The 144,179-nt window shown below is 45.7% G+C and overlaps 4 protein-coding genes across 5 annotated transcripts in view; 2 read left to right on the forward strand and 2 right to left on the reverse strand.

Annotated features, from left to right (window-relative positions):
- Nucleotides 1-138, forward strand: part of LOC149984727 (uncharacterized protein C11orf42-like) — a 10,255-nt gene extending 10,117 nt beyond the window's left edge. The window contains exon 4 of the mRNA XM_090230606.1: nt 1-138. This exon is cut by the window's left edge and continues 150 nt beyond it. Within this exon, the coding sequence (XP_090086732.1) occupies nt 1-29 (29 nt within the window). The 3' untranslated portion in view covers nt 30-138.
- A 16,721-nt stretch (nt 139-16,859) lies between these two features.
- Nucleotides 16,860-97,474, reverse strand: fhip1b (FHF complex subunit HOOK interacting protein 1B). The gene is made up of 13 exons (XM_090230466.1): nt 97,261-97,474; nt 92,315-92,497; nt 70,330-70,841; nt 49,802-50,224; nt 49,123-49,353; nt 42,894-43,139; nt 42,083-42,250; nt 37,441-37,520; nt 36,126-36,295; nt 28,696-30,150; nt 25,821-25,999; nt 22,126-22,291; nt 16,860-19,672 (listed from the first exon to the last, which is right to left on the reverse strand). The coding sequence occupies exons 3-13, from the start codon at nt 70,456-70,458 to the stop codon at nt 19,362-19,364; spliced, it is 3,558 nt and encodes a 1,185-aa protein (XP_090086592.1). The 5' UTR covers nt 70,459-70,841; nt 92,315-92,497; nt 97,261-97,474; the 3' UTR covers nt 16,860-19,361.
- Nucleotides 97,475-108,135: 10,661 nt separating this feature from the next.
- On the forward strand, nt 108,136-114,072 carry cnga4 (cyclic nucleotide gated channel subunit alpha 4). The gene is made up of 6 exons (XM_036965240.2): nt 108,136-108,226; nt 108,895-109,001; nt 109,868-110,451; nt 110,788-111,033; nt 111,643-111,808; nt 112,447-114,072. The coding sequence occupies exons 1-6, from the start codon at nt 108,183-108,185 to the stop codon at nt 113,058-113,060; spliced, it is 1,761 nt and encodes a 586-aa protein (XP_036821135.2). The 5' UTR covers nt 108,136-108,182; the 3' UTR covers nt 113,061-114,072.
- A 7,264-nt stretch (nt 114,073-121,336) lies between these two features.
- Nucleotides 121,337-128,613, reverse strand: LOC110520653 (leucine-rich repeat neuronal protein 4). 2 transcript variants are annotated; one of them, XM_036975310.2, is made up of 3 exons: nt 128,213-128,613; nt 123,854-124,072; nt 121,337-123,377 (listed from the first exon to the last, which is right to left on the reverse strand). In XM_036975310.2, the coding sequence occupies exons 1-3, from the start codon at nt 128,224-128,226 to the stop codon at nt 122,345-122,347; spliced, it is 1,266 nt and encodes a 421-aa protein (XP_036831205.2). In that variant the 5' UTR covers nt 128,227-128,613; the 3' UTR covers nt 121,337-122,344. The 2 variants fall into 2 exon arrangements, with proteins under 2 accessions (XP_036831205.2, XP_090086593.1); XM_090230467.1 differs by having other exon boundaries at nt 123,854-124,007; nt 128,213-128,582.
- Between the last annotated feature and the right edge of the window lie 15,566 nt (nt 128,614-144,179).

The following is a 144,179-nucleotide window of genomic DNA, read 5'->3' on the forward strand; positions in this document are numbered from 1 at the left end:
TGGAGGAGGAAGAGGAGGAGGGAAGCTGAGGGAGGAAGGGGGCTGATAGGTAGAGGGGGAGAGGGGGAAGAGAGGAGTGTGAGGAAAGGACATTGGTGTCTCAGGGTTAAAAGCCAATTAAATGAAATTGACAGATGAGCAATGCCTAATTCCATCCGCAGTTTATTATAATACACAACAAACACAGATATTGTTAATCTACGACAACCTTTCCAGTTATCTAGTCACACAGAGAAAAGGTTATTGTGATTCCAAGAGAGTGAGTCAATTTATTGTTGAACTAGGCATTTTTATTCATTGCAGCGTGTCTGTAAAGTCCTTGATCTTGGGGACTTAAATATACAGCAGTCCTTGATCTTGGGGACTTAAATATACAGCAGTCCTTGATCTTGGGGACTTAAATATACAGCAGTCCTTGATCTTGGGGAGTTTAGTGTACAGCAGCTGGTCATGTCTTCTCTCTCTCTGACTCACATTCATCAAACACCCATGGAGAATGTGAAGGAGGGAGGGAGGAGGAGGGAGAGAGAGCGATAGATGGATACAGAGAAGGACAGAGATATAGAAAAAGAGGAGAGGGACAGAGAGAGAGAAAGACAGAGGAATAAAAGATAAGGGACAATAACAGAGAGAACCCACACCAGATAACCCACACCAGATAACCCACATCAAACCAGATAACCCACATCACACCAGATAACCCACATCACACCCGATAATCCACATCATACCAGATAACCCACACCAGATAACCCACACCATACCAGATAACCCACACCAGATAACCCACACCAGATAACCCACACCAGATAACCCACACCAGATAACCCACACCATACCAGATAACCCACACCAGATAACCCACATCACACCAGATAACCCACACCACACCAGATAACCCACACCGGATAACCCACATCACACCAGATAACCCACACCGGATAACCCACATCACACCAGATAACCCACACCACCCCAGATAACCCACACCAGATAACCCACACCAGATAACCCACACCACACCAGATAACCCACACCATACCAGATAACCCACACCAGATAACCCACATCACACCAGATAACCCACATCACACCAGATAACCCACATCACACCAGATAACCCACACCAGATAACCCACATCACACCAGATAACCCACACCAGACAACCCACATCACACCAGATAACCCACATCACACCAGATAACTCACATCACACCAGATAACCCAAACCAGATAACCCACATCACACCAGATAACCCACCCCAGATAACCCACACCACACCAGATAACCCACACCACACCAGATAACCCACACCACACCAGATAACCCACATCACACCAGATAACTCACATCACACCAGATAACCCACATCACACCAGATAACCCACATCACACCAGATAACCCACACCAGACAACCCACATCACACCAGATAACCCACATCACACCAGATAACTCACATCACACCAGATAACCCAAACCAGATAACCCACATCACACCAGATAACCCACACCAGACAACCCACATAACACCAGATAACCCACATCACACCAGATAACTCACATCACACCAGATAACCCACACCAGATAACCCACACCAGATAACCCACATCACACTAGATCACCCACACCAGCCCAGATAACCCACACCAGATAACCCACACCACACCAGACAACCCACATCACACCAGATAACCCACATCACAACAGATAACCCACATCACACCAGATAACCCACACCACACCACATAACCCACATCACACCAGATAACCCCCACCAGATAACCCACACCAGATAACCCCCACCAGATAACCCACATCACACCAGATAACCCACACACCAGATAACCAACACCACACCAGACAACCCACATCACACCAGATAACCCACACTAGATAATCCACATCACACCAGATAACCCTCACCAGATAACCCACATCACACCAGATAACCAACAGCAGATAACCCACACCAGATAACCTACATCACACCAGATAACCCACACACCAGATAACCAACACCACACCAGACAACCCACACCAGATAACCCACATCACACCACATAACCCACACACCAGATAACCCACATCACACCAGATAACAAACACCACACCAGACAACCCACACCACACCAGATAACCCACATCACAACAGATAACCCACACCAGATAACCCACATCACACTAGATCACCCACACCAGCCCAGATAACCCACACCAGATAACCCACACCAGATAACCCACACCACACCAGACAACCCACATCATACCAGATAACCCACATCACAACAGATAACCCACACCACACCAGATAACCCACATCACACCAGATAACCAACAGCAGATAACCCACACCAGATAACCCACATCACACCAGATAACCCACACACCAGATAACCAACACCACACCAGACAACCCACACCAGATAACCCTCACCAGATAACCCACATCACACCAGATAACCAACAGCAGATAACCCACACCAGATAACCTACATCACACCAGATAACCCACACACCAGATAACCAACACCACACCAGACAACCCACATCACACCAGATAACCCACACTAGATAATCCACATCACACCAGATAACCCTCACCAGATAACCCACATCACACCAGATAACCAACAGCAGATAACCCACACCAGATAACCTACATCACACCAGATAACCCACACACCAGATAACCAACACCACAACCAAAACCAACAGCAGATAACCCACACCAGATAACCTACATCACACCAGATAACCCACACACCAGATAACCAACACCACACCAGACAACCCACACCAGATAACCCACATCACACCACATAACCCACACACCAGATAACCCACATCACACCAGATAACAAACACCACACCAGACAACCCACACCACACCAGATAACCCACATCACACTAGATCACCCACACCAGCCCAGATAACCCACACCAGATACCCCCACACCAGATAACCCACACCACACCAGACAACCCACATCATACCAGATAACCCACATCACAACAGATAACCCACACCACACCAGATAACCCACATCACACCAGATAACCAACAGCAGATAACCCACACCAGATAACCCACATCACACCAGATAACCCACACACCAGATAACCAACACCACACCAGACAACCCACACCAGATAACCCTCACCAGATAACCCACATCACACCAGATAACCAACAGCAGATAACCCACACCAGATAACCTACATCACACCAGATAACCCACACACCAGATAACCAACACCACACCAGACAACCCACACCAGATAACCCACATCACACCACATAACCCACACACCAGATAACCCACATCACACCAGATAACAAACACCACACCAGACAACCCACACCACACCAGATAACCCACACTACACCAGACAACCCACACCAGATAACCCACACCACACCAGACAACCCACACCAAATAACCCACATCACACCATCACTACTTTAGACCAGAGGCCATAGGGAGCCCCATAGGCAGCCCTGGATAAAAGTAGTGCACTATGTAGGGAATAGGGCTGCCATATGGGACGCAGAACCCTATTTCCGTTTGATTAGTTTAACAGAAACTTCCTGTCAGTGGCCTCAGCTGATCACACCCTTTGCTGGTCGGTCGCTGCACCCCACTATGAGACACTGTATCTAGACAAGTAGACCATCATCCTTTGAAGCCGTCTCCACTTGGCATTCAATGAGTGTGTGTGTGTGGGTGGTTGAGTGGGCACTGAATGTTCTGTGCACGATTTACGATATCCGTCACACTTCTGTCCCTACCTAGTCTATATCTTATAAATAAATAATAATATATGACATTCAACAGATGCTTTTATCCAAAGTGCTTCATCCTTAGTGCATTCTCCTTCAATCTAGTCTCATCACCTTTGACCTCTGAGATGAATTCTAAAAGTGGAATCAACATGGTGGAAATCTACAGGGAAGAAATAACTAGTTGTTTTAGATCCTGCCAGACATCAGTAAGAAATCATAGCTTTCACCTGGTCATTCTATATCGTGGAAAGACGACGTGTTCCTAATGTTTTGTACATTCAGTATATTTACTGTGTAAGTTACATAGTCAATTTACTGAGTGTACAAAACATTAGGAACAGGTCATCTTTCCATGACATAGAACGACCAGGCGAACCCAAGTGAAAGCTATGATCTCTTATTGATGTCACTTGTTAAATCCTCTTCAAATCAGTGCAGATTGAAGACGAGGAGACAGGTGAAAGGATTTTTAAGCCTCGAAACAATTGAGACAAGGATTGTGTATGTATGATCGACAATTGGCAACCCATTCCCTGTGGGATTAATTGACACATCAGCAAACATTACAATAATTCACTATGGTCATTAAATGATCATTTTTCTTCCGGCGTTCTCTGCATTGTGCATTACATAAAGAGTGAAAAAAAAAAACAATCTATACATAATAGTAAATAAAGTTATCCAAACAATAATTATATCCTTAGAGCAGTAAAATACTATATCTACAGAACCAGTCAAAAGTTTGGACACACCGACTCATTCAAGGGATTTTCTTTATGTTCTACATTGTAGAATAATAATGAAGACATCAAAACTATGAAATAACACATTTGGAATCATGTAGTAACCAAGAAAAGTGTTAAACATATCCAAATATATTTTATATTTGAGATTCTTCAAATAAAACACCCTTGATGACAGCTTTGCACTGTCTTGGAATTTGCTCAACCAGCTTCACCAGGAATGCTTTTCCAACCATCTTGAAGGAGTTCCCACATATGCTGAGCACTTGTTGGCTGCTTTTCCTTCACTCTGCGTTCCAACTCATTTATTTGGGCTGCAATTTCTGAGGCTGGTAACTCTAACTTATCCTCTGAGACCCAGAGGGAACTCTGGGTCTTCCTTTCCTTTGGCGGCCTACATGAGAGCCAGTTTCATCCTAGCGCTTGGTTTTTGCGACTGCACTTGAAGAAACTTTAAAAGTTCTTGATATGTTCCGTATTGACTGACCTTCATGTCTTAAAACTAATGATGGGCTGTCGTTTCTCTTTGCTTATTTGAGCTGTTCTTGACATAATATGGACTTGGTGTTTTACCAAATAGGGCTATCTTCTGTATTCCAAGAGCTCTACTTCCTGAGTCGGCCAGGGCAGATGTTGCATATAGAAAGGTAATATGTTCATCAATACAAAATACCCAAATATTTATAATTGCTAGTAAACTCAATGTTTTCATTATCTGTGTTTTAGTCTGGTTGATCATGAGTCTCTTTTACACCAAGTCATTATCTGTGTTTTAGTCTGGTTGATCAGGAGTCTCTTTTACACCAAGTCATTATCTGTGTTTTTGTCTGGTTGATCATGAGTCTCTTTTATACCAAGTCATTATCTGTGTTTTTGTCTGGTTGATCAGGAGTCTCCAAGTCATTATCTGTGTTTTAGTCTGGTTGATCAGGAGTCTCCAAGTCATTATCTGTGTTTTAGTCTGGTTGATCATGAGTCTCTTTTACACCAAGTCATTATCTGTGTTTTAGTCTGGTTGATCATGAGTCTCTTTTACACCAAGACATTATCTGTGTTTTAGTCTGGTTGATCATGAGTCTCTTTTACACCAAGACATTATCTGTGTTTTAGTCTGGTTGATCATGAGTCTCTTTTACACCAAGTCATTATCTGTGTTTTAGTCTGGTTGATCAGGAGTCTCTTTTACACCAAGTCATTATCTGTGTTTTTGTCTGGTTGATCATGAGTCTCTTTTATACCAAGTCATTATCTGTGTTTTTGTCTGGTTGATCAGGAGTCTCCAAGTCATTATCTGTGTTTTAGTCTGGTTGATCAGGAGTCTCCAAGTCATTATCTGTGTTTTAGTCTGGTTGATCATGAGTCTCTTTTACACCAAGTCATTATCTGTGTTTTAGTCTGGTTGATCATGAGTCTCTTTTACACCAAGACATTATCTGTGTTTTAGTCTGGTTGATCATGAGTCTCTTTTACACCAAGACATTATCTGTGTTTTAGTCTGGTTGATCATGAGTCTCTTTTACACCAAGTCATTATCTGTGTTTTAGTCTGGTTGATCATGAGTCTCTTTTACACCAAGTCATTATCTGTGTTTTAGTCTGGTTGATCAGGAGTCTCTTTTACACCAAGTCATTATCTGTGTTTTTGTCTGGTTGATCATGAGTCTCTTTTATACCAAGTCATTATCTGTGTTTTTGTCTGGTTGATCAGGAGTCTCCAAGTCATTATCTGTGTTTTAGTCTGGTTGATCAGGAGTCTCCAAGTCATTATCTGTGTTTAGTCTGGTTGATCATGAGTCTCTTTTACACCAAGTCATTATCTGTGTTTTAGTCTGGTTGATCAGGAGTCTCCAAGTCATTATCTGTGTTTTAGTCTGGTTGATCAGGAGTCTCCAAGTCATTATCTGTGTTTTTGTCTGGTTGATCATGAGTCTCTTTTACACCAAGTCATTATCTGTGTTTTAGTCTGGTTGATCATGAGTCTCTTTTACACCAAGACATTATCTGTGTTTTAGTCTGGTTGATCATGAGTCTCTTTTACACCAAGACATTATCTGTGTTTTAGTCTGGTTGATCATGAGTCTCTTTTACACCAAGTCATTATCTGTGTTTTAGTCTGGTTGATCATGAGTCTCTTTTACACCAAGTCATTATCTGTGTTTTAGTCTGGTTGATCAGGAGTCTCTTTTACACCAAGTCATTATCTGTGTTTTTGTCTGGTTGATCATGAGTCTCTTTTATACCAAGTCATTATCTGTGTTTTTTGTCTGGTTGATCAGGAGTCTCCAAGTCATTATCTGTGTTTTAGTCTGGTTGATCAGGAGTCTCCAAGTCATTATCTGTGTTTTAGTCTGGTTGAACAGGAGTCTCCAAGTCATTATCTGTGTTTTAGTCTGGTTGATCAGGAGTCTCCAAGTCATTATCTGTGTTTTAGTCTGGTTGATCAGGAGTCTCCAAGTCATTATCTGTGTTTTTGTCTGGTTGATCATGAGTCTCTTTTACACCAAGTCATTATCTGTGTTTTAGTCTGGTTGATCATGAGTCTCTTTTACACCAAGACATTATCTGTGTTTTAGTCTGGTTGATCATGAGTCTCTTTTACACCAAGACATTATCTGTGTTTTAGTCTGGTTGATCATGAGTCTCTTTTACACCAAGTCATTATCTGTGTTTTAGTCTGGTTGATCATGAGTCTCTTTTACACCAAGACATTATCTGTGTTTTAGTCTGGTTGATCATGAGTCTCTTTTACACCAAGACATTATCTGTGTTTTAGTCTGGTTGATCATGAGTCTCTTTTACACCAAGTCATTATCTGTGTTTTAGTCTGGTTGATCATGAGTCTCTTTTACACCAAGACATTATCTGTGTTTTAGTCTGGTTGATCATGAGTCTCTTTTACACCAAGACATCATCTGTGTTTTAGTCTGGTTGATCATGAGTCTCTTTTACACCAAGACATTATCTGTGTTTTAGTCTGGTTGATCATGAGTCTCTTTTACACCAAGTCATTATCTGTGTTTTAGTCTGGTTGATCATGAGTCTCTTTTACAACAAGTCATTATCTGTGTTTTAGTCTGGTTGATCAGGAGTCTCCAAGTCATTATCTGTGTTTTTGTCTGGTTGATCAGGAGTCTCCAAGTCATTATCTGTGTTTTTGTCTGGTTGATCAGGAGTCTCCAAGTCATTATCTGTGTTTTAGTCTGGTTGAACAGGAGTCTCCAAGACATTATCTGTGTTTTAGTCTGGTTGATCATGAGTCTCTTTTACACCAAGACATCATCTGTGTTTTAGTCTGGTTGATCATGAGTCTCTTTTACACCAAGACATTATCTGTGTTTTAGTCTGGTTGATCATGAGTCTCTTTTACACCAGGACATTATCTGTGTTTTAGTCTGGTTGATCATGAGTCTCTTTTACACCAAGTCATTATCTGTGTTTTAGTCTGGTTGATCATGAGTCTCTTTTACACCAAGTCATTATCTGTGTTTTAGTCTGGTTGATCATGAGTCTCTTTTACACCAAGTCATTATCTGTGTTTTAGTCTGGTTGATCAGGAGTCTCCAAGTCATTATCTGTGTTTTAGTCTGGTTGATCATGAGTCTCTTTTACACCAAGTCATTATCTGTGTTTTAGTCTGGTTGATCATGAGTCTCTTTTACACCAAGTCATTATCTGTGTTTTAGTCTGGTTGATCAGGAGTCTCCAAGTCATTATCTGTGTTTTAGTCTGGTTGATCAGGAGTCTCCAAGTCATTATCTGTGTTTTTTGTCTGGTTGATCATGAGTCTCTTTTACACCAAGTCATTATCTGTGTTTTAGTCTGGTTGATCAGGAGTCTCCAAGTCATTATCTGTGTTTTTGTCTGGTTGATCAGGAGTCTAAGTCATTATCTGTGTTTTTGTCTGGTTGATCAGGAATCTCCAAGTCATTATCTGTGTTTTAGTCTGGTTGAACAGGAGTCTCCAAGTCATTATCTGTGTTTTAGTCTGGTTGATCAGGAGTCTCCAAGTCATTATCTGTGTTTTAGTCTGGTTGATCAGGAGTCTCCAAGTCATTATCTGTGTTTTAGTCTGGTTGATCAGGAGTCTCCAAGTCATTATCTGTGTTTTTGTCTGGTTGATCATGAGTCTCTTTTACACCAAGTCATTATCTGTGTTTTAGTCTGGTTGAACAGGAGTCTCCATGTTTTACACCAACAGACGGCACATAACATGTTCTGCGGGTCTTGTTCAGTGTCCGCCATCAAAATAATATCATCAGCATATAAAAGGATACTTAGCATTTCATCATCATATCTTACTCAAAATATTTATCCGTTTAATTTGTTTTGCGCCAAATCAATTATAAACAAAGCAAACGAAGTCTGTGAAAAAGGCGTTTCCTTGTTTTAAACCTGAGGGTGTGTGAAACCAATCTGAACGTTATTCATTAACACGCACCCAACCAATTGGTACTTTGTAAAGAGACTGAATTGCTTGATAAAATTTCCCATCAACCCCTGTAACAAACTATAGGCTAAATGTGTGCCATTCAGAGTTTGTTTGGGCAAGAAAAACGGTTTAAGTGCCTTTGAACAGGGTGTGGTAGTAGGTGCCAGGCACACAGGTTTGTGTCAAGAACGGCAATGCTGCTGGATTTACAGCACTCAACAGTTTCCTTTGTGTATCAAGAATGGTCCACCACACAAAACACATCCAGCCAACTTGAAACAACTGTGAGAAGCATTGGAGTCAACATTGGCCAGCATCCCTATGGAACGCTTTTGACACCTTGTAGAGTCCATGTCCCTGATGAATTGAGGCTGTTCTGAGAGCAAAAGGGGGTGCAACTCATTGTTAGGATGGTGTTCCTAATGTTTTGTACACTCAGTGTATATGTATAAATTATTTAAAGTGATACTGATATTTCACTCCAAGATGCCTCTATGTATATTGCCTTCTGGGTAGGTACTGTAGGTAGCAGAAACCTAAAGCTGTAATAAATCACCCGTGGGACTGTTCCCATGTGGTGGTGGTGGTGGTGATGAGAGCCCATCCACCCTAGTCCCATGGTAGTAGAAAACACCTACCTGACCTGGGCAGACTGAACTGAGGTGGATGTGAACAATTTTAATATACAGAGATGGCCGCCCAGCCAAAGTGAGCAATTGGGGGGGGGGGGTAAGGGCCTTGGACAAGGGAGGTGACCAAAAACCTGATGGTCACTTTGACAGAGCTCCAGTTCCTCTGTGGAGATGGAAGAACCTTCCAGAAGGGACAACCATCTCTTTCAGCACTCCACCAATCATGCCTTTATGGTAGAGTGGCCAGACGAAAGCCACTCCTCGGTAAAAGGCATATGACAGCCCGCTTGGAGTTTGCCAAAAGGCACCGAAAGACTCTAGTCTCCCAAGATTTAACCCTTTGGCCTGAATGCCAAGCGTCACGTCTGGAGGAAACCTGGCACCATCGCTACGGTGAAGCATGGTGGTGGGAGTATCACGCTGTGTGGATGTTTTTCAGCGGCAGAGACTGGGAGACTAGTCAGGATCTAGGGAAAGGTGAACGGAGAAAAGTACAGAATGATCCTTGATGAAAACCTGCTAACAGAGCGCTGAGGACCTCAGACTGGGGTGAAGGTTAACCTTCCAACAGGACAACAACTCTAAGCACACAGCCAAGACAACACGGGAGTGGCTTTGGGACAAGTCTCTGAATGTCCTTGAGTGGCCCAGCCAGAGCCCGGACTTGAACTTGATCGAACATCTCTGGAGAGACCTGAAAATAGCTGTGCGTCAACGCTCCCCATCCAACCTGACAGAACTTGAGAAGATCTACAGAGAAGAATGGGCTGTAATCGCTGCAAAATGTGCTTCAACAAAGTACGGAGTCAAGGGTCTGAATACTATTGCAGTTAAATTTAATTTTTTATAATAAATTAGAAAAACAAATCTGAAAACCATTTTGTTTACTTTGTCATTATGGGGTATTGTCTGTAGATTGATGAGGAAAAACAAACCATTTTTTAAATATTTTTTTTTTTAGTAAGGATGTAAATTAATAACAAATTGTGGAAAAAAATCAAGGGGTCTGAATACTTTCCGAATCATTCTAGCTCGGAGCTAGGCTAACAAGGAAGAGTTTGAGAGTCAGCCATCTATAGAATGTGGCATGCGGTGAGATAAGAGTGCCGACACACATTCGTCTAAAAGGAGATTATTAAAAGAAGAAGAGTGAAAGACCGGAAACGCAAAATGTCTTAATAAGTGGCAAGCTGCTACAAAACTACTTTAGACCGAGGACCGACTGTACCTATTTTGGTAGCAGCTTGCCAAACAATACTGTGCATTCATCTGTACAGAAACTTAATGTGGTGTGTGTCAGAAGCTCAGAAAAAACTCAGAAGAAACTGGAGAGAAAAAGCCCCCTCCCCAAAACATAATACCAGTGTTACCAGTTGACGTTATTCTTCAATAACACAAAGCCCAACGCAAATCAGGGGGAGGAAAACAGGTTTATTCAAAAGAGGATAAATCATAGATGTTACGCTGAGAGGTAGATGGTCGTTCCTTCCCTGTTCTCAGTGATTCTCTCCTGTGATTCTCTCCATCGAACAGTTCCTTCCCTGTCCTCAGTGATTCTCTCCATCGAACAGTTCCTTCCCTGTCCTCAGTGATTCTCTCCATCGAACAGTTCCTTCCCTGTCCTCAGTGATTCTCTCCATCAAACAGTTCCTTCCCTGTCCTTAGTGATTCTCTCCTGTGATTCTCTCCATCAAACAGTTCCTTCCCTGTCCTCAGTGATTCTCTCCATCGAACAGTTCCTTCCCTGTCCTCAGTGATTCTCTCCATCGAACAGTTCCTTCCCTGTCCTGTGATTCTCTCCATCAAACAGTTCCTTCCCTGTCCTTAGTGATTCTCTCCTGTGATTCTCTCCATCAAACAGTTCCTTCCCTGTCCTCAGTGATTCTCTCCATCGAACAGTTCCTTCCCTGTCCTCAGTGATTCTCTCCATCAAACAGTTCCTTCCCTGTCCTCAGTGATTCTCTTCTGTGATTCTCTCCATCAAACAGTTCCTTCCCTGTCCTCAGTGATTCTCTTCTGTGATTCTCTCCATCAAACAGTTCCTTCCCTGTCCTCAGTGATTCTCTCCATCGAACAGTTCCTTCCCTGTCCTCAGTGATTCTCTCCATCAAATAGTTCCTTCCCTGTCCTCAGTGATTCTCTCCTGTGATTCTCTCCATCGAACAGTTCCTTCCCTGTCCTCAGTGATTCTCTCCTGTGATTCTCCCCCCCCCAGAACAAAGGGACAGCGTGTAGTTTTATAACCCAGCCCTAGCCTGCCTGCGGTTGACCAATTAGAATTCCTTGCAATAAAACTGAGCCAGTGGCCAAATAACAAAGTATCCTATTTCAGACTCAATATATAGACAAATTCCTCCCATGTCTCTGCATTAATCCCCTATTTCCATTGATCGCTATATAAAACTCTATCGACTTTTAGCCCTCCGTGTCTGCGTTGTGTATTTATGTTCCAAATATTCTTATACACTGGACACAATCCATATTGACAGGTCAAACATTTATAAATTAATTTTTAAAACAATTAAAAAAAAACATGCCCTTTTATATTTTATTTTTAAACTTTTAATTATAAAAATATTTATTACAACATTCTTCATTTTGCGTGTAATTCATTCAATCCAGTCGATTAATTCATAGGCGTCCGTATTTATAAAGACCCATTTGGTTGGTTTCTACATGATTTAGAGACGAGACTCAGTCCACCTCCCGTTTCAATCGAAGCCTGTTTGCATAGATTCCAGGAGACATAATAACATCTCTGGGCAAGTCTATCCTTCGTTTCACAACGCAGAAACAAAAGTAGGAAAGAAGAGATGACATAACGTAAAAATGTAAAAAGTGATAAAGCGAGATTTTTGTCAATTCATTTTCTCTACTTCCTCAGAGTCAGATGAGATAACGGATAACATTTTCATGTCTCTGCATTCAGCACGAAGGAAGTTAAGAAGTCATTTCATTAAAATGGTATTTACATGCTTCTGACTCTGGGTATGTTGATAAAGGTTGATAAAGGGCCCAATTGCCCCCCCCAAAATCTCGCAATATCCCTTTACATCAAAATGAAAACACGACAACCAGAACTCCTTAAACATCATATGATTATTGATTACATGATCAGTTCATGATGTCACAGAGATGGAACAGCTGCCACATGGTGTAAACATGACGAACAGTTAACATACCAGGAACTAATAATATTGGAGATCTTATTAAAAGCTGGACGCTGGGAGAGACATACGGAGTGGCAAAACAATTATTTGGCTGTCAGTTCCAGAGAGATGGCTGTAAAGGGGGGAAAGAGGTGCTGAGGAAGACGACTGCTGAGGAAGACGACTTCTGCCCCTCTCTCTCTCTCTCTCTCACACGCGCGCACGTGAAGAGTTGAACACACTCACAAAACATCAAACAATCAATACAATTTGAAACGGTTGCTTGAATGTCTTAGCGTTTTCATTTGTAAAAGTTTACCATGGTAACCCCGCCAGATCCAGCCATTGACTGTACCCCTCAGTCAGTCAGTCCATCCACCAATCAGTCAGTCAGTCCATCCACCAATCAGTCAGTCAGTCCATCCACCAATCAGTCAGTCAGTCCATCCACCAATCAGTCAGTCAGTCAATCCACCAATCAGTCAGTCAGTCAATCCACCAATCAGTCAATCCACCAATCAGTCAGTCAGTCAATCCACCAATTAGTCAGTCAGTCAATCCAACAATCAGTCAGTCAGTCAGTCAATCCACCAATCAGTCAGTCAGTCAATCCACCAATTAGTCAGTCAGTCAATCCAACAATCAGTCAGTCAGTCAGTCAATCCACCAATCAGTCAGTCCATCCACCAGTCAGTCAATCAATCAAATCAACTGAAGATAGTTTAGTGTTTGTATATGTATCCGTATACCTACTTTGCATTTCATAACGTATGATTGCTTATGGTAGATTTGCATGGCTTGTGGATTGGATTGGTTGTTTCAACACAATAGTCCAACTGTTACAACTTTTAAAAAATAACAGCTTCCCCCCCCCCCCCCCCCTTCCTTCATACAAGTGAGTCTTCATGTAAAAACTGATTAATGTTCTGCATAAAAACAATCAATCAGACAAAGATGAATGGACTGATTAAATGAATCATTACAACGTTAATTGGGAGAAGTGTTGTAAAATGGGACCTGCTTTACAACTGCCTTTTGTGACAAATCAAGAACATGTGTATAACATTTTTATTTTTTAAATTAACAGTCAGAAGTGAAGTTGCACAATGAGAAGAAAGAAAGAAAGAGAGAAAAAAAAAAAAAAAGGTCAAATTAAAGGGGAGCCTGGGATATCCCAGACATCTCAGGGGCAAATATCTGACCCGTGTAGGTCTTCCTAGAGACACTGGACGTGGCTGAACGCTGTGAGGGGTGACTTGAAGAATATATATGTTATTCATTTGGCATGTCCATTTCAGTTCCGATATAGATTTCCTAACACAACGGCAAAAACATTGTCGTTTCACTCATCGACCAGGGATGAGTATGGAAAGTATGTGTAAAGCCAATGACAATAGAGGCTGGGTTAGAGATGGACTTTCACGTACGTACACACACACACACACACACACACACACGCTTAAAACAACTGCAACAGTTTTTTTTTAAATAAAAACTGAAATTAAAGTGATTAAAGTGTCTTGGCAAAACAGCTCGCTATCTTCTCAACGCTCAACAGGACACATACTAATAAATATGTGATCTACTGCAACACTGACACGGTCAACGTTTATAATAAATATGTCAGGGACCATCAACCAGATTCAGTCGGGGGACGATTATTTCTTGGAGTGGATGGCCGGGGGGGGGGGGGGGGTCGTTGTGTTTTTATAAAAACATTTTGCTCTGAAAACTTGGGGGAGGGAGGGAGGACAAATAGAACCGGGCCATTAGTTGGGGTACCCTGAAATATGTGATCCACTGCAACAGACGAGGTCAAAGTTCCTACACACTAGGTTTCCCTTCCTTCTTTACTTAAGTATCTCAGAGACAAAAAGTAATGAGTTATTATCTCTATATATTATCTCCGTATATTATCTCTGTTTATGAATTAATATGCAAAGTTTAGTATCAGGGTTTAATACAGGCTAGATCCAAGGTTATCAGTGCTTGTTGGGTCTAGTGTTCTTTATTCCTGGGGATGGGGACTATTTCTCTCAGGGTTTTAAGAGACAAAACTGGTTGGTTATTTTAGACTTGAGTGTGTCTCACGCACACAACAACAGATTTTGATGGACGGGAATATCCGATTAGTTCACGCAAACAAGAAGTGACTGTGATAAACCGTAGTCACATTAAACCAACATCTCCTGTCCTGAGGCAAACCATCTACCCCAACAGAGTTCAGAAAGAAGGGAGGTTGAATCCAACAAGCACGGTTTTCTCCCAGTCTCTCTCAGACTACTGTGAGAGCATACTATAAAGCAGGATCATTGAGTAAGCCAGCTAAATTTGCTGAAATAACGTTCACAAATTATTTTATTTTTTTGAAAGAAAGAAAAGCTTGACATGGATTCAACAAGCAAAAACTCCTGGCTCTAATTGCTAGGGGGCTGGCTGGTCCACATGGGGGAAAACGGCACAGAACAGCTTCCATACTACTCTGAGGGTTTAGAGCTTGAGGTAGTCACCTCATACCAGTACTTGGGAGTATGGCTAGACGGTACACTGTCCTTCTCTCAGCACATAACAAAGCTGCAGGCTAAAGTTAAATCTAGACTTGGTTTCCTCTATCACAATCACTCCTCTTTCACCTCGGCTGCCAAACTAACCCTGATTCAGATGACCATCCTACCCATGCTAGATTACGGAGATGTAATTTATAGATCGGCAGGTAAGGGTGTTCTCGGGTGGCTAGATGTTCTTTACCATTCGGTCATCAGATTTGCCACCAATGCTCCTTATAGGACACATCACTGCACTCTATACTCCTCTGTAAACTGGTCATCTCTGTATACCCGTCTCAAGACCCACTGGTTGACGCTTATTTATATATTTATATCCCTGGGTCGCTCCTCTTTTCAGTTCGCTGCAAATAGCGACTGGAACGAGCTGCAAAAAACACTCAAACTGGACAGTTTGATCTCCATCTCTTCATTCAAAGACTCCATCATGGACACTCTTACTGACAGTTTTATCTCCATCTCTTCATTCAAAGACTCCATCATGGACACTCTTACTGACAGTTTTATCTCCATCTCTTCATTCAAAGACTCCATCATGGACACTCTTACTGACAGTTTTATCTCCATCTCTTCATTCAAAGACTCCATCATGGACACTCTTACTGACAGGTTTATCTCCATCTCTTCATTCAAAGACTCCATCATGGACACTCTTACTGACAGTTTTATCTCCATCTCTTCATTCAAAGACTCCATCATGGACACTCTTACTGACAGGTTTATCTCCATCTCTTCATTCAAAGACTCCATCATGGACACTCTTACTGACAGGTTGATCTCCATCTCTTCATTCAAAGACTCCATCATGGACACTTACTGACAGTTTGATCTCCATCTCTTCATTCAAAGACTCCATCATGGACACTCTTACTGACAGTTTTATCTCCATCTCTTCATTCAAAGACTCCATCATGGACACTCTTACTGACAGTTTGATCTCCATCTCTTCATTCAAAGACTCCATCATGGACACTCTTACTGACAGTTTTATCTCCATCTCTTCATTCAAAGACTCCATCATGGACACTCTTACTGACAGGTTGATCTCCATCTCTTCATTCAAAGACTCCATCATGGACACTCTTACTGACAGTTGTGGCTGCTTCACGTGATATATTGTTGTCTCTACCTTCTTGCCTTTGTGTCTGTGCCCAATATTGTTTTTCCATGTTGTGCTGCTACCACGTTGTGATGTGTTGCTGCCATGCCCTGTTGTTGTCTTAGGTCTCTCTTTATCGAGTGTTGAGTTGTGTCTCTAGTCGTGATGTGTGTTTCGTCCTATATTTTTAATCCCCCATCCACGCTGGAGGCCTTTCGCCTTTTGGTAGGCCACCATTGTAAATAAGAATTTGTTCTTAACTGACTTGCCTAGTTAAATGAAGGCTAAATAAAATAATTCCATAAAAACAGTCGCTTTCTGTGACTAATTGAGGTAAAATAGTAATTCTGCATGTCAGCAGTACACAATGACACATCCAGCCCAGAGTAGGAGTTTTAAGAAATATTTGGTAGTCACCTAAATTTCAGAGCACGTCTTCAATGAGGAAAAAAATCTCTAGTTATTTCTGGTTGTTTATTGAAGTTAGCTGGCTAACTCATTGATCCTTCTGCCTATTATAGTGCTCTGACTAGCCTTTCCTACCTCAGTCCCACAACACAACTTTAAGCCTTCTGAGCAGAGACATCTTTCCCATGGCAACACCAGAACAGAAACACACCTTTCCCATGGCAACACCAGAACAGAAACACACCTTTCCCATGGCAACACCAGAACAGAAACACGCCTTTCCCATGGCAACACCAGAACAGAAACACACCTTTCCCATGGCAACACCAGAACAGAAACACACCTTTCCCATGGCAACACCAGAACAGAAACATACCTTTCCCATGGCAACACCAGAACAGAAACACACCTTTCCCATGGCAACACCAGAACAGAAACACACCTTTCCCATGGCAACACCAGAACAGAAACACACCTTTCCCATGGCAACACCAGAACAGAAACACACCTTTCCCATGGCAACACCAGAACAGAAACACACCTTTCCCATGGCAACACCAGAACAGAAACACACCTTTCCCATGGCAACACCAGAACAGAAACACACCTTTCCCATGGCAACACCAGAACAGAAATACACCTTTCCCATGGCAACACCAGAACAGAAACACACCTTTCCATTGGCAACACCAGAACAGAAACATACCTTTCCCATGGCAACACCAGAACAGAAACACACCTTTCCATTGGCAACACCAGAACAGAAACATACCTTTCCCATGGCAACACCAGAACAGAAACATACCTTTCCCATGGCAACACCAGAACAGAAACATACCTTTCCCATGGCAACACCAGAACAAAAACACACCATTCCCATGGCAACACCAGAACAGAAACACACCTTTCCCATGGCAACACCAGAACAGAAACACACCTTTCCCATGGCAACACCAAAACAGAAACACACCTTTCCCATGGCAACACCAGAACAAAAACACACCTTTCCCATGGCAACACCAGAACAAAAACACACCTTTCCCATGGCAACACCAGAACAGAAACACACCTTTCCCATGGCAACACCAGAACAGAAACACACCTTTCCCATGGCAACACCAGAACAGAAACACACCTTTCCCATGGCAACACCAGAACAAAAACACACCTTTCCCATGGCAACACCCGAACAGAAACACACCTTTCCCATGGCAACACCAGAACAGAAACACACCTTTCCCATGGCAACACCCGAACAGAAACACACCTTTCCCATGGCAACACCAGAACACAAACACACCTTTGCCATGGCAACACCAGGTGCAGGCCTGACAACTGACTGGATAGTGTTCCTCTGAGAAGGGAGACATTCTAATACATGCACCACACACACACACGTTGAGATTTTGCCACTCCCACATGGCATTGATATGTCTTAAAAAGGTTTCATTTAGAAAATAAATAATACAATTCAATTTAAAATATGAATGATAAAACATGAACACGTTTGTCCAGCACGTCTTCCAGGACAGTTACAGAGGATCTCTGTCCAGCACGTCTTCCAGGACAGTTACAGAGGATCTCTGTCCAGCACGTCTTCCAGGACAGTTACAGAGGATCTCTGTCCAGCACGTTTTCCAGGACAGATCCAGAGGATCTCTGTCCTCTGGTTTCCTTCCCTTTCCCAGACCCCTCCTCTCCCATTCCTCCCTTCTTGTTAAATCTCCAACGCTGAGGCGATGCGTTTCAAAACACAAAACAAAAGATGTGTCTTCTTGAGATGCTCTGTACCCGAACAGCGAAATGAAAGTCGGGGGGGCATTTTTTGTTGTTGCCTAATCTCCTAAAAGACGGAAGCTTTAACCTTGTTCTCATTTTTAAGCTGGTACAATGTCCAATGAGCATAATTTACTAAAGAGAGGAGAGTGGAAAGAGCTGACTCAGCACCACGTACCCATGTACACTACAGACCACCCTCTAAAATCTACATGTACTGAGAGTTAGTGTTCATAGTATATATCCACATAAACAATATTTACATGATATGCACAGTCTCATAACAGAAGAGTTTTGTAGTCTCTCCCCTAATACTCTTTCGCATACAGCAATTCCCTTCTTCGATTTCTCATTGTCCGAATTAACCTTGTCGCCCCCCCTCTCCCTCGTCTCTTCCCTGCAGCGCTCAGCCCTGTCAGTGCTCCGCTCTGCCCCCTGCAGGAGGGAAGGGGGGTAAACGGTAGCTGGACCGAGGAAAGAACCCACGTCCACAAAGTGTCTCCGAGGAGGGGTGCCCGTCTAGGACCTGTCCATGTGATTTAAAAGTTTAAAACGGATGATAATCTGAGATGTTTTGTGGACATGGGGGGTCCAGACATTCCCCAGATCACATTCCATCATAGATTTAAAATGGTAGGGAAAGAAATGCCTTCAGCCAATGCTTTTCAATCATGATGGGGAGTCTGCAAGACCACACATTGGGAGGATGGTGTAGAATTGGGACGCAGAATTGGGAGCATCACTCCTCAGGAAGGGCACGGAGACTGACAGCATCACTCCTCGGTGTCGTGGCTCTGGAGGAAGGGCATGGAGACGGCGTGCTCCTGGGCCAGAGCGGCCAGCTCCTTGAGGAACTCAGAGAAGATGACGGCGCAGTAGACGGCGTTCTTCACCCTCAGAGCCTCCACCTGTTTCTCCAGCCCCGACGCCCCTCCCCCAGTCCCTCCCCGGAACAGGGCACTGTGCAGCGATTGGCCGCCGTCTCGTACGTGGGCCAGGGCAAGTTGGGCGGCGTGGCGTGCCCGCGTGGGGCTGTTGGTGTGTCTCATGATCAGGTCGCCTAGCGAAGGTTTCCGGCTCTTCACTGAAAAGGAGACAGCAACACACAGCATAGCAAGTGGTTAAGATAAAACAGACTGACAACAGACAGACAGGACAGGTGGCCCATTTAAAACAGGTCCGTTATGTCAGTTGAAAACAGGTCCGTTATGTCAGTTGAAAACAGGTCCGTTATGTCAGTTGAAAACAGGTCCGTTATGTCAGTTGAAAACAGGTCCGTTATGTCAGTTGAAAACAGGTCCGTTATGTCAGTTGAAAACAGGTCCGTTATGTCAGTTGAAAACAGGTCCGTTATGTCAGTTGAAAACAGGTCCGTTATGTCAGTTGAAAACAGGTCCGTTATGTCAGTTGAAAACAGGTCCGTTATGTCAGTTGAAAACAGGTCCGTTATGTCAGTTGAAAACAGGTCCGTTATGTCAGTTGAAAACAGGTCCGTTATGTCAGTTGAAAACAGGTCCGTTATGTCAGTTGAAAACAGGTCCGTTATGTCAGTTGAAAACAGGTCCGTTATGTCAGTTGAAAACAGGTCCGTTATGTCAGTTGAAAACAGGTCCGTTATGTCAGTTGAAAACAGGTCCGTTATGTCAGTTGAAAACAGGTCCGTTATGTCCGTTTAAAACAGGTCCGTTATGTCAGTTTAAAACAGGTCCATTATGTCAGTTTAAAACAGGTCCGTTATGTCAGTTTAAAACTCTAAAACGTGCATATATAGACATGGGTACATATTAGGTGCCCATGTCTGTGTGTGATTGTTCATGTGGCCAGAACACAGTTCCAGACTGGTTCACTAGAGACAGTGATGATGTAATAACCAGTGTCAGATGACCAACTGCACCAGCCTGGCTGACTGCTGCAGCCAAACCAGAACTATTCAGACAGTAGCAGCCACACCAGAACCATCCAGAGAGTAGCAGCCACACCAAACCATCCAGACAGTAGCAGCCACACCAAACCATCCAGACAGTAGCAGCCACACCAAACCATCCAGACAGTAGCAGCCACACCAAACCATCCAGACAGTAGCAGCCACACCAAACCATCCAGACAGTAGCAGCCACACCAGAACCATCCAGACAGTAGCAGCCACACCAAACCATCCAGACAGTAGCAGCCACACCAGAACCATCCAGACAGTAGCAGCCACACCAAACCATCCAGACAGTAGCAGCCACACCAGAACCATCCAGACAGTAGCAGCCGAACCAGAACCACCCAGACAGTAGCAGCCAAACCAGAACCATCCAGACAGTAGCAGCCGAACCAGAACCATCCAGACAGTAGCAGCCACACCAGAACCATCCAGACAGTAGCAGCCACACCAGAACCATCCAGACAGTAGCAGCCGAACCAGAACCATCCAGACAGTAGCAGCCAAACCAGAACCATCCAGACAGTAGCAGCCAAACCAGAACCATCCAGACAGTAGCAGCCAAACCATCCAGACCAGAACCATCCAGACAGTAGCAGCCACACCAGAACCATCCAGACAGTAGCAGCGAAACCAGAATCATCCAGACAGTAGCAGCCAAACCAGAACCATCCAGACAGTAGCAGCCGAACCATCCAGACCAGAACCATCCAGACAGTAGCAGCCACACCAGAACCATCCAGACAGTAGCAGCCAAACCAGAACCATCCAGACAGTAGCAGCCAAACCAGAACCATCCAGACAGTAGCAGCCAAACCATCCAGACCAGAACCATCCAGACAGTAGCAGCCAAACCATCCAGACCAGAACCATCCAGACAGTAGCAGCCACACCAGAACCATCCAGACAGTAGCAGCCAAACCAGAACCATCCAGACAGTAGCAGCCAAACCAGAACCATCCAGACAGTAGCAGCCGAACCATCCAGACAGTAGCAGCCGAACCATCCAGACCAGAACCATCCAGACAGTAGCAGCCACACCAGAACCATCCAGACAGTAGCAGTCAAACCAGAACCATCCAGACCAGAACTATCCAGACAGTAGCAGCCCAACCAGAACCATCCAGACCAGAACTATCCAGACAGTAGCAGCCAAACCAGAACCATCCAGACCAGAACCATCCAGACAGTAGCAGCCACACCAGAACCATCCAGACAGTAGCAGCCAAACAAGAACCATCCAGACCAGAACCATCCAGACAGTAGCAGCCGAACCAGAACCATCCAGACAGTAGCAGCCAAAGCAGAACCATCCAGACAGTAGCAGCCAAACCAGAACCATCCAGACAGTAGCAGCCAAACCAGAACCATCCAGACAGTAGCAGCCACACCAGAACCATCCAGACAGTAGCAGCCGATCCAGAACCATCCAGACACCCTCCCTGCTGCTGCCTATCCAATTCCATTCAACCCAGTAACCCTGTGAACAGATGGCACAAATCCCCCAAATCAACTACAACACAGCCTCTGCATTATTCATTCTCTCTAGCTTTCCAATGTGCTACTACAGGCTGTGTGTGTGTGTGTGTGTGTGTCTCTCTCTCTCTCACCCAGGGAATCAGAGCGTCGCAGGGTGGGTACCCCCATGGGGGAAGAGTCAGCCCAGTCCACCTTGCCCCTGGCAACCAGGTAGCGCTGGGCTTTCCTCAGCATGGCAGGGAAGTCCTCATGGGATGCTGCAAACACCTCAATGCGGTTCTTTACTGAGCCCAGAACCTGAGGCAGGGGAGAGAGTTGGAGAGAGTGGGGAGACAGGAGGAAGGGGGGAGAGAGAAGAGAGAGGAGGAAGGGGGAGAGGGAAGAGAGAGGAGGAAGGGGGGAGAAAGAAGAGAGAGGAGGAAGGGGGAGATGGAAGAGAGAGGAGGAAGGGGGAGATGGAAGAGAGAGGAGGAAGGGGAAAGAAAGAAGAGAGGAGGAAAGGGCAGATGGAAGAGAGAGGAGGAAGGGGGGAGAGAGGAGGAAGGGGGGAGAGAGGAGGAAGCGGGGAGAGGGAAGAGAAGGGAGAGAGAGAAGAGAGAGAAGGAAGGGGAGAGAGAAGAGAGAGAAGGAAGGGAGAGAGAGAGAAGGAAGGGAGAGAGAAGAGAGAGAAGGAAGGGAGAGAGAAGAGAGAGAAGGAAGGGAGAGAGAAGAGAGAGAAGGAAGGGGGGAGGGAAGAGAGAGAAGGAAGGGGGAGGGAAGAGAGAGGAGGAAGGGGGGAGAGGGAAGAGGAGAGAGGTAAGAGGAGGAAGGGGGGAGAGGGAAGAGGAGGAAGGGGGGAGAGGGAAGAGAGGAGGAAGGGGGGAGAGGGAAGAGAGGAGGAAGGGGGGAGAGGGAAGAGAAGGGAAAGAGAGAAGAGAGAGAAGGAAGGGGAGAGAGAAGAGAGAGAAGGAAGGGGGAGAGGGAAGAGAGAGGAGGAAGGGGGAGGGAAGAGAGGAGGAAGGGCAGAGAGAGAAGGCAGAGCAGGCAGAGGAGGGAGATGGGAGTGAGGAGACAGGGGAGTGAGGAGACAGGGGAATGAGGAGACAGGGGAATGAGGAGACAGGGGAATGAGGAGACAGGGAGATAGTAAGTAATCTGATCATTACAAAAAACATACAGCCATATGGCCTCCAGCTATTCTGAAGTACGGTGCATTCAGAAAGTATTCAGACCCCTTTCCACATTTTGTTACATTACAGCCTTATTTAAAAATGGATGAAATACAATGATTTCCCTCGTCAATCTACACACAATACCCCATAATGACAGTGAAAAAGTTAAAACATTTATAAGAAATAAATATATAGAAATACCTCGTTTACATAAGTATTCAGTATTCATTGCTATGAGACTCGAAATTGAGCTCCGGTGCATCCTGTTTCCATTGATTATTCTTGCGATTTTTTCAACAACTTGCTTGGAGTCCACTTGTGGTAAATTCAATTGCTTGGACATAATTTGGAAAGGCACACACCTGTCTATATAAGGTCGCACAGTTGACAGCGCAGGTCAGAGCAAAAACAAAGCCAGGATTGTGTCGAGGCACAGATCTGAGGAAGGGTACCAAAAACATGTCTGCCGTATTGAAGGTCCCCAAGAACACAGTGGCCTCCATCTTTCTTAAATGGAAGAAGCTTGGAACCACCAAGACTCTTCCTAGAGCTGGCCGCCCGGCCAAACTGAGCAATCAGGGGAGAAGAGGCTTGGTCAGGGAGGTGACCTAGAACCCAATGGTCACTCTGACAGAGCTCCAGAGTTCCTCTGTGGAGATGGGAGAACCTTCCAGAAGGACAACCATCTCTACAGCACTCCACCAATCAGGCCTTTATGCTAAAGTGGCCAGACGGAAGCCACTCCTCAGTAAAAGGTACATGCCAGCTTGGAGTTTGCCAAAAGGCAACTAAAGGACTCAGAGCATGAGAAACAAGATGCTCCGGTCTGATGAAACCAAGATTTGAACCTGATCGAACATCTCTGGAGAGACCTGAAAATAGCGTCGTCCAACCTGAGAGAGCTTGAGAGGATCTGCAGAGAAAAATGGGAGAAACTCCCCAAATACAGGTGTGTCAAGCTTGTAGCGTCATACCCAAGAAGACTTGAGGCTGTAATCACTACCAAAGGTGCTTCAACAAAGTACTGAGTAAAGGGTCTGAAAACATATGTACATTTGATATTTCAGATTATTTATTTCTATATACATTTGCAAACATGTCTAAAAACCAGTTTTTGCTTTGTCATTGTCACAACATTGTGTTTAGATTGAGGGGGGGGAAAAACAATTTAATCCATTTTAGAGTAAGGCTGTAATGTAACAACATGTGGAAAATGTCAAGGGGTCTGAATACTTTCTGAATGCTCTGTATAAACAGTCCATTGAGAGAGCAGCAGAGGGCAGAGGTCAGAGGAGCAAGTGGTCAGCAGTTGAAGGGAACAGAGCAAAGATGAGTGATGGAGGTCAGCAGTGGACAGCCAGGTGATGTTAGGGCAAGAGATTAGAAGAGATGGGCAACTGACCCTTGAGGCAGAATGTGGTCATTTACAAAATAACAGCTACTTAGTAAACATCACACAACCCCCGATGTTTGCCTGGAAATATACACTTTCTACCAGACCAGGAACACAGCGATGTCTTCCTACCTGTATGAGAGACTTTCTAGCAGACCAGGAACACAGCGATGTCTTCCTACCTGTATGAAAGACTTTCTAGCAGACCAGGAACACAGCGATGTCTTCCTACCTGTATGAGAGACTTTCTACCAGACCAGGAACACAGCGATGTCTTCCTACCTGTATGAGAGACTTTCTACCAGACCAGGAACACAGCGATGTCTTCCTACCTGTATGAGAGACTTTCTACCAGACCAGGAACACAGTGATGTCTTTCTACCAGACCAGGAACACAGCGATGTCTTCCTACCTGTATGAGAGACTTTCTACCAGACCAGGAACACAGCGATGTCTTCCTACCTGTATGAGAGACTTTCTAGCAGACCAGGAACACAGCGATGTCTTCCTACCTGTATGAAAGACTTTCTAGCAGACCAGGAACACAGCGATGTCTTCCTACCTGTATGAGAGACTTTCTACCAGACCAGGAACACAGCGATGTCTTCCTACCTGTATGAGAGACTTTCTACCAGACCAGGAACACAGCGATGTCTTCCTACCTGTATGAGAGACTTTCTACCAGACCAGGAACACAGTGATGTCTTTCTACCAGACCAGGAACACAGCGATGTCTTCCTACCTGTATGACAGACTTTCTACCAGACCAGGAACACAGTGATGTCTTTCTACCAGACCAGGAACACAGTGATGTCTTCCTACCTGTATGAGAGACTTTCTAGCAGACCAGGAACACAGTGATGTCTTCCTACCTGTATGAGAGACTTTCTACCAGACCAGGAACACAGCGATGTCTTCCTACCTGTATGAGAGACTTTCTACCAGACCAGGAACACAGCGATGTCTTCCTACCTGTATGAGAGACTTTCTACCAGACCAGGAACACAGTGATGTCTTTCTACCAGACCAGGAACACAGTGATGTCTTCCTACCTGTATGAGAGACTTTCTACCAGACCAGGAACACAGTGATGTCTTCCTACCTGTATGAGAGACTTTCTACCAGACCAGGAACACAGTGATGTCTTCCTACCTGTATGAGAGACTTTCTACCAGACCAGGAACACAGCGATGTCTTCCTACCTGTATGAGAGACTTTCTACCAGACCAGGAACACAGTGATGTCTTTCTACCAGACCAGGAACACAGTGATGTCTTCCTACCTGTATGAGAGACTTGACGCTGGGCTGGAACACCATGTTGGTGTTGAGGAGGAAGGATCGGAGCAGGGGCTGAGGGTAGCAGGCTAGCTGGCACAGGATCCCTGTCAGCAATATGTTCACATACAGAGAGTTCTGGAGCATGTTCTCCAGCTTGGCAAACAGAACCACCATAAACGGACCTGACGGGGAGAGGGAGAGAACGTGAGAACGCAGGGAGAGGGTGCACCAGCACACTAACGGATGGATGGCTAGATCCAACATGAAAAAACAAGACAACACTAAATATCAAAAGGAAGCAACAGTCAGAATTAAATTTACTGTGTCTCACCAAATAAACAATTGGAAAAGTATTCGGGCCCTTTCAACCTTTATCCATATGTTATTACGTTACAGCCTTATTCTAAATGTTTATTTTTAAATGTCCTCATCAATCTTATTAGAGACACAGAGAGACAGAGAGATAATATATTTACTGAATAAGTGGTGCAGCCTTATTCTAAATGATTATTATTATTTTTAAATGACCTCATGAATCTACACACAATACCACATAATGACAAAAGAGAAAACAGGTTTTAATATTTTTTTTTGCAAATTGACATACCCAAGAAGACTTGAGGCTGTAATCACTACCTAAGGTGCTTAAACAAAGTACGGAGTAAAGGGTCTGAATACTTATGTAAATGTCATATTTCTATACATTTGCAAACATTTTAAAAACCTGTTATAACTTTGTCATTATGGGGTATTGTGTGTAGATTCATGATGGGAAAAAACAATTTAATACATTTTAGAATAAGGCTGTAACCTAACAAAATGTGGAAAAAGTCAAGGGGTCTGAATACTTTCCGAATGCTCTGTATAAACAGACAGTATAAATTGACTGTGTCACACCAAACGGTCTGTATTAATTTACTGTGTCACACCAAACTGTCTGTATTAATTTACTGTGTCACACCAAACGGCCTGTATTAATTTACTGTGTCACACCAAACGGTCTGTATTAATTTACTGTGTCACACCAAACTGTCTGTATTCATTTACTGTGTCACACCAAATGGTCTGTATTAATTTACTGTGTCACACCAAACGGTCTGTATTAATTTACTGTGTCACACCAAACGGTCTGTATTAATTTACTGTGTCACACCAAACGGTCTGTATTAATTTACTGTGTCACACCAAACGGTCTGTATTAATTTACTGTGTCACACCAAACGGTCTGTATTAATTTACTGTGTCACACCAAACGGTCTGTATTAATTTACTGTGTCACACCAAACGGTCTGTATTAATTTACTGTGTCACACCAAACGGTCTGTATTAATTTACTGTGTCACACCAAACGGTCTGTATTAATTTACTGTGTCACACCAAACGGTCTGTATTAATTTACTGTGTCACACCAAACGGCCTGTATTAATTTACTGTGTCACACCAAACGGTCTGTATTAATTTACTGTGTCACACCAAACTGTCTGTATTCATTTACTGTGTCACACCAAATGGTCTGTATTAATTTACTGTGTCACACCAAACGGTCTGTATTAATTTACTGTGTCACACCAAACGGTCTGTATTAATTTACTGTGTCACACCAAACGGTCTGTATTAATTTACTGTGTCACACCAAACGGTCTGTATTAATTTACTGTGTCACACCAAACGGTCTGTATTAATTTACTGTGTCACACCAAACGGTCTGTATTAATTTACTGTGTCACACCAAACGGTCTGTATTAATTTACTGTGTCACACCAAACGGTCTGTATTAATTTACTGTGTCACACCAAACACCAAACAGTCTGTATTAATTTACTGTGTCACACCAAACAGTCTGTATTAATTTACTGTGTCACACCAAACGGTCTGTATTAATTTACTGTGTCACACCAAACGGTCTGTATTAATTTACTGTGTCACACCAAACGGTCTGTATTAATTTACTGTGTCACACCAAACGGTCTGTATTAATTTACTGTGTCACACCAAACGGTCTGTATTAATTTACTGTGTCACACCAAACGGTCTGTATTAATTTACTGTGTCACACCAAACGGTCTGTATTAATTTACTGTGTCACACCAAACGGTCTGTATTAATTTACTGTGTCACACCAAACGGTCTGTATTAATTTACTGTGTCACACCAAACGGTCTGTATTAATTTACTGTGTCACACCAAACACCAAACGGTCTGTATTAATTTACTGTGTCACACCAAACAGTCTGTATTAATTTACTGTGTCACACCAAACGGTCTGTATTAATTTACTGTGTCACACCAAACGGTCTGTATTAATTTACTGTGTCACACCAAACTGTCTGTATTAATTTACTGTGTCACACCAAACTGTCTGTATTAATTTACTGTGTCACACCAAACAGTCTGTATTAATTTACTGTGTCACACCAAACAGTCTGTATTAATTTACTGTGTCACACCAAACAGTCTGTATTAATTTACTGTGTCACACCAAACTGTCTGTATTAATTGACTGTGTCACACCAAACAGTCTGTATTAATTTACTGTGTCACACCAAACAGTCTGTATTAATTTACTGTGTCACACCAGTCTGTATTAATTTACTGTGTCACACCAAACTGTCTGTATTAATTTACTGTGTCACACCAAACAGTCTGTATTAATTTACTGTGTCACACCAAACTGTCTGTATTAATTTACTGTGTCACACCAAACACCCCATTTTTTTTTCAATATATAAAACCAACATTAAATGTCAAACAATTGAGCATCATCCACGATGAGCATCATCCAACATCAAACACCAAATCAATATTTAGCAATCATCCCCAAAACAAACATCAAAACAGATTGATACACATTACACTGTAGTGTGGTGGTCTTTCTCACCTGTGTAGGGCTGAGCGGATGGCTGTCCTAGAGGCCTGGCAGGGCTGCACAGCCCCACAGCTGACCCCACTACCTTGGGCTCCACTCCAGCCCCTGCCCCATTCCCAATCAGGTCAGAGTCCAGGGGTGAGGGGGGCAGTGGTTCCTCTGAGTCGGGGTCTCTGGTGGTCTCCTCCAGCTGTCTGAGAAGCCCCACCCCCCTGCTCCTCTCCCTCACCCTCTCCTCCAACTCCCGGAGTTCCTGGGTGAAGGCCTCGATGCTGATGCCCTGGCCGTTGGAGTCTCCAGGCCCCTGCTGGCCCCCCTCCCCAGGCCCCTGCTGCCCCCCCTCCCCCGGTCCAGCCCCATCCAGGAGCTCAGAGATCAGCCTCTCCACTGCTTCTGACTGGGTAGAGAGCATTGCCTCTGGAGGTCCCGATCCAGGGACCTGAGGGGTCAGGCTGACGTTGGAGGAGTTGGCACAGGCTCCTGGAGTCCACGGAGCCGGCTGATCCTGGGTGTGACTCTGTACGTGTGATGTTAGACGTCTGGAGTGTTCCCCAGTCACACTTCCATTCCCTTCCCTGTGCAACCCCTGTAGGGGCCCACAGGACTGGGCCGGGGTAGGGACCGGGGTTGGGCTGGCACCTACTGCAACGTTCTGACTAGAGTCTCCGTGCTGCTGCTGCTCGTCCAAATCTCTCTTCACCTTCTTAACCTCCATCCCTCCATCCTGGCTGTCTGGACACCCGTCCTCCTGACCCCCCGACGACGTTCCATTGAAGATGGCCTGGTGAGGGCCTATGGAGAGGCCGGAGGGGAGGTGGGGGGCAGCAGAGGGGTCAGGGACGGAGGCAGAGGTAGAGTCAGGAGGGAGGTGGAGAGGTTTGGGGAGGGGGACCTCCTCTCTCTGCAGGCTGCGTTTCTTGGTGCGGGGCGTGAGGCTGATGGTACAGTTGTTCTTACCGATGGTGACGTCCCACTCTCCACTGTCCCTCTCTGTACTGCTCCACTCTGACCGCGCTGCTGCCACCACCGCTGCCCTCTGCTGGCCGTGGGAGGTACTACCACCTCCTCCTCCCTGCTGGAAGGAGAAGTGCTCTGGGAACATGGCCAGGGAGGGGTTGGAGGTGGGGGGCGGGGGCAGTAGAGGGGCCGTGTTGGGTGAGGGGTCCTCTCCGTCGTAGGGGGCTGACCAGTTCCGGCAGGCCCAGGAGCACAGCTCTACCCCCCTACGGGCGTCCCTGAGGTACTCCAGGTACCCCGACTCCCAGTCCAGCCCCTCTGGGACGGGGTGCATGGGGCTGTCGGGGGACAGGGGGGTGCTAGGGCCCCCGCGGGGGGACGAGGGGACCGTCTCAGTGGGGGAGGGGGTGAAGGGCAGTGCGGTGCTCTGCTGGCGCATGAAGAGGGCCAGGCGGGACGGAGTGCTCGGTTTGGGGTGCACAGGAGACTCTGAGCTGGGGCTGTTCAGTACTGCAGACAGACACAGGGAGAGACAGAGAGACGGATGGACGGATAGGGGGAGATGGATGGACGGATAGGGAGAGACAGACAGGGGGAGAGACAGACAGACAGCCAGGGGTAGACAGACAAACAGACAGACGGGGAAGACAGACAGACAGACAGACAGACAGACAGACAGACAGCCAGGGGTAGACAGACAAACAGACAGATGGGGAAGACAGACAAACAAACAGACAGATGGGGAAGACAGACAAACAAACAGACAGATGGGGAAGACAGACAAATGAGGAAGACAGACAGATGAGGAAGACAGACAGATGAGGAAGACAGACAGATGAGGAAGACAGACAGATGGGGAAGACAGACAGACAGGGGAAGACAGACAAACAGACAGATGGGGAAGACAGAGACAGATGGGGAAGACAGACAGACATGAGGAAGACAGACAGACAGGGGAAGACAGACAAACAGACAGATGGGGAAGACAGACAGACAGACGGGGAAGACAGACAGACAGACGGGGAAGACAGACAGACAGACAGACGGGGAAGAGACAGACAAACAGACAGACGGGGAAGACAGACAGACGGGGAAGACAGACAGACAGACAGACGGGGAAGACAGACAGACAGACGGGGAAGACAGACAGACAGACGGGGAAGACAGACAGACAGACAGACAGACGGGGAAGACAGACAGACAGACAGACGGGGAAGACAGACAGACAGACAGACAGACGGGGAAGACAGACAGACGGGGAAGACAGACAGACAGACAGGGGGACGGAGACAGAGACGGACGGAGACAAAGAGCACATAACAGGGAGGAACGTCAGCCATGGTTATCCTTCAACACTTCAACTTCCTCCAACTTTTAACACAACACCATGACGGGTCCCTCTGCATTCATTTTAGCGTGGCGCTGCTCCACGACAGAACCATTGCCGACCACACTAAAAGAAACATCCCCATTTCTACCAAACACAGTTTAAATAAAGTTCTGTAAAAGCACATTCGCTTTTCTTTGGCAAATAGATCATCTGTCTGGGTTCAACACAGTTATGCAGGTTATTTATCTCTGTGAGCTGTGGCAGCTGTGGCAACTCAAAAACAAAGCGCGGCAGGGATCAGGTGGGGGGGGACAGCGGAGGGATCAGGTGGGGGGGACAGCGGAGGTATCGGGTGGGGGGACAGCGGAGGGATCGGGAGGGGGGACAGCGGAGGGATCGGGAGGGGGGACAGCGGAGGGATCGGGAGGGGGGACAGCGGAGGGATCAGGGAGGGGGGACAGCGGAGGGATCAGGTGGGGGGGACAGCGGAGGGATCAGGTGGGGGGGACAGCGGAGGGATCAGGTGGGGGGGACAGCGGAGGGATCAGGTGGGGGGGACAGCGGAGGGATCAGGTGGGGGGGACAGCGGAGGGATCAGGTGGGGGGGACAGCGGAGGGATCAGGTGGGGGGGACAGCGGAGGGATCAGGTGGGGGGGACAGCGGAGGGATCAGGTGGGGGGGACAGCGGAGGGATCAGGTGGGGGGGACAGCGGAGGGATCAGGTGGGGGGGACAGCGGAGGGATCAGGTGGAGGGGACAGCGGAGGGATCGGGAGGGGGGACAGCGGAGGGATCAGGAGGGGGGGACTGCGGAGGGATCAGGTGGGGGGGGACAGCGGAGGGATCAGGTGGGGGGGACAGAGGAGGGATCGGGAGGGGGGACAGCGGAGGGATCAGGAGGGGGGGACTGCGGAGGGATCAGGTGGGGGGGACAGCGGAGGGATCAGGTGGGGGGGACAGCGGAGGGATCGGGTGGGGGGGACAGCGGAGGGATCAGGTGGGGGGGACAGCGGAGGGATCAGGTGGGGGGGACAGCGGAGGGATCAGGAGAGGAGAGGAGGAGGCCAGGTGGAGAAGACAAAGACCAAGAAGCAGTTCTGGTGAAACCATTTGTTTCAAATGCTGTGATGAAACCAATGTTCCATCATGTGTGTTGGATAAACTAAAACAGACAGCTATTAACCACTTATTTATATATAATAATAATTTATTTTCTGCTTTGTGCTGTTATTAGGTCATGGATCCATATCTGGTTGGCCTCCAGGACAGCCTGGACAAGAGGATCCAACACCTGCAGATTCTGGAGGCCTTCGGTGTGGTGGGACCCCAGGCCTTCGGTGTGGTGGGACCCCAGGCCTTCGGTGTGGTGGGACCCCAGGCCTTCGGTGTGGTGGGACCCCAGGCCTTCGGTGTGGTGGGACCCCAGGCCTTCGGTGTGGTGGGACCCCAGGCCTTCGGTGTGGTGGGACCTCAGGCCTTCGGTGTGTTGGGACCCCAGGCCTTCGGTGTGTTGGGACCCCAGGCCTTCGGTGTGGTGGGACCCCAGGCCTTCGGTGTGGTGGGACCCCAGGCCTTCGGTGTGGTGGGACCCCAGGCCTTCAGAGTGTTGGGACCCCAGGCCTTCAGAGTGTTGGGACCTCAGGCCTTCAGTGTGGTGGGACCTCAGGCCTTCAGTGTGGTGGGACCTCAGGCCTTCAGTGTGGTGGGACCTCAGGCCTTCAGAGTGGTGGGACCTCAGGCCTTCAGAGTGGTGGGACCTCAGGCCTTCAGAGTGGTGGGACCTCAGTACTTCAGAGTGGTGGGACCTCAGGCCTTCAGTGTGTTGGGACCTCAGGCCTTCAGTGTGTCGGGACCTCAGGCCTTCAGTGTGTCGGGACCTCAGGCCTTCAGTGTGTCGGGACCTCAGGCCTTCAGTGTGTCGGGACCTCAGGCCTTTCAGTGTTGTCGGGACCTCAGGCCTTCAGTGTGTTGGGACCTCAGGCTGCGTTCTCTAGTGAGAGGATAAACCCCTTTTGACCTGACTCTCCTCTCCAGGCAGTTCTCCAAGCGCCAGAGGCTGCTGAGCTGCAACATGCGCTAGTTGGACAGCTCAAGGTATGGCATGAGTGTGACAATCCTCTGAAGAGACCATTTTATACCAGTGTCGCCCAACCCTTATTCCTGTTGAACTACCACTCTGTTGACTCTTCTTTAATGTTGGACATGTTTAGTTTTTTTCCCTCCATGTATTTCAGGGGTTGGCCCAGCTGACAACAATGACACAGCTGTTTGATGAGTGGGGACAGCTCTACCCCCTGCCTTAGCCAGCTGGCAGCAGTCGCAATGACAAAACCGGCTTTCCTCCGTTAAATTGTGATAAAGGGACTTTCTCTGCAATTAAACGAGTAAGAATATTTAAAATGTGAAAGTAGATCCTCTTTGTCCCTCTCCTTTCTCTTCTTATTATCATCTCTGTTATTGCAGGTCGAAACAGACTTGAGGAACAGACTGCAGGGAGAGTATCTAGCCGCCGGCATGCGACTCTCCATCAACGCCCCGCCGCCCCCCTCCATCAAGGAGCTAAATTACAGGAGAGCGTTGGAAATCCTTTCCCAAAAGACCAGGGGAATAAAGTGCTCTGACCAAGGCTGTAAACCCATGTCAGAGGTTTTTGTCCGATTCTCAACCCCTTTGTGATGACGGTCTCTGTTGTGTTTCTTCAGATAGCTGCAGCACATTCAATTGCATCCTGTTGAACTATAATCATTTAATCCCAATTTTTTTATTGGAGCTAATTTCTGGGGGTGGAAATTATATTTTAGATGGTTTATTTTAATGTTTTTTTCTTTTAAAAAGTCACCAGAACCAAGCTGTTCAGTACTTACACAACCCCCCCCCCCCCCCCCCCCCCCCCCCAACCCACTAACTTTCCACCCACATCTAACACATTTTCCAGAGGAAGCACTGCACCGTGGTTTACCTACTCTTATGGTTTACCTACTCACAGGAGACCAGGGATCAACCCCCCCCCTCCCCCCCCACAGGAAACCAGGGATCAACCCCCCAACACAGGAGACCAGGGATCAACACCCCCAAACAGGAGACCAGGGATCACCCCCAAACAGGAGACCAGGGATCAACCCCCCCCCCCCCCCCCCCCCCACAGGAGACCAGGGATCAACCCCTCCCAACACAGGAGACCAGGGATCAACCCCTCCCAACACAGGAGACCAGGGATCAACCCCTCCCAACACAGAAGACCAGGGATCAACCCCTCCCAACACAGGAGACCAGGGATCAACCCCTCCCAACACAGGAGACCAGGGATCAACCCCTCCCAACACAGGAGACCAGGGATCAACCCCTCCCAACACAGGAGACCAGGGATCAACCCCTCCCCCCACAGGAGACCAGGGATCAACCCCCCCCCCCCCCCCCCACAGGAAACCAGGGGATCAACCCCCCAACACAGGAGACCAGGGATCAACACCCCCAAACAGGAGACCAGGGATCACCCCCAAACAGGAGACCAGGGATCAACCCCCCCCCCCCCCCCCCCCCCACAGGAGACCAGGGATCAACCCCTCCCAACAGGAGACCAGGGATCAACCCCCCCCCACAGGAGACCAGGGATCAACCCCCCCCCACAGGAGACCAGGGATCAACCCTCCAACACAGGAGACCAGGGATCAACCCCTCCCAACAACAGGAGACCAGGGATCAACCCCTCCCAACACAGGAGACCAGGGATCAACCCCTCCCAACACAGGAGACCAGGGATCAACCCCCCAACACAGGAGACCAGGGATCAACCCCTCCCAACAGGAGACCGGGGATCAACCCTCCAACACAGGAGACCGGGGATCAACCCCTCCCAACACAGGAGACCGGGGATCAACCCCTCCCAACACAGGAGACCAGGGATCAACCCCTCCCAACACAGGAGACCAGGGATCAACCCCTCCCAACACAGGAGACCAGGGATCAACCCCTCCCAACACAGGAGACCAGGGATCAACCCCTCCCAACACAGGAGACCAGGGATCAACCCCTCCCAACACAGGAGACCAGGGATCAACCCCTCCCAACACAGGAGACCAGGGATCAACCCCTCCCAACACAGGAGACCAGGGATCAACCCCTCCCAACACAGGAGACCAGGGATCAACCCCCCAACACAGGAGACCAGGGATCAACCCCTCCCAACAGGAGACCGGGGATCAACCCTCCAACACAGGAGACCGGGGATCAACCCCTCCCAACAGGAGACCGGGGATCAACCCCTCCCAACAGGAGACCAGGGATCAACCCCTCCCAACAGGAGACCAGGGATCAACCCCTCCCAACACAGGAGACCAGGGATCAACCCCTCCCAACACAGGAGACCAGGGATCAACCCCTCCCAACACAGGAGACCAGGGATCAACCCCTCCCAACACACGAGACCAGGGATCAACCCCTCCCAACACAGGAGACCAGGGATCAACCCCTCCCAACACAGGAGACCAGGGATCAACCCCTCCCAACACAGGAGACCAGGGATCAACCCCTCCCAACACAGGAGACCAGGGATCAACCCCTCCCAACACAGGAGACCAGGGATCAACCCCTCCCAACACAGGAGACCAGGGATCAACCCCTCCCAACACAGGAGACCAGGGATCAACCCCTCCCAACACAGGAGACCAGGAATCAAGGAATCAACCCCTCCCAACACAGGAGACCAGGAATCAACCCCTCCCAACACAGGAGACCAGGGCTCAACCCCTCCCAACACAGGAGACCAGGGATCAACCCCTCCCAGCACATGAGACCAGGGATCAACCCCCCTAGAAGAGACCAGGGATCAACCCCCCCTAGAAGAGACCAGGGATCAACCCCCCCTAGAAGAGACCAGGGATCACCCCCCCCCCCCCAACACAGGAGACCAGGGATCAACCCAAGCGTCAAACCTTCCCACTGTCTCCCATTCTCCTGTCTCCCATTCTCCTGTCTCCCATTCTCCTGTCTCCCATTCTCCTGTCTCCCATTCTCCTGTCTCCCATTCTCCTGTCTCCCATTCTCCTGTCTCCCATTCTCCTGTCTCCCATTCTCCTGTCTCCCATTCTCCTGTCTCCCCGTCTCATTTCCTTACTATCTGTATAAAGTGTCAATAACAGAGTGTCCAGTTGGTTACCTTTCCCCCAGAAGGCAGGTTCTTCCTCCCGCTCAGCAGAGGGCAGTACGCTGAGGCGGCAGCACTCTGGGATGAGGGACAGGAACTTGTCAGCTGATTTACCATAGAGATCGGTGTCCCTGACGGCACGCCTCTGACTCAACATCACATGGGTACAGGGTAGAAGATACCTGCACGACAACAATACAATGACTACGCAGGCATTCCACATAGACTACGCAGGCATTCCACATAGACTACGCAGGCATTCCACATAGACTACGCAGGCATTCCACATAGACTACGCAGGCATTCCACATAGACTACGCAGGCATTCCACATAGACTACGCAGGCATTCCACATAGACTACGCAGGCATTCCACATAGACTACGCAGGCATTCCACATAGACTACGCAGGCATTCCACATAGACTACGCAGGCATTCCACATAGACTACGCAGGCATTCCACATAGACTACGCAGGCATTCCACATAGACTACGCAGGCATTCCACATAGACTACGCAGGCATTCCACATAGACTACGCAGGCATTCCACATAGACTACGCAGGCATTCCACATAGACTACGCAGGCATTCCACATAGACTACGCAGGCATTCCACATAGACTACGCAGGCATTCCACATAGACTACGCAGGCATTCCACATAGACTACGCAGGCATTCCACATAGACTACGCAGGCATTCCACATAGACTACGCAGGCATTCCACATAGACTACGCAGGCATTCCACATAGACTACGCAGGCATTCCACATAGACTACGCAGGCATTCCACATAGACTACGCAGGCATTCCACATAGACTACGCAGGCATTCCACATAGACTACGCAGGCATTCCACATAGACTACGCAGGCATTCCACATAGACTACGCAGGCATTCCACATAGACTACGCAGGCATTCCACATAGACTACGCAGGCATTCCACATAGACTACGCAGGCATTCCACATAGACTACGCAGGCATTCCACATAGACTACGCAGGCATTCCACATAGACTACGCAGGCATTCCACATAGACTACGCAGGCATTCCACATAGACTACGCAGGCATTCCACATAGACTACGCAGGCATTCCACATAGACTACGCAGGCATTCCACATAGACTACGCAGGCATTCCACATAGACTACGCAGGCATTCCACATAGACTACGCAGGCATTCCACATAGACTACGCAGGCATTCCACATAGACTACGCAGGCATTCCACATAGACTACGCAGGCATTCCACATAGACTACGCAGGCATTCCACATAGACTACGCAGGCATTCCACATAGAAACTGTCTGTCTGCGTAGTCTACCTGAGAACGAGCTGCAACATGAGGTCTTCACAGTTGAGAGAGAGCAGAGTCCTGAACAGGCTCAAAGACACCATACACAGCTGTAGGAGAGAAACAACAGAACATTAGACACAGCTGTAGGAGAGAAACAACAGAACATTAGACACAGCTGTAGGAGAGAAACAACAGAACATTAGACACAGCTGTAGGAGAGAAACAACAGAACATTAGACACAGCTGTAGGAGAGAAACAACAGAGCATTAGACACAGCTGTAGGAGAGAAACAACAGAACATTAGACACAGCGGTAGGAGAGAAACAACAGAGCATTAGACACAGCTGTAGGAGAGAAACAACAGAACATTAGACACAGCTGTAGGAGAGAAACAACAGAACATTAGACACAGCTGTAGGAGAGAAACAACAGAGCATTAGACACAGCTGTAGGAGAGAAACAACAGAACATTAGACCCAGCTGTAGGAGAGAAACAACAGAACATTAGACACAGCTGTAGGAGAGAAACAGCTGTAGGAGAGAAATAACAGAACATTAGACACAGCTGTAGGAGAGAAACAGCTGTAGGAGAGAAACAACAGAACATTAGACACAGCTGTAGGAGAGAAACAGCTGTAGGAGAGAAACAACAGAACATTAGACACAGCTGTAGGAGAGAAACAACAGAACATTAGACACAGCTGTAGGAGAGAAACAGAGCATTAGACACAGCTGTAGGAGAGAAACAACAGAACATTAGACACAGCTGTAGGAGAGAAACAGAGCATTAGACACAGCTGTAGGAGAGAAACAACAGAACATTAGACACAGCTGTAGGAGAGAAACAGAAGAACATTACACACAGCTGTAGGAGAGAAACAACAGAACTTTAGACACAGCTGTAGGAGAGAAACAACAGAACATTAGACACAGCTGTAGGAGAGAAACAACAGAACATTAGACACAGCTGTAGGAGAGAAACAGAAGAACATTAGACACAGCTGTAGGAGAGAAACAACAGAACTTTAGACACAGCTGTAGGAGAGAAACAACAGAACATTAGACCCAGCTGTAGGAGAGAAACAACAGAACATTAGACCCAGCTGTAGGAGAGAAACAACAGAACATTAGACACAGCTGTAGGAGAGAAACAACAGAACATTAGACACAGCTGTAGGAGAGAAACAACAGAACATTAGACACAGCTGTAGGAGAGAAACTACAGAACATTAGACACAGCTGTAGGAGAGAAACAACAGAACATTAGACACAGCTGTAGGAGAGAAACAGCAGAACATTAGACACAGCTGTAGGAGAGAAACTGCAGAACATTAGACACAGCTGTAGGAGAGAAACAACAGAACATTAGACACAGCTGTAGGAGAGAAACAACAGAACATTAGACACAGCTGTAGGAGAGAAACAACAGAACATTAGACACAGCTGTAGGAGAGAAACAGCAGAACATTAGACACAGCTGTAGGAGAGAAACTGCAGAACATTAGACACAGCTGTAGGAGAGAAACAGCAGAACATTAGACACAGCTGTAGGAGAGAAACAACAGAACATTAGACACAGCTGTAGGAGAGAAACAACAGAACATTAGACACGTAGAGATAGATAGAAACAGCAGAACATTAGCATGTTTGTGAGTCAGTGAGTGAGAGGAGAGAGTATGTGAGTCAGCGAGTGAGAGGAGAGAGTTTGTGAGTCAGCGAGTGAGAGGAGAGAGTTTGTGAGTCAGCGAGTGAGAGGAGAGAGTTTGTGAGTCAGCGAGTGAGAGGAGAGAGTTTGTGAGTCAGCGAGTGAGAGGAGAGAGTTTGTGAGTCAGCGAGTGAGAGGAGAGAGTTTGTGAGTCAGCGAGTGAGAGGAGAGAGTTTGTGAGTCAGCGAGTGAGAGGAGAGAGTTTGTGAGTCAGCGAGTGAGAGGAGAGAGTTTGTGAGTCAGCGAGTGAGAGGAGAGAGTTTGTGAGTCAGCGAGTGAGAGGAGAGAGTTTGTGAGTCAGCGAGTGAGAGGAGAGAGTTTGTGAGTCAGCGAGTGAGAGGAGAGAGTTTGTGAGTCAGCGAGTGAGAGGAGAGAGTTTGTGAGTCAGCGAGTGAGAGGAGAGAGTTTGTGAGTCAGCGAGTGAGAGGAGAGAGTTTGTGAGTCAGCGAGTGAGAGGAGAGAGTTTGTGAGTCAGCGAGTGAGAGGAGAGAGTTTGTGAGTCAGCGAGTGAGAGGAGAGAGTTTGTGAGTCAGCGAGTGAGAGGAGAGAGTTTGTGAGTCAGCGAGTGAGAGGAGAGAGTTTGTGAGTCAGCGAGTGAGAGGAGAGAGTTTGTGAGTCAGCGAGTGAGAGGAGAGAGTTTGTGAGTCAGCGAGTGAGAGGAGAGAGTTTGTGAGTCAGCGAGTGAGAGGAGAGAGTTTGTGAGTCAGTGAGTGAGAGGAGAGAGTTTGTGAGTCAGCGAGTGAGAGGAGAGAGTTTGTGAGTCAGTGAGTGAGAGGAGAGAGTTTGTGAGTCAGCGAGTGAGAGGATAGTATGTGAGTCAGTGAGCGAATGGGTGAGTGTTAATGTCAATGTGAGTAGGCACCTGAGCTGAGCCATTGTGCAGACAAAGCCTCTACCACCCCACTATCAGATTGGGGGGGGGGGGGGGAATGCCCCCCCCCCCCCGATATCACCATTCCCTGATTAACTTGTCATTTTTGAAGAAGGTTTTGAGCTAGTACTATGTCAGTATTTATATTCAGAGACTAGCGTGGCATTTAGCCAATGAATAAAATGCAGCTTTTTCATTTTTATCCCCGTCTCTCGAAAGCGAATGGTTTGGACCGTTTGGAATTTGGAATGCCGAAATGATTACTGTCCTTTTATGAAATGATACCCTGTTCATGTAAAAAAAAAAAATGACCAAGTACACCGACTGTTTAAACCAAAGCCAATTTTACAAAGCATTTGAATGCTGAATGTGCCAGATTTAGGAACAGCCTACGAAAAGAACAGGGGTTGGCATACAATCTGGTTGTCGCGATCAGCTGTGTCTCCGACACCGCGCTCACTTATCTGACAGTCATTCGCAGTCACATGCATAACAGTTGGGACAGGCTACTGAACCGAAGGAGAGGATGCAGCAATTCAGTCACAACAGATAGAGGTATTTTTGGAATTAAAATATGAGTGAACCGGCGAATTGGAAACATGGCCAAATACAAACTGTAGTTATTCCCTCCGCAAGGGGGAGGAATACCTATATAACAATGCTGTTCATTGACTACAGCTCAGCATTCAACACCATAGTACCCTCCAAGCTCATCATCAAACTGGGTCCTGGACTTCTTGACAGGCCGCCTCCAGGTGGTGAAGGTAGGAAACAACATCTCCACTCTGCTGATCCTCAACAATGGGGCCCCACAAGGGTGCGTTCTCAGCCCCCTCCTATATCAATTATCAAGTCTGCAGGTAGGCTTGATTACCAACAACGACGAGACCCTCGGAGTGTGGTGCCAGGAAAATAACCACTCACTCAATGTCAGCAAAACAAAAAATATGATCGTGGACTTCAGGAAACAACAGAGGGAGCACCCCCTTATCCACATCGAAGGGACAGCAGTGGAGAAGGTGGAAAGTTAAGTTTCTCTGTGTACATACCGGCAAACTGAAAAGGTCCACGCACACAGACAGAGTGATAAAGAAGGCACAACAGCGCCTCCCTCAACCTCAGGAGACTGAAAAAAATGTGGCTTGTCACCTACAACCCTGACTAACTTCTACAGATTCACAATTGACAGCATCCTGTCGGGCTGTATCACCACCTGGTACGGCAACTGCTCTGCCCACAACCGCAGGGCTCTCCAGAGGGTAGTGAGGTCTGCCCAACACATCACCAGAGAGCAAATTAATTGCCCTCCATGACAACTACAGCACCCGATGTCACAGGAAGGCCAAAAAGATCATCAAGGACAACAACCACCCGAGCCACTGCCTGTTCACCCCGCTATCATCCAGAAGGCGAGGTCAGTACAGGTGCATCAAAGCAGGGGACCGAGAAACTGAAAAACAGCTTTTATCTCAAGGACATCAGACTGTTAAACAGCCATCACTAACACAGAGAAACTGAAAAACAGCTTCTATCTCAAGGACATCAGACTGTTAAACAGCCACCACTAACATTGAGAGGCTGTTGCCAACATACAGACCTGAAATCACTGGCCACATTAATAAATGGATCATTAGTCACTTTAATAATGTTTACATATCTCGCTTTACACATCTCATATGTAAATACTGTATACTGTATCCTTCAACATATATTATTTACTATCTATTGCATCTCAGCCGCTCTGTCACTGCTCAGCCATATATTTTATACTTAATATATTCTCATTCCTTTACTAGATTGTGTGTATTAGGTTTTGTTGTGGAATGTGTTAGATATGACCTGTTAAATACTGCTGCACTGTTGGATCTATAAGTATTTCACTACACTCACTCACAATAACGTCTGCTAAGCATGTGTATGTGACCAATAACATTTCATTTGATTTGTATCGGTTTTCTGACCAACGCATGCTTAATTAAATCTGTTTGGGCTCCCGCGGACCGATCCACCAGTACGTTAAACATTTGAACCCGGGGACCGATACCTACATCTCCGCTATTAATGCACCACACACCGTTACTGTACTACTGACCCTGGAGTTGCTGCTGACGCGCGTCAGCAAGGTGTCCAGGATGGTGTCGTTGTCATGGCGATGCATGAGGATGAAGCGTAGGAAGGTTTTGAGGAGAGCTGTTTCCGTCACGCTGCGCAGGAACAGATCCAGGTAGGCTGTACTGGCTATCATCTCATCTACAGATGACTGGAGGGAGGGAGGGGAGGGAGGGAGGAAGAAAGAGTGAGAGGGAGGAAGAAAGAGTGAGAGGGAGGAAGAAAGAGTGAGAGGGAGGGAGGGAGGGAGAGAGAGAGAAAGGGGGAGGGAGGGAGAGAGAAAGGGGGAGGGAGGGAGAGAGAGAGAAAGGGGGAGGGAGGGAGGGAGGGAGGGAGGGAGGGAGGGAGGGAGGGAGGGAGGGAGGGAGGGAGGGAGGGAGGGAGGGAGGGACAAAGAGAGAGTGGGAGGGAGGGAGAGAGAGAGACAAAGAGAGAGTGGGAGGGAGGGAGAGAGAGAGACAGAGAGAGAGTGGGAGGGAGAAATACAGGATGGTCAACACATTAACATTTTAGTGTTTTATCAGACGCTCTTCTCCAAAGCGACTTAAAGTAGTTTTCATACTTTAAAAAATATATATATTTTCTACATATTAAGATATAATTCTGATGAAGGTTGTTGGCAGCATGACATGTTTTAACAACTAGAGTATAATAAATGTTTTAAACATGGCTAATACTGAGGAGCAGCCTAGTTACTACTTTTAATGATCACATAATTGCAATCAATCAATCAATCAATCAATCAATCGATCAGTGAAAGCGATGCTCAGGCTAGATGACCCCCCCCCCCCTACCTTATGTAGGGCGGGTCCCATGACAGGGACCAGGAAGCCGTTGTGAACGTAGTCGACCAGCTGGCTACGGACCAGGGGGTGAGCCACCTGGATGACAGCGTTACAGAACTCCAGAGAGTTCATGAAGAGCACCAGAGAGGACACGCCCATCCAGTCCTCCCTGCGCAGAGCGTGCCAGTCATCCCCCCGTACCTCTATCTTCCTCGGCAGGGAGGAGTAGAGAGCACTGAGGCCCGTGGCCAGCACCTGGAGAGGGTTAGCAGAGGAAGAGGAGAGGTAAAGGGGGGGTTAGGACTGAATTAAAGAGGAAAGGGAAGACCATATTTGGATATTTGTACAAGATGAGCAGGATTTAAGGCGTGTTGGCAGCACAGTATGAGAATTCTGGGGGAAAGATAAACAGGTTGAGATTTATGAACACCTGTAGCTGATATAAAAAATGTTTTAAAAAAATAAGGCCTTAAAAGATGAAGTCATATTGTTGTATTTTTTACATATTGGCAAAGCCAGTCCACAAGGTGGAGCAGCGGCCCTCTTACATTCTTTGGGGAGAACAATGTGTAGCGTGAGCTAAACTCTGAGATAAACCCTCATCTACAGCCTGACATTACCAATAAACCCCCATCTACAGCCTGACATTACCAATAAACCCCCATCTACAGTCTGACATTACCAATAAACCCCCATCTACAGTCTGACATTACCAATAAACCCCCATCTACAGCCTGACATTACCAATAAACCCCCATCTACAGCCTGACATTACCAATAAACCCCCATCTACAGCCTGACATTACCAATAAACCCCCATCTACAGCCTGACATTACCAATAAACCCCCATCTACAGCCTGACATTACCAATAAACCCCCATCTACAGCCTGACATTACCAATAAACCCCCATCTACAGCCTGACCATTACCAATAAACCCCCATCTACAGTCTGACATTACCAATAAACCCCCATCTACAGTCTGACATTACCAATAAACCCCCATCTACAGTCTGACATTACCAATAAACCCCCATCTACAGCCTGACATTACCAATAAACCCCCATCTACAGCCTGACATTACCAATAAACCCCCATCTACAGCCTGACCATTACCAATAAACCCCCATCTACAGCCTGACATTACCAATAAACCCCCATCTACAGCCTGACATTACCAATAAACCCCCATCTACAGCCTGACATTACCAATAAACCCCCATCTACAGCCTGACATTACCAATAAACCCCCATCTACAGCCTGACCATTACCAATAAACCCCCATCTACAGTCTGACATTACCAATAAACCCCCATCTACAGTCTGACATTACCAATAAACCCCCATCTACAGCCTGACATTACCAATAAACCCCCATCTACAGCCTGACATTACCAATAAACCCCCATCTACAGCCTGACATTACCAATAAACCCCCATCTACAGCCTGACATTACCAATAAACCCCCATCTACAGCCTGACATTACCAATAAACCCCCATCTACAGTCTGACATTACCAATAAACCCCCATCTACAGTCTGACATTACCAATAAACCCCCATCTACAGCCTGACATTACCAATAAACCCCCATCTACAGCCTGACATTACCAATAAACCCCCATCTACAGCCTGACATTACCAATAAACCCCCATCTACAGCCTGACCATTACCAATAAACCCCCATCTACAGCCTGACATTACCAATAAACCCCCATCTACAGCCTGACATTACCAATAAACCCCCATCTACAGCCTGACATTACCAATAAACCCCCATCTACAGTCTGACATTACCAATAAACCCCCATCTACAGTCTGACATTACCAATAAACCCCCATCTACAGCCTGACATTACCAATAAACCCCCATCTACAGCCTGACATTACCAATAAACCCCCATCTACAGCCTGACATTACCAATAAACCCCCATCTATAGCCTGACATTACCAATAAACCCCCATCTACAGCCTGACATTACCAATAAACCCCCATCTACAGCCTGACATTACCAATAAACCCCCATCTACAGCCTGACATTACCAATAAACCCCCATCTACAGCCTGACATTACCAATAAACCCCCATCTACAGTCTGACATTACCAATAAACCCCCATCTACAGTCTGACATTACCAATAAACCCCCATCTACAGCCTGACCATTACCAATAAACCCCCATCTACAGTCTGACATTATCAATAAACCCCCATCTACAGCCTGACATTACCAATAAACCCCCATCTACAGCCTGACATTACCAATAAACCCCCATCCATAGCCTGACATTACCAATAAACCCCCATCTATAGCCTGACATTACCAATAAACCCCCATCTACAGCCTGACATTACCAATAAACCCCCATCTACAGTCTGACATTACCAATAAACCCCCATCTACAGTCTGACATTACCAATAAACCCCCATCTACAGTCTGACATTATCAATAAACCCCCATCTACAGCCTGACATTACCAATAAACCCCCATCTATAGCCTGACATTACCAATAAACCCCCATCTATAGCCTGACATTACCAATAAACCCCCATCTATAGCCTGACATTACCAATAAACCCCCATCTATAGCCTGACATTACCAATAAACCCCCATCTATAGCCTGACATTACCAATAAACCCCCATCTATAGCCTGACAACTCACAGACAACTCACAGATCTCTGTCAAGTCACAGAGATCCATAGGACTAGATGTAGCTCAGTGGGTGATGGTGATGTCAGATACCATGACCAGTTAAATCAGTGGGTGATGGTGATGTAAGATAAAAATGACCTACCAAAATTGCTACCATGCAGACTGGTCTGTAGACTGTAGCTAGTTAACACTGCAGCAGGACACTGGCCTGTAGACTGTAGCTAGTTAACACTGCAGCAGGAGACTGGCCTGTAGACTAGCTAGTTGACACTGCAGCAGGAGACTGGCCTGTAGACTGTAGCTAGTTGACACTGCAGCAGGAGACTGGCCTGTAGACTCTAGCTAGTTGACACTGCAGCAGGAGACTGGCCTGTAGACTGTAGCTAGTTAACACTGCAGCAGGAGACTGGCCTGTAGACTGTAGCTAGTTGACACTGCAGCAGGAGACTGGCCTGTAGACTGTAGCTAGTTGACACTGCAGCAGGAGACTGGCCTGTAGACTGTAGCTAGTTGACACTGCAGCAGGAGACTGGCCTGTAGACTGTAGCTAGTTGACACTGCAGCAGGAGACTGGCCTGTAGACTGTAGCTAGTTGACACTGCAGCAGGAGACTGGCCTGTAGACTGTAGCTAGTTAACACTGCAGCAGGAGACTGGCCTGTAGACTGTAGCTAGTTGACACTGCAGCAGGAGACTGGCCTGTAGACTGTAGCTAGTTGACACTGCAGCAGGAGACTGGCCTGTAGACTGTAGCTAGTTGACACTGCAGCAGGAGACTGGTCTGTAGACTGTAGCTAGTTAACACTGCAGCAGGAGACTGGCCTGTAGACTGTAGCTAGTTAACACTGCAGCAGGAGACTGGCCTGTAGACTGTAGCTAGTTGACACTGCAGCAGGAGACTGGCCTGTAGACTGTAGCTAGTTAACACTGCAGCAGGAGACTGGTCTGTAGACTGTAGCTAGTTAACACTGCAGCAGGAGACTGGCCTGTAGACTGTAGCTAGTTGACACTGCAGCAGGAGACTGGCCTGTAGACTGTAGCTAGTTGACACTGCAGCAGGAGACTGGTCTGTAGACTGTAGCTAGTTAACACTGCAGCAGGAGACTGGCCTGTAGACTGTAGCTAGTTGACACTGCAGCAGGAGACTGGCCTGTAGACTGTAGCTAGTTGACACTGCAGCAGGAGACTGGCCTGTAGACTGTAGCTAGTTGACACTGCAGCAGGAGACTGGTCTGTAGACTGTAGCTAGTTAACACTGCAGCAGGAGACTGGCCTGTAGACTGTAGCTAGTTAACACTGCAGCAGGAGACTGGCCTGTAGACTGTAGCTAGTTAACACTGCAGCAGGAGACTGGCCTGTAGACTGTAGCTAGTTGACACTGCAGCAGGAGACTGGCCTGTAGACTGTAGCTAGTTAACACTGCAGCAGGAGACTGGTCTGTAGACTGTAGCTAGTTAACACTGCAGCAGGAGAATGGCCTGTAGACTGTAGCTAGTTGACACTGCAGCAGGAGACTGGCCTGTAGACTGTAGCTAGTTGACACTGCAGCAGGAGACTGGTCTGTAGACTGTAGCTAGTTAACACTGCAGCAGGAGACTGGCCTGTAGACTGTAGCTAGTTAACACTGCAGCAGGAGACTGGCCTGTAGACTGTAGCTAGTTAACACTGCAGCAGGAGACTGGCCTGTAGACTGTAGCTAGTTAACACTGCAGCAGGAGACTGGCCTGTAGACTGTAGCTAGTTGACACTGCAGCAGGAGACTGGTCTGTAGACTGTAGCTAGTTGACACTGCAGCAGGAGACTGGCCTGTAGACTGTAGCTAGTTAACACTGCAGCAGGAGACTGGCCTGTAGACTGTAGCTAGTTAACACTGCAGCAGGAGACTGGCCTGTAGACTGTAGCTAGTTAACACTGCAGCAGGAGACTGGCCTGTAGACTGTAGCTAGTTAACACTGCAGCAGGAGACTGGCCTGTAGACTGTAGCTAGTTAACACTGCAGCAGGAGACTGGCCTGTAGCTAGCTAACCATTATTTTGTGGTGGTGGTGGTGGAAGAGAGAGAGACAGAGCGAGAGAGCAAGAGAGCGAGAGAGCAAGAGAGCGAGAGAGACAGGGACACAGAAAGAGAGAGACACAGGGAGAGAGACTGCTACCGCACGGCAAGCGGTACCGGAGCGCCAAGTCTAGGACCAAAAGGCTCCTTACTATCTTCTACCCTCAAACCATAAGACTGCTAAACAATTAATCAAAATGGCCACCTGGACTGACTCGGGTTCAAAGGGCAAGCTCCAACTGGTCCAGTAATTTCAGGTTCAACGGTACACATCAGAGTGACAGGACCAATATGAAACGTTGATAAGACATTATCTATCAGTTAAGAGGACTGGTTGACGAGGAAGACGAGGAGGAGGAAGATTAACCACAGACTTCTCTTTCCTCTTATCTCACACACACACACAGTCATCATCATCACCGTGAGATCAGCATGTGTCTGTCAGTCAGCAGGAAACGTTCCAGATCCTCAGTGAGATAACAAAATCAGCCCACAAACACACAGACAAAGTTAGTGAGGCAATATTGAATTAATCCTGGGTTTAAAACCATGTAGAGTGTTGTCAGGGTGTCTGTTCTAGATCAGGGGGGTTTCTTTAGAATCCAGGTAATCCACAACTCTACACCAGCTAATCTCATCGCCCCCCCGAGGTAGTTGATTCGTAACGCTCTCCTCTAGCCAACTGGATTTTCTAAGGTTTTCTTCAAACCACAAGTGAAAGAACAGAATGAATGGTCAGTGAAAGAGGTATCATAACGGTCCATAACACCCACAACCCCTTGGTTCACGTCTTGAAAAACATGGGACTCTTGAATCTCTAACCGGCAGCCCTCAGACCCTGGTTCCTGTCTGCCCAGTACAGCCAGTAGAGGACTGGCCAGCCCTCAGACCCTGGTTCCTGTCTACCCGGTACAGCCAGAAGAGGACTGGCCACCCCTCAGACCCTGGTTCCTGTCTACCCGGCACAGCCAGTAGAGGACTGGCCAGCCCTCAGACCCTGGTTCCTGTCTACCCGGCACAGCCAGAAGAGTGGCCAGCCCTCAGACCCTGGTTCCTGTCTACCCGGCACAGCCAGAAGAGTGGCCAGCCCTCAGACCCTGGTTCCTGTCTACCCGGCACAGCCAGAAGAGTGGCCAGCCCTCAGAGCCTGGTTCCTGTCTACCCGGCACAGCCAGTAGAGTGGCCAGCCCTCAGACCCTGGTTCCTGTCCACCCGGCACAGCCAGTAGAGTGGCCAGCCCTCAGACCCTGGTTCCTGTCTACCCGGCACAGCCAGAAGAGTGGCCAGCCCTCAGACCCTGGTTCCTGTCTACCCGGCACAGCCAGAAGAGTGGCCAGCCATCAGAGCATGGCTCTTCTCTAGGTTTCTTCCTAGGTTCCTGCATTCTAGGTAGATTTTCCAAACCCTCTGCATTGCTTTCTCTCTGGGTTTTTTAGCCTGGGTTTCTGTAAAGCACTTTGTGACAACTGATGATGGAAAAGGGGCTTTCTAAAATACACGTGATGAATTGATCGATCACTCACCGGGCAGAAGTAGGAGTTCTCTGCGATGTAGCGTGCCACGCCCTGGTTGCTGGCGGAGGTTGCCATGACGAGGAGCAGGGCGTCTCGGGCCTGCTGTCCGATGGCCCCGTCACGGTGGAGGAAGGGGACCAGCAGGGAGAAGATGAGCAGGTTGGTAGGACCGTGTTGGGCCGGGGCCGACCTGAACAACAGCTCCAACACCGCAGGGGCACGCGCCATCGACACACAGATCTGGTGATGAGAGCAGAATATCTTATTCAGTTCAGGAAACATGAAAACAAATTAAAACAACACAATGTCCACCACTTAAGCCCCTTTTCAAGCCAGAAGAAACCTTTAGAACAATCCTACTAACAGTTAAGAGTACATTATATGGATAAGAAAAGGTTCAGACAGCACAAAACGATAGTTCATGCTACTTTTTTTTTTTAGCTAAATGCCTTCCGTGCCTCCATGATCCACACCTCGTTCAATCAATCAATCAATCAATCGTATTTTATAAATCCCTTTTTCCTCCAGCAGTTGTCACAGAGTGCTTTACAGATACCGAATCGTTTCGAAACTAAACGTATTGTTCCTGTATCGTATCAGAGCCCATGTAACTAGATAGGTATGGAATGGTGCTTGTACAGAGGAGATCCCTACTAGAGAGGAGGCCCTGTTCCGCTGTTCCTCCCACCTGGTTGAGCAGCAGTACCAGACTGTTCTCCAGAGAGGGAGGGCAGCCCAGCTGGGGCTCAGCACAGGCCCCCAGCAGACCCAGTAGAGGTTGCAGCACCGCCTTGTGTTGGAGCAAGGGCTGCTGAGACTGGCCTATCAGCATCTCGAACAGCTTGAGTAACGCCCCCTGGCTGTCGGGGTCCAATCCGCGACGCAGGTGCCACTGCACCACTCGCTCCAGGACGTTCTCGGTCACCACCAGACCCAGGATGGGTCCCACCGGGGGGACGTTCCCGGAAGTTAACGTCCCGGGGGGGCCCTCGCCCACTTCCCCCGGACGCTCTTCAGCCAGGAGGCACAGCATCTGATCGGTGTGGTTCCGCACCGCGGTGAGGTCATCGCTGCATCCTGACGGCTCCTGCTGCTCCAGTACCCAGGACAACTACAGCAGAAGGAGAGAGAGGTGAGTGTGTTTTACAGATGAATGTGGGGTCTTGAACACTGTTTTTCTTTTCATCCTGAGTGTTGTCTAGATTTAAAATCATTAAATACTAACTGCGTTGTTCCGTCAATCATTTCAATTCTTAACTTTGTTCACATAGAAAGGAAGAAAGGAAACATCGACAAAACACATGTTATGATACACGTGTGTGTGTGTGTGTGTGTGTGTGTTGACTCCTAACAGCCAGAGAAAGACTGCAACATGACCATCGAACAAGCAGGAAGAATGTTTCTAGACTGAGAGGTCTGCTTGTGTCGTGTCGTGGTGTGTCGGGTCGTGGTGTGTCGGGTCGTAGTGTCGGGTCGTGGCGTGTCGGGTCGTGTCGAGGTGTGTCGGGTCGTAGTGTCGGGTCGTGGCGTGTCGGGTCGTGGCGTGTCGGGTCGTGTCGGGTCGGGTCGTGTCGTGGTGGGTCACGGCGTGTTGGGTCGTGGCGTGGTGGGTCACGGCGTATCGGGTCGTGGCGCGTCGGGTCGTTTTTCCAGAACCCTGGCAGTAAAACATCCTGCTGTCTGCAGTGATTCCAGAACCCTGGCAGTAAAACACCCTGGTGTTTGCAGTGATTCCAGAGCCCTGGCAGTAAAACACCCTGCTGTTTGCAGTGATTCCAGAACCCTGGCAGTAAAACACTCTGCTGTTTGCAGTGATTCCAGAGCCCTGGCAGTAAAACACCCTGCTGTTTGCAGTGATTCCAGAACCCTGGCAGTAAAACACTCTGCTGTTTGCAGTGATTCCAGAACCCTGGCAGTAAAACACTCTGCTGTTTGCAGTGATTCCAGAACCCTGGCAGTAAAACACTCTGCTGTTTGCAGTGATTCCAGAACCCTGGCAGTAAAACACCCTGCTGTCTGCAGTGATTCCACATTCGGGCACTCCACATTCCACATTCACACGGGCACCCTCATAGATATCATCCTAACCAACTTGCGCTCTAAATACACCTCTGCTGTCTTCAACCAAGATCTCAGCGATCACTGCCTCATTGCCTGCATCCGTAATGGGTCAGAGGTCAAACGACCTCCACTCATCCCTGTAAAACGCTCCCTGAAACACTTCAGCGAGCAGGCCTTTCTAATCGACCTGGCCGGGGTATCCTGGAAGGATATTGATCTCATCCCGTCAGTAGAGGATGCCTGGTTATTTTAAAAAAATGCCTTCCTAACCATCTTAAATAAACATGCCCCATTCAAGAAATTTAGAACCAGGAATAGATATAGCCCTTGGTTCTCCCCAGACCTGACTGCCCTTAACCAACAAAAAAACATCCTATGGCGTTCTGCATTAGCATCCAACAGCCCCCGTGATATGCAGCTGTTCAGGGAAGCTAGAAACCATTATACACAGGCAGTTAGAAAAGCCAAGGCAGCTTTTTCAAGCAGAAATTTGCTTCCTGCAACACTAACTCAAAAAAGTTCGGGGACACTGTAAAGTCCATTGAGAATAAGAACCCCTCCTCCCAGCTGCCCACTGCACTGAAGATAGGAAACACTGTCACCACTGATAAATCCACCATAATTGAGAATTTCAATAAGCATTTTTCTACGGCTGGCCATGCTTTCCACCTGGCTACTCCTACCCCTGTCAACAGCACTGCACCCCCAACAGCAACTCGCCCAAGCCTTCCCCATTTCTCCTTCTCCCAAATCTGCTCAGCTGATGTTCTGAATGAGCTGCAAAATCTGGACCCTATCCAATCCTACCATGCCTTTCTAAGGTCTTCGAAAGCCAAGTCAACAAACAGATTACCGACCATTTCGAATCTCACCATACCTTCTCTGCTATGCAATCTGGTTTCAGAGCTGGTCATGGGTGCACCTCAGCCACGCTCAAGGTCCTAAATGATATCTTAACCGCCATCGATAAGAAACATTACTGCGCAGCCGTATTCATTGATCTGGCCAAGGCTTTCGACTTTTGTCAATCACCACATTCTCATCGGCAGACTCGACAGCCTTGGTTTCTCAAATGATTGCCTCGCCTGGTTCACCAACTACTTCTCTGATAGAGTTCAGTGTGTCAAATCGGAGGGTCTGCTGTCCGGACCTCTGGCAGTCTCTATGGGGGTGCCACAGGGTTCAATTCTTGGACCGACTCTCTTCTCTGTATACATCAATGAGGTCGCTCTTGCTGCTGGTGAGTCTCTGATCCACCTCTACGCAGACGACACCATTCTGTATACTTCTGGCACTTCTTTGGACACTGTTAACAAACCTCCAGGCAAGCTTCAATGCCATACAACTCTCCTTCCGTGGCCTCCAATTGCTCTTAAATACAAGTAAAACTAAATGCATGCTCTTCAACCGATCGCTACCTGTACCTACCCGCCTGTCCAACATTACTACTCTGGACGGCTCCGACTTAGAATACGTGGACAACTACAAATACTTAGGTGTCTGGTTAGACTGTAAACTCTCCTTCCAGACCCATATCAAACATCTCAAATCCAAAGTTAAATCTAGAATTGGCTTCCTATTTCGCAACAAAGCATCCTTCACTCATGCTGCCAAACATACCCTTGTAAAACTGACCATCCTACCAATCCTCGACTTCGGCGATGTCATTTACAAAATAGCCTCCAATGCCCTAATCAACAAATTGGATGCAGTCTATCACAGTGCAATCCGTTTTGTCACCAAAGCCCCATATACTACCCACCATTGCGACCTGTACGCTCTCGTTGTGCTGGCCCTCGCTTCATACTCGTCGCCAAACCCACTGGCTCCATGTCATCTACAAGACCCTGCTAGGTAAAGTCCCCCCTTATCTCAGCTCGCTGGTCACCATTGCATCTCCCACCTGTAGCACACGCTCCAGCAGGTATATCTCTCTAGTCACCCCCAAAACCAATTCTTTCTTTGGCCGCCTCTCCTTCCAGTTCTCTGCTGCCAATGACTGGAACAAACTACAAAAATCTCTGAAACTGGAAACACTTATCTCCCTCACTAGCTTTAAGCACCAACTGTCAGAGCAGCTCACAGATTACTGCACCTGTACATAGCCCACCTATAATTTAGCCCAAACAACTACCTCTTTTCCCTACTGTATTTAATTTATTTAGTTTGCTCCTTTGCACCCCCATTATTTTTATTTCTACTTTGCACATTCTCCCATTGCAAATCTACCATTCCAGTGTTTTACATGCTATATTGTATCTACTTTGCCACCATGGCCTTTTTGCCTTTACCTCCCTTATCTCACCTCATTTGCTCACATCGTATATAGACTTGTTTATACTGTATTATTGACTGTATGTTTGTTTTATTCCATGTGTAACTCTGTGTCGTTGTATGTGTCGAACTGCTTTGCTTTATCTTGGCCAGGTCGCAATTGTAAATGAGAACTTGTTCTCAACTAGCCTACCCGGTTAAATAAAGGTGTTCTCAACTAGCCTACCCGGTTAAATAAAGGTGTTCTCAACTAGCCTACCCGGTTAAATAAAGGTGTTCTCAACTAGCCTACCCGGTTAAATAAAGGTGTTCTCAACTAGCCTACCCGGTTAAATAAAGGTGTTCTCAACTAGCCTACCCGGTTAAATAAAGGTGTTCTCAACTAGCCTACCCGGTTAAATAAAGGTGTTCTCAACTAGCCTACCCGGTTAAATAAAGGTGTTCTCAACTAGCCTACCCGGTTAAATAAAGGTGTTCTCAACTAGCCTACCCGGTTAAATAAAGGTGTTCTCAACTAGCCTACCCGGTTAAATAAAGGTGTTCTCAACTAGCCTACCCGGTTAAATAAAGGTGTTCTCAACTAGCCTACCCGGTTAAATAAAGGTGTTCTCAACTAGCCTACCTGGTTAAATAAAGGTGTTCTCAACTAGCCTACCTGGTTAAATAAAGGTGTTCTCAACTAGCCTACCTGGTTAAATAAAGGTGTTCTCAACTAGCCTACCTGGTTAAATAAAGGTGTTCTCAACTAGCCTACCTGGTTAAATAAAGGTGTTCTCAACTAGCCTACCTGGTTAAATAAAGGTGTTCTCAACTAGCCTACCTGGTTAAATAAAGGTGTTCTCAACTAGCCTACCTGGTTAAATAAAGGTGTTCTCAACTAGCCTACCTGGTTAAATAAAGGTGTTCTCAACTAGCCTACCTGGTTAAATAAAGGTGTTCTCAACTAGCCTACCTGGTTAAATAAAGGTGTTCTCAACTAGCCTACCTGGTTAAATAAGGGTGTTCTCAACTAGCCTAGCTGGTTAAATAAAGGTGTTCTCAACTAGCCTACCTGGTTAAATAAAGGTGTTCTCAACTAGCCTACCTGGTTAAATAAAGGTGTTCTCAACTAGCCTACCTGGTTAAATAAAGGTGTTCTCAACTAGCCTACCTGGTTAAATAAAGGTGTTCTCAACTAGCCTACCTGGTTAAATAAAGGTGTTCTCAACTAGCCTACCTGGTTAAATAAAGGTGTTCTCAACTAGCCTACCTGGTTAAATAAAGGTGTTCTCAACTAGCCTACCTGGTTAAATAAAGGTGTTCTCAACTAGCCTACCTGGTTAAATAAAGGTGTTCTCAACTAGCCTACCTGGTTAAATAAAGGTGTTCTCAACTAGCCTACCTGGTTAAATAAAGGTGTTCTCAACTAGCCTACCTGGTTAAATAAAGGTGTTCTCAACTAGCCTACCCGGTTAAATAAAGGTGTTCTCAACTAGCCTACCTGGTTAAATAAAGGTGTTCTCAACTAGCCTACCTGGTTAAATAAAGGTGTTCTCAACTAGCCTACCTGGTTAAATAAAGGTGAAATAAATAAAATAAAAAATTATTATGCTGCAGACTAGGCCCAGAGAACCTCTCGAGATACACAGCAAAATGCGACTGCAAACAAGACAACCCGGGAACACCAGAGACTCGTGGGGGAAACATCCCTTTCCTGCAGTCCTAAGTCAGTAGAGGCCTTGAGATGCTGCTTCTGCTGGTCATAAAATGGCCTCTCTTGGCATGATGTGACCGGCTCTTCAAGAAAAACTCTAAAAAGGGTCAATCAAAAACGTACTGATGGGAGCTGACTATTCACAGGCTGGTCCATCCTTCTTCACAGCCAGGCACCCACCCACACCTATTGACTCACACCCCCCATGCACACGCTTTGCAGGCACTTCACACATACCAGTATACAATGAGGCCGAAAGACATAGAAAGTGCCTCCACTCTCCATACACATAATAACCCTCCCCGGATAGGTCTATTTCTATAGATAAAGACATAGAAAGTGCCTCCACTCTCCATACACATAATAACCCTCCCCGGATAGGTCTATTTCTATAGATAAAGACATAGAAAGTGCCTCCACTCTCCATACACATAATAACCCTCCCCGGATAGGTCTATTTCGATAGATAAAGACATAGAAAGTGCCTCCACTGTCCATACACATAATAACCCTCCCCGGATAGGTCTATTTCTATAGATAAAGACATAGAAAGTGATTTTCTTGCAGCTCCACATGTGTCATTCCAGGAATAAAAGTCTAGGTAGGCACAGCGAGACCAGAACTCCACCTAGCAACAACAACACATCAATGTCACATGAAACCGTATGTTTCTTTGTCGTGGCTAGTTGCCGGGACTGTTTGTGCTTTAGTCGTCAACTTCTCTTTCATTTATAGCCATCTTAAACATTCCTGAAGAATTACAAAAGATAAAACGGCAACATTTCTTTCTGCGTTCATAGTTGATATAATAATATAATACAATACAACGTGTTCTGTCAGAAAAAGCATAGAGAATAACAAACAATGAAATCCTTATAAAATCAGTAAACTCTACAAGCATTGTGTGGGTAAGTGCATTGTAGCCTGAGGCGAGGAACCACTTTCCTCTCCCCCAATGAGCTTTGAGAGGGAAGTGAGGAATGGGGGAAAGAAGAGGAGAATCTCAATTGCATTTTGCTGATTCCTCACAACCCATTGGATAAGATGACAACAGGGGAGGGACCTCTGACCTTCTCATCCAATGGGTTTTGATGGAGGAGAAAAGGAGAGAGGATGCAATGAATCAAGGAAAATGCCATTGAGATACTCCCAAGGACAGAGGAAGCAAGTATTTGCTATTGAAGCCCTCATGCTGTCATTGTCATGTTAAATCACTGTATTAAAAAAAAAAAAAAATGTTTTTAAATACCTCGTTTATATCCCTGAGCCTCCATTGGCCCTTAAAAAGCTTAGTCGGATAGTGTGGGTGTTTGGAAACACATTAAGATATTTACATACACAGCTCAGATTGGCTGATAGAATGGTCTTGAGCCCACCCCCTTACCCAGATGAACAGTAATTGGTCTATTATAAATCAGATTACATTGTGAGGTCACGTGTGTCATAAATTCCATCCCACCTGAACAGGATGAAATTCCGGGCCTTTTATTCCCCAAACAGCACTTACACAAAAAGGGAATCATCATTTTCACAATTTGTGTTATTATAAAGCGTTATTTATAATAACACAAATTAGTGTTTTGAATTATTATTTTTATTTTTTATATTACAGGAACATGAGCCGCCCCTTGAAAATTGCAAGATTGACTGAGCTACCATAATACCCATAATACCCTTGTCCTGTCCAGACTGACTGAGCTACCATAGTACCCATGTCCTGTCCAGACTGACTGAGCTACCATAGTACCCATGTCCTGTCCAGACTGACTGAGCTACCATAGTACCCATGTCCTGTCCAGACTAACTGAGCTACCATAGTACCCATGTCCTGTCCAGACTGACTGAGCTACCATAATACCCATGTCCTGTCCAGACTGACTGAGCTACCATAATAATACCCATATCCTGTCCAGACTGACTGGGCTACCATAATACCCAAGTCCTGTCCAGACTGACTGAGCTACCATAATACCCATGTCCTGTCCAGACTGACTGAGCTACCATAATACCATAGTACCCATGTCCTGTCCAGACTGACTGAGCTACCATAGTACCCATGTCCTGTCCAGACTGACTGAGCTACCATAGTAACCATGTCCTGTCCAGACTGACTGAGCTACCATAATACCCATGTCCTGTCCAGACTGACTGAGCTACCATAATACCCATAGTACCCATGTCCTGTCCAGACTGACTGAGCTACCATAGTAACCATGTCCTGTCCAGACTGACTGAGCTACCATAATACCCATGTCCTGTCCAGACTGACTGAGCTACCATAATAATACCCATAATACCCTTGTCCTGTCCAGACTGACTGAGATACCATAATAATACCCATGATACCCATGTCCTGTCCAGACTGACTGAGCTACCATAATAATACCCATAATACCCATGTCCAGTCCAGACTGACTGAGCTACCATAATAATACCCATAATACCCATGTCCTGTCCAGACTGACTGAGCTAGAATAATACCCATGTCCTGTCCAGACTGACTGAGCTACCATAATACCCATAATACCCATGTCCTGTCCAGACTGACTGAGCTACCATAATACCCATAATACCCATGTCCTGTCCAGACTGACTGAGCTACCATAATACCCATAATACCCTTGTCCTGTCCAGACTGACTGAGCTACCATAATACCCATAATACCCATGTCCTGTCCAGACTGACTGAGCTACCATAATACCCATGTCCTGTCCAGACTGACTGAGCTACCATAATACCCTTGTCCTGTCCAGACTGACTGAGCTACCATAATAATACCCATAATACCCATATCCTGTCCAGACTGACTGGGCTACCATAATACCAAAGTCCTGTCCAGACTGACTGAGCTACCATAATAATACCCATAATACCCATGTCCTGTCCAGACTAACTGAGCTACCATAATACCCATAATACCCATGCCCTGTCCAGACTGACTGAGCTACCATAATAATACCCATAATACCCATGTCCTGTCCAGACTAACTGAGCTACCATAATAATACCCATAATACCCGTGTCCTGTCCAGACTGACTGAGCTACCATAGTACCCATAATACCCTTGTCCTGTCCAGACTGACTGAGCTACCATAGTACCCATGTCCTGTCCAGACTGACTGAGCTACCATATTACCCATGTCCTGTCCAGACTAACTGAGCTACCATAATACCCATAGTACCCATGTCCTGTCCAGACTGACTGAGCTACCATAATACCCATATCCTGTCCAGACTGACTGAGCTACCATAATACCCATATCCTGTCCAGACTGACTGAGCTACCATAGTACCCATGTCCTGTCCAGACTGACTGAGCTACCATAGTACCCATGTCCTGTCCAGACTGACTGAGCTACCATAATACCCATATCCTGTCCAGACTGACTGAGCTACCATAGTACCCATGTCCTGTACAGACTGACTGAGCTACCATAGTACCCATGTCCTGTCCAGACTGACTGAGCTACCATAGTACCCATGTCCTGTCCAGACTGACTGAGCTACCATAGTACCCATGTCCTGTCCAGACTGACTGAGCTACCATAGTACCCATGTCCTGTCCAGACTGACTGAGCTACCATAGTACCCATGTCCTGTCCAGACTGACTGAGCTACCATAATACCCATGTCCTGTCCAGACTGACTGAGCTACCATAATACCCATATCCTGTCCAGACTGACTGAGCTACCATAGTACCCATGTCCTGTACAGACTGACTGAGCTACCATAGTACCCATGTCCTGTCCAGACTGACTGAGCTACCATAATAGCCATAGTACCCATGTCCTGTCCAGACTGACTGAGCTACCATAGTACCCATGTCCTGTCCAGACTGACTGAGCTACCATAGTACCCATGTCCTGTCCAGACTGACTGAGCTACCATAATACCCATGTCCTGTCCAGACTGACTGAGCTACCATAATACCCATATCCTGTCCAGACTGACTGAGCTACCATAGTACCCATGTCCTGTACAGACTGACTGAGCTACCATAGTACCCATGTCCTGTCCAGACTGACTGAGCTACCATAATAGCCATAGTACCCATGTCCTGTCCAGACTGACTGAGCTACCATAGTACCCATGTCCTGTCCAGACTGACTGAGCTACCATAGTATCCATGTCCTGTCCAGAAACAACCTCTAACTAGGAATAATAAAGGGGCTTTGTGTCGTTTCTGGACAGGATCCCACAACCCTCTGAGTGTTTGCTGGACCAACAACACGATTCGAAGGCAATGGTTGGATGTTTAATTTCATTGCCCCACACACACACACACACGGGTATCTGGGGTACATTCGTTAAAGCAGTAAAAAATGAGACATTTACATATCTACTATTAACACACTAGCTTCATTCCAGCTAGTTAGGTGTGGAAATTGACTGACTGTAGCATATCTTTAGTCTTTTTAAAATTTTTTACATTTATTTTACCTTTATTTAACTAGTCAGTTAAAGAACAAATTCTTATTTTCAATGACGGCCTAGGAACAGTGGGTTAACTGGCCTAGGAACAGTGGGTTAACTGCCTGTTCAGGGGCAGAACGACAGATGTCAGCTCGGGGATTTGAACTTGCAACCTTCCGGTTACTAGTCCAACACTCTAACCACTAGGCTACCCTGCCGCCTCTACACTCTAACCACTAGGCTACCCTGCCGCCTCTACACTCTAACCACTAGGCTACCCTGCCGCCTCTACACTCTAACTACTAGGCTACCCTGCCACCCCTACACTCTAACCACTAGGCTACCCTGCCGCCTTTACACTCTAACCACTAGGCTAACCTGCCTCCTCTACACTCTAACCACTAGGCTACCCTGCCGCCTTTACACTCTAACCACTAGGCTACCCTGCCGCCTTTACACTCTAACCACTAGGCTACCCTGCCACCCCTACACTCTAACCACTAGGCTACCCTGCCTCCTCTACACTCTAACCACTAGGCTACCCTGCCGCCTTTACACTCTAACCACTAGGCTACCCTGCCGCCTCTACACTCTAACCACTAGGCTACCCTGCCGCCTCTACACTCTAACCACTAGGCTACCCTGCCGCCTCTACACTCTAACCACTAGGCTACCCTGCCGCCTCTACACTCTAACCACTAGTCTACCCTGCCGCCTCTACACTCTAACCACTAGGCTACCCTGCCACCCCTACACTCTAACCACTAGGCTACCCTGCCTCCTCTACACTCTAACCACTAGGCTACCCTGCCGCCTTTACACTCTAACCACTAGGCTACCCTGCCTCCTCTACACTCTAACCACTAGGCTACCCTGCCGCCTTTACACTCTAACCACTAGGCTACCCTGCCACCCCTACACTCTAACCACTAGGCTACCCTGCCTCCTCTACACTCTAACCACTAGGCTACCCTGCCTCCTCTACACTCTAACCACTAGGCTACCCTGCCGCCTTTACACTCTAACCACTAGGCTACCCTGCCTCCTCTACACTCTAACCACTAGGCTACCCTGCCGCCTTTACACTCTAACCACTAGGCTACCCTGCCGCCTTTACACTCTAACCACTAGGCTACCCTGCCGCCTTTACACTCTAACCACTAGGCTACCCTGCCACCCCTACACTCTAACCACTAGGCTACCCTGCCGCCTCTACACTCTAACCACTAGGCTACCCTGCCGCCTCTACACTCTAACCACTAGGCTACCCTGCCATCCCTACACTCTAACCACTAGGCTACCCTGCCTCCTCTACACTCTAACCACTAGGCTACCCTGCCGCCTTTACACTCTAACCACTAGGCTACCCTGCCTCCTCTACACTCTAACCACTAGGCTACCCTGCCGCCTTTACACTCTAACCACTAGGCTACCCTGCCGCCTTTACACTCTAACCACTAGGCTACCCTGCCACCCCTACACTCTAACCACTAGGCTACCCTGCCTCTTCTACACTCTAACCACTAGGCTACCCTGCCTCCTCTACACTCTAACCACTAGGCTACCCTGCCGCCTTTACACTCTAACCACTAGGCTACCCTGCCGCCTCTACACTCTAACCACTAGGCTACCCTGCCGCCTCTACACTCTAACCACTAGGCTACCCTGCCGCCTCTACACTCTAACCACTAGGTTACCCTACCACCTCTACACTCTAACCACTAGGCTACCCTACCACCCCTACACTCTAACCACTAGACTACCTGCCTCCTCTACACTCTAACCACTAGACTACCCTGCCGCCTTTACACTCTAACCACTAGGCTACCCTGCCGCCTCTACACTCTAACCACTAGGTTACCCTGCCGCCTCTACACTCTAACCACTAGGCTACGCTGCCACCTCTACACTCTAACCACTAGGTTACCCTGCCGCCTCTACACTCTAACCACTAGGCTACCCTGCCGCCTCTACACTCTAACCACTAGGTTACCCTGCCGCCTCTACACTCTAACCACTAGGCTACCATGCCGCCCCGGGGGCACCAATAAATACTGCTGTTTTGGCTGTATGGCGTCATTGAATGAATGATGCCATAATATAGCGCACGTTAAAACTAACGTTAATACTACTTCACGACAGTGTTACCGTTATCAGGTCCGTTACGTTAACAGCATCATTCGTACCAAGGCTGCTCGTATCATAGACCACAATTCAACTGTGGTACAAATCGGGCACGTAAAATAGCCTGCTAAAACTGGAGGTGCTTTTCTTCATGTTCTTTCCTTGAGTTGAGCTGACACCCTGTGCTGTGGAGAAACAGCAGTGCCTGGATGTTGCGCCAACAACAAAACACACCAGATAGACCAAGCAAACGAACCCAGAACTGACATGAACTAAACTCATATTGATGTTTTGGAGCTGGAGAGAGAGAGAGAGAGAAAAATCTACTGCAGATTGGAGGTCCTGAATTTACAAAAAGAGCTACTGTGAATTCATTATTTATTAAAACAATCCATTCCCAAGCAATTGGGGGGGCCCTCCTCAGATAGGCCCTCCTCTACAGTCCCCTCTGGGCAGGCCCTCCTCTACAGTCCCCTCTGGGCAGGCCCTCCTCTACAGTCCCCTCTGGGCAGGCCCTCCTCTACAGTCCCCTCTGGGCAGGCCCTCCTCTACAGTCCCCTCTGGGCAGGCCCTCCTCTACAGTCCCCTCTGGGCAGGCCCTCCTCTACAGTCCCCTCTGGGCAGGCCCTCCTCTACTGTCCCCTCTGGGCAGGCCCTCCTCTACAGTCCCCTCTGGGCAGGCCCTCCTCTACAGTCCCCTCTGGGCAGGCCCTCCTCTACAGTCCCCTCTGGGCAGGCCCTCCTCTACAGTCCCCTCTGGGCAGGCCCTCCTCTACAGTCCCCTCTGGGCAGGCCCTCCTCTACAGTCCCCTCTGGGCAGGCCCTCCTCTACAGTCCCCTCTGGGCAGGCCCTCCTCTACAGTCCCCTCTGGGCAGGCCCTCCTCTACAGTCCCCTCTGGGCAGGCCCTCCTCTACAGTCCCCTCTGGGCAGGCCCTCCTCTACAGTCCCCTCTGGGCAGGCCCTCCTCTACAGTCCCCTCTGGGCAGGCCCTCCTCTACAGTCCCCTCTGGGCAGGCCCTCCTCTACAGTCCCCTCTGGGCAGGCCCTCCTCTACAGTCCCCTCTGGGCAGGCCCTCCTCTACAGTCCCCTCTGGGCAGGCCCTCCTCTACAGTCCCCTCGGGCAGGCCCTCCTCTACAGTCCCCTCGGGCAGGCCCTCCTCTACAGTCCCCTCGGGCAGGCCCTCCTCTACAGTCCCCTCGGGCAGGCCCTCCTCTACAGTCCCCTCGGGCAGGCCCTCCTCTACAGTCCCCTCGGGCAGGCCCTCCTCTACAGTCCCCTCGGGCAGGCCCTCCTCTACAGTCCCCTCGGGCAGGCCCTCCTCTACAGTCCCCTCGGGCAGGCCCTCCTCTACAGTCCCCTCGGGCAGGCCCTCCTCTACAGTCCCCTCGGGCAGGCCCTCCTCTACAGTCCCCTCGGGCAGGCCTTCCTCTACAGTCCCCTCTGGGCAGGCCTTCCTCTACAGTCCCCTCTGGGCAGGCCTTCCTCTACAGTCCCCTCTGGGCAGGCCCTCCTCTACAGTCCCCTCTGGGCAGGCCCTCCTCTACAGTCCCCTCTGGGCAGGCCCTCCTCTACAGTCCCCTCTGGGCAGGCCCTCCTCTACAGTCCCCTCTGGGCAGGCCCTCCTCTACAGTCCCCTCTGGCAGGCCCTCCTCTACAGTCCCCTCGGGCAGGCCCTCCTCTACAGTCCCCTCGGGCAGGCCCTCCTCTACAGTCCCCTCGGGCAGGCCCTCCTCTACAGTCCCCTCGGGCAGGCCCTCCTCTACAGTCCCCTCGGGCAGGCCCTCCTCTACAGTCCCCTCGGGCAGGCCCTCCTCTACAGTCCCCTCGGGCAGGCCCTCCTCTACAGTCCCCTCGGGCAGGCCCTCCTCTACAGTCCCCTCGGGCAGGCCCTCCTCTACAGTCCCCTCGGGCAGGCCTTCCTCTACAGTCCCCTCTGGGCAGGCCTTCCTCTACAGTCCCCTCTGGGCAGGCCTTCCTCTACAGTCCCCTCTGGGCAGGCCTTCCTCTACAGTACCCTCTGGGCAGGCACTCCTATACAGTACCCTCTGGGCAGGCACTCCTATACAGTACCCTCTGGGCAGGCACTCCTATACAGTACCCTCTGGGCAGGCCCTCCTCTACAGTCCCCTCGGGCAGGCCCTCCTCTACAGTCCCCTCGGGCAGGCCCTCCTCTACAGTCCCCTCGGGCAGGCCCTCCTCTACAGTCCCCTCGGGTAGGCCCTCCACAGTCTCCTCGGGTAGGACCTCCACAGTCTCCTCGGGTAGGACCTCCACAGTCTCCTCAGGTAAGTCATCTCCTTGTCCCCTGCCAAAGTTCTACAGTACCTCCACTGCAATAACGAGTCCAAAAAGATCCACATCCGCCATCTGGAAAAATCCGGTTGCGTAGAACCTTAGGCGCTGAAGTAGTGTGTGTCCAGCCTCGTTCATATCACTCCCATGCTTAATGGTTGGCGCAACCTTTTCTTTCCAGTTGCATTACAAGAGTCCATGGAGAAGCGGTATCTCCTTGAAAACTCATCATTATCATAAAGCTCAACGGGATTCAACCTGTCTGTAATTATTCTCTGAGGAACTCTTGTCGTTTTGGTCTCTTCAGGGTAGATATGCTGCCCTTTTAAAATCAGTTCAACCACCTCAAGAACCAGTTTAGAATTAACCTCTAGTCTAGGTTTATATTAAAATGTATCTAGGTTTTAAAGTGAAAACTAAATTTAGATTTAGAGAAAGGAATTTAACTAGTATTAATTTAAAACTAGGTTTAAAATTTGGTGCAACAAGATGAAAAGATAAAACATTGATTTAATCCAGCTTAAAGAGCTAATCCATGTTGGTGCAACCTACCCCAAATGTTCTGTCCTTCCAGATGAACATTAATTCCCTCACCTTGGCCGTTGTTAAATCGCGTGCAGTATCACACCAGCTCTTTATCACTTGACTGTCATTCAGAAAATCATTTCCTGAACCAGTTGATGTTGTGTGATAATGTCCCCGTGTAACTAAACAGCTAGACATCATTCTCGTATGATTAAATCTTGTTAAAAGTTACTATTTCTGTTAGAAGCATTTGGTTTTGCAATCGCGTTCATTATTTTGGGATGCGTGTCAATGAACTGGTTTCACACCGTAACATATGGCGATACGAACCGTTACGAGGTGTCAATGAACTGGTTTCACACCGTAACATACCAACCGTTACGAGGTGTCAATGAACTGGTTTCACACCGTAACATACCAACCGTTACGAGGTGTCAATGAACTGGTTTCACACCGTAACATACCAACCGTTACGAGGTGTCAATGAACTGGTTTCACATCGTAACATATGGCGATACGAACCGTTACGAGGTGTCAATGAACTGGTTTCACACCGTAACATACCAACCGTTACGAGGTGTCAATGAACTGGTTTCACACCGTAACATACCAACCGTTACGAGGTGTCAATGAACTGGTTTCACATCGTAACATATGGCGATACGAACCGTTACGAGGTGTCAATATACTGGTTTCACATCGTAACATACCAACCGTTACGAGGTGTCAATGAACTGGTTTCACATCGTAACATATGGCGATACGAACCGTTACGAGGTGTGAATGAACTGGTTTCACACCGTAACATACCAACCGTTACGAGGTGTCAATGAACTGGTTTCACACCGTAACATACCAACCGTTACGAGGTGTCAATGAACTGGTTTCACACCGTAATATACGGCGATACGAACCGTTACAATGAACTGGTTTCACACCGTAACATATGGCGATACGAACCGTTACGAGGTGTCAATGAACTGGTTTCACATCGTAACATACGGCGATACGAACCGTTACAATGAACTGGTTTCACATCGTAACATATGGCGATACGAACCGTTACAATGAACTGGTTTCACACCGTAACATACGGCGATACGAACCGTTACGAGGTGTCAATGAACTGGTTTCACATCGTAACATACGGCGATACGAACCGTTACAATGAACTGGTTTCACATCGTAACATATGGCGATACGAACCGTTACAATGAACTGGTTTCACACCGTAACATACGGCGATACGAACCGTTACAATGAACTGGTTTCGCACCGTAACATATGACGATACGAACCGTTACGAGGTGTCAATGAACTGGTTTCACACCGTAACATATGGCGATACGAACCGTTACAATGAACTGGTTTCACACCATAACATACGGCGATACGAACCGTTACGAGGTGTCAATGAACTGGTTTCACATCGTAACATACGGCGATACGAACCGTTACAATGAACTGGTTTCACACCGTAACATATGGCGATACGAACCGTTACAATGAACTGGTTTCACACCGTAACATACGGCGATACGAACCGTTACGAGGTGTCAATGAACTGGTTTCACATCGTAACATACGGCGATACGAACCGTTACAATGAACTGGTTTCACATCGTAACATATGGCGATACGAACCGTTACAATGAACTGGTTTCACACCGTAACATATGGCGATACGAACCGTTACGAGGTGTCAATGAACTGGTTTCACACCGTAACATACCAACCGTTACGAGGTATCAATGAACTGGTTTCACACCGTAACATACGGCGAAACGAACCGTTACGAGGTGTCAATGAATTGGTTTCACACCGTAACATACCAACCGTTACGAGGTGCCAATGAACTGGTTTCACACTGTAACATACCAACCGTTACGAGGTGTCAATGCACTGGTTTCACACCGTAACATATGGCGATACGAACCGTTACAATGAACTGGTTTCACACCGTAACATATGGCGATACAAACCTTTACGAGGTGTCAATGAACTGGTTTCACACCGTAACATATGGCGATACGAACCGTTACAATGAACTGGTTTCACACCGTAACATACGCCGATACGAACCGTTACGAGGTTACAATGAACTTCCGAGATCGGCATACAAATAAGAAGACCCACAGCAACATCCAATATAATATATAATAATATATAATAATATCCAAACATTATACAGGATCCAATTCAAAAGTGTAATTCAACTGTTAAATGCTAATGTACGATCTTTAGTCATTATGACAAATATGTACGGAAAGGTAGTGTTTTGTCACAGGATTTTGGACAAATCTGTGAAGACTAAGCATGAGAGAGGGTTTATAGGTTTTGATTCAATATATTGAATGTGTCTATGTTCCCCTTTTATATCTTAATGTATTCACATGAAGATAAAAAAAAAATGGGGGAAAACTATGTGAATTATTATCAATGACCTTATAAAGAGCTACAAATAGTTGTCCACAACAAGAAATGCTCACTGATCCCCTAGTTTATAGAAATACCCTGATACGCAGTCATTTGAGAGAGAGAGAACGAGCTAGAGCGCGCGCGCGAGAGCGAGAGAACGAGCTAGAGCGCGCGCAAGAGAGAGAACGAGCTAGAGGGGGAGAGAGAGAGAGAACGAGCTAGAGGGGGAGAGAGAGAGAGAACGAGCTAGAGGGGGAGAGAGAGAGAGAACGAGCTAGAGGGGGAGAGAGAGAGAGAACGAGCTAGAGGGGGAGAGAGAGAGAGAACGAGCTAGAGGGGGAGAGAGAGAGAGAACGAGCTAGAGGGGGGAGAGAGAGAACACGAGCTAGAGGGGGGAGAGAGAGAACGAGCTAGAGGGGGAGAGAGAGAGAGAACGAGCTAGAGGGGGGAGAGAGAGAACGAGCTAGAGGGGGGAGAGAGAGAGAACGAGCTAGAGGGGGAGAGAGAGAGAACGAGCTAGAGGGGGAGAGAGAGAGAACGAGCTAGAGGGGGAGAGAGAGAGAACGAGCTAGAGGGGGGAGAGAGAGAGAACGAGCTAGAGGGGGGAGAGAGAGAACGAGCTAGAGGAGGGAGAGAGAGAGAACGAGCTAGAGGAGGGAGAGAGAGAGAACGAGCTAGAGGGGGGAGAGAGAGAGAACGAGCTAGAGGGGGGAGAGAGAGAGAACGAGCTAGAGGGGGAGAGAGAGAGAACGAGCTAGAGTGGGGAGAGAGAGAGAACGAGCTAGAGGGGGAGAGAGAGAGAACGAGCTAGAGGGGGAGAGAGAGAGAACGAGCTAGAGGGGGAGAGAGAGAGAACGAGCTAGAGGGGGAGAGAGAGAGAACGAGCTAGAGGGGGAGAGAGAGAGAACGAGCTAGAGGGGGAGAGAGAGAGAACGAGCTAGAGTGGGGAGAGAGAGAGAACGAGCTAGAGGGGGAGAGAGAGAGCGAGCTAGAGTGGGGAGAGAGAGAACGAGCTAGAGTGGGGAGAGAGAGAGAACGAGCTAGAGTGGGGAGAGAGAGAGAACGAGCTAGAGGGGGAGAGAGAGAGAACGAGCTAGAGGGGGAGAGAGAGAGAACGAGCTAGAGGGGGAGAGAGAGAGAACGAGCTAGAGGGGGAGAGAGAGAGAACGAGCTAGAGTGGGGAGAGAGAGAGAACGAGCTAGAGTGGGGAGAGAGAACGAGCTAGAGTGGGGAGAGAGAACGAGCTAGAGTGGGGAGAGAGAGAACGAGCTAGAGTGGGGAGAGAGAGAGAACGAGCTAGAGTGGGGAGAGAGAGAGAACGAGCTAGAGTGGGGAGAGTCAGCTGCAGCAGTATTGAGTCATGTACAGGCTGCAGCATTGTGATGGAAGAGCTTTTTAATACTGCCTGCAGAGTTTAACAGTGTATGTATTCGGGCTGGGTATTGCCAGGGACCTCACGATACTCACGATTAGGCTTTTAGTGGTCATAAAATTGTGTCAGCTGTTTATTGTCATGCAAAAGACTGCCGGTCTCACAGTAATTGACCGTTAATGAACAAACACATTTAGCATCTCAAGGCCTTCATGCATAGCTGCCTAATACGTGATTTTGGAACGTCAACATTTATATAAAAAAATTAATAAAACAATGTAATATAAATCCATTAGGTTGAATAAAACATTATGATATGAAGAAAATGTATTTCAGGAGAAAAGAAAATCTGTCTATCCTCCATTCTGTAGGCTTGTTCATTTAGCTTTATAAGTACCAGTGCTATGATTTTAAAGAAGAATATCATTTTTTTATTTTATCTTTATTTAACTAGGCAAGTCAGTTAAGAACAAATTCTTTTTTCAATGACGGCCTAGGAACAGTGGGTTAAACTGCCTTGTTCAGGGGCAGAACGACAGATTTGTACCTTGTCAGCTCGGGGATTTGAACATGCAACCTTCCATTTACTAGTCCAACGCTCTAACCACTAGGCTACGCTGCCCCCTCTACACTCTAACCACTAGGCTACCCTGCCGCCTCTACACTCTAACCACTAGGCTACCCTGCCGCCTCTACACTCTAACCACTAGGCTACCTACCTCCTCTACACTCGAACCACTAGGCTACCCTAATTGAACTTAGCCTAATGAAATAGAAAGAAAGGTACATTCTGGAGTGAGTGAGTATATGAAGTGGTTATGTTGAGCGTGAAAGTGATCATTTGAAACGGGTCCTTTGTGGTAGATTTAAAGTTACATAATAATCACAACAACCATTTCTAAGATTTGACTGAGATACAGTTCAGAAGGAAATCAGAAATAAATGAATTAGGTCCTAATCTATGGATTTCACATAACTGGGAATACAGATGTGAATATGTTGGTCACAGATATAATACCTTTAAAAAACAAAAAGTAGGAGCATGGATCAGAAAAACCATTCAGTATCTGGTGTGAACACCATTTGCCTCATGCAGAGCAACATATCTCCTTCGCATCGAGTTGATCAGGCAGAGAGAACAGTCTATGACTTGGGTATCTTCAGTCTGACAACTTTCTGGGCCTTCCTCTGACACCGCCTAGTATATACAGTGGGGAGAACAAGTATTTGACACACTGCCGATTTTGCAGGTTTTCCTACTTACAAAGCATGTAGAGGTCTGTAATTATTATCATAGGTACACTTCAACTGTGAGAGACGGAATCTAAAACAAAAATCCAGAAAATCACGTTGTATGATTTTTAAGTAATTAATTAGAATTTTATTGCATGACATGAGTATTAAACTCATTGAGCTGATCCTGGGAGAACTGTAAACTGTTCATCAGGTCCTGGACCTCTCTGGTCAGGTCATCCATTATTTTATTTGTTGACTCCACCAGTAATTGAACACAACACTTGAAGCGATTTTCTTGTTGTAACAACTGCTTGACAAACTCCTTTGAAAGAGACACACCACTGTCCTCAACGGTACTCCCGCCGGCTTTGGTCTTTGTCATGGTAGCAACGTAGGCTACGCGGTTACTCCTCACAGTTTCAGACAGGGCATGTCGCAGGGAAGCTAGAAAATGCAACAAACAGCAGCGATCTAGAGAGTTACAAGCACGGGACAACCCGCCGTCCCAGCCACAAGGTCTAACCGTGTCGCGGGCTGTGTTCAAAGCCCTCAAGGAAACCCTGCTAGCTTGATAGGCGGCTAATAGTGCTACGCCAAGCAGCTCATCAGACCCTTGGTCGGCAGGATTCCTGGACAGATAGCAGCGGTGCCAGCAACACATGACAACTGTGTCACGAGATCCAAATGCAAAAAGGTAGCTAGCTAGTAACTTTTTCAGACTTTCCAATATTACCAAAAACAAGAAACAGAGTACTCCCTTGTTCCCGAGATCAACCGTGAGTGAGTGAGTGAGTGTCTCACCTGTCTCCAGTGGTTCTCGAACACCATGAGGCAGGTCTCTGGGTCAGCAGTACAGGGACTGGAAGAGGCTACGTTCCTACTGGACCTGCCCCCCGGACCCCGGGGGGTCAGCCGGCTCAGCCAGCTCATCCTGACCTCCAGAGGGATCAAGGGTCAGAAGTCAATGTTCAGGGTTCAGACAGGAGCAGGAGAGAGGTGCTGGCACATGGACAACAAGGTAGGAAAGAAGGAAGAGATTGAGAGTAGGGAAGAGGAGGGGAGGGAGGAGGGAAGGTGAGGGGAAAAGGAGGAGAGGGAAGGGAAGGAGGGGGCAGTAGAGGGGACCAGGAGAGAGTCCAGATAGAGTCGGATGAGGAAAAAGAGGTAGATTCTGTTGTGGTCGCCGGGGTGAGGATGTCTCTCGCCGTCAGTGTTACCGTAACGCAACGGATTAGCGGTGGGCTACCCCTGAAGACCCTGTCATCCAGTCTGCAGCTGACACCACTCCATTCCCAGGCAGAGGACCCACAGCACTGGAGGAAAACAAACACAACACAGGAGGTTAGAGAGTTAGGGTTGTATTATAAACTGGGTGGTTCCAGCCCTGAATGCTGATTGGCTGACAGCCGTGGTATATCAGACCGTATAATCTAGAGCCGAAAGAAACGCACACCTGTTTAGGCGAGGTGCTGGCTAGCAGGAGTATAACACTTGAAAATTAAAAGGAGAGCTGAAAACTCCAGGAGCTCAGATGCAATCATTTAATAACCTAATATCCAACGTTTGGACAGACAAGCTGTCCTCATCAGACTGTATACCACGGGTATGATAAAATATGTATTTTTACTGCTCTAATTACGCTGGTAACCAGTTCATATTAGCAATAAGGCAACTCAGGCGTTGGTGATATATGGCCAATATACCACGGCTAAGGGCTGAATCCAGCCCTTAACAGGGGTATATTGGCCTTAAACACCACATCTCCTCTGCCCTTATTGCTTAAAATATAGAAATGTTTTTATACAGAGGGTAGGGTTGTAATATATTTGAGAAAGGCCATTTATTGGTCGCCAACTCATCTGCCAAAAAATAAAGAATTATAGGCCATGGTAGCATGCACGATGGGCAACTCACAAATCAACCACCCCGGCTGGCCGCTCACTTGGATACATCATGTCAATTCCCACCACAAAAGGACATTATACAGTTGAAGTCAGAAGTTTTACATACCTTGTCTTAGGTCAGTTAGGATCACCACTTTATTTTAAAAGGTGAAATGTTAGAATAATAGTATTTCAGCTTTTATTATTTTCATCACATTCCCAGTGGGTCAGAAGTTTACACACACTCAATTAGTATTTGGTATCATTGCCTTTAAATTGTTTAACTTGGGTAAAATGTTTCAGGTAGCCTTCCACAAGCTTCCCACAAGAAGTTGGGTGAATTTTGGCCCATTCCTCCTGGCAGAGCTGGTGTAACTGAGTCAGGTTTCTAGGCCTCCTTGCTCACACACACACACACACGTGTTTTCAGTTCTGCCCACAAATGTTCTATAGGATTGAGGTCAGGGCTTTGGGATGGCCACTGCAATACCTTGACTTTGTTGTCCTTAGGCAATTTTGCCACAACTTTGGAAGTATTCTTGGGGTAATTGTCCATTTGGAAGACCCATTTGCGACCAAGTTTTAAATTCCTGACTGGTGTCTTGAGATGTTGCTTCAATATATCCACATAATTTCCTGCCTCATGATGCCATCTATTTTGCGAAGTGCACCAGTCCCTCCTGCAGCAAAGCACCCCCACAACATGATGCTGCCACCCCCGTGCTTCACGGTTGGGATGGTGTTCTTCGGCTTGCAAGCCTCCCCCTTTTTCCTCCAAACATAACGATGGTCATTATGGCCAAACAGGTCTATTTTTGTTTCATCAGACTAAAGGACATTTCTCCAAAAAGTATGATCTTTGTCCCCATGTGCAGTTGCAAACTGTAGTCTGGCTTTTTTATGCCGGTACTGGAGCAGTGGCTTTTTCCTTGCTGAGCGGCCTTTCAGGTTATGTCAATATAGGACTTGTTTTACTGTGGAAATAGATACTTTTGTACCCGTTTCCTCCAGCATCTTCACAAGGTCCTTTGCTGTTGTTCTGGGATTGATTTGCCCTTTTCACACCAAAGTACATTCATCTCTAGGAGACAGAATGCATTTCCTTCCAGAGCGGTATGATGGCTGTGTGGTCCAATGGTGTTTGTACTTGCATACTATTGTTTGTACAGATGAACGTGGTACCTTCAGGCATTTGAAAATTGCTCCCAAGGATGAACCAGACTTGTGGAGGCCTACAATTTTATTTCTGAGGTGATTTCTTTTGATTTTCCCATGATTTCAAGCAAAGAGGCACTGAGTTTGAAGGTAGGCCCTGAAATACATCCGCAGGTTCCCTCCAATGGACTCAAATGATGAAAATTAGTCTATCAGAAGCTTCTCAAGCCACAACATCATTTTCTGGAATTTTCCAAGCTGTTTAAAGGCAGTCAACTTAGTGTATGTAAACTTCTGACCCACTGGAATTGTGATATGGTAAATAAGTGAAATAATCTGTCTGTAAACAATTGTTGGAAAATGTACTTGTGTCATACACAAAGTAGATGTCCTAACAGACTTGCCAAAACAATAGTTTGTTAACTTCACTAGGGTAGGGGGCAGCATTCAGCATTTTGGATGAAAAGCGTGCCCAAAGTTAACTGCCTGCTACTCAGGTCCAGAAGCTAGGATATGCATATAATTGGTAGATTTGGAAAGAGAGAAAATACTCTAAATTTTCAAAAACTGTTAAAATAATGTCTGAGTATAACAGAACTGATATGGCAGGCGAAAACCTGAGGAAAATTCACCCAGGAAGTGCTATTATTTTGAAATGCCTGTTTTTTCATTGAAAGCCTATCCACCATACAAATACTTATGATGCAGTTCACGATCCCTATGGCTTCCACTACATGTGGCCAGTCTTTAGGCATTTACTCTGAAAATGAGGGCGAAACACCACTTTCAATGAGAGGACATTGGACATTTCCAGACATGAGTCCTGCGCGTGACCGGGACCGTGCCTTTCTTGTTTTCCCTTTCCAATGACGAAGGTATTGTCCGGGTGAAATATGATCGATTATTTATGACAAAAACAACCTGAGGATTGATTATAAACATTGTTTGACATGTTTTTACCAAATTTTATGATACTTTTTTGATTTTTCGTCTGTCTGTTGTGACCGCGCTTTGTTCCAATGGATTACTGAACAAAACGGAGGTTTTTGAATATAAAGAGGGACATTCTCAAACAAAACAAACATTTATTGTGTAACATGGAGTCTTGGGAGTGCAATCATATGAAGATCATCAAAGGTAAGTGATATATTTTATCGCAATTTCTGACTTTTGTTACTCCTCTACTTGGCTGGTTACTGTTTGTAATGATTTGTCTGCTGGGCGCCGTTCCCAGATAATCGCATGATATGCTTTCGCCGTAAAGTATTTTTGAAATCTGACACAGCGGTTGGATTAACAAGAAGTTAATCTTTAAACCAATGTATAACACTTGTAAAGTGGGGCAAAAAAGTATTTAGTCAGCCACCAATTGTGCAAGTTCTCCCACTTAAAAAGATGAGAGAGGCCTGTAATTTTCATCGTAGGTACACTTCAACAAAAAATCCCGAAAATCACATTGGGGCGGCAGGGTAGCCTAGTGGTTAGAGCGTTGGACTAGTAACCGGAAGGTTGCTAGTTCAAACCCCCGAGCTGACAAGGTACAAATCTGTCGTTCTGCCCCTGAACAGGCAGTTAACCCTAGGCCGTCATTGAAAATAAGAATTTGTTCTTAACTGACTTGCCTAGTTAAATAAAGGAAAAATAAAAAAATTGTTGAATTTATTTGAAAATTATGGTGGAAAATAAGTATTTATGTAGATGTGGTGACTAATATATACATATCAATATCTCTCTCTATTTCTATCTATCACCATAACTTGCAAATAAATTCATTAAAAATCCTACAATGTGATTTTCTGGATTTTTTTCTCCTAATTTTGTCTGTCATAGTTGAAGTGTACCTATGATGAAAATTACAGGCCTCTCATCTTTTTTAAGTGGGAGAACTTGCGCAATTGGTGGCTGACTAAATACTTTTTTGCCCCACTTTACATATCTATCTCTATTTTTTTATTTATTTTACCTTTATTTAATATTTTACCATTATCTATACAGTTCATCGAACCTACAGTATACATTCAACCATCTACACAAAGAGGTAGATTTAGTAAACACAAAGGTGGGGTCGAGGACAGAGTGGTGATGTCTCTTCCTGTCTTCCAATCCACTGACCGGTGGGCAAGGGCAGAGAAGCAAATGCGTGAGCAAGCAGAAGAGGAGTTTAAAAGTTGGCATAAAAAAAAAGGTTGTCAACAGGAAGTTTCCGGCATTTCCAGAGAAAGGACGCGTTTAAAAAAAAGAAGAAGAAGAAGAAGTGGTGACGGTGGGATGTTATGCTCCAGTCTAAAACACGCAGAAAAGAAGAAGAAGTGGTGACGGTGGGATGTTATGCTCCAGTCTAAAACACGCAGAAAAAAAGAAGAAGAAGTGGTGACGGTGGGATGTTATGCTCCAGTCTAAAACACGCAGAAAAAAAGAAGAAGTGGTGACAGTGGGATGTTATGCTCCAGTCTAAAACACGCAGAAAAAAAGAAGAAGTGGTGACGGTGGGATGTTATGCTCCAGTCTAAAAAACACAGAAAAAAAGAAGAAGAAGTGGTGACGGTGGGATGTTATGCTCCAGTCTAAAACACGCAGAAAAAAAGAAGAAGAAGAAGTGGTGACGGTGGGATGTTATGCTCCAGTCTAAAACACGCAGAAAAAAAGAAGAAGAAGAAGTGGTGACGGTGGGATGTTATGCTCCAGTCTAAAACACACAGAAAAAAAGAAGAAGTGGTGACGGTGGGATGTTATGCTCCAGTCTAAAACACGCAGAAAAAAAGAAGAAGAAGTGGTGACGGTGGGATGTTATGCTCCAGTCTAAAACACGCAGAAAAAAAGAAGAAGAAGTGGTGACGGTGGGATGTTATGCTCCAGTCTAAAACACGCAGAAAAAAAGAAGAAGAAGAAGTGGTGGTGACGGTGGGATGTTATGCTCCAGTCTAAAACACGCAGAAAAAAAGAAGAAGAAGAAGTGGTGGTGACGGTGGGATGTTATGCTCCAGTCTAAAACACGCAGAAAAAAAGAAGAAGAAGTGGTGACGGTGGGATGTTATGCTCCAGTCTAAAACACGCAGAAAAAAAGAAGAAGAAGAAGTGGTGACGGTGGGATGTTATGCTCCAGTCTAAAACACACAGAAAAAAAGAAGAAGAAGTGGTGACGGTGGGATGTTATGCTCCAGTCTAAAACACGCAGAAAAAAAGAAGAAGAAGAAGTGGTGACGGTGGGATGTTATGCACCAGTCTAAAACACGCAGAAAAAAAGAAGAAGAAGTGGTGACGGTGGGATGTTATGCTCCAGTCTAAAACACGCAGAAAAAAAGAAGAAGAAGAAGTGGTGACGGTGGGATGTTATGCTCCAGTCTAAAACACGCAGAAAAAAAGAAGAAGAAGTGGTGACGGTGGGATGTTATGCTCCAGTCTAAAACACGCAGAAAAAAAGAAGAAGAAGTGGTGACGGTGGGATGTTATGCTCCAGTCTAAAACACGCAGAAAAAAAGAAGAAGAAGTGGTGACGGTGGGATGTTATGCTCCAGTCTAAAAAACACAGAAAAAAAGAAGAAGAAGAAGTGGTGACGGTGGGATGTTATGCTCCAGTCTAAAACACGCAGAAAAAAAGAAGAAGAAGAAGTGGTGACGGTGGGATGTTATGCTCCAGTCTAAAACACGCAGAAAAAAAGAAGAAGAAGTGGTGACGGTGGGATGTTATGCTCCAGTCTAAAACACGCAGAAAAAAAGAAGAAGAAGTGGTGACGGTGGGATGTTATGCTCCAGTCTAAAACACGCAGAAAAAAAGAAGAAGAAGTGGTGACGGTGGGATGTTATGCTCCAGTCTAAAACACGCAGAAAAAAAGAAGAAGAAGTGGTGACGGTGGGATGTTATGCTCCAGTCTAAAACACGCAGAAAAAAAGAAGAAGAAGTGGTGACGGTGGGATGTTATGCTCCAGTCTAAAAAACACAGAAAAAAAGAAGAAGAAGAAGTGGTGACGGTGGGATGTTATGCTCCAGTCTAAAACACGCAGAAAAAAAGAAGAAGAAGAAGTGGTGACGGTGGGATGTTATGCTCCAGTCTAAAACACGCAGAAAAAAAGAAGAAGAAGTGGTGACGGTGGGATGTTATGCTCCAGTCTAAAACACGCAGAAAAAAAGAAGAAGAAGTGGTGACGGTGGGATGTTATGCTCCAGTCTAAAAAACACAGAAAAAAAGAAGAAGAAGTGGTGACGGTGGGATGTTATGCTCCAGTCTAAAACACGCAGAAAAAAAGAAGAAGAAGTGGTGACGGTGGGATGTTATGCTCCAGTCTAAAACACGCAGAAAAAAAGAAGAAGAAGAAGTGGTGACGGTGGGATGTTATGCTCCAGTCTAAAACACACAGAAAAAAAGAAGAAGAAGTGGTGACGGTGGGATGTTATGCTCCAGTCTAAAACACGCAGAAAAAAAGAAGAAGTGGTGACGGTGGGATGTTATGCTCCAGTCTAAAACACGCAGAAAAAAAGAAGAAGAAGTGGTGACGGTGGGATGTTATGCTCCAGTCTAAAACACGCAGAAAAAAAGAAGAAGAAGTAGTGGTGGTGACGGTGGGATGTTATGCTCCAGTCTAAAACACGCAGAAAAAAAGAAGAAGAAGAAGTGGTGGTGACGGTGGGATGTTATGCTCCAGTCTAAAACACGCAGAAAAAAAGAAGAAGAAGTGGTGACGGTGGGATGTTATGCTCCAGTCTAAAACACGCAGAAAAAAAGAAGAAGAAGTGGTGACGGTGGGATGTTATGCTCCAGTCTAAAAAACACAGAAAAAAAGAAGAAGAAGAAGTGGTGGTGACGGTGGGATGTTATGCTCCAGTCTAAAACACGCAGAAAAAAAGAAGAAGAAGTGGTGACGGTGGGATGTTATGCTCCAGTCTAAAACACGCAGAAAAAAAGAAGAAGAAGTAGTGGTGACGGTGGGATGTTATGCTCCAGTCTAAAACACGCAGAAAAAAAGAAGAAGAAGTAGTGGTGACGGTGGGATGTTATGCTCCAGTCTAAAACACACAGAAAAGAAGAAGAAGTAGTGGTGACGGTGGGATGTTATGCTCCAGTCTAAAACACGCAGAAAAAAAGAAGAAGAAGAAGTGGTGACGGTGGGATGTTATGCTCCAGTCTAAAACACGCAGAAAAAAAGAAGAAGAAGAAGTGGTGACGGTGGGATGTTATGCTCCAGTCTAAAACACGCAGAAAAAAAGAAGAAGAAGAAGAAGTGGTGACGGTGGGATGTTATGCTCCAGTCTAAAACACGCAGAAAAAAAGAAGAAGAAGAAGTGGTGACGGTGGGATGTTATGCTCCAGTCTAAAACACGCAGAAAAAAAGAAGAAGAAGTGGTGACGGTGGGATGTTATGCTCCAGTCTAAAACACGCAGAAAAAAAGAAGAAGAAGAAGTGGTGACGGTGGGATGTTATGCTCCAGTCTAAAACACGCAGAAAAAAAGAAGAAGAAGAAGTGGTGACGGTGGGATGTTATGCTCCAGTCTAAAACACGCAGAAAAAAAGAAGAAGAAGAAGTGGTGGTGACGGTGGGATGTTATGCTCCAGTCTAAAACACGCAGAAAAAAAGAAGAAGAAGAAGTGGTGGTGACGGTGGGATGTTATGCTCCAGTCTAAAACACGCAGAAAAAAAGAAGAAGAAGAAGTGGTGACGGTGGGATGTTATGCTCCAGTCTAAAACACGCAGAAAAAAAGAAGAAGAAGAAGTGGTGACGGTGGGATGTTATGCTCCAGTCTAAAACACGCAGAAAAAAAGGTGGACCTTATTACGCTTTTATGTAAATGGTTCAATCTCAAATAACACACCCATGTCACAGAAAGGGTTAAAAGAGACCAAAACAATAGTAAAAGCTGTAAGGGGTAGTTTTATCGATATAGTATGTTTTAATTTAGTAAAAATGTGTATATGGCTAATGTATTTTATAATTAGTAAGCACAGCGTATGAATTTAAAAATAATTCATATTAATGAGGGTAAAGCAAATCATGAATATCCAACGGAGATTGGTAATAAATACATACAGTAAAATGGTAGATTAAAGCACCAACACATACAGTAAAATGGTAGACTAGATTAAAGCACCAACACATACAGTAAAATGGTAGATTAAAGCACCAACACATACAGTAAAATGGTAGACTAGATTAAAGCACCAACACATACAGTAAAATGGTAGACTAGATTAAAGCACCAACACATACAGTAAAATGGTAGATTAAAGCACCAACACATACAGTAAAATGGTAGATTAAAGCACCAACACATACAGTAAAATGGTAGACTAGATTAAAGCACCAACACATACAGTAAAATGGTAGACGAGATTAAAGCACCAACACATACAGTAAAATGGTAGACTAGATTAAAGCACCAACACATACAGTAAAATGGTAGATTAAAGCACCAACACATACAGTAAAATGGTAGATTAAAGCACCAACACATACAGTAAAATGGTAGATTAAAGCACCAACACATACAGTAAAATGGTAGATTAAAGCACCAACACATACAGTAAAATGGTAGACTAGATTAAAGCACCAACACATACAGTAAAATGGTAGATTAAAGCACCAACACATACAGTAAAATGGTAGATTAAAGCACCAACACATACAGTAAAATGGTAGACTAGATTAAAGCACCAACACATACAGTAAAATGGTAGACGAGATTAAAGCACCAACACATACAGTAAAATGGTAGATTAAAGCACCAACACATACAGTAAAATGGTAGACTAGATTAAAGCACCAACACATACAGTAAAATGGTAGATTAAAGCACCAACACATACAGTAAAATGGTAGACTAGATTAAAGCACCAACACATACAGTAAAATGGTAGACGAGATTAAAGCACCAACACATACAGTAAAATGGTAGATTAAAGCACCAACACATACAGTAAAATGGTAGACTAGATTAAAGCACCAACACATACAGTAAAATGGTAGATTAAAGCACCAACACATACAAGGTCTAACGGGGAGTGGCCTCGCCGTGAACAGAAGTTAGAATGTTTTTTTGGTTTCGTCTGTAATTTAAAAAACCTCTTATGAAATGTTAGAGGGAATGTTGTCTGTGCCGAGGGTCACTCCTCTGTTTCAGAGTGCGACTAGGAAACATGTGACTCAAGAGTTTGGTACTCAACGCCAATGCACTCTCTCTCTTCCTCTCCTCCCGGAGGTTTGGGACCAAGCCAAGGTCAAAAGGTCATGGTTTCTAAACATGAACTATTAGGCCCTTAAGCCTACGACTTTCACGAGGGGGTGGGGTAGAGATGGGCCTTGGGATGAGAGGTGCTTTCTAGGGGGTGGGGTAGATGGGCCTTGGGATAAGAGGTGCTCTCTAGGGGGTGGGGTAGAGATGGGCCTTGGGATGAGAGGTGCTTTCTAGGGGGTGGGGTAGAGATGGGCCTTGGGATGACTTGGGGCCTGATAACTACTACCCACAAACAACAAGCATAGGGATTGATAGAGGCTTTAGCAGGTAGAGATTGGCATGAGGAGGAATAGAATGAAGTGAGGAGGAGGGTACCAAGCGGCTATAGGAGGAGGAGGAATAGAATGAAGTGAGGAGGAGGGTACCAAGCGGCTATAGGAGGAGGAGGAATAGAATGAAGTGAGGAGGAGGGTACCAAGCGGCTACAGGAGGAGGAGGAATAGAATGAAGTGAGGAGGAGGGTACCAAGCGGCTACAGGAGGAGGAGAAATAGAATGAAGTGAGGAGGAGCGTACCAAGCGGCTACAGGAGGAGGAGGAATAGAATGAAGTGAGGAGGAGCGTACCAAGCGGCTACAGGAGGAGGAGGAATAGAATGAAGTGAGGAGGAGCGTACCAAGCGGCTACAGGAGGAGGAGGAATAGAATGAAGTGAGGAGGAGGGTACCAAGCAGCTACAGGAGGAGGAATAGAATGAAGTGAGGAGGAGCGTACCAAGCGGCTACAGGAGGAGGAGGAATAGAATGAAATGAGGAGGAGCGTACCAAGCGGCTACAGGAGGAGGAGGAATAGAATGAAGTGAGGAGGAGCGTACCAAGCGGCTACAGGAGGAGGAGGAATAGAATGAAGTGAGGAGGAGCGTACCAAGCGGCTACAGGAGGAGGAGGAATAGAATGAAGTGAGGAGGAGCGTACCAAGCGACTACAGGAGGAAGAGGAATAGAATGAAGTGAGGAGGAGCGTACCAATCGGCTACAGGAGGAGGAGGCAGAGAATGAAATGAGGAGGAGCGTACCAAGCGGCTACAGGAGGAGAAATAGAATGAAATGAGGAGGAGCGTACCAAGCGGCTACAGGAGGAGGAATAGAATGAAATGAGGAGGAGCGTACCAAGCGGCTACAGGAGGAGGAATAGAATGAAATGAGGAGGAGCGTACCAAGCGGCTACAGGAGGAGGAATAGAATGAAATGAGGAGGAGCGTACCAAGCGGCTACAGGAGGAGGAATAGAATGAAATGAGGAGGAGCGTACCAAGCGGCTACAGGAGGAGGAATAGAATGAAGTGAGGAGGAGCGTACCAAGCGACTACAGGAGGAGGAATAGAATGAAGTGAGGAGGAGCGTACCAAGCAGCTACAGGAGGAGGAATAGAATGAAATGAGGAGGAGCGTACCAAGCGGCTACAGGAGGAGGAATAGAATTAAATGAGGAGGAGCGTACCAAGTGGCTACAGGAGGAGGAGGAATAGAATGAAGTGAGGAGGAGCGTACCAAGCGGCTACAGGAGGAGGAGGAATAGAATGAAGTGAGGAGGAGCGTACCAAGCGGCTACAGGAGGAGGAGGAATAGAATGAAGTGAGGAGGAGCGTACCAAGCGGCTACAGGAGGAGAGGGAATAGAATGAAGTGTACACCTGCAGGGGTAGACTGACGGAGGGGTAGACTGACCGAGGGGTATTGATCCTTTATTCTTGCCAATCTCAGCAGAAAAGCAGCCCACAGGCATAGAGCCTGGAGGTGGGAAGTGCCAGGTTTTTTAAACTTCCTTCAAGTATGTCCACACATTAAATACGTTACTCCACTGTATCTGTTACATTTGTGCTATTACACTCCTAGGTCCCTGACAGAACTCTAAACAATAATCTTGAGGCCATCTTTATTTTAGCTGGTGTGGGAGTTCGTTTCTCCGGCCCTTTGTACTCTCATAGAAACTAGGTAATCGCTACTCTATGTACAGAATGGAAGGAGTCTGAGTTGACAACAACAGAGCACATTTTAGAGTGTAGGCTAGTCCTGCTTCAGGTCAGAGTAGAGTTGTTCTTCTCCAGCAGGCAGGTCAGATGGGATGTTCTGCCTTGCGAGTTCCTCCAATTACTTTCTGTCCTCATTAGGAGACTGTTCGGTTTGTTTCTACCCACAGCAAATGCTGTACAGTCTACACTCCGGCCACCTACAGCGCCTAACAGAGACAGACCGAGAGAGAGAGCGAGAGGCCGAGAGAGAGCGAGAGGCCGAGAGAGAGAGAGCGAGAGGCCGAGAGAGAGAGAGCGAGAGGCAGAGAGAGCGAGAGGCCGAGAGAGCGAGAGGCCGAGAGAGCGAGAGGCCGAGAGGCCGAGAGAGATGATGTTGATGATGCCATTCTTACTCTCCTCAACATGGTCTACAGACATCTAGAGGGTGTTGAATCCCATGTCAGGGTTCTGTTTGTTGACTTTTCTTCTGCCTTTAATTACAATCCAGCCTTACATTCTGGCACAAAGACTCATTCGGGACTTCTCTTTAGATGAGGGGGGGGGTGGTTTTGTAGCTGTTGGGACTTCCTGAGCAGGTCAAAATGGGTCCCAACGTGTCAGACATACGCAATACAAAACATAGGCGCTCCTCAGGGATGTGTTTTGTCCCCACTCCTGTACACTAATAGTTGTACTAGTTCCCATCCTGGCAGACACCTCGTTAAGTTCTCTGATGACACTGCCTTGATCAGCCTGTTGCATGATGACGAGGAACACCATGGCCGACTTTGTAGAGTGCTGTGAGGAATCACACTTGGTCCTCAATACCGACAAGACCAAAGAGATGTGCATAGACTTCAGGAAGCGTACAACACCTGCCTCTGTAACATCTATCAGAGGTCAGAACATAGATATTGTAGAGGAATACAAATACCTGGGTGTCCTCTTGGACAATAAGCTTCAGTGGAGTAAATGTACAGACCTAATCTACAAAAAAGAGCCAACAGAGACTGTACTTTCTCAAAAAGCTGGGATCTTTTAATGTTAATTGTACAATGTTGTTTGGCAATGCCACTGCCAGCCAGAGAAATATGCTGAGAAGGATTATTACCACAGCAAGCAAGGTACTAGGAGTCAAACAGACAGGCCTGGATGAGATCTTTAAGGTCAGGGCCCTCTGTAAAGGCTCACAAAATCATTTTAGACCCAAGCCACCCCCTATACCTGGACTTTGAACTACTCCCCTCTGGGCGCAGGTATAAGGCAACCCTCAGCAGGAAAAACAGAACTAGACAATCACTTGTGCCAGGTGTGATATCACTCCTAAATAACTCAGGCTAATGTTCCTATCCACCCAGTAAGGCCAGCAGGCTAATGTTCCTATCCACCCAGTAAGGCCAGCAGGCTAATGTTCCTATCCACCCAGTAAGGCCAGCAGGCTAATGTTCCTATCCACCCAGTAAGGCCAGCAGGCTAATGTTCCTATCCACCCAGTAAGGCCAGCAGGCTAATGTTCCTATCCACCCAGTAAGACCAGCAGGCTAATGTTCCTATCCACCAAGTAAGACCAGCAGGCTAATGTTCCTATAGACTCAGTAAGACCAGCAGGCTAATGTTCCTATAGACTCAGTAAGGCCAGCAATCTAATGTTCCTATCCACCCAGTAAGACCAGCAGGCTAATGTTCCTATCCACTCAGTAAGGCCAGCAGGCTAATGTTCCTATAGACTCAGTAAGATCAGCAGGCTAATGTTCCTATAGACTCAGTAAGGCCAGCAGGCTAATGTTCCTATCGACTCAGTAAGATCAGCAGGCTAATGTTCCTATAGACTCAGTAAGGCCAGCAGGCTAATGTTCCTATAGACTCAGTAAGGCCAGCAGGCTAATGTTCCTATAGACCCAGTAAGGCCAGCAGGCTAATGTTCCTATAGACCCAGTAAGGCCAGCAGGCTAATGTTCCTATCCACCCAGTAAGGCCAGCAGGCTAATGTTCCTATCCACTCAGTAAGGCCAGCAGGCTAATGTTCCTATCCACTCAGTAAGGCCAGCAGGCTAATGTTCCTATAGACTCAGTAAGACCAGCAGGCTAATGTTCCTATAGACTCAGTAAGACCAGCAGGCTAATGTTCCTATCCACTCAGTAAGGCCAGCAGGCTAATGTTCCTATAGACTCAGTAAGATCAGCAGGCTAATGTTCCTATAGACTCAGTAAGGCCAGCAGGCTAATGTTCCTATCGACTCAGTAAGATCAGCAGGCTAATGTTCCTATAGACTCAGTAAGGCCAGCAGGCTCATGTTCCTATATACCCAGTAAGACCAGCAGGCTAATGTTCCTATCCACCCAGTAAGACCAGCAGGCTAATGTTCCTATAGACTCAGTAAGGCCAGCAGGCTAATGTTCCTATCCACCCAGTAAGACCAGCAGGCGAATGTTCCTATAGACTCAGTAAGGCCAGCAGGCTAATGTTCCTATAGACTCAGTAAGGCCAGCAGGCTCATGTTCCTATATACCCAGTAAGACCAGCAGGCTAATGTTCCTATCCACCCAGTAAGACCAGCAGGCGAATGTTCCTATAGACTCAGTAAGGCCAGCAGGCTAATGTTCCTATAGACTCAGTAAGGCCAGCAGGCTAATGTTCCTATAGACTCAGTAAGGCCAGCAGGCTCATGTTCCTATATACCCAGTAAGACCAGCAGGCTAATGTTCCTATCCACTCAGTAAGGCCAGCAGGCTAATGTTCCTATCCACCCAGTAAGACCAGCAGGCGAATGTTCCTATCCACCCAGTAAGGCCAGCAGGCTAATGTTCCTATCCACTCAGTAAGGCCAGCAGGCTAATGTTCCTATAGACTCAGTAAGACCAGCAGGCTAATGTTCCTATCCACTCAGTAAGGCCAGCAGGCTAATGTTCCTATAGACTCAGTAAGACCAGCAGGCTAATTTTCCTATCCACTCAGTAAGAACAGGACTCTTGTCTCTTTTTATTGGTATGTAACAGTTATGAAAGTTATATTGTCAACTTGTTTGGTTATTTAAAAAACGCCACTTTAAAACGTGTACATGACACCAACAAACTGTCCCCATGGGGACAATAAAGTCAGTACAGTAAAGACAGCAGGAGAGTGGGAAAACAAGAGAGAGCTGAAGCATGTGAGAGGGAGAGCAAGAGAAGGAGAGAACCAACGTGAAAGAGTAGAGGTAGAGAAAGAGCGTGGGAGGATGAGTCACCACTTATGAGCATAATATCTAAATTAACCTCGGGTTGGAACCAAAATTATTTCCCAATAGCTTTCAAAAATGTTTTTAACAAGTGTAGGGTACGATATGTGACTGAAACTTTGCAGGTGAGGAGAACTCTGGGTAATAAGGCGCTGGGCATCTTGTTGTTATGACGTGCATGACTTGAATTTGCAAAATTATACCTACGGAGGAGTAGCTTCTATAGAGGAACTTTGAATGTCTTTTAACTTCAGAGAGTTGGCTTAACTAACATTGGACCAGAACTAGCCCTTGGCCATGACTCAGTTCCATTGCATTACACATGATGTCGCCTAGAGTTTGAGAGAGCTAGACCTGAGCTAGCTAACGGGCTAGCTAACGGGCTAGCTAACGGGCTAGCTAACAAGAAAGCTTGTGTGTGTGCAGAGTGGCACCAGAAATAAAGTAAACAATCCAATGTGAAACGTGATAACTGTAGTATCCTTAACTAGCATTGAACAAGTTCAGAACTGTTCTCTAATTAAACCACTCCCTAATTTCTGAATCAGTCCTGTAAAGGCAGTAGCTACAGTAGACTCTGCACGCCTAGGGGGGAGGGGCTACAGTAGACTAGGAAGGCCTGGGGGGGGGGCTACAGTAGACTAGGCAGGCCTAGGGGGGAGGGGCTACAGTAGACTAGGAAGGCCTGGGGGGGGGGGGGGGGGGGGGGGGGGGGGGGGGGCTACAGTAGACTAGGCAGGCCTAGGGGGGAAGGGGCTACGGTAGACTAGGCAGGCCTAGGGGGGAGGGGCTACAGTAGACTAGGCAGGCCTAGGGGGGAGGGGCTACAGTAGACTAGGCAGGCCTAGGGGGAGGGGCTACAGTAGACTAGGCAGGCCTGGGGGGGAGGGGCTACAGTAGACTAGGCACACCTGGGGGGGAGGGCTACAGTAGACTAGGCACACCTGGGGGGGAGGGGCTACAGTAGACTGCACGCCTAGGAGGGGGGGGGGCTACAGTAGACTCTTTGCTTAGGGGGGAGGGGCAGGTAGCCTACACAAACACAAAGATTTTCAGCTGGCAGGCAGAGACTGGAATAAGTTTGAGTGAGAGTGAGGGCAGTGAGGGCAGTGAGGGCAGTGAGGGCAGTGAGGGCAGTGAGTGACAGTGAGTGACAGTGAGGGCAGTGAGGGCAGTGAGTGACAGTGAGGGCAGTGAGTGACAGTGAGGTCAGTGAGTGACAGTGAGGTCAGTGAGTGACAGTGAGGGCAGTGAGTGACAGTGAGTGACAGTGAGTGACAGTGAGTGACAGTGAGGGCAGTGAGTGACAGTGAGGGCAGTGAGTGACAGTGAGGGCAGTGAGTGACAGTGAGGGCAGTGAGTGACAGTGAGGGCAGTGAGTGACAGTGAGGGCAGTGAGTGACAGTGAGTGACAGTGAGGGCAGTGAGGGCAGTGAGTGACAGTGAGTGACAGTGAGGGCAGTGAGTGACAGTGAGGGCAGTGAGTGACAGTGAGGGCAGTGAGTGACAGTGAGGGCAGTGAGGGCAGTGAGGGCAGTGAGTGACAGTGAGGGCAGTGAGTGACAGTGAGGGCAGTGAGGGCAGTGAGTGACAGTGAGTGACAGTGAGGGCAGTGAGGGCAGTGAGGGCAGTGAGTGACAGTGAGTGACAGTGAGGGCAGTGAGTGACAGTGAGGGCAGTGAGTGACAGTGAGGGCAGTGAGTGACAGTGAGGGCAGTGAGGGCAGTGAGTGACAGTGAGGGCAGTGAGTGACAGTGAGGGCAGTGAGTGACAGTGAGTGACAGTGAGTGACAGTGAGGGCAGTGAGGGCAGTGAGGGCAGTGAGTGACAGTGAGTGACAGTGAGGGCAGTGAGGGCAGTGAGTGACAGTGAGTGACAGTGAGTGACAGTGAGGGCAGTGAGGGCAGTGAGGGCAGTGAGTGACAGTGAGGGCAGTGAGTGACAGTGAGGGCAGTGAGTGACAGTGAGTGACAGTGAGTGACAGTGAGGACAGTGAGGGCAGTGAGTGAAAGTGAGGGCAGTGAGTGAAAGTGAGGGCAGTGAGGGCAGTGAGTGACAGTGAGTGACAGTGAGTGACAGTGAGTGGCAGTGAGGGCAGTGAGTGACAGTGAGGGCAGTGAGTTTTTGTGGGACTGAGAAAAAAAAATGGCCAGAACGTAAAAAGAACGTTATCAACCGGTTCAAAAGCTTTTTAAAATAACAGTTACGTTCCAATGTTGTTCTTTGTGACAAGAGTACCAACAGGCAGCTCATGATGACGATTTTACAATAGCATCGTCTGATGACAATGATTGACAGGATCTGACAATTACATCTTGATGATTGTACAGTCGTCTCCAATAAAACTGTGAAGGACCTCGACGTTACCCTGGACCCTGATCTCTCTTTTCACGAACACGTCAAGAATATTTAAAAGGACAGCTCCCCCCCCCCCCCCCCCCCATCTTCGTAACGTCGCAAATATCTGAAACTTTGTCCAGAAATGATGCAGAAAATAATCCATGCTTTTGTCACTTCTAGATTAGACGACTGCAATGCTCAACTCTCCGGCTTGATCTCTGGCTTCCTCAAGGCATTTGTGTGTCTTAATTATTTGATCAAAACAGTGTGCTTAAAAGCATCAGACAAACTCAGTACATATAGTTGTTTTTATTAAAACAGATGGGGTGTGCCTATACATGGAAAAATAAATGTTTTAAAATAGGCTACACTACTAGATGTCCAGTCTCCCTTATGGATCTAATCTGATAGTGGTAGTGGGGTGGTAGATGTCTAGTTTCCCTTATGGATCTAATCTGATAGTGGTTGTAGGGTGGTAGATGTCCAGTCTCCCTTATGGATCTAATCTGATAGTGGTAGTGGGGTGGTAGATGTCTAGTTTCCCTTATGGATCTAATCTGATAGTGGTTGTAGGGTGGTAGATGTCTAGCCTCCCTTATGGCTCTAATCTGATAGTGGTAGTGGGGTGGTAGATGTCCAGCCTCCCTTATGGCTCTAATCTGATAGTGGTAGTGGGGTGGTAGATGTTTAGCCTCCCTTATGGCTCTAATCTGATAGTGGGGTGGTAGATGCCAAGTCTCCCTTATGGCTCAGTACAGGTGCCTAAATAGTACATACACTATAGCAGGACTGACCCCATTTAGTCGATTGCTTGATGGACTGTTGATCGACCCATTTTTTTTTTTAATTGAGCAGTCTAAAATATACACCTATTTTTGTTGGCACGAGACACTGGTCTGATTCACGGCTGTCTCAGTGGACTAAACCATTGTGGAGGATGCGGGGTTGGCATACCGAGAATTTTGATTAACCACATGATTCAGTGGCTTGCGAAAGTATTCACCCCCCTTGGCATTTTTCCTGCTTTCCTGCCTTTCAACCTGGAATTAAATCTGATTTTTGAGGGGTTTGTAACCATTTAATTTACACAACATGCCTACCACTTTGAAAAATATGTATTTATTTATACTGTGGAACAAACAGGAAATAAAGACAAAAACAGAAAACTTGAACGTGCATAACTATTCACCCCCAACCAAAGTCAATAATTACTAGAGGCACCTTTTGCAGCAATTACAGCTGCAAGTATCTTGGGGTGTCTCTATAAACTTGGCACATCTAGCCACTGGGATTTTCGCCCATTCTTCAAGGCAAAACTGCCCCAGCTCCTTCAAGTTGGATGGGTTCCGCTGGTGTACAGCAATCTTCAAGTCAACCACATATTCTCAATTGGACTGAGGTCTGGCCATTCAAAATGTTTCCCCTTAAACCACTCGAGTGTTGCTTTAGCAGTTTGCTTAGGGCCACTGTCCTGCTGGAAGGTGAACCGCTGTCCCAGTCTCAAATCTCTGGAAGACAAACAAATTGAAAATTCTAGCCCCGATGATCACACCACGTTCAAAGTTCCTTAGGTCACTCGTTCTAACGTCGCGTGTGAAAAGCCCAAGAGGCCGGCCGTTTCTGAGGTACTGGAACCAGTGCGCCTGGCCCCGATGATCACACCACGTTCAGAGTTCCTTAGGTCACTCGTTCTGCCCATTCTAACTTTCAATCAAACAGTAACTGGATGCCTCGATGCCTGTCTGCCTGCTTTATATTTATTTATTTCACCTTTATTTAACCAGGTAGGCTAGTTGAGAACACCTTTATTTAACCAGGTAGGCTAGTTGAGAACACCTTTATTTAACCAGGTAGGCAAGTTGAGAACACCTTTATTTAACCAGGTAGGCTAGTTGAGAACACCTTTATTTAACCAGGTAGGCTAGTTGAGAACACCTTTATTTAACCAGGTAGGCTAGTTGAGAACACCTTTATTTAACCAGGTAGGCTAGTTGAGAACACCTTTATTTAACCAGGTAGGCTAGTTGAGAACACCTTTATTTAACCAGGTAGGCCAGTTGAGAACACCTTTATTTAACCAGGTAGGCTAGTTGAGAACACCTTTATTTAACCAGGTAGGCTAGTTGAGAACACCTTTATTTAACCAGGTAGGCTAGTTGAGAACACCTTTATTTAACCAGGTAGGCCAGTTGAGAACACCTTTATTTAACCAGGTAGGCTAGTTGAGAACACCTTTATTTAACCAGGTAGGCTAGTTGAGAACACCTTTATTTAACCAGGTAGGCTAGTTGAGAACACCTTTATTTAACCAGGGAGGCCAGTTAAGAACAAGTTCTCATTTACAACTGCAACCTGGCCAAGATAAAGCAAAGCGTCAAAAACAAACTCATGGAGTAAACAAACGTACAGTCAATAACACAATAGAAAAATCTATATACAGCGTGTGCAAATGAAGTAAGGAGGTCACAGTCACGTGACTCACTGTGTATTTGGAATGGTGTGTATAGACAGTATATGAATAGAAAAGGTGTGTGTGTACATTAGGCAGTCATTATAGGATGAGCCATGACTAGATTACAGGATGGTTTTCCTGACTGAACCAAATGACTATCGCCTCAGGCACTCACCAGCAATACATGTTAAAGTGAGTTTTACCACTCGCCGTTCACTCCGTCAACACTTCATATTACAGAAAGGAAATTAGCGATAGCACGGTATATCACGATAGGACAACGTTTGACCCCGCCCCCAAAACCTAGACGACAGCAAAACGCCGCCCCCCCAAATTCCGAGGCAACAACCATTTCAGCAGGGCTTGTGATTTATCACAGCATGTTCACTGCACATTACGTCAGCCAGCTCTGTCCTTTAGGCACAAAAACAAGGTTACAACGCTACGGAGATGGAAAGTACTGATTTCAGACAACCTGGAATCCGAACATGGAATAGCATGTAACATAGAATAACATTAACCTTCCGCGTCCACAATTTAAAAACAGGATTTCTTCTCTAACTTTGTTTATCATGTCAAAAGAAAAAAGACAGACCACAAAGCAAAAGTATTAGTAGGACACAGGGCATCTCTTACGTAACTTCTGAAATGGTCAGTCAAAGAGCTAACAGCAGACAGACTCAAACAACAAAAACAGAGCTGGTAAATGCTCCCTGCCCCACCCGGTCATGCCTTTCCCCCCCCCAAAACTTCCCTGGAACATCCTGTGACAGTTTCCTTCCAAGAGCCAGCCTGAGATGGGGCCCGGCCTGGTCCGAAGTTCCAATGACATCATCTGTCGCTGGGTGCGTCCCTTCAAAGGAGCTCTGACTGAACCCAACAATCCCCCCCCCCCACACACACAACCACTGTTTGTCTAACTACGTAAAGCTGTTAAAATGTGAGTTTGTGTCTCTGCTAAGAGGAGGAAGACAAAGTAGAGGGAGAGAACAGCTTGAGAAAGAGAGAGAAGCAGCAGTATCCTCCTGCTGTCTTTCCAGCTCTGTTCCCAGGCCCAGACGAACTGAAAATGTAGTGGTGGTACCACTCACCTCAGAATGAGATGAGGATAACAAACCTTAGCACCCCGTATTATCGGCATAGCGTTATCAACAGCGTTTAAAAAAAAATATATATATATATATATATATATATATATATATATATATATATATATATATATATATATATATATATATATATATTACCTTCAACAAGTGTTATCTTGTGATCAAGCCATCAATGGATTTGTGATTATTGGTGTCATAAAAATGTTAGCTAATGTTAGCAATTAGCATGTTTGACATTTCAGTGGAAATACTACTATCAGCTTTTTGATAAGCAGTTTACCCCTACAACAAAAAAAGTCACGCTTTATCGGCATACATATATACATACAATATAGTTATTGGCCATCGTACTATTTTGATCAATTACAAGATATATTTGTTAAATTATATGTATATTTTTAAATACAACCTTATATCCGAAGTGTTTACTAGATAGTTGGCTAGCCTTAGAGTAAAAAAAATAAAAAATGTACTTGCCTGAAATCCGTTATCTATATTTCAGAGGAAAAAGTTGTATATTAAAATGATGTGTGGTCTAATTTTACAATATACAGAGTGTCCCACAAAATGTGTGTGTATGTATGTATGTATGTATGTATGTATGTATGTATGTATGTATGTATGTATGTATGTATGTATGTATGTATGTATGTATGTATGTATGTATGTATGTATGTATGTATGTATGTATGTATGTATGTATGTATGTATGTATGTATGTATGTATGTATGTATGTATGTATGTATGTATGTATGTATGTATGTATGTATGTATGTATGTATGTATGTATGTATGTATGTATATATATATATATATATATATATAAATAAATAAAAAATGTTTAAAAATTAACTTTCAAAACCTAACTTACATAAATAGCCATGTATATCGGTGGTCAGCTAGCTGGAAGGGTGTCTTTAGTCGCAAAACGTACCAATATTTTACAGTCCATTTAAAAATGTTGAGCTCGAGGTGATTTATTCCTCTAACCGCTAGAGTGTCCGATGTTGGGGGAAAAATTTGCGAGTACACTGTCCAAGAAAAGTTTAAATTCCCTATACTGTTCTCCTAAAACCTATTAGGCTACAGTTCAGAGGCATTTGAGATGCTCCGACCTACAGCAAAAAGTTAAAAAGAGACTGAAAGTGAACATATTAAGGATGGGCTACCACAGGCAGCATGATCTGCTACACCAGCATCAGTCTACATTCTTTACCAGCTACCATCATTCTTCACAGAAGCAGTGTCTTGAACATTTCCTCAAAACAATTCAATCACGACAACGCACTGCTATACTTGGCTCAAGACGAGAACAGAGGCGAGAAGGAGCTAAAGTACATTTTGTAGCACCTCAGAGAGTCACTACGATTCATTGCGGTTTTGTTTGCTTACATCACGTGTACAGAGAGAGAGCGAGAGAGAGGTCCTGTAAAAAAACAAAAAAACACCATCTTACCTTAACACTTGCTCGGCGTCTGTCTGGTCTAAACCTCCATGTTGGCTCTGGTCCACAGAAGGAAGAGGGACTTCTGGCTCATGGCCATAGCTGGCTGCTCCAGTCCAACACCAGCTTCTAAGGGAAGTCACCAGCCAGCAGCAATCAGCTTAGCCTTCCTTAGCCCCAACTGCTACCCCGAGACTGAATATTGAAACACAGAGAGAAAGACGGAGAGACAGAGTTTGGTTATAGGCTGTGGTAAACCATTGTATTATACTAAACTACAGGTCTAGTCTGGTGAAGACAGACAGACAGTAGTGACAGTGAAGGTGTACTGTTACAGCACTGTCTCCGAATGCTGGGCTACGACAGGCAGTGTTCGGTTTCATCCCAGTGGCACACCGTCCTCTGGGAGCCCCAGCCATTACTCACCAGTCTAAACAACCACTATAGGCCCCGGCTGTTTCAAAACAAGACAAGAGGTCAGAAGTCTTCCAGTTTAACGACTGTAGGCTGGAGTAGAACAGAATCAAATCAAATGTATTTATAAAGCCGTTCGTACATCAGCTGATATCTCAAAGTGCTGTACAGAAACCCAGCCTAAAACCCCAAACAGCAAGCAATGCAGGTGTAGAAGCACGGTGGCAAGGAAAAACTCCCTAGAAAAGCCAAAACCTAGGAAGAAACCTAGAGAGGAACCAGGCTATGAGGGGTGGCCAGTCCTCTTCTGGCTGTCCCGGGTGGAGATTATAACAGAACATGGCCATGATGTTCAAATGTTCATAAATTACCAGCATGGTCAAATAATAATAATCACAGTAGTTGTCGAGGGTGCAGCAAGTCAGCACCTCAGGAGTAAATGTCAGTTGGCTTTTCATAGCCGATCATTAAGAGTATCTTTACCACTCCTGCTGTCTCTAGAGAGTTGAAAACAGCAGGTCTGGGACAAGGTAGCACGTCCGGTGAACAGGTCAGGATTCCATAGCCGCAGGCAGAACAGTTGAAACTGAAGCAGCAGCACAGCCAGGTGGACTGGGGACTGGAATCCTCCTCGTGTTCTGTTTTGTTAACTGTTGTTTACGGAGCGCAGGACAAACCGCTAAAACCACAGCTCAGGTCAAGTCAGAGACAACATGGGAATGCTTCTTCAGGATGGCAGAGGGTACTGTATCATCCCTCATCAACAACACGTGGGAGTGCTTCTTCAGGATGGCAGAGGGTACTGTATCATCTCTCATCAACAACACGTGGGAGTGCTTCTTCAGGATGGCAGAGGGTACTGTATCATCTCTCATCAACAACACGTGGGAGTGCTTCTTCAGGATGGCAGAGGGTACTGTATCATCTCTCATCAACAACATGGGGACATAAGAACAAGTGAGGCAGTGTACAAATGTCCCAGTGTTGTCCGGGTTAGGGGAAGGGTTTTGGCCGGCCGGGATTTGTCCCATTGAGATGTAGCAACTCCTTGTGGCGGGCTGGGCGCAATGCACGATGACTTCAGTTGCCAGCTGTATGGTGTTTCCAACAAGACATTGGTGCGGCTGGCTTCCCGGGTTCAACGAGCAGTGTGGCTTGGAAGCGTCATGTTTCGGAGTACGCATGGCTCTCGAACGTCGCCTCTCCCGAGTACGTACGGGAGCTGCAGTGATGGGACAAGACTGTAACTACCAATTGGATATCATGAAATTGGAGAGAAAAAGGGAGTGAAAGGTACCATAAATAAAACAGGGAATGTAAAAGAGGGTAACAAGTAGGGATGGGATGTTAATAGTTAACCGCTAATTAACATAGTTAACCTTTGGCGGCAGGTAGCCTAGTGGTTAGAGTGTAGAGGCGGTAGGTAGCCTAGTGGTTAGAGTGTAGAGGCGGCAGGTAGCCTAGTGGTTAGAGCATTGGACTAGTCACCAAAAGGTTGCAAGATCAAATCCCCGAGCTGACAAGGTAAAAATCTGTCGTTCTGCCCCATCAACAAGGCAGTTTACCCACTGTTCCCCCGTAGGCAGTCATTGAAAATAAGAATGTGTTCTTAACAGACCTGTCTAGTTAAATAAAGGGGAGAGAAAAAAAAAGAAAAACATTTGCTTAACAGCCCCCAAAAAATTGCCCAGTCATGCTTATTGGTCTATAGGTTAATATGCATAGTGTAATTAAATTGGGTATTTGTTTGTCGTCATGTTTCTAACTTATCACACGCCACAGAGCCTAGTTAGAGGAATATCACCTGTCAGGCAGCATTGCGCAATCTGAGCTTGAGGAAGCATAACTGTTTGAAACCTGAGCGTTTTACTTTACTTAAAATAACGAGGTCTAACCTTGCTTCAAAGTAGCCTTGCAAAAAAAATCCATCCATAAAAACTTAAGACTCTTCCTCATTCCATTAACCAGAATTTCTCTCCTGTTCTATTGGTTTTCATATCAACTTTCTTTCGTTGTCCAGAAGCCCGAAGGCACAATCTTAGTCATATAAATCAGGGAGAGTAGAAGGGGTCCTCAAGAATGAAGGAAATGAAGGCCAGTCCGAACTCAAACTTGAACAAAAACCTTAACGAACGGCTAACAATCTACGGTATGTTGAATCCAGGTGCATTTCAGTCACGTTTCCTCTGTTTTCTACAACATCATATAATCAACTCATAGGCAGAGCTCCCACAAAGCACCTTATAGCCATTACAGGCCTATCCCATGGCAGAACTTGTGTTCGCGGGTTTATAAGCTGAACAGCAGCTAAGCTTAAGGCTCAATATGTCTGACAAAACAAAGAAGTCAGCCTTTCAATCCCTGAGCTAAATGTGGGGAAAGAAAGGAGGTGTGCCACGGCAGAACTATGTATCCGGCTAATGTACAAAAACGGTGGGGATTTTATTTCCAGGTCACATTCTTCAGGTGCTATAAAAGTCAGTAAGTTGAGCTCAAAGTCCACCTGCTCATATTCTAACACTGGGAGATTAAGGCTGCACGTACACAATAAGGATGTAGAAAGGAAAGACAAAGGTCAGTTATGAGGTGAACAGAACTAAAAATGTGCGTAGTTCTGTCCTTGAGCTGTTCGTGTCTATTAATGTTCTGCATTAGGTTTTATGTTATGTGTTCTGTGTGGAACCCCAGGAAGATTAGCTGCTGCTTTTGTAACAACTAATGGGGATCCATAATAAAATGCCAAAATAAACTTAACCAAACCTTGAAACCGTTCGTTCTGTCGACGCGGACAGTCAGAGCAGAAATTAGACGTTAGCCTGCCTCAGCACAGTGAGAGGCCTTTATGGGATCTCTAGATAGGTTGGGTTCTAAGGCTGCTCTTTATGGGATCTGTAGTTAGGTTCTACGGTTGCTCTTCATGGGATCTGTAGTTATGTTGGGTTCTACTGTTGCTCTTTATGGGATCTCCAAGAGTGTCTGTATTTCTGTCGAGAGAGAGAATATGAGAGAGAGAGAGAGAATGAGGTGTGTGTATGAAAGGAAGAGATGAGAAACTGGGTGAATAGGCTAGATATGATTCTGCTGAGATCCAGCAGGCCTGAGGCAGAGAGGCAGAGTCAGTTCCCAGAGAGGTAGTCTATATATGATGTTATCAGACCTCCCACACACAGACACACACACACATCCTAAAGACTCAGTGAAAGCCACGTAACTCTCACAAATGGACAGAGATAAAATATGAGGGTAGGGAAGAGATTCTCATGAGAGGCCAACCGACCAGTCATGTTTGTTGAACTCTTGTGCCTGCATCTGAAATGGCACCCTATCCCCTGTATAGCGCACTACTTTTGACGGTCAAAAGTAGTGCACTACATAACTTAGGTAATAGGGTTCTCTCTGTCTCTCTCTCTCTCTCTGGAAGATGCGTCTCCGTGATAAATGATTGAGTGGCAAGTCAGCCACCATTGCTCCTCAGCCTGTCGTGTCAAGTCCATCTCAACAAAGAACCTATTGACCTGGACAGTTGGGTCATGTCTCAAAATGTTCTCAATGACCAACTTAAAAAATGTGCTGAAGAATTATAAATCATTCGCAGAATAATTTCAGGGTCTGTGCCAGTGTTGAAGTAGACCGAGAGGAATGTAAAATGCAAGCTGTTGCACTCTGAAAACAATGAAGGTTAACTAGAAAGACTAGTAGATCATACAGTCAAAAAGGTGAAGATCGTGTCTCAACAAGTTTTGAGAAACACTAGCTACAACATCCTCAGCCAACCTTGACATGATGCACGTCAATTATTAATAAAGAAGGTTAGACATTTGATAGATATGAGCTTAGAAGAAAATATTTATCCCAATCCTAAAATAACCAGCAACAAGCTAGCTAACTAGCAATTGATTGGCTAAGCTAAATAGCCAGTTAGCTTCGTTTATTAGCATTGCTGACGTTAGCAATTACAATCACTGGGAAATGGTGCTAGCTACACATTTCAAAACTCCCAAAGTGAATATAAAGTAACATTAAGGGAATATTTTAGGAACTAGTGTGCCTGCCTGCTGGTCGTTGGCATAACTTCCCTCTGTCACAGACTGTATTCACAGTGCTGATGTTTGATGCAGTGTTTAGCTAATAACAAAATAATGTGTTTCAATAACGCGCTAATTTAGCTAATAAAAACGGTCTATCTAGCTACCTCATATAACGGTATGTCTCCTTCTTCGGCGATTTAAACGTTAGCAACAAAAAAAAAACTGATGTGTTCACACTCAACTAGCTAAACGTGGTTAAATAACGTTAGCAAGCTAAATGACAAAAGTCATATTAAACCAGCAAAATACTCACCGTTTGGGTTTGCATTATTTAACAACAAAACCGCTAAACTGCTGCGGAGGAGCAGTGATTTCCACAGGATAACTTCGCTAGCTAGCTAGCCAACAGAAAAGCTAATTTATCAGTTTACTATCCAGGATATTCCACTGTCAGTCGACCAGTGTACAGTAAAATAATAATTACACAACACTGTGAAAACGTAATTAGCTACTCACCGACGCAAAAGAAGATCGCCGTTGAATTGTATACATTTTTTTTTGTCGCATAGGTTATTCCTTCAGACAACAACAAACCGTTTTCATGATTTCACAATCTCTCTCTCTCTCTCTCTCTCTCTTCGCCACCTTCTCGAATTCCTCTATCTCACACGCACACACACGCAAGGGACGCGATGACGTTGTGTGATAGAAAGCGCGTCTCCGTGTCCTCTTCCACCTGTGTGATGCTAGACACAATAAGGAATTAGTTAGCCGCAATTGTGGAATTTGTGCTTTGCCTTCAAAAAAAGAAAAGTCCACATCTGAAAGTGATTAAACATATACAAATAATGGAATCATGCCATATTTGGACTAGATAATGCGAAACAAAGTCTGAATGTTGTTAAACAAATTTATAACAAAAGATGATAATTAGTTAAATTGAAAGTAAACCTCTGTTGGAATTGCACTGTGGCTGTAACAGACTTTAGAATTGCATTGGGGGCATACTTATACACTTTACAGCCTAACCTATTATGCACCCATTAAATGGGGTATCAACCTACTCAGAAACATTCACTTTAGCTCTCATTGCAGGACGTTGACTGTGGGAATTAACCTTTCCAGTCAGTCTATAGTGTGTATCGAACATTTATATTGCACTGTGCACGCGGGTGGGGGGTGGGGGGGGGGGGGGGGGGGGGGGTGCTACATACTCTGGGGTCCCCCACAATCCCCCATATAGCATATGAACATGTCAATAGCCATGATTTTTTTATATGTGTATATATATATATATAATTACACAAAATTAGCTTTAAAACGAAACATTTTATTTCAGCCTCATGGCTAAATGTGTAGAATAGCAGGAAATTAGCTCAGTGATTCTTGAAAGTCGGGACAATTCTTATCCGGCAGGAAAAATACATTTCTATGGTTGAAAAAAAAAATGACTTTCTTGCATTATTTGAGCTTAAAATGTACATTAAGGGAATTTTATGAGGAAAATATTTGTTTTGGGAATTTTCTAAATACTTTCAATCTTATTTTGTTTCCATGTCGACTCTATGCCTGGAAATGCCCTTGTCCTGAGCAAAGGATCCAAATTTCAAACTCTCCAAAAAAGGTGTTCTAAAAACTGGCAATAATGGATATTAACTGATGTCATCTCAATAATGGGTATTAACTGATGTCATCTCAATAATGGATATTAACTGATGTCATCTCAATTATGGATATTAACTGATGTCATTTCAATAATGGATATTAACTGATGTCGTCTCAATAATGGATATTAACTGATGTTATTTCAATCACGAATATTAACTGATGTCATCTCAATAATGGATATTAACTGGTGTCATTTCAATAATGGATATTAACTGATGTCATTTCAATAATGGATATTAACTGATGTCGTCTCAATAATGGATATTAACCTATGTTATTTCAATAACGGATATTAACTGATGTCATCTCAATAATGGATATTAACCTATGTTATTTCAATAATGGATATTAACTGATGTCATCTCAATAATGGGTATTAACTGATGTCATTTCAATAATGGATATTTGTTCTTAACTGATTTGCCTAGTTAAATAAATGTAAAAAAAATAATAATAATTACAATTAATGGATATTAACTGATGTCATTTCAATAATAGCTATTAACTGATGTCATATCTTGCAATAACCCTCTGTGACTTTAAAGAATATTTCTCTCAAAACTTAAATATGTGTCCGGAGATTTGGTCAACTCCGTCAGATATGTCTAAATTGAATCAGGAATGAGCAGTGACAGCTATACCATAAGGACCCCTTATTCATGTCCTCATTACATGTAGTGAAACAAGACCACTCATGGTCTGGAAGGTTCTCTACTTTTAATAGATTTAAACAAACCATATTGGAATCACCATGGTCACAACCATAAACTGTAAACTCCTTCTGCCTGATAGATTATGATTCATTTAATTAGGTTTTAGAGTCATAAAGCAACTGAGGGAGAAAAAAATTGCTACGGTGTATACTACTCCGTAAAACATAAACTCTGTCCAATTTTTTGTCTAAAGTCAAGCGTCAGATTGACTACAACACAACAGCAGTAGGCTTAGAGGTGGACTTATCTAGTGAAATCTTGCTTTCAAAATAAGTCTGTGAAATCTGTATTAATGCCTCCTGCTTTTCTTAGCCAAATATTTTCAGAACCTCTATTGGGAAAACATAGACGTTCTGCCTAAGGTCCCCATAGCAGAGTTCACTTGCTGGTGTTCTGAGCTAGGTTTAGTGATAATTCCAGGGAATTTCAGTTCCTCACATTGGGTGGCATAACAATTGACATGGAGCACCGAGCGAGACAACCATTACATTAAACTGTTGAATAATGAGACAACCAGAACATTAAACTGTAGAATAATGAGACAACCAGAACATTAAACTGTAGAATAATGAGACAACCAGAACATTAAACTGTAGAATGATGAGACAACCAGAACATTAAACTGTAGAATAATGAGACAACCAGAACATTAAACTGTAGAATAATGAGACAACCAGAACATTAAACTGTAGAATAATGAGACAACCAGAACATTAAACTGTAGAATAATGAGACAACCAGAACATTAAACTGTAGAATAATGAGACAACCAGAACATTAAACTGTAGAATAATGAGACAACCAGAACATTAAACTGTTGAATAATGAGACAACCAGAACATTAAACTGTTGAATAATGAGACAACCAGAACATTAAACTGTTGAATAATGAGACAACCAGAACATTAATCTGTAGAATAATGAGACAACCAGAACATTAAACTGTAGAATAATGAGACAACCAGAACATTAAACTGTAGAATAATGAGACAACCAGAACATTAAACTGTAGAATAATGAGACAACCAGAACATTAAACTGTAGAATAATGAGACAACCAGAACATTAAACTGTTGAATAATGAGACAACCAGAACATTAATCTGTAGAATAATGAGACAACCAGAACATTAAACTGTAGAATAATGAGACAACCAGAACATTAAACTGTAGAATAATGAAACCAGACCATTAAACTGTAGAATAATGAGACCAGACCATTAAACTGTAGAATAATGAGACCAGACCATTAAACTGTAGAATGAGACAACCATTACCTTAAACTGTAGAATATAAAATAAATAATAGAGTTGTGATGGATATTGTCCTTTACTGTGAATTCTGGCATCTATGAAGTAAATAAAAAACTGTCAGATTGTAGCAGTTGTGGTATCTACAGTACGTTTGTTTTCCAAAGCAGTCCTTTCACGGCAAAGCATTAAGTGATTTTTGCAACAAAGCAATGAGAGATTGCCTGTTCTATGAGTTGACGGAATACAAAGTATTTGTTTAGAAAGATCTAGCTGTGTGATATCATTTAACAATAAGCCTGTTATGAAATAATTATTTTTGAATGAATCATTTCATGAATTAAGTAATCTAATGAAATGAAGATGGTGCTGGGATCTCAGAGGTTTAATGTTGTCTTTCAGGAACTGAAAGTCTGGGACCTTTCTGTCAGGTATCAAGGTAAGACCCAGATGCAGACCATGTCGAAGTAACAATGTTTATTACAGCAACAGGGGTAAAGGTACAGGACGGCAGGAAGGCTCAGGGTCAGGCAGAGTGGTCAGGCGGGTGGACACAGGGTCAGGCAGAGTGGTCAGGCGGGTGGACACAGGGTCAGGCAGAGGGGTCAGGCGGGTGGACACAGGGTCAGGCAGAGGGGTCAGGCGGGTGGACACAGGGTCAGGCAGAGGGGTCAGGCGGGTGGACACAGGGGCAGGCAGAGGGGTCAGGCAGGTGGACACAGGGTCAGGCAGAGGGGTCAGGCGGGTGGACACAGGGTCAGGCAGAGGGGTCAGGCAGGTGGACACGGGGTCAGGCAGAGGGGTCAGGCAGGTGGACACAGGGTCAGGCAGAGGGGTCAGGCAGGTGGACACAGGGTCAGGCAGAGGGGTCAGGCAGGTGGACACAGGGTCAGGCAGAGGGGTCAGGCGGGTGGACACAGGATCAGGACAGGCAGAGGGGTCAGGCAGGTGGACATAGGGTCAGAACAGGCAGAGGGGTCAGGCAGGTGGACACAGGGTCAGGCAGAGGGGTCAGGCAGGTGGACACAAGGTCAGGCAGAGGGGTCAGGCGGGTGGACACAGGGTCAGGACAGGCAGAGGGGTCAGGCAGGTGGACACAGGGTCAGGCAGGTGGACACAGGGTCAGGACAGGCAGAGGGGTCTGGCAGGTGGACACAGGGTCAGGACAGGCAGAGGGGTCAGGACAGGTGGACACATGGTCAGGACAGATGGACACAGGGTCAGGACAGGTGGACACAGGGTCAGGTCAGGCAAGGGTCAAAAACCAGGAGGACAAGAAAAGAGAGAGGGGAAACGCAGGCGCTGAGACAAAAAACGCTGGTTGTCATGACAAACAAGATGAACTGGCAACAGACAAACAGAGAACACAGGTATAAATACACAGGGGATAATGGGGAAGATGGGCGACACCTGGAGGGGAGTGGAGACAATCACAAAGACAGGTGAAACAGATCAAATCAAATGTTATTTGTCACATACACATGGTTAGCAGATGTTAATGCGAGTGTAGCAAAATGCTTATGCTTCTAGTTCCGACCGTACAGTAATATCCAACGAGTAATATAACCTAACGATTTCACAACAACCACACAAGTGTAAAGCAATGAATACAAATATATGAATGAGTGATATCCGAAAGGCAAGATGCAGTAGATGGCATAGAGTACAGTATATACATATGAGATGAGTAATGTAGGGTGTGTAAACATTATATAACGCATCATTATTTAAAGTGACACATTTCAGGGTGTGACACTTTTTACCTTTTTTTAACTAGGCAAGTCAGTTAAGAACAAATTCTTATTTTCAATGACAGCCTAAGAACAGGCCCCCTGTTCAGGGGCAGAACGACAGATTTGTACCTTGTCAGCTCAGGGGTTTGAACTTGCAACCTTCCGGTTACTAGTCCAACCACTAGGCTACCCTGCCGCCCCACTTTGAGATGTGATGTTACTCACCATGGGAATTTGCTTGAAATCACAAATAGAGAACCAATATTGAAGCTGTGTTGATCTCCAAAAGCACATCTTATGGCATTTGTGTTAGCGTAGGACTAATTCTATATTTTGTAACACTTGTATAACGACAACTATTTCCTAACAGTATGTCATTCATTACAGTATTTGTCAAGGAGTGCCTCACCCTTCTCTCAACCACAGGACACGGAAGGCTTTTGGTTCAATCATCATTCTACCACACCTATGTTTACTAATCAACTGCTCAACGTGACCAAGAGAGGTAGAATCAGGTGTGGTAGGATTGGTCTGAAACAAAAGCCTGAACAGCCTGCAGGTGGTAAAGAACAGTCCTGATAGGTAAAGAACAGTCCTGATAGGTAGAGAACAGTCCTGATAGGTAAAGAACAGTCCTAATAGGTAGAGAACAGTCCTGACAGATAAAGAACAGCCCTGATAGATAAAGAACAGCCCTGATAGGTAAAGAACAGCCCTGATAGATAAAGAACAGCCCTGATAGGTAAAGAACAGCCCTGATAGGTGAAGAACAGCCCTGATAGGTAAAGAACAGCCCTGATAGATAAAGAACAGCCCTGATAGGTAAAGAACAGCCCTGATAGATAAAGAACAGCCCTGATAGGTAAAGAACAGCCCTGATAGGTAAAGAACAGCCCTGATAGATAAAGAACAGCCCTGATAGGTAAAGAACAGCCCTGATAGATAAAGAACAGCCCTGATAGGTAAAGAACAGCCCTGATAGGTAAAGAACAGACCTGATAGAAAAAGAACAGTCCTGATAGATAAAGAACATCCCTGATGACTAAAGAACAGCCCTGATAGGTAAAGAACAGCCCTGATAGGTAAATAACAGCCCTGATAGATAAAGAACAGCCCTGATAGGTAAAGAACAGCCCTGATGAGTAAAGAACAGTCCTGATAGGTAAAGAACAGCCCTGATAGATAAAGAACAGCCCTGATAGGTAAAGAACAGCCCTGATAGATAAAGAACAGTCCTGATAGGTAAAGAACAGCCCTGATAGGTAAAGAACAGCCCTGATAGATAAAGAACAGTCCTGATAGGTAGAGAACAGTCCTGATAGGTAAAGAACAGCCCTGATAGGTAAAGAACAGCCCTGATAGGTAAAGAACAGCCCTGATAGATAAAGAACAGTCCTGATAGGTAAAGAACAGCCCTGATAGGTAAAAGAACAGCCCTGATAGGTAAAGAACAGTCCTGATAGGTAAAGAACAGCCCTGATAGGTAAAGAACAGCCCTGATAGGTAAAGAACAGTCCTGATAGGTAAAGAACAGCCCTGATAGGTAAAGAACAGCCCTGATAGGTAAAGAACAGCCCTGATAGGTAAAGAACAGCCCTTTATTCTACATTATCTTGTACATAGTTGATGGGTGTATGTTGATGCTTTGTGTAGTTTCCAGGAGCTTGCTCGCTTATCTTGTTAAAAAGAGATCAGGGAACATTTTCAGTTTCTCACATATTGGCTCAAATGGGTTACTGTTTTTCGATTCCCTCTGAAAAATAATTTATTTAAATAAACACGGATTAAAAACATTTATATTTGCAATTTGTCATCGTTGGGCATCTTCGATACTGTCACATGTATGATTTCACACAGTTAAAGTTCACAAATATTGGGTAAACTCTTCAGAATTGTAATCTGTGGATGTCACTGAGTAGGCTGATATCCCATTTCATGGACCCAAAGATCCACAGGTAAGGCTGTACAGTGTACATAGCAATATGAATGTTTCTCATTTCACACTGTTTTCAAAGTCCAGCAATAAGAGCTAAGAACATAATATATACATAGCTGTGTCCTGTAAATGTCACTGAGTAGGCTGATATCCCCATTTCATGGGTGCACAACACATAGGTTAGGCCTATAAGTGCATATAAGTATGCCCCCAATTCAACTATGTAGTCTAATACATCCACAGCAGGATTTAAACAGTTTTTTCAGTTTATTACCAAAATAATTAATTACTGTATTTAACTGTAAATTATGTAATAACATTACAACCTTGTTTAGCATTATCTACCCCAAAGGGTAGATTCCGTTTGCATCACTTTCAATGCGGGACTTTTATTTTGAAGGCAGAACTCAAATTCCACTATTGTGGCTATTCCTTATTGTGGCTAGCTTCACACAGGTGCACAATCCCTCCACCACCCTTGAAGGCAGCCTCCTATCTGAAAGTCAGTACTATTGAGTATCCTTGGGATGTCCTTACTCTAAACCCTAACCTTAAACCCTACCTTAACCTTAACCAAAACCATAACCATAACCCTTGACCCTAACCTTGGGGCGGCAGGGTAGCCTAGTGGTTAGAGCGTTGGACTAGTAACCGGAAGGTTGCAAAACCCCCGAGCTGACAAGGTACAAATCTGTCGTTCTGCCCCTGAACAGGCAGTTAACCCACAGTTAACCCAGGCCGTCATTGAAAATAAGAATTTGTTCTTAACTGACTTGCCTAGTTAAATAAAGGTAAAATAAATAACCTCAACATAAATTGAGAAGGGACATTCACCCATGAGTTTAAAAACACATTTCCCATTTAAGCTAGTGGCTAATCTTCATAAAAGGGCCTCATTTTCTTTTTAGACACCCCTACCTGAGGTAGAACAAAACACAACCATCTCTTACGTCTCACATTTATGAAATGGATGGTCGTGTGAAACATAGTTTACTGCTAAAGCGGTTAAATTGACAGAAATGGTCAAACAAGAGGCTCCTCAGGGTGGGTCAAACTTGCCCAGAATGACCAGTTAGCTGTGCAAGCTGGTCAGGTCCCAGAACTACAACCACTACTGGTTAACCTTGTCTCCACACGCTGTTAGAATCAACACACTTAAGTTTCAGTGTACATAGCAGCGCCTCTAGAAAGCTTTCATACCCTTTTGACTTATTCCACATGTTGTCACAGCCTTAATTGCAAAATGGATGAAATAGATTGTTTTTTCTCTCTCTCTCTCTCTCTCTCTCTCTCTCTCACCCATCTATACACTATACATAATGACAAAGTGAAAACATGTTTTTTTTTTTTTTAAATGTTAACACATTTATTGAAAAGGGAATACAGAAATATCTCATTTACATACTTTAAGTATTCACACCCTTACATTGTAGAAGTACCTTTGGCAGCGATTACAGCTGTGAGTCTTTCTGGGTAAGTCTCTATGAGCTTTCCACACCTGGATTGCGCAACATTTTAATTCTTCAAGCTCTGTCAAATTGGTTGTTGATCATTGTTAGACAACTGTTTTCAGGTCTTTCCATAGTCAAAACTGTAACTCGGTTACTCAGGAGCATTCACTGTCTTCTTGGTAAGGAACTCGAGTGTAAATTTGGCCTTGTGTTTTAGGTTATTATCCTACTGAAAGGTGAGTTTGCCTCCCAGTGTCTGGTGGAAAGCAGACTGAACCAGGTTTTCCTCTAGGACTTTGCCTGTGCTTATAGCTCTATTCCATTTAGTTTTTAGCGATTTTTTTTATTTTTAACGATTACAGAGCATACCCATAACATGATGCAGCCACCACTATGCTTGAAAATATGGAGAGTGGTGCTCAGTAATGTGTTGTATTGGATTTACCACAAACATAACACTTTGTATTGAGGACTGAAACGTCATTTCTTTGCCACATTTTTTGCAGTTTTACTTTTAGTGCCTTGTTGCAAACAGGATGCATGTTTTCAAATGTTTTTATTCTGTACAGGATTCCTTCTTTTCGCTCTGTCAATTAGGTTAGTATTGTGGAGTAACTACAATGTTGTTGATCCATCCTCGGATTTCTCCTATCACAGCCATTCAACTCTATAAGTTACAGATACTTGTGTGTGTGTGTGTGTGTGTGTGTGTGTGTGTGTGTGTGTGTGTGTGTGTGTGTGTGTGTGTGTGTGTGTGTGTGTGGTACAGAGATGATGTAGTCATAAAATCACATTCAACACTATTATTGAGTACATGCAATTTATGTGACTTGTTAAGTACATTTTTACTCCTGAACTTATTTAGGCTTGTCATAATTTAGGGGCGGCAGGTAGCATCGTGGTTAGAGAGTTGGGCCAATAACCGGAAAGGTTGCCAGATGAAGTCCCTGAGCTGACAAGGTAAAAATCTGTTGTTCTGCCCCTGAACAAGGCAGTTTAACCCACTGTTCCCCAGTAGGCTGTCATTGTAAATAAGAATTTGTTCTTATTAACTGACTTGCCTAGTTTTAAAAAAACCAAAGGGATTGAATACTTATTGACTCAAGCCTTTTCATTTTTAATATATATAAAAAAAAAAAACATGATTCCATTTTCACATTATGGGGTAGTATGAAGGCCAGTAAATTCAGGCTGTAACACAACAAAAGTTCAAGGGGTGTGAATACTTTCCGAAGGCACTGTGTTTGCAAACGCTACTAGAGAGGCTGATTGTCGTATCACAGGTCGCTGTCCTGTAACTTGGATACGTAACTGTGTGCCTGTGTCGTAAAAAGCCTTGTTACATTTCACAGAATGGCCCATTGTTGATATGCTGTGAAAGTGTAAATCTATTTGGCTTCAGGTATTCAAACACAAGAGAGGCATGGCAGTGCCACTTCATGCAAAATGTATATTTACATGTCATCAACCTCCATCAAATGGTATTTCGGAAGCCATATTGGATTTGGAAAGCCATATTGGATTTGGGAAGCCATATTGGATTTGGGAAGCCATATTGGATTTGGGAAGCCATATTGGATTTGGGAAGCCATATTGGATTTGGGAAGCCATATTGGATTTGGGAAGCCATATTGGATTTCAGGCAAAATCCATGGTAGCCTGAAAGATAATCTGTGGTGGTCCTCTGATTTAATTACAAGAGTAGGTGCTAAAATGTACATCCTCCAAGGAATCTCGGACTCCCACAAAATACATAAGATGTGAGGGTTAAACCAGAGGAGGACTGTAGAACATATTTCAGCTCAATTTAATAAAAACATAGGCTCAGATTACATCATTGTTTGTTTTATAGCCTATCCTTATCAAATGAACTGAGAAGTCAACACCATCTAAACCCTTTGGGATTTGTTGCTGCAGGACTAGTTGGTTCATGAACAAATGAGGTCCCTGAAGGGATCTACCTGCCGCCTGGATAGAGAGTCACCTGCTCCCCTCCCGCGGAGACAGTTCAGCGTGATCAACAGGTGTGCCGCTGCTCAGGTAGGCTTGGCTTGTTGTCATGTTAACACAGCAATGCCACTATAACACCAGACAACAGAGTTGTGCGGGCAGCTTACACTTCAACTCCCTTATTACTACCAGGTACCTCTGCTGGACCATCAGGGCGAAGGCGCAGGGAGGGCCTATGACTGAGGCAAAAACTTTTGACAGATTAGATAAGGGCAGAATGAACCGATGGGCGAGGGTGTTCAGGTGGCATCGGATGCAGAAAGAGGACGATGAAGAGGAGAAGAAAGAGGAGGGGAAAGATGAGAAGAAGCTTCCGGCAAAGCCCAAAGTGAAGTAAGAGACTTGGGCAAAACATGACGGATACATGATAGCATAGATACAATTTATAATTTAAAATAAGTTATAACATTATAGATGCTTTTCCCAGCTCTAGATTGATGTTGTTGAATGTTACTCCTTTAATCTAATCACCTTTACTATTTATTTTGTTTTATTTTTTACCTTTATGGTTATTGTTGATGTCATTATCTCACTTCGCTTTAGAAACAGTGACTTCGTGCCATTCATGCTAATAAAGTTGATCTGAATGTGATATTTCTCTCTGCCCATCTCCTGATCAGATGGACGGAGTGGGTGGTTGACCCATCAGAGGAGTTTTATTATGGATGGCTCCAGGTCATGATCTTCCCCGTCTTCTACAACTGGATCATCATCATCTGTAGGTGAGTGTCTCAAATGTACAATAATAATAATAATAATAATATTTCATTTCCCTGGCTCAATATGCATTTTAGCATTGTAGTATAATTTCTACAGGTGCCAGTGGTCTATAATCCACCTGAATAATAAATGGACCTCACAGAAACCTGAAACATGTAAACCGATTGAATTGTCATTTTGTAGCCTCCCGGGTGGCGCAGTGGTCTAGGGAACTGCATTGCTAGCTGTGCTACCAGAGACTCTGGGTTCGCGCCCAGGCTCTGTTGCAGCTGGCTGTGACCGGGAGGTCTGTGGGGTGACACACAATTGGCCTAGCGTCGTCCGGGTTAGGGAGGGTTTGGTCGGTAGGGATATCTTTGTCTCATTGCACACCAGTGACTCCTGTGGCGGGCTGGGTGCACCACAGCACGCTAACCAGGTCGCCAGGTGCATGGTGTTTTCTCCAACGCTGGCTTCCAGCCAATGTGCGTGCTGTCTTAAAGAAGCAGTGCGGCTTGGTTGGGTTGTGTTTCGGAGAGGACGCATGACTTTCGACCTTTGTCTCTCTCGAGCCCGTACAGGAGTTGTAGCGATGAGACAAGATCGTAACTACTAACAATTGGATACCATGAAATTGGGTAAAATTAAAAAAAGATGATATTTGAACATGGAATTTTACCTACTTTTCTAGGACATGCTTTAAGGAAATAGAGGATGAATTCCTGACACTGTGGCTCACGCTGGACTACTGCTCCGATCTCCTGTACGTGGCTGATACCATCATCAAATTTCGCACTGGTAAAGATAAAACATTTTTCTACATATAGGAACTGTGTGTGGTCTGCCAGTGCTGGGTTAGAGAACATCTTTTGTCATTATTGTACTTACTAGATCACGATTCACAGTGGTATTTTAAAGAGTCACTGAACAACACAATCCACAGTGGTATTTTAAAAAGTCACTGAACACGCCAATTGGCACGTGTGTTTATTTTTCGATTCCTGGTTTGGTTAATTATGATTGTCCCTCATGAGACACTGTAGACACGGAAGCCAATATCTCTTGCTCAAAATCCCCAGAATGAATCTAAGATAACACAAGAAATCTGTTTTTGCCGTGGATGTTTTAGTTGCGCAATTTTACATCTAAGGTGTTTGGTGCAGTATTTGCAAAGTGTTGTCTTATGTAAACTAAGTCGGTCTGCTGGACAGGTCTGTTTCACTGTCTAATGCTATTGGATAAGGAGCAATCACCACAGCTGTTCACACCATGTTAGTGGGCAAATTAACATGGTCAAATCAAAACCCAACCATCATTTACCTGTTGTGACACACGGATTGCTGTGATAATATAACTATGCTTTCATACATCTAGAATAATAGTTTCTGACTCATATCGACGCCACATAGGCCGTTTTCAAAGGATTTATTTTGTATTTTTTTAAGGCAGTTGCTCTTTAATGCTCTTAAAAGCATGTGAAAAGCCCATGTGGAGAGCCCATGACTGAATTCTGTAAGAGGACGGAGAGAGAGTTAATGACTTCCTTTTCTTTCGTGATGACTCCGAGGCTTAGTTAAGTTATGAAATACATATTTTTTTATATCTCTGGTGATATGAACTTAACTCTGACCCAGACTGTATCTGTGCTGTGTTGCCACCTGCAGGTTTCCTAGAACAGGGTATCCTGGTGCAGGACAGGGACCGTCTGAAGAAGCGGTACCTCTTCTCCTCACATTTCCTGTTGGACCTGGCCTCCCTACTGCCCACTGACCTCCTCTATCTGTACTTCGGCATCAACCAGCCACTGGTGAGGGTCAACCGCTTCCTCCGTATCTCCCGGCTCAACGAAGCCATGGACCGCATGGAGACCCGTACCTCTTACCCCAACACCTTCCGCATCTCCAAGCTTATGCTCTACATCTTCGTGCTCATCCACTGGAACGCCTGCATCTACTTCGCCCTGTCCAGTTACATCGGCTTCGGGGTGGACCGCTGGGTTTACCCAAACATCACCGACCCTATGTTCTCCCCAGTGAGGCACCAGTACATCTACTGCTTCTGGTTCTCTGCGCAGATCTTCACCACGGTGGGCGACACGCCACTGCCCGACCGCGAGGAGGAGTACCTGTTTATGATTGCTGATCTGCTGATCGCCGTTCTGGTGTTTGCCTCCGTCGTGGGGAACGTGGGGAACGTCATCACCAACCTCAGGGACCGAGACAACGTCTTCTTCCCCAACCACGAGCTGGTGAGGGGCCGGGGCCAGAGTATTGTTTTCTCCTCTATTTTATAGTCAGGGACATGGGGGTGGTGGGTCGGGGTCAGGCAGCCTTAGTTTTTCCTAGCCCCTGTGCTTCTGCCTCTACATTGCTTGCTATTTGGGGTTTTGGCTGGGTATCTGTACAGCACTTTGCAACAACTACTGATGTAAAAAAAGAGATTTATCAAATACATTTGATGGATAGCTCTGTTACCCTTTCCCCTAAAAGAGTTTGCCTTGCATTCTCTCCCAGTGGCAATATACTTTCTGAAGGATCCCAGGATTTGTGACAGGCCTGGCTAATTCTACTTTATTTCATTCCAGGTCAAAGGCTACCTGCGCAACAGGTACATCAGCAAGGAGTTGCGTAACCGTGTCAACGACTGGTACCAGCACCTGTACATCAACCGGAAGATCACGAGGGAGAACGAGATCCTACAGCAGCTTCCCGTCCAGCTGCAGACGGAGATCGCTGTGAGCGTACATCTGCCAACGCTCTCCAAGGTCACCATCTTCCAGAACTGTGAGACCAGTCTGCTGGAGGAGCTGGTGCTCAAACTCATCCCGCAGGTCAGAGGTCAAGGGTGAAATGGACAATCTGCAGTTGCTACATCCATTTTTGGACTTATAAATTTAAAATATATGCAACCATTGATTCTTGAAGGATACAACTTACTCCGTCAGAACCCAAAATGTAAGCTTCTTTAACTCCTTTGTTTGTAAACAAAGTAAATTAAAACAAACACATTTAGCTGACGATTCTTATCCAGAGTGATTAGGGTTAAGTGCCTTGCTCAAGGGCACGTCTACAGATTTCACCTAGTCAGCTCGAAGACTCGAACCAGCTGCTTTTCAGTTACTGGCCTGACACTCTTATTAACCGCTAGCCTACCCACTGTTAATCCTGGTTGAAAGTATCACTTTGATTTCTCCAGCCCTGTCCGTTAGCTGTTCACAAACTTAGCGGTGGGGTATCAGCTTTGTTCTTTTTCTAACTGCAGATTGTCCCTTTAAAGCCGGGTGTAATTCTTGTTATGTCTGCGTAGTCAATGGCGGTTGACATGTATATGACTGCTAACTTGACTCGTGCTAGAGAACAATATTTCAGTTAAACATTACTTTGTTGTTTTTTTGTGCGACTGTAGCCATGACTTCCCAGACATGTCCTCTTGCCTGTAGGTGTATAGTCCCGGGGAGTACGTGTGCAGAAAGGGGGACGTGGGACATGAGATGTACATCATTAAGGATGGGAAACTGGCTGTGGTGGCAGACGATGGCATCACACAGTTCGCTGTGTTGAGTGACGGCAATTTCTTCGGGGAAATTAGCATCCTGAACATCAAAGGTGAGGAGTAATTCAGCACATTTATAGCATGTCCCTAACATTTTAACATTCCAACAATCCAACATTCCAGCATTCCAACATTCCAACAATCCAACATTCCAGCATTCCAACAATCCAACATTCCAACAATCCAACATTCCAACATTCCAACATTCCAACATTCCAACAATCCAGCATTCCAACAATCCAGCATTCCAACAATCCAACATTCCAACAGTCCAACATTCCAACAATCCAACAATCCAACATTCCAACAATCCAACATTCCAACAATCCAACATTCCAACAATCCAGCATTCCAACAATCCAACAATCCAACATTCCAACAATCCAGCATTCCAACAATCCAACATTCCAACATTCCAACTTTCCAACATTCCAACAATCCAACAATCCAACATTCCAACACTCCAACAATCCAACATTCCAACATTCTAGTATTCTAACATTCCAACACAATGTCTCAATGGACAATCATGTCCCTAATAACCCAACACAATGTCTTAATGTACAGTCATGTCCCTAACATTCCAACACAATGTCTTAATGGACCCACAGTACAGACTTTAGAGTAGAAGTCAAGCAAATGAAATGTCAAAATGCCTCACACAAATACAACATTCCTCATCCTCTGGCAGGAAACAAATCAGGCAACCGTCGGACGGCCAACATCCGCAGCATCGGCCACTCAGACCTGTTCAGCCTTTCCAAGGAGGACCTGACAGACGTGCTGTCTGAGTTCCCAGCTGCCAAGCGACACCTGGAGGAGAAGGGTCGTCAGATCCTCACTAAGATGGGCATGTTGGTGGAGGCCGCGGAAGGCGAGGAGGAGCAGGACGAGGAGAAGGTGGAGGTCAAGGTGGAGAGACTGGAGGGTAACCTGAACACCCTGCAGACCAAGCTGGCCCGTTTAATGGCAGAGCTGGAGTCCAGCAACCGCAAGATCCTGGCCAGGGTGGAGCAATTGGAGCTAGAGACAGAGGGCTGGGAGGACAACTCGCCTGAGGAGGGAGAGGGAGGGGAGGTGGGGAGAAGGGATGGGGTGGGGATGGAAGTTGAGGGGGAGCGAGGAGAGGCGGAGGGAGAGGACCAGGCAAAGGGGACTAAAAGAGAGAATGAGGGAGAGAAGCACGCGGAAGAGACTAAAAGAGAGGATGAGGGTGAGGGAAAGGATGAAGGATATGGAGAGGAAAAAGGAAGAGAGGAAGGAGAAACAAAAGAGACTGAGAGAAGAGGACAGGAAGACATGTAGAGGACAATAAGAGAGAGGACAGGAAGACTTGTAGAGGACAATAAGGGAGATGAGGACAGGAAGACGTAGAGGAAAATAAGAGAGATAAAAGGAAGACATGTAGAAGACAATAAGAGAGGACAGGAAGACATCTAGAGGACAATAAGAGAGTACAGGAAGACATGCAGAGGACAATAAGGTAGATGAGGACAGGAAGACATGTAGAGGACAATAAGGTAGATGAGGACAGGAAGACATGTAGAGGACAATAAGAGAGATGAGGACAGGAAGACATGTAGAGGACAATAAGGTAGATGAGGACAGGAAGACATGTAGAGGACAATAAGGTAGATGAGGACAGGAAGACGTAGAGGAAAAAAAGAGAGATAAAAGGAAGACATGTAGAAGACAATAAGAGAGGACAGGAAGACATCTAGAGGACAATAAGAGAGGACAGGAAGACATGCAGAGGACAATAAGGTAGATGAGGACAGGAAGACATGTAGAGGACAATAAGGTAGATGAGGACAGGAAGACATGTAGAGGACAATAAGAGAGATGAGGACAGGAAGACATGTAGAGGACAATAAGGTAGATGAGGACAGGAAGACATGTAGAGGACAATAAGGTAGATGAGGACAGGAAGACGTAGAGGACAATAAGAGAGAGGACAGGAAGACATGTAGAGGACAATAAGAGAGATGAGGACAAGAAGACATGTAGAGGACAATAAGGGAGAGGACAGAAAGACATGTAGAGGACAGGAAGACATATAGAGGACAATAAGGTAGATGAGGACAGAAAGACATGTAGAGGACAATAAGAGAGAGGACAGGAAGACATGTAGAGGACAATAAGAGAGAGGACAGGAAGACATGTAGAGGACAATAAGGTAGGTGAGGACAGGAAGACATGTAGAGGACAATAAGAGAGATGAGGACAGGAAGACATGTAGAGGACAATAAGGGAGAGGACAGAAAGACATGTAGAGGACAATAAGAGAGAGGATAGGAAGACATGTAGAGGACAAAAAGACCAGGAGTAAAGACCTGGAGGGGAAGCAGGACTAAAGACCAGGAGGGGAAGCAGGACTAAAGACCAGGAGGGGAAGCAGGACTAAAGACCAGGACGGGAAGCAGGACTAAAGACCAGGAGGGGAAGCAGGACTAAAGACTAGGACGGGAAGCAGGACTAAAGACCAGGACTAAAGACCAGGAGGGGAAGCAGGACTAAAGACCAGGACTAAAGACCAGGAGGGGAAACAGGACCAAAGACCAGGAGGGGAAGCAGGACTAAAGACCAGGACGGGAAGCAGGACTAAAGACCAGGACTAAAGACCTGGAGGGGAAGCAGGACTAAAGACCAGGAGGGGAAGCAGGACTAAAGACCAGGAGGGGAAGCAGGACTAAAGACCAGGACGGGAAGCAGGACTAAAGACCAGGACTAAAGACCAGGAGGGGAAGCAGGACTAAAGACCAGGACTAAATACCAGGAGGGGAAACAGGACTAAAGACCAGGACTAAAGACCAGGAGGGGAAGCAGGACTAAAGACCAGGACGTGAAGCAGGACTAAAGACCAGGACGGGAAGCACGACTAAAGACCAGGAGGGGAAGCAGGACTAAAGACCAGGACTAAAGACCAGGAGGGGAAGCAGGACTAAAGACCAGGACTAAAGACCAGGAGGGGAAGCAGGACTAAAGACCAGGACTAAAGCCCAGGAGGGGAAGCAGGACTAAAGACCAGGACTAAAGACCAGGAGGGGAAGCAGGACTAAAGACCAGGACGGGTAGAGGAACAAAATGAAAAATAAGATGTGGAGCAGTAGAGAGGAGAGAGGATGACAGACGGGGATCAAGGGAAGGAGAGAATGGGGTTGGTGTGGAGAGGACTGCAAAAAAGAATACAGTTATACCTCACTCTTGACAGGACTGCAAAGTGCTGACCAATGTACCACGATGACAACAAGTTCCCGAACCCTGATTGGTTTGAATGGTGTCAGCAATTTTTTACATCGTGTTCTTTTGAACTTACCCACATGAATTGGGGGTGTTTGGAGTACTATATAGATAGAGAACATTGAACACAACAAGTCAATAACTAGATTTTGACAAGAAATCTGATAGAACCTTATAGTTCCAAGCTTTCGATAGGCTACCACTATTCTATTATCACTTTAATACTTAAACGCTGAAAATGAGCTACAATAGTTTTACAGTTAAAGTAGGAAGTTTACATCCACTTAGGGTCAATAGAAGTCATTAAAACTTGTTTTTCAACCACTCCACAAATTTCTTGTTAACAAACTCTAGTTTTGGTAAATTGGTTAGGATGACACGTCATTTTTCCCAAAAAATGTATGCAGACAGATTATTTCACTTATAATTTACTGTATCACAATTCCAGTGGGTCAGAAGTTTACATATACTAAGTTGACTGTGCCTTTAAACAGCTTGGAAAATTCCAGAAAATGATGTCATGGCTTTAGAAGCTTCTGATAGGCAAATTGACATAATTTGAGTCAATTGGAGGTGTACCTGTGGATGTATTTCAAGGCCTACCTTCAAACTCAGTGCCTCTTTGCTTGACACCATGGGAAATCAAAATAAATCAGCCAAGACCTCAGAAATAGTATTGTAGACCTCCACAAGTCTGGTTCATCCTTGGGAGCAATTTCCAACTGCCTGAAGGTACCACGTTCATCTGTACAAACAATAGTATGCAAGTATAAACACCATGGGACCACGCAGCCGTCATACCGCTCAGGAAGGAGACGCGTTCTGTCTCCTAGAGATGAACGTACTTTGGTGCGAAAAGTGCAAATCAATCCTAGAACAACAGCAAAGAACCTTGTGAAGTTGCTGGAGGAACCAGGTACAAAAGTATTTATATCCACAGTAAAACGAGTCCTATATCGAAATAACCTGAAAGGCCGCTCAGCAAGGAAGAAGCCACTGTTCCAAAACCGGCATAAAAAATCCAGACTATGATTTGCAACTGCACATGGGGACAAACATCGTACTTTTTGGAAAAATGTCCTCTGGTCTGATGAAATAAAAACAGAACTGTTTGGCCACAATGACCATCGTTATGAATGGAGGAAAAAGGTGGTGGCTTACAAGCCGAAGAACACAATCCCAACCGTGGTAGCATCATGTTGTGGGGGTGCTTTGCTGCAGGAGGGACTGGTGCACTTCACAAAATAGATGGCATCATGAAGCAGGAAGATTATGTGGATATATTGAAGAAACATCTCAAGACATCAGTCAGGGAGTTAAAAGCTTGGTCGCAAATGGGTCTTCCAAATGGGCAATGACCCCAAGCATACTTCCAAAGTTGTGGCAAAATGGCCTAAGGACAACAAAGTCAAGGTATTGGAGTGGCCATAACAAAGCCCTGACCTCACTCTTATAGAAAATTTGTGGGCAGAACTGAAAAAGTGTGTGTGAGCAAGGAGGCCTACAAACCTGATTTAGTTACACCAGCTCTGTCAGGAGGAATGGGCCAAATTTCACCCGACTTATTGTGGGCAGCTTGTGGAAGGTTACCAGAATATTTGACCCAAGTTAAACAATTTAAAGGCAATGAAACGGAATACTAATTGAGTGTATGTAAACTTCTGACCCACTGGGAATGTGATGAAAGAAATAAAAGCTGAAATAAATTATTCTCTCTACTATTATTCTGACATTTCACATTCTTAAAATGAAGTGGTGATCCTAACTGACCTAAAACAGGGAATTTTATACTAGGATTAAATGTCAGGAATTGTGACATACTGAGTTGAAATGTATTTGGCTAAGGTGTATGTAAACTTCCGACTTCAACTGTATATAATAGTCATTCAGAATAGTCATTGCAGTCAATCATTCATCACAGGAGGTTGGTGGCATCTTAATTGGAGCTTTTGGTAATGGCTGGAGTGGAATAGATGTGGAATGATATAAAACACATGGTTTCTATGATTCCATTCTATTTGGTGGCATCTTAATTGGAGCTTTTGGTAATGGCTGGAGTGGAATAGAAGTGGAATGATATAAAACACCAGGTTTCTATGATGCCATTCCATTCGCTCCGTTCCAGACATTATTATGAGCCGTCCTCCCCTCAGCAGCCTCCACTGAGATTTATATATTTCAACAAACCTATTTGAAAGGCACATACAGTGCCTTTATTCTACTAGCTTAAAGAGAATGCAGCAACATAATGTTGCTTCCCTGGATAAAAAAAAATGCATACATGATATGCCTGACAGAGAAACGCCTGACACAAATGCTCTCCATCCAACCTCACTGAGCTCGAGCTGTTTTGCAAGGAGGAATGGGAAAAATGTCAGTCTCTCGGTGTGCAAAACTGATAGAGACATACCCCAAGCGACTTACAGCTGTAATCGCAGCAAAAGGTGGCGCTACAAAGTATTAACTTAAGGGGGCTGAATAATTTTACACGCCCAATTTTTCAGTTTTTGATTTGTTAAAAAAGTTTGAAATATCCAATAAATGTCGTTCCACTTCATGATTGTGTCCCACTTGTTGTTGATTCTTCACAAAAAAATACAGTTTTATATCTTTATGTTTGAAGCCTGAAATGTGGCAAAAGGTCGCAAAGTTCAAGGGGACCGGATACTTTCGCAAGGCACTGTATTTCTTGAATGTATTGATTGAATGTTTGCAGTTAGGAACTTCACCTGGTGTTGAATTTCTGTCAGGCGTTTCTCTGTCAGGCATATCATGTATGAATTTTTTTTTATCCAGGGAAGCAACATTATGTGGCTGCATTCTCTTTAAGCTAGTAGAATAAAGACGTATTCCAGGAAGCGTAAAGGGACACGTCACAGCTTTTGGATTTGCTCACCTCCTCATCTCTTCTTCTTATTGGTGTCCTTTAGTAGTGGTTTCTTTACAGCAATTCGACCATGAAGGCCTGAATCACACAGTCTCCTCTGAACAGTTGATGTTTCAGATGTGTCTGTTTGTTGAACTCTGTGAAGCATTTGTTTGGGCTGCAATCTGAGATGCAGTTAACTCTAATGAACTTATCCTCTGCAGTAGAGGTCACTCTGGGTCTTCCTTTCCTTTGGCGGCCCTCATGAGAGCCAGTTTCATCATAGTGCTTGATGGTTTTTACGACTGCACTTAAAGAAACTGTCAAAGTTCTTGAAATATTCCATAATATGGACTTGGTCTTTTACCACATAGGGCTATCTTCTGTATACCACCCCTACCTTGTTCACAAAACAACTGATTGGCTCAAATGCATTAAGAAGAAAATATATTAGCTTTTAACAAGGCACACCTGTTAATTGAAATGCATTCCAGGTGACTACCTCATGAAGCTGGTTGAGAACATGGCAAGAGTGTGCAAAGCTGTCATCAAGACAAAGGGTGGCTACTTTGAAGAATCTCAAATATAAAATATATTTTGAATTTTTTTTAACACTTTTTTTGGTGACTCCATGATTCCATATGTGTTATTTTATAGTTTTGATGTCTTCACTGTTAGTCTCCAAACTTTTGACTGGTATGTATCTACAGTATACAGTATACATAGAGTGGTCATATTATTCATTATGCTGGCTATACCGTTCGGATGCTATTGACATTTTCGTGAGAAGACTGATTTTTGGGATGTCTCCTGGTCTGACAAACGGCCCTGTAAATTGAGACACAGGCCATAAAGAAAAAAATACATCTCTATTTAAAAAAATACACCACATCTCTAGAGCCCTGATGAACTACATTAACCACATCACTAGAGCCCTGATGAACTACATTAACCACATCACTAGAGCCCTGATGAACTACATTAACCACATCACTAGAGCCCTGATGAACTACATTAACCACATCACTAGAGCCCTGATGAACTACATTAACCACATCACTAGAGCCCTGATGAACTACATTAACCACATCACTAGAGCCCTGATGAACTACATTAACCACATCACTAGAGCCCTGATGAACTACATTAACCACATCACTAGAGCCCTGATGAACTACATTAACCACATCACTAGAACCCTGATGAACTACATACACCACATCACTAGAGCCCTGATGAACTACATTAACCACATCACTAGAGCCCTGATGAACTACATTAACCACATCACTAGAGCCCTGATGAACTACATTAACCACATCACTAGAGCCCTGATGAACTACATTAACCACATCACTAGAGCCCTGATGAACTACATTAACCACATCACTAGAGCCCTGATGAACTACATTAACCACATCACTAGAGCCCTGATGAACTACATTAACCACATCACTAGAGCCCTGATGAACTACATTAACCACATCACTAGAGCCCTGATGAACTAACATTAACCACATCACTAGAGCCCTGATGAACTACATTAACCACATCACTAGAGCCCTGATGAACTACATTAACCACATCACTAGAGCCCTGATGAACTACATTAACCACATCACTAGAGCCCTGATGAACTACATTAACCACATCACTAGAGCCCTGATGAACTACATTAACCACATCACTAGAACCCTGATGAACTACATTAACCACATCACTAGAGCCCTGATGAACTACATTAACCACATCACTAGAGCCCTGATGAACTACATTAACCACATCACTAGAGCCCTGATGAACTACATTAACCACATCACTAGAGCCCTGATGAACTACATTAACCACATCACTAGAGCCCTGATGAACTACATTAACCACATCACTAGAGCCCTGATGAACTACATTAACCACATCACTAGAGCCCTGATGAACTACATTAACCACATCACTAGAGCCCTGATGAACTACATTAACCACATCACTAGAACCCTGATGAACTACATACACCACATCTCTAGAGCCCTGATGAACTACATTAACCACATCACTAGAGCCCTGATGAACTACATTAACCACATCACTAGAGCCCTGATGAACTACATTAACCACATCACTAGAGCCCTGATGAACTACATTAACCACATCACTAGAGCCCTGATGAACTACATTAACCACATCACTAGAGCCCTGATGAACTAACATTAACCACATCACTAGAGCCCTGATGAACTACATTAACCACATCACTAGAGCCCTGATGAACTAACATTAACCACATCACTAGAGCCCTGATGAACTAACATTAACCACATCACTAGAGCCCTGATGAACTACATTAACCACATCACTAGAGCCCTGATGAACTACATTAACCACATCACTAGAGCCCTGATGAACTACATTAACCACATCACTAGAGCCCTGATGAACTACATTAACCACATCACTAGAACCCTGATGAACTACATCCACCACAATCATCTGTTTTCTCTTTCTTCTTCTTCATCCTCCTGTTCAGACTGAGATCTATCAGACTACAGTGTCTCTCCTCTTCAATCTGAGATCAGATTACTCTGTCTCTCCTCTTCAATCTGAGATCTATCAGACTACTGTGTCTCTCCTCTTCAATCTGAGATCTATCAGACTACTGTGTCTCTCCTCTTCAATCTGAGATCTATCAGAATACCGTGTCTCTCCTCTTCAATCTGAGATCAGATTACTGTGTCTCTCCTCTTCAATCTGAGATATATCAGACTACTGTGTCTCTCCTCTTCAATTTGAGATATATCAGACTACTGTGTCTCTCCTCTTTAGACTGAGATATATCAGACTACTGTGTCTCTCCTCTTAAATCTGAGACATATCAGACTACTGTCTCTCCTCTTCAGACTGAGATATATCAGACTACTGTGTCTCTCCTCTTTAGACTGAGATCTATCAGACTACCGTGTCTCTCCTCTTCAATCTGAGATCAGACTACCGTGTCTCTCCTCTTCAATCTGAGATCTATCAGACTACAGTGTCTCTCCTCTTCAATCTGAGATATATCAGACTACAGTGTCTCTCCTCTCCAGACAGATCAGACTACCGCGTCCCGGAGATGGGAGAAGGTGCACATTGCCAAACCCTGCTGAGATACTGAGGCCTTTAGCCAAGGCAATCTCACCCCTCCCTCAAACTTCTGAATGAAACTCAAACTCACCAAAGCCCTGAGTAGCCTGTATGACTGTGTGTATGCTTGTTCAGGTAGACCGATGGAAATTGAGTGTTGGCTTTACACACATTCCCCGGCTCCTTCTCACCTTTCACCATTCTCACACCCAATCCCAGTCTAGTTCCCACATTGTTATACTTGTAGTTATACTGCCCTCATCTGGCCACCATACATACTGTTGTGGAAATAAACGTGATATGCAAATATAGGCTCCCTGTCTTTTCTCTGCAGGGTTCTACAACATTAAAACAATACAAGTAGGAAAATATAATTTTATTACAACTTAATGGAAAATGAGATGTTCAAAACAAAAATGATTTTACTTTATTTCTTAAAATCAACTTTTTTGAGTTGAGTACTGTGTATTGAGATGTATAAACTGCTGTAGGGTGGTAGGAATGTGGGTAAGGGTGGTAGGTATGTGGGTAAGGGTGGTAGGTATGTGGGTAAGTATGTGGGTAAGTGTGGTAGGTATGTGGGTAAGGGTGGTAGGTACGTGGGTAAGGGTGGTAGGTATGTGGGTAAGGGTGGTAGGTATGTGGATAAGGGTGGTAGGTATGTGGGTAAGGGTGGTAGGTATGTGGGTAAGGGTGGTAGGTATGTGGGTAAGGGTGGTAGGTACGTGGGTAAGGGTGGTAGGTATGTGGGTAAGGGTGGTAGGTATGTGGGTAAGGATGGTAGGTACGCAGGTAAGGGTGGTAGGTACGTGGGTAAGGGTGGTAGGTATGTGGGTAAGTATGGTAGGTACGTGGGTAAGGGTGGTATGTATGTGGGTAAGGGTGGTAGGTATGTGGGTAAGGATGGTAGGTACGCGGGTAAGGGTGGTAGGTACGTGGGTAAGGGTGGTAGGTATGTGGGTAAGTGTGTGGGTAAGGGTGGTAGGTATGCGGGCAAGGGTGGTAGGTAAGTGGGTAAGGGTGGTAGGTACGTGGGTAAGGGTGGTAGGTATGTGGGTAAGGGTGGTAGGTACGTGGGTAAGGGTGGTGGTTATGTGGGTAAGGGTGGTAGGTATGTGGGTAAGGGTGGTAGGTATGTGGGTAAGGGTGGTAGGTACGTGGGTAAGGGTGGTAGGTACGTGGGTAAGGGTGGTAGGTATGTGGGTAAGTATGTGGGTAAGTGTGGTAGGTACGTGGGTAAGGGTGGTGGTTATGTGGGTAAGGGTGGTAGGTACGTGGGTAAGGGTGGTAGGTATGTGGTTAAGAGTGGTAGGTACGTGGGTATGGGTGGTAGGTACGTGGGTAAGGGTGGTACGGATGGTTACAGGTGTCATTTTTCATTGCGTACGTTAGTGGATAACTTCAGCTGGTCTGTCTGCGTGTATCGTGCAGCGGGAGGCACAGTGTGTTCGTCGGTGTGTGTGTAGGCCGGGTTAGTGATTGAAACCAGGCTGGTGAGACGTGGGTTGTAGAGTGTGTGTGCCCGCGGCTCAATCAGAGAGTGTGTGTTTTGCATCTTCCAGATCCTGTGAAGAAACACACTCATCACAACAACCGTCATCCCCAGGGCTACACACAGTCCCGTCAGCACGTACAACACAACCGTCTCTACACCTACTGGGGTGGACACAGGCACACAGCGGGTGTGTGACGTTCCAGCTCCATTCAGTGCGCTTACACACACTCCATATCTCCCTCCCGCTTTTAGCCCGAACACACTGGCCTGGCGTGACCAGGCGCTCACGCTGCCGTTACTGAACACACTGCCGTTCTCTCTCAGCGCCCACACACCAAACTTACTCACAGCCGAGTAGGGGGCGCACCAACGCACCCTCACAGCCTCAGGCCATACCCCCCACACCTCCAGGGCCACCACAGGGTCAGGGGTCACAGAGGTTGGAGTCAGGCCCGGACAGCGGCAGCTCTGACCATTGGCCTCCCTGACCTCTGGACAGGGTCTCTGCAGGTGCAAGCAGGGGTTAAAGTCACACAGATTCTCCTTGATGAGTTTGCCTCCTTCCTCCTCCTCCGTTACTTCCTCCTCTTCTTCAGACTCATCGTCATAGTCGCCCTCGTCACCTATGAACTGATGAGGGGGAAGGGTGGGCATGCGAGTGGGGTGAGGACAGCAGGGTGGCTTTTTGGGGGCGCGAGATGGTGCTGGAGTTGTTGCCATGGGGTTTGTCGCCACCGGTGATATGACTGTGTGAGGGATGTGCGGCTGGGTGCTTGAGTCTTTAGGGGGGACTGTTGCACTGGTTACTACTGTTGTCATGGCAGCACTGGTCTTGATGGTCCCTGCAATGGTCGTCACGGTCACTGTTTCTAGAACTCGCTGTGTGGATCTCCCCAATCTCTCATATCTGTAAGCACAGTAAACATAATGTATAATGGTTAGAAAAATGCACAAGCTCTCTGGGCTATCACTCCAGTTCTAAACTAGATTCAGCCTGAACTCCATTCATATCCGTCAGACCTATGACTACAGCTCTCTGGGCTATCACATGTAGGCCTCCCGAGTGGCACAGCGGTCTAAAGCACTGCATCGTAGTGCTAGAGGCGTCACTACAGACCCTGGTTTGATCCCCGGGCTGTATCACAAACCGGCCGTGATCGGGAGTCCCATGGGGCGGCGCACAATTGACCCAGCATCGGCCGGGTTTGGCCCGGGTGGTAGGCCCGTAATTGTAAGTAAGAATTTGTTCTCAACTGACTTGCCGAGTTAAATAAAGGGTCAATATTTGTAATTTTTTTTAAACATCACTCCAGTTCTAAACTGGATTCAGCCATTCATATCTATCAGACCTAGACTAAAGCAGTGGATGTTAGAGCTACTCACTTGTCTGTTGGAATGCTGTTGGAGATATGTCCGTCTGGACTGCTAATGTCTGTTGGACGGCTGTCTGTGCTAGGTTGGCTGGTTGTGGGTGTGTTCGTCTCACTGGCTGTCAGTGTGTTTGGAGTGACGAAAACTGGAGTCTGGTCACCTATAGCTGTTGTCCAAATGACACACACAGTGAAGGCCCAGGTGGATATCAGGTGAAGAGGTGACATCTCACTGAGAACAACAACAACAACAACACACAGTGAAGGCCCAGGTGGATATCAGGTGAAGAGGTGACATCTCACTGAGAACAACAACAACAGCAACAACAACACACAGTGAAGGCCCAGGTGGATATCAGGTGAAGAGCTGACATTTCACTGAGAACAACAACAACACACACAGTCCCAACCCAGCCATCAGCTCTTCAACGGAAAGTTAGAAGCAGCACTAAGAGGTTTAACAGCAGAGCTATGGCAGTATAGATATACATGTCAGTATATTGGCAGTATAGATATACATGTCAGTATATTGGCAGTAAAGATATACATGTCAGTATATTGACAGTAAAGATATACATGGCAGTATATTGACAGTAAAGATATGCATGGCAGTATATTGACAGTAAATATATACATGGCAGTATAGATATACATGTCAGTATATTGGCAGTATAGATATACATGTCAGTATATTGGCAGTATAGATATATATGTCAGTATATTGGCAGTAAAGATATACATGTCAGTATATTGACAGTAAAGATATACATGGCAGTATATTGACAGTAAAGATATACATGGCAGTATATTGACAGTAAAGATATACATGGCAGTAAAGATATACATGTCAGTATATTGACAGTAAAGATATACATGACAGTATATTGACAGTAAAGATATACATGTCAGTATATTGACAGTAAAGATATACATGGCAGTATATTGACAGTAAATATATACATGGCAGTATATTGACAGTAAATATATACATGGCAGTAAAGATATACATGGCAGTACATTGACAGTAAAGATATACATGGCAGTATATTGACAGTAAAGATATACATGGCAGTATATTGACAGTAAAGATATACATGGCAGTAAAGATATACATGTCAGTATATTGACAGTAAAGATATACATGGCAGTATATTGACAGTAAAGATATACATGGCAGTAAAGATATACATGTCAGTATATTGACAGTAAAGATATACATGTCAGTATATTGGCAGTAAAGATATACATGTCAGTATATTGACAGTAAAGATATACATGGCAGTATATTGACAGTAAAGATATGCATGGCAGTATATTGACAGTAAATATATACATGGCAGTATAGATATACATGTCAGTATATTGGCAGTATAGATATACATGTCAGTATATTGGCAGTATAGATATATATGTCAGTATATTGGCAGTAAAGATATACATGTCAGTATATTGACAGTAAAGATATACATGGCAGTATATTGACAGTAAAGATATACATGGCAGTATATTGACAGTAAAGATATACATGGCAGTAAAGATATACATGTCAGTATATTGACAGTAAAGATATACATGACAGTATATTGACAGTAAAGATATACATGTCAGTATATTGACAGTAAAGATATACATGGCAGTATATTGACAGTAAATATATACATGGCAGTATATTGACAGTAAATATATACATGGCAGTAAAGATATACATGGCAGTACATTGACAGTAAAGATATACATGGCAGTATATTGACAGTAAAGATATACATGGCAGTATATTGACAGTAAAGATATACATGGCAGTAAAGATATACATGTCAGTATATTGACAGTAAAGATATACATGGCAGTATATTGACAGTAAAGATATACATGGCAGTAAAGATATACATGTCAGTATATTGACAGTAAAGATATACATGGCAGTATATTGACAGTAAAGATATACATGTCAGTATATTGACAGTAAAGATATACATGGCAGTATATTGACAGTAAAGATATACATGGCAGTATATTGACAGTAAAGATATACATGGCAGTATATTGACAGTAAAGATATACATGGCAGTAAAGATATACATGTCAGTATATTGACAGTAAAGATATACATGGCAGTATATTGACAGTAAAGATATACATGTCAGTATATTGACAGTAAAGATATACATGGCAGTATATTGACAGTAAAGATATACATGTCAGTATATTGACAGTAAAGATATACATGTCAGTATATTGACAGTAAAGATATACATGTCAGTATATTGACAGTAAAGATATACATGGCAGTATATTGACAGTAAAGATATACATGTCAGTATATTGACAGTAAAGATATACATGTCAGTATATTGACAGTAAAGATATACATGTCAGTATATTGACAGTAAAGATATACATGGCAGTATGTTGGCAGTATTGATATACATGGCAGTATATTGGCATATATACAGTGCCTTGCGAAAGTATTCGGCCCCCTTGAACTTTGCGACCTTTTGCCACATTTCAGGCTTCAAGCATAAAGATATAAAACTGTATTTTTTTGTGAAGAATCAACAACAAGTGGGACACAATCATGAAGGATTTTTCAAACTTTTTTAACAAATCAAAAACTGAAAAATTGGGCGTGCAAAATTATTCAGCCCCTTTACTTTCAGTGCAGCAAACTCTCTCCAGAAGTTCAGTGAGGATCTCTGAATGATCCAATGTTGACCTAAATGACTAATGATGATAAATACAATCCACAATCAGTCGTATATTGCACAAATCTGGCCTTTATGGAAGAGTGGCAAGAAGAAAGCAATTTCTTAAAGATATCCATAAAAAGTGTTGTTTAAAGTTTGCCACAAGCCACCTGGGAGACACACCAAACATGTGGAAGAAGGTGCTCTGGTCAGATGAAACCAAAATTACACTTTTTGGCAACAATGCAAAATGTTATGTTTGGCGTAAAAGCAACACAGCTGAACACACCATTCCCACTGTCAAATATGGTGGTGGCAGCATCATGGTTTGGGACTGCTTTTCTTCAGCAGGGACAGGGAAGGTGGTTAAAATTGATGGGAAGATGGATGGAGCCAAATACAGGACCATTCTGGAAGAAAACCTGATGGAGTCTGCAAAAGACCTGAGACTGGGACGGAGATTTGTCTTCCAACAAGACAATGATCCAAAACATAAAGCAAAATCTACAATGGAATGGTTCAAAAATAAACATATCCAGGTGTTAGAATGGCCAAGTCAAAGTCCAGACCTGAATCCAATCGAGAATCTGTGGAAAGAACTGAAAACTGCTGTTCACAAATGCTCTCCATCCAACCTCACTGAGCTCGAGCTGTTTTGCAAGGAGGAATGGGAAAAAATTCAGTCTCTCGATGTGCAAAACTGATAGAGACATACCCCAAGCGACTTACAGCTGTAATCGCAGCAAAAGGTGGCGCTACAAAGTATTAACTTAAGGGGGCTGAATAATTTTGCACGCCCAATTTTTCAGTTTTTGATTTGTTAAAAAAGTTTGAAATATCCAATAAATGTCGTTCCACTTCACGATTGTGTCCCACTTGTTGTTGATTCTTCATAAAAAAATACAGTTTTATATCTTTATGTTTGAAGCCTGAAATGTGGCAAAAGGTCGCAAAGTTCAAGGGGGCCGAATACTTTCGCAAGGCACTGTATGTATATAGACATGTTGTCCTTATAGACCTAATGGTTCAGTAGACATGTTGTCCTTATAGACCTAATGGTTCAGTAGACATGTTTTCCTTATAGACCTAATGGTTCAGTAGACATGTTGTCCTTATAGACCTAATGGTTCAGTAGACATGTTGTCCTTACAGACCTAATGGTTCAGTAGACATGTTGTCCTTATTGACCTAATGGTTCAGTAGACATGTTGTCCTTATAGACCTAATGGTTCAGTAGACATGTTGTCCTTATTGACCTAATGGTTCAGTAGACATGTTGTCCTTATAGACCTAATGGTTCAGTAGGCATGTTGTCCTTACAGACCTAATGGTTCAGTAGACATGTTGTCCTTATAGACCTAATGGTTCAGTAGACATGCTGTCCTTATAGACCTAATGGTTCAGTAGACATGTTGTCCTAATAGACCTAATGGTTCAGTAGACATGTTGTCCTTATAGACCTAATGGTTCAGTAGACATGTTGTCCTTATAGACCTAATGGTTCAGTAGACATGTTGTCCTTATAGACCTAATGGTTCAGACATACATGGCAGTATAGATATACATGGCAGTATAGATATACAATGCAGTATATTGGCAGTATAGATATACATGGCAGTAAAGATATACATGGCAGTATAGATATGGGTCACACACACACACGCACACACACACACACACACACTTACCAACACATCCTCATTGTCCTGCTACCATACACTCGTTCCAGAATGTTCCCCAATGAAAGATGAAGGTAGCGAGTATTGTGGCCGTGGGAGGAGTTGTAGATCTACAGTGAAGCTGTGTGGAGCCTTGTTAAAGCCGTGTTCTGTCTGGTCCTCTTGTGTTTTATATCCTTCAGCGAGATAGAGGACTGAGGGGGCTGCTGCCTACCAGGGTACAAATTGGGAGTGTTACTTGATTACACACACATTTTTCACAAAGATTGCACTTACACACACACAGAGAGAGAGAGAGAGAGAGAGAGAGATAGAGAGAGAGAGAAAGAGAGAGAAAGAGAGAGAGAGAGAGAGAGAGAGAGAGAGAGAGAGAGGAAGAGGATCAGCTCAGAGAGAGAGAGAGAGAGAGAGAGAGAGAGAGGATATATGGGCACACTCGTTTACAGTTGTTGCTTAGCGATGTGAGGTCACATTCCAGGCTCCCATCGCCACGGGCACACAGGCCTAAGAACATCCTAAAATACTCCCTCCTGCATAACTAAGACACAGCTCATACTGATTACAGATACACACACACACACACACACACACACACACACACACACACACACACACACACACACACACACACACACACACACACACACACACACACACACACACACACAGGTCTTATCTGGTCTCGGGGCGTCAGTGGCTCAGTCATCAGACCCCCAGCAACAGAGAGCAGAGGTATGCTCCTAGACTTCCTGACGGGCAGACCCCCAGGTGGTGAGGTTAAGCAACATCACTTCTGCTACACTGACCCTCAACAAGGGTGCAACTAAATGCTCAGTCCCCTCCTGTACTCCCTGTTCACCCAAGACTGCGTGACCGCGCATGACTACAACACCATCATTAAGTTTGCACAGACTACGACGAGACAGACTGTAGGGAGGAGGTCAGAGACCTGGCCGTGTGGTGCCAGAAAAACAACCTCTCCCTCAACGATGAGACAGCCTATAGGGTGGAGGTCAGAGACCTGGCCGTGTGGTGCCAGAAAAACAACCTCTCCCTCAACGATGAGACAGTCTATAGGGTGGAGGTCAGAGACCTGGCAGTGTGGTGCCAGAAAAACAACCTCTCCCTCAACGATGAGACAGCCTATAGGGTGGAGGTCAGAGACCTGGCAGTGTGGTACCAGAAAAACAACCTCTCCCTCAACGATGAGACAGCCTGTAGGGTGGAGGTCAGAGACCTGGCAGTGTGGTGCCAGAAAAACAACCTCTCCCTCAACGATGAGACATCCTGTAGGGTGGAGGTCAGAGACCTGGCAGTGTGGTGCCAGAAAAACAACCTCTCCCTCAACGATGAGACATCCTGTAGGGTGGAGGTCAGAGACCTGGCAGTGTGGTACCAGAAAAACAACCTCTCCCTCAACGTCAGCAAGACAAAGAAGCTGATGGTGGACGACAGGAAACTACAGGAGCACGCGCCCATTCACATCGACGGGGCTGCAGTGGAGCGAGTCGAGAGCTTCAAGTTGGATCCACATCACTAATGATCTATCATGGTCCACACACACCAACACAGTTGCGAAGAGGGCACGACAACGCCTCTCCCCCCCAGAGGGTGGTGCGTATGGCCGAGCTGTCTGCCATCCAGGACCTCTATACCAGGCGGTGTCAGAGGAAAGGCCCGAGAAATTGTCAAAGACTCCAGTCACCCAAGTCATACACCGTTCTCTCTGCTACCGCACGGCAAGCGGTACCGGAGCGCCAAGTCTAAGACCAAAAGGCTCCAGAACAGCTTCTACCCACACTGACTGGACTCTACCCACATTGACTGGACTCTACCCACACACTGACTGGACTCTACCTACACTGACTAGACTCTACCCACACTGACTGGACTTTACCCACACTGCCTGGACTCTACCCACACTGACTGGACTCTACCCACACACTGACTGGACTCTACCCACACACTGACTGGACTCTACCCACACTGACTGGACTCTACCCACACTGCCTGGACTCTACCCACACTGACTGGACTCTACCCACACACTGACTGGACTCTACCCACACTGACTAGACTCTACCCACACACTGACTAGACTCTACCCACACTGACTGGACTCTACCCACACACTGACTGGACTCTACCCACACACTGACTGGACTCTACCCACACACTGACTGGACTCTACCCACACTGACTAGACTCTACCCACAGACTGACTGGACTCTACCCACACTGACTGGACTCTACCTACACTGACTGGACTCTACCCACACACTGACTAGACTCTACCCACACACTGACTAGACTCTACCCACACACTGACTGACTAGACTCTACCCACACTGACTAGACTCTACCCACACTGACTAGACTCTACCCACACACTGACTAGACTCTACCCACACTGACTGGACTCTACCCACACACTGACTAGACTCTACCCACACACTGACTGACTAGACTCTACCCACACTGACTAGACTCTACCCACACTGATTAGACTCTACCCACACACTGACTGGACTCTACCCACACACTGACTAGACTCTACCCACACACTGACTGACTAGACTCTACCCACACTGACTAGACTCTACCCACACACTGATTAGACTCTACCCACACACTAACTGACTAGACTCTACCCACACTGACTAGACTCTACCCACACTGACTGGACTCTACCCACACACTGACTGGACTCTACCCACACACTGACTGGACTCTACCCACACACTGACTGAACTCTACCCACACTGACTGGACTCTACCCACACTGACTAGACTCTACCCACACACTGACTAGACTCTACCCACACACTGACTAGACTCTATCCACACACTGACTGGACTCTACCCACACACTGACTAGACTCTACCAACACACTGACTGGACTCTACCCACACTGACTAGACTCTACCCACACTGACTGGACTCTACCTACACTGACTGGACTCTACCCACACTGACTGGACTCTAACCACACACTGACTAGACTCTACCCACACTGACTGGACTCTACCCACACACTCACCGGACTCTACCCACACACTGACTAGACTCTACCCACACTGACTAGACTCTACCCACACACTGACTGGACTCTACCCACACACTGACTGGACTCTACCCACACACTGACTAGACTCTACCCACACACTGACTGGACTCTACCCACACACTGACTGGACTCTACCCACACACTGACTAGACTCTACCCACACACTGACTGGACTCTACCCACACTGACTGGACTCTACCCACACTGACTGGACTCCACCCACACACTGACTAGACTCTACCCACACTGACTAGACTCTACCCACACACTGACTGGACTCTACCCACACTGACTGGACTCTACCCACACACTGACTGGACTCTACCCACACACTGACTAGACTCTACCCACACACTGACTAGACTCTACCCACACACTGACTGACTAGACTCTACCCACACTGACTAGACTCTACCCACACTGACTAGACTCTACCCACACACTGACTAGACTCTACCCACACTGACTGGACTCTACCCACACACTGACTAGACTCTACCCACACACTGACTGACTAGACTCTACCCACACTGACTAGACTCTACCCACACTGATTAGACTCTACCCACACACTGACTGGACTCTACCCACACACTGACTAGACTCTACCCACACACTGACTGACTAGACTCTACCCACACTGACTAGACTCTACCCACACACTGATTAGACTCTACCCACACACTAACTGACTAGACTCTACCCACACTGACTAGACTCTACCCACACTGACTGGACTCTACCCACACACTGACTGGACTCTACCCACACACTGACTGGACTCTACCCACACACTGACTGAACTCTACCCACACTGACTGGACTCTACCCACACTGACTAGACTCTACCCACACACTGACTAGACTCTACCCACACACTGACTAGACTCTATCCACACACTGACTGGACTCTACCCACACACTGACTAGACTCTACCAACACACTGACTGGACTCTACCCACACTGACTAGACTCTACCCACACTGACTGGACTCTACCTACACTGACTGGACTCTACCCACACTGACTGGACTCTAACCACACACTGACTAGACTCTACCCACACTGACTGGACTCTACCCACACACTCACCGGACTCTACCCACACACTGACTAGACTCTACCCACACTGACTAGACTCTACCCACACACTGACTGGACTCTACCCACACACTGACTGGACTCTACCCACACACTGACTAGACTCTACCCACACACTGACTGGACTCTACCCACACACTGACTGGACTCTACCCACACACTGACTAGACTCTACCCACACACTGACTGGACTCTACCCACACTGACTGGACTCTACCCACACTGACTGGACTCCACCCACACACTGACTAGACTCTACCCACACTGACTAGACTCTACCCACACACTGACTGGACTCTACCCACACTGACTGGACTCTACCCACACACTGACTGGACTCTACCCACACACTGACTAGACTCTACCCACACACTGACTAGACTCTACCCACACACTGACTGACTAGACTCTACCCACACTGACTAGACTCTACCCACACTGACTAGACTCTACCCACACACTGACTAGACTCTACCCACACTGACTGGACTCTACCCACACACTGACTAGACTCTACCCACACACTGACTGACTAGACTCTACCCACACTGACTAGACTCTACCCACACTGATTAGACTCTACCCACACACTGACTGGACTCTACCCACACACTGACTAGACTCTACCCACACACTGACTGACTAGACTCTACCCACACTGACTAGACTCTACCCACACACTGATTAGACTCTACCCACACACTAACTGACTAGACTCTACCCACACTGACTAGACTCTACCCACACTGACTGGACTCTACCCACACACTGACTGGACTCTACCCACACACTGACTGGACTCTACCCACACACTGACTGAACTCTACCCACACTGACTGGACTCTACCCACACTGACTAGACTCTACCCACACACTGACTAGACTCTACCCACACACTGACTAGACTCTATCCACACACTGACTGGACTCTACCCACACACTGACTAGACTCTACCAACACACTGACTGGACTCTACCCACACTGACTAGACTCTACCCACACTGACTGGACTCTACCTACACTGACTGGACTCTACCCACACTGACTGGACTCTAACCACACACTGACTAGACTCTACCCACACTGACTGGACTCTACCCACACACTCACCGGACTCTACCCACACACTGACTAGACTCTACCCACACTGACTAGACTCTACCCACACACTGACTAGACTCTACCCACACACTGACTGGACTCTACCCACACACTGACTAGACTCTACCCACACACTGACTGGACTCTACCCACACACTGACTGGACTCTACCCACACACTGACTAGACTCTACCCACACACTGACTGGACTCTACCCACACTGACTGGACTCTACCCACACTGACTGGACTCCACCCACACACTGACTAGACTCTACCCACACTGACTAGACTCTACCCACACACTGACTGGACTCTACCCACACTGACTGGACTCTACCCACACACTGACTGGACTCTACCCACACACTGACTAGACTCTACCCACACACTGACTAGACTCTACCCACACACTGACTGACTAGACTCTACCCACACTGACTAGACTCTACCCACACTGACTAGACTCTACCCACACACTGACTAGACTCTACCCACACTGACTGGACTCTACCCACACACTGACTAGACTCTACCCACACACTGACTGACTAGACTCTACCCACACTGACTAGACTCTACCCACACTGATTAGACTCTACCCACACACTGACTGGACTCTACCCACACACTGACTAGACTCTACCCACACACTGACTGACTAGACTCTACCCACACTGACTAGACTCTACCCACACACTGATTAGACTCTACCCACACACTAACTGACTAGACTCTACCCACACTGACTAGACTCTACCCACACTGACTGGACTCTACCCACACACTGACTGGACTCTACCCACACACTGACTGGACTCTACCCACACACTGACTGAACTCTACCCACACTGACTGGACTCTACCCACACTGACTAGACTCTACCCACACACTGACTAGACTCTACCCACACACTGACTAGACTCTATCCACACACTGACTGGACTCTACCCACACACTGACTAGACTCTACCAACACACTGACTGGACTCTACCCACACTGACTAGACTCTACCCACACTGACTGGACTCTACCTACACTGACTGGACTCTACCCACACTGACTGGACTCTAACCACACACTGACTAGACTCTACCCACACTGACTGGACTCTACCCACACACTCACCGGACTCTACCCACACACTGACTAGACTCTACCCACACTGACTAGACTCTACCCACACACTGACTGGACTCTACCCACACACTGACTGGACTCTACCCACACACTGACTAGACTCTACCCACACACTGACTGGACTCTACCCACACACTGACTGGACTCTACCCACACACTGACTAGACTCTACCCACACACTGACTGGACTCTACCCACACTGACTGGACTCTACCCACACTGACTGGACTCCACCCACACACTGACTAGACTCTACCCACACTGACTAGACTCTACCCACACACTGACTGGACTCTACCCACACTGACTGGACTCTACCCACACACTGACTGGACTCTACCCACACACTGACTAGACTCTACCCACACACTGACTAGACTCTACCCACACACTGACTGACTAGACTCTACCCACACTGACTAGACTCTACCCACACTGACTAGACTCTACCCACACACTGACTAGACTCTACCCACACTGACTGGACTCTACCCACACACTGACTAGACTCTACCCACACACTGACTGACTAGACTCTACCCACACTGACTAGACTCTACCCACACTGATTAGACTCTACCCACACACTGACTGGACTCTACCCACACACTGACTAGACTCTACCCACACACTGACTGACTAGACTCTACCCACACTGACTAGACTCTACCCACACACTGATTAGACTCTACCCACACACTAACTGACTAGACTCTACCCACACTGACTAGACTCTACCCACACTGACTGGACTCTACCCACACACTGACTGGACTCTACCCACACACTGACTGGACTCTACCCACACACTGACTGAACTCTACCCACACTGACTGGACTCTACCCACACTGACTAGACTCTACCCACACACTGACTAGACTCTACCCACACACTGACTAGACTCTATCCACACACTGACTGGACTCTACCCACACACTGACTAGACTCTACCAACACACTGACTGGACTCTACCCACACTGACTAGACTCTACCCACACTGACTGGACTCTACCTACACTGACTGGACTCTACCCACACTGACTGGACTCTAACCACACACTGACTAGACTCTACCCACACTGACTGGACTCTACCCACACACTCACCGGACTCTACCCACACACTGACTAGACTCTACCCACACTGACTAGACTCTACCCACACACTGACTGGACTCTACCCACACACTGACTGGACTCTACCCACACACTGACTAGACTCTACCCACACACTGACTGGACTCTACCCACACACTGACTGGACTCTACCCACACACTGACTAGACTCTACCCACACACTGACTGGACTCTACCCACACTGACTGGACTCTACCCACACTGACTGGACTCCACCCACACACTGACTAGACTCTACCCACACTGACTAGACTCTACCCACACACTGACTGGACTCTACCCACACTGACTGGACTCTACCCACACACTGACTGGACTCTACCCACACACTGACTAGACTCTACCCACACACTGACTAGACTCTACCCACACACTGACTGACTAGACTCTACCCACACTGACTAGACTCTACCCACACTGACTAGACTCTACCCACACACTGACTAGACTCTACCCACACTGACTGGACTCTACCCACACACTGACTAGACTCTACCCACACACTGACTGACTAGACTCTACCCACACTGACTAGACTCTACCCACACTGATTAGACTCTACCCACACACTAACTGACTAGACTCTACCCACACACTGACTGGAATCTACCCACACTGACTGGACTCTACCCACACACTGACTGGACTCTACCCACACACTGACTGGACTCTACCCACACACTGACTGGACTCTACCCACACACTGACTGAACTCTACCCACACTGACTGGACTCTACCCACACTGACTAGACTCTACCCACACACTGACTAGACTCTACCCACACACTGACTAGACTCTACCCACACACTGACTGGACTCTACCCACACACTGACTAGACTCTACCCACACATTGACTGGACTCTACCCACACTGACTGGACTCTACCCACACTGACTGGACTCTACCCACACTGACTGTACTCTACCCACACACTGACTAGACTCTACCCACACTGACTGGACTCTACCCACACACTCACCGGACTCTACCCACACACTGACTAGACTCTACCCACACTGACTAGACTCTACCCACACACTGACTGGACTCTACCCACACACTGACTGGACTCTACCCACACACTGACTAGACTCTACCCACACATTGACTGGACTCTACCCACACTGACTGGACTCTACCCACACTGACTGGACTCTACCCACACTGACTGGACTCTACCCACACAATGACTAGACTCTACCCACACTGACTGGACTCTACCCACACACTCACCGGACTCTACCCACACACTGACTAGACTCTACCCACACTGACTAGACTCTACCCACACACTGACTGGACTCTACCCACACACTGACTGGACTCTACCCACACACTGACTGGACTCTACCCACACACTGACTAGACTCTACCCACACACTGACTAGACTCTACCCACACACTGACTGACTAGACTCTACCCACACTGACTAGACTCTACCCACACTGACTAGACTCTACCCACACATTGACTAGACTCTACCCACACTGACTGGACTCTACCCACACACTGACTAGACTCTACCCACACACTGACTGACTAGACTCTACCCACACTGACTAGACTCTACCCACACTGATTAGACTCTACCCACACACTAACTGACTAGACTCTACCCACACTGACTAGACTCTACCCACACTGACTGGACTCTACCCACACTGACTAGACTCTACCCACACTGACTGGACTCTACCCACACACTGACTGACTAGACTCTACCCACACACTGACTGACTAGACTCTACCCACACTGACTAGACTCTACCCACACACTGACTGACTAGACTCTACCCACACTGACTAGACTCTACCCACACTGACTGGACTCTACCCACACTGACTAGACTCTACCCACACACTGACTGACTAGACTCTACCCACACTGACTAGACTCTACCCACACACTGACTGACTAGACTCTACCCACACTGACTAGACTCTACCCACACTGACTGGACTCTACTCACACTGACTGACTAGACTCTACCCACACTGACTAGACTCTACCCACACACTGACTGACTAGACTCTACCCACACTGACTGACTAGACTCTACCCACACTGACTAGACTCTACCCACACTGACTAGACTCTACCCACACTGACTAGACTCTACCCACACTGACTAGACTCTACCCACACTGACTAGACTCTACCCACACACTGACTGACTAGACTCTACCCACACTGACTAGACTCTACCCACACTGACAGACGTTGAATGGGCAAGAGGAAATATGCAAGTGCCTTAGAATGGGGTATGGTAGTAGGTGCCTTTGAATGGGGTATGGTAGTAGGTGCCTTTGAGTGGGGTATGGTAGTAGGTGCCTTTGAGTGGGGTATGGTAGTAGGTGCCTTTGAATGGGGTATGGTAGTAGGTGCCTTTGAATGGGGTATGGTAGTAGGTGCCTTTGAGTGGGGTATGGTAGTAGGTGCCTTTGAATGGGGTATGGTAATAGGTGCCTTTGAATGGGGTATGGTAGTAGGTGCCTTTGAATGGGGTATGGTAGTAGGTGCCTTTGAGTGGGGTATGGTAGTAGGTGCCTTTGAATGGGGTATGGTAGTAGGTGCCTTTGAATGGGGTATGGTAGTAGGTGCCTTTGAGTGGGGTATGGTAGTAGGTGCCTTTGAATGGGGTATGGTAGTAGGTGCCTTTGAATGGGGTATGGTAGTAAGTGCCTTTGAGTGGGGTATGGTAGTAGGTGCCTTTGAATGGGGTATGGTAGTAGGTGCCTTTGAATGGGGTATGGTAGTAGGTGCCTTTGAATGGGGTATGGTAGTAGGTGCCTTTGAGTGGGGTATGGTAGTAGGTGCCTTTGAATGGGGTATGGTAGTAAGTGCCTTTGAGTGGGGTATGGTAGTAGGTGCCTTTGAATGGGGTATGGTAGTAGGTGCCTTTGAGTGGGGTATGGTAGTAGGTGCCTTTGAATGGGGTATGGTAGTAGGTGCCTTTGAGTGGGGTATGGTAGTAGGTGCCTTTGAATGGGGTATGGTAGTAAGTGCCTTTGAATGGGGTATGGTAGTAGGTGCCTTTGAATGGGTTATGGTAGTAGGTGCCTTTGAATGGGGTATGGTAGTAAGTGCCTTTGAATGGGGTATGGTAGTAGGTGCCTTTGAATGGGGTATGGTAGTAGGTGCCTTTGAATGGGGTATGGTAGTAGGTGCCTTTGAATGGGGTATGGTAGTAGGTGCCTTTGAGTGGGGTATGGTAGTAGGTGCCTTTGAATGGGGTATGGTAGTAAGTGCCTTTGAATGGGGTATGGTAGTAGGTGCCTTTGAATGGGTTATGGTAGTAGGTGCCTTTGAATGGGGTATGGTAGTAAATGCCTTTGAATGGGGTATGGTAGTAGGTGCCTTTGAATGGGGTGTGGTAGTAGGTGCCTTTGAATGGGGTATGGTAGTAAGTGCCTTTGAATGGGGTATGGTAGTAGGTGCCTTTGAATGGGGTATGGTAGTAGGTGCCTTTGAATGGGGTATGGTAGTAGGTGACTTTGAATGGGCTATGGTAGTAGGTGCCAGGCGCACCAGTTTTTGTCAAGAACTGCTACGCTGCTGGGTTTTTCAGTTTCCCGTATGAAGAATGGTCCACCACCCAAAGAACATCCAGCCAACTTGACACAACTGTGGGAAGCATTGGCGTTAACGTGGGCCAGCATTCCTGTGGAATGCTTTCAACACCTTGTAGAGTCCAACTCAATATTAGGAAGGTGTTCTTATTTTTTTTACACTTGTATATATATATTTTTTAAATGTGTCTCTTCACTCCAGCATTTTGGATTTTAAATCAAATGTTTCACATAATCTGACAGTATAGAATATAAACTTTTATTTTGAGGGTATTTTTATACCTGTTTTCACGGTTTAGAACTGAATACACCTCATGTAGATAGTCCCCCCATTTGAAGAAGTCATAAGCATATGACCAATTTTCAGACAGTAAACGTTACTTCATTCAACACACTACTACAACAGAGTGACTATTTTGGAATTAAATGTTCAACATATTTCCTTTAACATGCTGAGTTCAAATCAAATCAAATGTATTTATATAGCCCTTCGTACATCAGCTGATATCTCAAAGTGCTGTACAGAAACCCAGCCAAAAACCCAAACAGCAAGCAATGCAGGTGTAGAAGCACGGTGGCTAGGAAAAACTCCCTAGAAAGGCCAAAACCTAGGAAGAAACCTAGAGAGGAACCAGGCTATGTGGGGTGGCCAGTCCTCTTCTGGCTGTGCCGGGTGGAGATTATAACAGAACATGGCCAAGATGTTCAAATGTTCATAAATGACCAGCATGGTCCAATAATAATAAGGCAGAACAATTGAAACTGGAGCAGCAGCACGGCCAGGTGGACTGGGGACAGCAAGGAGTCATCATGTCAGGTAGTCCTGGGGCATGGTCCCAGGGCTCAGATCAGTTGAAACTGGAGCAGCAGTAGAGTTGTGAATATAATGTGCAATATACAGTGTATTTCCTTTAACATCCTGTGTTGTGTGTTTATTCTTTAACAATTTATATGATCGAGACTATTTTGAGACATTTAAGGACCATCAGGTGATATGTCTGCCAATGGCACTTCCATCTTTATGTGACATATTACCCTGGTCATTCAAAACATCAAGTATTTAGACAGTATGAATAGTCCTCACTTTAGATTAGGGACTGCAAAACGACTTTACTAAACTAATGATTAGTAAATGGTTTATGAGGACCTTTATTTTATTTTATTTATCATTTATTTTTTTGAATTTTCCCCAGTTTTCTCCCCAATTTCGTGGTATCCAATTGTTTAGTAGCTACTATCTTGTCTCATCGCTACAACTCCCGTACGGGCTCGGGAGAGATGAGGACCTTTATTATACATCTTATGAATTAACTTGTGAATAATGAATACGTAAATTATTTCTAAATGTGAGATTACCTAACTTCATAACTTTTTTTACAAATGTAGGAGTAATCCTAAATAATTGGTGAGTAAACTGTAAATGCCTTACATACATTTCAACATTACTACACTTGATAAAGGTGACGTGTCCCAATTGAGCCGCTAGAGGTTGATATGATTTTTGATATGATGATATGAGGTATGATTTTTAAGTAATTCATTTGCATTTTATTGCATGCCATAAGTATTTGATCACCTACCAACCAGTAAGAATTCCGGCTCTCACAGACCTGTTAGTTTTTCTTTAATTAAGAAGCCCTCCTGTTCTCCACTCATTACCTGTATTAACTGCACCTGTTTGAACTCGTTACCTGGTTAAATAAAGGTGAAATAAAAAAATAAAAACATTTTAAAAAATGTGAGCGGCCATGGTTACCATGCTGCAATGGTAACTGATGAGGTGGAAACCACCTTTGTACAATTATTTTCTCAGCAGCTGTGGTTCCTGCCAACCACACTCTCTGTTGGCGTTCTGACAAGTGCAAATCAGTCATCACAAAGCACCATCACTACTGGATCTGACAGCACTATTTTATCTCTAAGTACACAGATGACATCATTGACTTTTCTCCAGAATTCAACCCCCCCGCCCTCCCAGGGGGACATTTCCACAGCACAGGCTGAAAAGTACCAAAGTCCCCCTTTTTTTTAGGTTTAAGATAGGTTCAAGATGTTTTAATTCATTTATTTGTGATTGGGGTTTACAGATGATCCTAATATATTTTCTTCATACCGTCTCCCAATTGATTTGTCTGTCAGCAAGTGTAAAATCCTTTCCCCTTTTTACAGTGGATAGAGTGTAAAATCCTTTCCCCTTTTTACAGTGGATAGAGTGTAAAATCCTTTTCCCCTTTTTACAGTGGATAGAGTGTAAAATCCTTTCCCCTTTTTACAGTGGATAGAGTGTAAAATCCTTTCCCCTTTTTACAGTGGATAGAGTGTAAAATCCTTTCCCCTTTTTACAGTGGATAGAGTGTAAAATCCTTTCCCCTTTTTACAGTGGATAGAGTGTAAAATCCTTTCCCCTTTTTACAGTGGATAGAGTGTAAAATCCTTTCCCCTTTTTACAGTGGATAGAGTGTAAAATCCTTTCCCCTTTTTACAGTGGATAGAGTGTAAAATCCTTTTCCCCTTTTTACAGTGGATAGAGTGTAAAATCCTTTCCCCTTTTTACAGTGGATAGAGTGTAAAATCCTTTCCCCTTTTTACAGTGGATAGAGTGTAAGATCCTTTCCCCTTTTTACAGTGGATAGAGTGTAAAATCCTTTCCCCCTTTTTACAGTGGATAGAGTGTAAAATCCTTTCCCCTTTTTACAGTGGATAGAGTGTAAAATCCTTTTCCCCTTTTTACAGTGGATAGAGTGTAAAATCCCTTTCCCCTTTTTACAGTGGATAGAGTGTAAAATCCTTTCCCCTTTTTACAGTGGATAGAGTGTAAAATCCTTTCCCCTTTTTACAGTGGATAGAGTGTAAAATCCTTTCCCCTTTTTACAGTGGATAGAGTGTAAAATCCTTTTCCCCTTTTTACAGTGGATAGAGTGTAAAATCCTTTTCCCCTTTTTACAGTGGATAGAGAGTAAAATCCTTTTCCACTTTTTACAGTGGATAGAGTGTAAAATCCTTTCCCCTTTTTACAGTGGATAGAGAGTAAAATCCTTTCCCCCTTTTTACAGTGGATAGAGTGTAAAATCCTTTCCCCCTTTTTACAGTGGATAGAGTGTAAAATCATTTTCCCCTTTTTACAGTGGATAGAGTGTAAAATCCTTTCCCCTTTTTACAGTGGATAGAGAGTAAAATCATTTCCCCCTTTTTACAGTGGATAGAGTGTAAAATCCTTTCCCCTTTTTACAGTGGATAGAGTGTAAAATCCTTTCCCCCTTTTTACAGTGGATAGAGTGTAAAATCCTTTTCCCCTTTTTACAGTGGATAGAGTGTAAAATCCTTTCCCCTTTTTACAGTGGATAGAGTGTAAAATCCTTTCCCCCTTTTTACAGTGGATAGAGTGTAAAATCCTTTCCCCCTTTTTACAGTGGATAGAGTGTAAAATCCTTTCCCCTTTTTACAGTGGATAGAGTGTAAAATCCTTTTCCCCTTTTTACAGTGGATAGAGTGTAAAATCCTTTCCCCCTTTTTACAGTGGATAGAGTGTAAAATCCTTTCCCCCTTTTTACAGTGGATAGAGTGTAAAATCCTTTCCCCCTTTTTACAGTGGATAGAGTGTAAAATCCTTTCCCCCTTTTTACAGTGGATAGAGTGTAAAATCCTTTCCCCCTTTTTACAGTGGATAGAGTGTAAAATCCTTTCCCCTTTTTACAGTGGATAGAGTGTAAAATCCTTTCCCCTTTTTACAGTGGATAGAGTGTAAAATCCTTTCCCCTTTTTACAGTGGATAGAGTTCATGATTTTTTTGTTGTGCTGCTATAGTTCATTCACTATAAATATCATAAACAACTCCTTTTGAGGGGCGTCTGTCCGTTAGAAGTTTGACCAAAGGGTGTACTGCTAGTTCTGTCCCCCAGAGGACTCCATAGGCTGCATGGATAGGCTAGTTCTGTCCCCCAGAGGACTCCATAGGCTGCATGAATAGACTAGTTCTGTCCCCCAGAGGACTCCATAGGCTGGCAGGGATAGGCTAGTTCTGTCCCCCAGAGGACTCCATAGGCTGGCAGGGATAGGCTAGTTCTGTCCCCCAGAGGACTCCATAGGCTGCAGGGATAGGCTAGTTCTGTCCCCCAGAGGACTCCATAGGCTGGCATGGATAGACTAGTTCTGTCCCCCAGAGGACTCCATAGGCTGTATGGATAGGCTAGTTCTGTCCCCCAGAGGACTCCATAGGCTGGCATGGATAGACTAGTTCTGTCCCCCAGAGGACTCCATAGGCTGTATGGATAGACTAGTTCTGTCCCCCAGAGGACTCCATAGGCTGGCAGGGATAGGCTAGTTCTGTCCCCCAGAGGACTCCATAGGCTGTATGGATAGGCTAGTTCTGTCCCCCAGAGGACTCCATAGGCTGCATGGATAGACTAGTTCTGTGTCCCAGAGGACTCCATAGGCTGTATGGATAGACTAGTTCTGTCCCCCAGAGGACTCCATAGGCTGGCAGGGATAGACTAGTTCTGTCCCCCAGAGGACTCCATAGGCTGCATGGATAGACTAGTTCTGTCCCCAAGAGGACTCCATAGGCTGGCATGGATAGACTAGTTCTGTCCCCCAGAGGACTCCATAGGCTGTATGGATAGACTAGTTCTGTCCCCCAGAGGACTCCATAGGCTGGCAGGGATAGACTAGTTCTGTCCCCCAGAGGACTCCATAGGCTGTACGGATAGACTAGTTCTGTCCCCCAGAGGACTCCATAGGCTGTACGGATAGACTAGTTCTGTACCCCAGAGGACTCCATAGGCTGTATGGATAGACTAGTTCTGTCCCCCAGAGGACTCCATAGGCAGACTTGATAGTAAAGAATAAATGATG

This window comes from Oncorhynchus mykiss, chromosome 3 (assembly GCF_057628025.1).
Source record: "Oncorhynchus mykiss isolate SJ-2025 chromosome 3, ASM5762802v1, whole genome shotgun sequence".
Lineage (NCBI taxonomy): Eukaryota > Metazoa > Chordata > Actinopteri > Salmoniformes > Salmonidae > Oncorhynchus > Oncorhynchus mykiss.

Excerpts from the sequence above, each read along its gene's own strand:
- fhip1b (XM_090230466.1), bottom strand. The coding sequence starts at position 70,458 with ATGAGCTGGCTGAGCCGGCTGACCCCCCGGGGTCCGGGGGGCAGGTCC. Across the intron at positions 42,251-42,893 it reads TGGGACCCGCCCTACATAAG|TCATCTGTAGATGAGATGAT; the intron begins GTAGGGGGGGGG and ends CCCTCCCTCCAG. Across the intron at positions 19,673-22,125 it reads GCGACGCTCTGATTCCCTGG|TGAAGAGCCGGAAACCTTCG; the intron begins GTGAGAGAGAGA and ends TCTCCTTTTCAG.
- LOC110520653 (XM_036975310.2), bottom strand. Across the intron at positions 123,378-123,853 it reads AACAGCATTCCAACAGACAA|ATATGAGAGATTGGGGAGAT; the intron begins GTGAGTAGCTCT and ends CTGTGCTTACAG.
- cnga4 (XM_036965240.2), top strand. The coding sequence starts at position 108,183 with ATGATCTTCCCCGTCTTCTACAACTGGATCATCATCATCTGTAG. Across the intron at positions 108,227-108,894 it reads TGGATCATCATCATCTGTAG|GACATGCTTTAAGGAAATAG; the intron begins GTGAGTGTCTCA and ends CTACTTTTCTAG. Across the intron at positions 109,002-109,867 it reads CATCATCAAATTTCGCACTG|GTTTCCTAGAACAGGGTATC; the intron begins GTAAAGATAAAA and ends TGCCACCTGCAG.